Consider the following 144,179-nt stretch of genomic DNA (forward strand, 5'->3'; position numbering starts at 1 on the left):
CAAAGAAAACACATTTGAAAATGCATGATAAATCTTCGTTGTATTGTTATATATAATTACATAGCATTGTTCAAATCTTGCATATAACCACACATTAATGTGGATAGAAAATTCTTAGTGTATATGATCATATGATCATGTGAAAGCATGATCATCTTGGCACAAATTTCATAATACATATAACCACATGTTCGTGTAACTACACGTTCATGTGGGGCGAGAGTTGGCACAGTTTCTCTCCAAAAATTATAAGGATCTTGTATCCTGTATTTTGCATCCTGCATTTTGTAAATCGCATAATGTGTTTTGCATGTTGCATAATGTATCTTTCTTTAAAGAATTTTTTGATTGTTTTTATTTTGATAGAGAAGGTTATAGGAAATAGTGAATATACATGTTTAATGAACGTCCTTGTATGGAATAATGTTTATCAATCTTGCAATACCTGCAATGTAAATATTTAGAAATGTTACGGATTTATTATATGTACAAAAATTGGTGAGAAATCTCCTTGCCTAAATAATGTATCAATCTGGAAGCTGAACCTGACAAGCTAAATGCCAAAGCAATTGCAATCTTTGTAAGGATTTTAACGATCAAATATTGGAATAGGACTACTATGAAATCTAGATTGAAGTTTGAAAGAAGATAGGATGAGGAGGCATGCATGGATCAATCACAAGTTGTAAACGAATACATCGCTTCTAAGTAGCTACTATAATTATGCGTAGATTGCTATGAGTACCAACAACGCGGGTATTGGGTTCTCATCCAAAGTACTTGAACCATTTTTCCTTCATTAGACTGTGACTACATCAAGGGAGATGGGTCAGCAGATCCAAGCTAGGGGCTCCTTATCCGTGCAAGGAATGCACTCAATGGCTAGCACTCATGTGGGCATGTAGATTAAGTAATCGATTAGATAACTTTTGTTGGCGACCCGATGACTGTCGTTGAGTGGCCTTAGTCAGCCCCAAGAGTTTGGGGGTACACCGGGCTTGGACATCTACCCATCAGGTGCATCTAGAGCTATAATGGCGTTCGACTCCATCTCTATTTCTTGCCCCCTTTCTCAAGATTCAAGCAGATGTGATGCACAAGGCAGGGAGCTATACGCTTCTATAAATATAACCTCTTCCCTAAAAGTTGTCCTTCAACACGACAAGATGGATTTAGATATGGACTTGATATGCACTATTGAATAAGTTCCTAGTTCGATGACAAAACTTGAGTTTGTTTTGTAGATTTTCCACTCAGACAGGACACGGCTATCGCTTGGGTTCCCTTGTAGGATGTGGCATCTATAAAATGTCGTGATGACTTCGACAGACCACATAGTTCTCAGACCAAGAAAGCTGATGGAAACTGCCCACTCTGCTTGCATAAGATTCCACTCAAGTCTCTTGGGTTGCCGCCATAGAATGAATTTTCTAACGCATCAGGCTTCGAATTAAGCTCATGGATACAGGCTTTCCTCCTTCGCATCCGTAGCAGCCAGATTACCTCCTTATTTAGGAGGTGACCATAGCTTGAATTAGTGTGGAGGTAACCAGGGCTTTTAGAGTGGAAGTGACCACGTGGCACAACCACGGCTTTACAACCATGGCTTATGACATGTGGTACAACCATGGCTTAGCTAGTATTCATCCAAAAAGCAAACCACCTTAGTTAGGAGGTGACCATGGCTTTTGGAGGTGACCACAGCTTGAATTAGAGTGGAGGTAACCAGGGCTTTTAGAGTGGAAGTGACCACGTGGTGCAACGACGGCTTGTGACACATGGCAAAACCACGGCTTGGATTTTGTTTTGATCTCACTATGCTGCCTGCCTAATGAAATTTGGTGTTTAGTTTTTGGCCTGCCTACCGTAGGTGCAAGACTGAGTGAAAATACTGATTTTCCATTTATTTTATTTCATTTTCCTCTTTTTGAGTGAATGTGTTTAAGCCACATGGGTGGTGCTAGATATTTCTTGCACGTGCGCTATGACCCACCACCCCATGCCACGTGTCAACCTCATTTTTTCCAATCAGTTGTGATGCCTTGCCATTTGCTGCATGTAGAGCCTGTATTGTTCCAGCCTTGCCTTTGCATGGAAATCCTAAAATCCGATGCCTTTGGTTGGGGTGCATCTGTGCATGGAAAGACTTTGTGCATGGGTGTTCCGGCCCCTATGCACTGCTCCTATACTGGTTCTGCATGGAAAGATTTTGTTCGCAAGTTGTTCTCCATGAAAGATTGAGCACAGTTGTTTCGGTCCCCATGGGGCACGTCTCTGAATGGAAGCACTTTGCTGTCAAGCTCTTTCCCGCAAAAGGTTGAGCATGGCTATTTCGCCCTATTCTGGAACTCGTATCGGTATGGTTAGTGCTTGGTATTTCTATTGTAGTGATTGGTCCTTGATGGCGGCCAACATGCTACCTTGGTGTTCGTCTACAAGAGGATGTGAAGCCTGCGAATTGGGGCTATCTTCACGCATGCTAATACTGTTGTGTGCTCTAATATTTTCTATTATATCGATGGGGAGTTTTAACAATGTGGAGCAAGTGTCCGGTGATTCCATGGACAATAGTAGTGGCCAATTTGAGAAGGGTACGTGCTTCAGTGTGTTTTGGGCTTCAAATTTTAGTATTTCCATTTCATATTTTCTAGCTTCAATTTTTTATTTCAATCTCTTTTTAAACATGATGAGTATGGCCGAGCCTCACTGAGGCTGTGATGAAGAAGCCACTTCTCGTTGTCACGGTGATGTTATGAGTTCTCATCAATGATAGTTTATTATAGCAGTGTTACGTTTCTTCATGTTCCTTACCAGTGACAATCACCATGCAGATGTTGGGGAAAGCTCGAAGGTGCACCAACCAGTAGAGACTACTAAGGAGAAAGCAAACGTGGTCGATGTGGCTCCTGTGAGAAATAACGAAGATGTTGTTTGCAGCTCCTTCTCTCTGTTTACATCCATGGTGCTTTTTACCTTCAGCTCCTTGAAGATGCTCCTTCTTGCATGAGCGTGACCTTTTCCAACCTCCTACTTTCTATCACTTACAAGCTTATTCTATTGGGATAAGTATGGTCAAGGGCTTGCTCTAAGGTGCATGTGTACATCTAGGGGAGTCACATGTGTGTGTGTGTGTGTGTGTGTGTGTGTGTGTGTGTGTGTGTGTGTGTGTGTGTGTGTGTGTGTGTGTGTGTGTGTGTGTGTGTGTGTGTGTTTTGTAGAAGCACATCTAGTGCTATGATGTGTCTAGCATGTGGCCTAAGTGATGATGTAAGCCAAAGGCCCCCACATGGGAGGTTCCTTTGATTTAGGCCAATCCCACTGATGTAGGGGCTGATTGCCACTAATATAAGGGAGGTGCCTACACCATCCTTTCTTTCTATAAAATGGAGGACATTCCTTCATTCTAATACATGGATTTTGCCTCACTTGAGCCCTCACTCTTTGTGCCATGATGCATCTCTTCTACCCCACACTCTTCTACATTTGGTATCAGAGCTGGTAAGCTTTGGAGAAGCCATTTTGGTAGTGCCACCTCATCATCTTCTCCACCATCTCCTTTTGAGCTTTCTTCCTCCTTCCTCTTCAAAAATGGTTTAGCTATCTTCTCATCATCCCTTGCGTCTTTTGCCAAGCCCTCCTAGCTGAAGAGTCTACACTATGGGGCGCTCCTCTGGCTTAGAGCATTTTCTCAAAGATGAAGTAAATCAGCGCTGATCCAAGCAAGCTCTGATGACAAATCGCGCAATTTTGCCTTTCTGAAAAGATAGTCAAAGAAGGCACAGCTCTCCTAGACAAGAAGGGGCATTATTTCATCTGTGCTCTGTGTTGAACTTACCTTGGTATTCAAGCTTTAGTTTTGCATAGAAAGCCCTCTCAAACTCCTCTCCAATTGTGTGAATTATGCTCTCCAAGTTGAGCTAGTCTTCTACAAAGCATTTTTTACAGTTTTGGACATTTGATGCTAGAGTAAATGCTAGAGTGATGTTTGAGGAATGAAGTAATGCTAAAGTACAAATCAGAGAATGCATTTTCAGTTTGAAATTCAGTTGGGATTCATCTCTTGTCAAAATGCCAAGCTCTGAAGGTTCTTCCAATGCTAAGCACTTGGGACTTAGTCAAGGAAGGAACTCAATCCTCTCAGGAAGGTGAATCAACTACAACCAAATGTGAAGGAAAGGCCACTGACTCTACTTCTACACCTACAGATGCAAAAAGGATAGAGAAAGCCTACGCAATCATTACATTAGGTTTGGGTGATGATTATGTACACCACATTTCATATTTGGAATCCCCTTTTGAAGCATGCATAAGTTAGACATATTGTTTGGTGCTAGCTCTCATACTTCCAAATTAAATCTAAAAATTAAGTTCTTTGAACTTAAAATGGAGGGAGATAATGTTGCTGCTCATGTCAACACTACGAGGAGTCTTATGACACAACTAGCTTCAATTAATTCTCCTGTCACTGAGGATGATGCTATGGCATTGCTTTTAAAGAGCATGCCTCTAGACTTTGACTTTGTGGTTACTACTTTGAAGAATCTTCCTCAACTCTCATTAGAAGCCATCATCAGTGCCTTACAAGAAGAGGAAGGAAAGAACACTTCAAGAATGGGCAAAATGCACACAAAAGCACTTGCAGTGAAGTTTTCAAAGAGCAGGGACAAGGCTTGTAAACATTGTGGGAAAAACAATCATCTTGATAAGGATTGTTATAGAATCAACCCTTGCTCTTATTGTGGCAAGAATAATCACTCTGAGAAGTTTTGCAATGAGAAAAAGAGGACTAAGACAAATCTAGTTGAAGAGACAACTCCATCAACAAATGAAGCATCCAACTTTGTGGCAGAAGACAAGGACTTTGCCTTTTGAGCAACTGGTCTTTGAATTTTTGTTTATCATCTCTTGGTTAAAATTTTGAGGTTCTCCAAAAAGAATGTCACGTCTTTTGTAAATCACCTTTGGTCACCATATGATGTAGGCCATGTGATATGTGTTTGGTCTATCCCCATTTTGTAAACCTTGACCCTTGGGCACCTTTTCTAGCATGAGATCCTAGCCATAGATTTATCCATGACCACCATGAGATGGCATGTGTGACCGCCATGAGATGGCATGAGAAACTATGTGACTAGATGTATCCTTGACATTGCAAGAGGAAAACCCTTGAGGGGGGGTATGTTGGAAGTATGTTCAAGGGCTTGCTCTAAGATGCATGTGTGCATCTAGGGGAGTCACATGTGTGTGTGTGTGTGTGTGTGTGTGTGTGTGTGTGTGTGTGTGTGTGTGTGTGTGTGTGTGTGTGTGTGTGTGTGTTGTAGAAGCACATCTAGTGCTATGATGTGTCTAGTGTGTGACCTAAGTAATGATGTAAGCCAAAGGTTCCCACATGGGAGGTTCCTTTGATTTAGGCTAGTCCCACTAATGTAGGGACTGATTGCCCTACTGATATAGGGGAGGTGCCTACACCATCCTCTCTTTCTATAAAATGGAGGACATTCCTTCATTCTAATACATGGATTTTGCCTCACTTGAGCTCTCACTCTTTGTGCCATGATGCATCTCTTCTACCCCACACTCTTCTACATATTCTTGGGTCTCCACATAGCCAGAGCATAGTATCCAGCCTCTACATCTCCTCGGGGCATTCTTGGGTCTCCACACAGCCAGAGCCACCTTGGAGCTCTCTAGTCTATGGGCAGAAGCCCCACCCACCTTCACACCTCACGTCTTCATGATTGTTTATTGCAGTTCTACTCTTTCTACATGCTGCCCTCATGACTTTTAAATCCTTGTTGCAATGAAGAGTACACCGCCTTCACACCTCACGGCTTTGTGACTGTTTGTTTCAGTTCTACTCTTTCTACATACTGTGCTCCTATCTTTTAAGTGCTTGTTGCAAAGAAGAGTACATGCTAGCTTGATTCCTCCTCTCCACACTGAAGCTGCACAGGCCTCCCATGGTCTTTTGTGGTCATATTCCATGCTGCGAACGAGAAAAAGCATGTTTTCTGTCTTCTTTTGACCTCACATGATTTAGTTTTGTTTTGTCCACAATTGACATGCTATCTAGATCGAATGAAATATCGATACCTTTGCTAAACTGAACGATCAAACATTGCAATTATTGTGAGTGAGGACATTCGTGCACTTGCTAACCAAGGCTTTGTTTCTATGTCTGGTGACTATCTACTAAAAACCACAACACCCGGCCCTACAACAATCATTGATGTTCCCCTTGTGCTGACGTCGACCAAGGGAAGCAGCAAAGATGGGACTCTTTTGAAGCATTCAGACATTAAAAAGACCAGCAAGAAGACTTTAAAAAATGTTTTCTATGCAGCAGCTGAATAGACATACGCTAAAGGTTCCCAACTATGGTTTAATTTCCCTTAGGTCTTGCCAATTATTCTTTGCTTTGTCCCCCATCTGTTTGCCCTTGGTCAGTACAAAATGAGTTATGAAAAAAGGGTTGTTGCACGTGTGCTGCAGGATAGAGTTGGAGATTGAACCACCAATTCCCAAGGAGGACTATTTGTCAGAGATTACTAACATCTAGGATTTCCTCTTTTTTTTGGGTGCGGAAACAAACAAAAGTCATATGTTCAAGAATAATTTTAGCAATTCTTCATGTTGTGGGTGAAACATTTGACATTAACTCTTCAAACCCACCTTGGGATATGCAACACAAAGCAAATTAATTTTGGTTTTTTGCTGTGCACATTCAAAATAAATAACTCCCACAAACAAATGTAAGTGCCTAACAATATTATAAGTCGCTATTATAGCAAGCTTGAACATTTTGCATAAGATCAGCAATATCAAAGGGAAAGCCCATCTTGGCCAACCAACAATGTAAATAGTGAGTTCCAACATGGAGGGGCAATAGTGTTGGCAAACTTAGGCTCGGTGCAACCAAACAGTTTGCCAGTTCTACCAATAGAAGCTTTGTCCGATTTTGTCCCATACCACTTTGCCTTTGAAGGAAAGGTTTTAGCGAACTGTGCAACTTTCAAGGCTAAGGATGTCCCCTACCCAGTCTTTATGTGTGTGGACTTAACGGACGCATGTTGTTGTGAGACAATCACCCTCCATGTCTTGCATGCATTTGTATTGTAGTTAAAGGATGTGTTGCAAGTAGATAGCTTTTTCATAGTCGAAGGGCCTGCCATTGTCAAAAGAATTGATGCAACGACAACAATTTTCAAGGGCGAGCCATTTGACGGTGACATCACTTTTGTATCGGACAAAGCAATAAGAGTGTACGCACCATTGGCTGCAAACCAGATAGAGAACACGAAAGCATCATTTGTCCCTTTGATGGACACCATCGCATTGGTTGTCATCAAAGTGACCTTGATGGCCCTCCATCTGACCAAATCATTGGTGTTGATGGGCCAAACACCGAGGGTTGATCCATAGTGAGTCATTTCGTAGAAACAATTGCAATCCAAAACACGCTTTCTCAGGTTCCACACTAAGAACGCATTGTATGTATCCAGTTAATGTTTGTTGCGGAGAGGAGGCACACGCTTGCATGCTTGGTATCAGAATTCATTGATGAAGGCATGGTGATGTATGTCATAAAAAATATATCTTTCATGCGCGCTCGCCATGCACTTGGTATTTTTTACTTTGCGATTCTAGCACCTGTTCCAAAAGGTAATCTCCACACCAAACTGCTTGAAACCTTCATCAGACAAGTATCCTAGCTTGGCTATGGCAAGAAGGTACATCAACCACTTGCAAGCATGCGGTTCCACCTATGAAGAGTACCTTTGACACCTTCTCTTTTGTCCTCAAACAGGTTTCTGGCGTTTTGCAATTCATCAGTCTGAATAGTCCCCTTGTTGAATTCCAACGTGCCATTTGTGGAGGCCCACGTGTTAGTTGAGACCCAGGATGCCATTTTGCTATAGTTGTGATAGCATCCAAGCTATTGTGCACGTGCCAGCTTTGAAAGGTTATGTCGTGGACCCTGAGGGTTTGCAAGTGGCGATCCAAATTTGAGGAGCTCATGTGGATGACATTCTCAAGCTGCATTTCCCTTTTATAGAGTACCACAGCCACCACAGTGTTGTTGCCATCAGGAACATGCTCTTTGAGAAAAAACCCTTTGGAGAATTTACCATCAATAGTGTTGGCTTTGTGATAGCATTTGCAACGAGTGCTTGATACGGTTTTTGGTCTACTCAGCTCTTTTTGTTTTTCCATTTTGTTCTAGCATACTTTCTCTTGTACAAAACAATGCTTTCGGTAATGCTCCGCTTGTGAAAACCACACACTTTCCATTGTATATTTCCTCTGTTGAGAGTTGTGGTGCCATGAGCACATGTAGAGCAAAGGTATGAGCAAAGGGTAAGCTGCCACATGGCATGGAGGAGATATCCCACATGTGAGCAAGCAAAATGGATGTAAGTACCCTCACCTATAAAAGGGAGGTTCATTTGAAGGAATATCAATCAAGCACTTTGCACTATCGCAAGATTCTCTTTATGAGTCCAAGTTAATCTATCTTGGAACCTAATTGACTTGAGATACATGTCATGAGCACTCTCTTCATCATGCTTGCACTTAGGTTGCATCCTCCGTAGATTAGTGTTGTATTAGGATGTTGTCTTAGTGACTAGGAGAGTAGGATCCTCACTTTGTCATGGTATCAGAGCTTAGGTCTAGTCTCCTAGATTAGTTGTAGGCATATCTTAGGAGCTCATGTTTTTCTCCTAGGTTAGTTTTTTTGTTCTAGATTGAGGGAGAGTTCCGTCCATCTGAGATTGAAAGGTTTCCGTTCATCTTCTTCAATTCAATTCATTGTTTCTTTGAGAGACATTGTGTGTGTAAGAGAGAGAGTATCTTCTTCTTCATTTTGACTTGAGAGATGTGAGAATAAGATTTTTCAAAGTTTTGAGAGGTGTATTGTGAGGAGTATTGCTTCTCTGTCTTCCAAACTACAACTAAGGTGGCCTATCTACAGCATCTAAGCTCCTATCTACAAAGGAGGAGTGTCTAGTAGCATGACAATGCAGGCAACAACAAGTACAAATTTCTCATAATCCACTCCAGCTGCCCTTGTTGATTGCATAGCACGGTGGCAGCCTTTCTTCAGCTTGACGTCACGGGAACGGAGCTTGGGAGCGACAGGAGGAGATGGCTACAAGCTTATCCCATAGTTGAGCTTCTCCAACTCTGCTGCGCCATCACTCCCTATAGTCTACGCTCTCCAGCAGCCAAAGCCGTGCCTCTCCAAAACGGCAGCCCGTTCACAATAGAAGCGCCAGAGCAATTTTAGCTCCTGGCTCTCCATAGCTTCAGACCTGCAAACAGCCTTCTCCTTCAATGCTCAGCCGACGGAATCAGCTCATCGACGCTCCTCTGCAATGACCCGACCGGCTCTCAAACGAGCTGCTACAACCCCGAACTCTACAGAGCTTAAGGCTCCCACCACCTCCGTCTAACTCCAACGGCTGTTGAAGGCCTTCTCCTGCAAGGCGCACCCGCATCTCTGTCACGAAGCATTTCCGTCGACGTCGTCTGCAGATCTCAAAGTTTTCATTTCTTTGCTAAAGTTCTCTACAAATGCCACGTGGCAGATAAGGTAGTCAAAAATTAACTATGGTTAGGTTCAGCTACTTGGGTTAGTTGAACTATGGTAAAGTGAATGTAACCTTGGGTTTATCTAGTTGGGTCACAAGAATGCCACATCAGCTTGCACAGTCAGCAGTGCCTTCTAAGCACACAGCCTCTTGTTAAGCACAGTTTGAATTCAACATGTGAATCTCTGTGCCACATCATCAAAGGCCCCTCTTCTTCACAAAAGCTTCAACAAGCCATAACTTGCAATCGAGGAAGAATTTGAACACGCTCCAAAAGGGAAAAGTGATCGCCTTTTCGAGCTCTACGCGCCTGTTAAGTCAGAATCATTTTATGCAATTAGACACTGCCAATATTGAAAGAAATCAATTGGTAAGACCTTTGCAACAAATGAAAAAGCAACGCACGAATGTAGAAAACATGCCAAAAGCACAAGTGCATGAGATGACCATAGCAGAAAGCATGGCATCCACACATAAAGCATCAAGGCATATGGTAGAACAAAGCATCATGCAGGTAGCTACACCAAGCAAAGAAGCAAACGAGTCGTCATCAAGCCATGAGCCAAAAGATGACATAAATGGAATGTATTGAGAAGCAAAAACCTTGCCAACCTTGCCTATGTTTTGTAAATCAAGCCTGACCACCTGAGAGTAGCTATGAAAGCACCCAGGGGAGGTATTGACATGTAAAAATCCACACTTGACCACCTTAAGTAGCAAGGTATGCACTAAGGGGAGGTGATGGAATGTAACTCACATCTGACCACCTTGCAGTAGCCAAAGGATTATGGCACCAAGGGGAGGTGTTGAGAGTTGTGGTGCCATGAGCACATGTAGAGCAAAGGTATGAGCAAAGGGAAAGCTGCCACATGGCATGGAGGAGATATCCCACATGTGAGCAAGCAAAATGGATGTAAGTACCCTCACCTATAAAAGGGAGGTTCATTTGAAGGAATATCAATCAAGCACTTTGCACTATCTCAAGATTCTCTTTATGAGTCTAAGTTAATCTATCTTGGAACCTAATTGACTTGAGATACATGTCATGAGCACTCTCTTCATCATGCTTGCACTTAGGTTGCATCCTCCGTAGATTAGTGTTGTATTAGGATGTTGTCTTAGTGACTAGGAGAGTAGGATCCTCACTTTGTCATCCTCTGCAAGGACATTGCTCTACTGAAAAAGAAAAAAGTGTCTACCCAAGCCGGTGCTTGACACAGTTTCTTCCCTCCTCATCTCTGCTTGTTTTCTTGCTTTGTTCCAACAATCTTTCTTCTATAAAAAAAAATGCTTTCAATTGCGCTCCGCTTGTGAAAACCACATAGCTTCCATTGTATATTTCCTCTATAGGGTCATTGTTCTACCAAAAAATAAAAAGGGGTTTGTCCAACTCGGCTCCAAATTTGTCTATGCAAAGCTGTCTCTTTTGACTTGGTCATACAACAAAATTTATTGGGCTGAACCCTACAAGGCGTACAGCTACACAAACTTGCCCTTTTTTGGTACAACACATGGAGAACATGGTACTGCCCTGCACTAAAGCAACAGAGGTTGCACCAGGGGAGAGAAACCACGACATGGAGGCGACAGTTGCTCAAAGCCAATGAAATGTCAAAACTTGTGCTAACTTCATGCAAAAACACCCTTGCAACACAAACGTTCTTGCATGCTTCTTAGTTTTCTACCCTTCTTTGACATACGAAGCTTTGGCTGACATAGTCTACACATACGTTGCCAATGGCAACTTCTGCTCTTCAGTAGACATAATCCAAGTTTACCATCGCATGTTAGGAGGACTTGATTTGCCTTGCTGAGCACAGAGCATCACGAACTTGCTGCAGCATTCATCATCATCATGTGGTTTGTTAATGGATTGCTTGAGAGCCTTTCACAATGAATTTGGTGACTCCTTTTAACTGCTTAAATTTAATGGCAAAAAAATATTACAAGAGATGACTATTGGGCACTCCAAAAAAAAGACCAAGCACTCGCTTTTACTAGATGATTCAACCATCCCAAAAACAATTAATCTATTACTCCCAAACACAAAGCAAAGCTACAAAACGTGGGCAGTTGAGGATGAACAAGCCTTAGTCAGGCTTATTGAAGCTCATCCCAACCAAACCGCAACAACAATTGTCGCAATCTTTGAAGCACAACATTGCCCTGCAAAATACAATCTCAAAAGCGTGTGCAACAAAATTTACAGGATCTACGCCCAACAACGCCCCGTTGCACATTGTCCAAAAGAACCTGGCCATGAGATTTCCACTACAAATTGCCCAAACCATTGCCCTCCCTGTGGCACTCCCAAGAGAACACACCCACCAAGAGGCACTGTCACCAACAAAGCTCAGGCCAAGTACCTAGAGAAGGTCGACAGACACTCCGTCCTTTCTTTGTTGCTACTGCAGATGCTTGACTTTCAAGTCAAGAATGAGAAAAGCAACTAGTGACATCGAGGCATTCATGAAGGGTGACAGTTTATGCCCACAACTTACATGTATTGAAGGCCAATATATATGTCCATTGTGCCATGGGCAGCTCAAACTATGGCAACCGCCAAAGTTCTGCAAGCACGTGATGGCATTTTCTACAGAAAAACAACACGCATCATCCTTGAACAAAGTGGAAGCACACCTTGTTTCCATACGAACACCGTTTGTGAAAATCCATGAGTTGACAGATGAAGGCCAGTTCAGGTTGCACGATAGTGTTGTCAATGTATTTGCAGATGTGGATAGGGTGCAAACAATCCTGCCACACTTTATCGATGATAGCGCAACAGCTGTTGTTGCATTCAAGAGACGTCGTACAGTATAACCATAACTACCTCAGTGGGTTGGTACGCCCAACTGTCACAATGCATGCCCAACTGTCACAATGCGTGCACTCCAAGAAATATTGAAGAGCACCCTTTACAAGGAAAACAATGTCACCATTAACACTATGTGTGGCAATAGCACATTGAGAATTTGCAAGCACCTGGTGGGAATAGCCAACACAACCACGCGACAATAAGCAAACACTCAAGAGACGATTTAGAAGCAACTGACACATTTGTGCATGTCATATACACAGCTCAGCAAGTGGTGTACTACGAAGACAAGACCTCGGTTGTCGCCCCGTCCAAAGGATTCTCCCTACTAGGCCCTTTTTGTGCAACTCGTAATATTGAATGTGTGTTGACCAGCACGAGCCCATCATTGTTGTTCCTTTTGGTTGTTGCGTGAAAATCCACAAGTCTTTTATGGGGCTGGCCTACCAAAAGTCACCAGAAAACAGGATGTCAACTCCACAAAAGGTTCATCGTGGTTGTTGCTTTATTTCATGCATGCGCATGTCTGAAGCAACGAAGGTGTTGTGCCCAACCATGGAAATTTCATCGATCACCACCACCTCGACATTCTTGTACAAGGATGACAAGGTCTGCAATTTCTCTGCCGATAGAGCCATGTAGGCAGACGCTAGCAAGGGCAAGTGCAGAGCTGCATGTAGTGTGCTACCGCGGATCCCCCTTGTTGCCTTCCCTATGTAAACCAATAACAAGGACCTTGGTAGTTCGAAGTCGGATGTTTGTTTGTGTGTGTATAGTCGTATCAAAGCTTGCACTTCAAGCAGTAGCACATACATTTTCCCAGACCCAGCATCACTAGAGAGTAGCAATTGTAACCTCCTTGATGGCTTTGTTATTTTTTTGAGCAAGATGTCATCTACTATTGCACACTGGCCTCTCTTTAGTCACTGGAACCTTTGGTAGAACTGGTTGTTTGATATTATGTAATCCACATGGACCTTTCTGCACTGTGCCTAGCTAGTGTTGGTCTTGTGGTCTAGCTCTCTGCGTAGGTCAAACATGTCAGTGCTAGCACTTGTGGTGACCATGGTTACTGTTGTTGTGACGGTTTGTGTGCTGCTTGCCGAGGGGAAGGGCATGTGTGAAGATATTTTGTCAAACATGTTTTCGGCAATCGTAATTGTCTCTTTGTTTGCGGTGTATTTGTCATGCTAGGTGGGAAGCGCTTCCTTGAGTGTAGCTCTTGCGACTAAAACGGTAGATAGAACAGGCAAAGCTCTTAAAAATGGTCCTCTAGGCTTCTGTTCTTGTTGTAATTGTTGAAGCAGATGATTTTGCTACGTTTTCTCTTTTTGTTTCCCCATTTTTAATGTTGAAGTTGCTCACGAATGTTGCCAGGCATGTGTCATGCAATGCTTGCTCGCACCTTAGGTATTTTGAAATGATGTCGTCAAAAAAAATGTTCAAGTATTATGCCATGTGCCATCCCCTCTTCAATGCTTTTGATTCAAAAGCTTACTTTTCTCCAGTTTTCACTCGAGTCCTCCATAATTTCCTCACAAAAGCTTACTTTTCTCTAGTGTCACTAGAGTCTTCCATACTTTCCTCATAACTCCCCCCTGCCTTCCACTGAACCCCTCCTCTCTCCCCTTTCCTTCTCTTCTTGCTTGTCTTGAAGAGGCCTTCATAACCCCCTGCCTGCTCTCTGTGGTCCCCCCTCCTCCTAACATCTAGAGGCAGCAAAAACTTATAGAAGAAGCCTCCGGAAGCTCCTCTACAAGCCTTAATCGAGGCCTTGCAAGCCTTAATCAATGATTGCTGCCCTGCATGCTTTCCCCAAACTAATTAATCAATTATGAGTTTTCAATTGCAAGAGGTACCTATTTTCCTCATCACTTATTATCGAAGTCTAGTTTTTCCTAGATATCCTCCTATTTTTCTCTCTCCTCTCTCTCTCTCTCTCTCTCTCTCTCTCTCTCTCTCTCAGCTTTCCACCCTCTTTCTCACGTTGCACATCCAAAAATCAACTACATTAAATTTAGAAATCCTACAGGGTAGGCCCATTGAATGTTATGAGAATGTAATTCACCTTGTTTTTAATGCTTAGAGCCTTGTCCTAAGGGCTACACTCGTGAACCCAGTAGTACAAGTGTGATAGCCATTTCCACAGCTACAAAGGCTTGGTCTACATTTTAAAAGGACATGGGGGGGAGAGCTCCCTCGTTGTGCGCACATGCATAGATGATGGGGAAGCTCTAGCTCCCCCCCCCCCTTTTTCGTATTTTTGTTTAATGCGGAGATGTCATGCATACTTTATCTTCATTAGCACACAACAACAAAAATGTTTGCCATCACTCCTTGCCCACTCGCTTCTCTCTAGGCTCCAAGGTGTTGTGTCTCTCCCTTCTCCCTTTTTCCCATGCCATTCTCTCCTCTCTCCTCTTTAACAAACTTTTTCTTTAACCGTGGCAGATGATCCTTCTTTCTACAACTTTAATGGAACTCCTCTCAAGGGTCGTGAATTTGTTACCCATCTTTCTTCTTTGGCTCAGCTTTCCTGCCATCACACCGTTTCTTTCATAGCCATCACTTTGTGACCACATCACATACAGATTTTCTCGTCATAAACTCTATCATTAGCCTAATGATTTTCAATTTGCAATCTAAATGGTGATGTATTTTAAAAACCTTTACATGCTCATCCTTTTAAGGTGATCTTTATCGTTATTTGTTTGCAATGCAGTAGTGTCATCATGTCATATGTAGCCCTTCCATTGGTTAAATTAAAAGGCTGGTGGAACACAAGTTGAGTCATAACTAATGTAGCAAGATTGAGCTTTACTTCAAATTAAAGAAACACTTTTCATGGTGAAATGGCATAGGTCATGAAATGGTAAGGCCATTGCCACTCTGTTGCAATTTTAGGGTTTGATTATGACGACCTACATGTTAGGACTCCATAAATATGTGACCTGCAACCTGTTGCAACTATGATATCCTTCTAGAAGATGACTGTAAATCACCTATCCTTTGATTTTGGACAACCCACTTATTGAGAACTCTATTATGTGACTCTTTCTCTCCGTAAATATGGTGGGCTACATGTTAGGACTCTATAAATATGTGACTTGCAACCTGTTGCAGCTATGATATCCTTCTAGAAGATGACTATAAATCAGCTATACTTTGATTTTGGAAAACCCACTTATCCAGCACTCTATTATGGGACTCTTTCTCTCCCTCAAATCTCATGTCCATAGCATTTATGGTCAATGTCTCGTAGGTGTGAATGGGCTGCTCAAGTAGCAATGCAAAACATGTGGAAAGACAAATTAGCTGTAGCATACACATAGCACCACTTGGAGGGATCAAGGATTTCAAGAAAGGCTTGAGGGCATTGAGAAAAGTGTCATGTTGCCAAGGCCTTGTTAGGTGCTATGTGCTTTAAGCTAGTACATTTGTGTTAGACAAATGACGGGGCACTTAGTAAAGAAGCTTAACCTTTCCCATACTGGCATGTGATTTTTGTATCTCAAACATGTTCCTCCCCCCTTTATCTTGGCCTTCTTCTTTCCCCCTCCTCATCAATTCTTTTTGTGCATTGAGAAATGCAATGCTCTTCTGGTGTTGGTTTGCCACCTCTTGATATTAACACTAGAACAAGTTCTTTGTAGGTCCCAACTTTCTTGCTTATTTTTTCAAATTTTGGTTTTCGATATTCCGTTTGCAAGCTCTACAAATGTCAATTTTATCTTCTAGGCATCCCCTTAGAGAATCAAAGGGCAAAGACTACACAATACTTTTTAATGTTACTAGCCTTCCCTTCAATTATGCATGAGCTGTCCATATCACATGTGTATACTAGCATTTATCAAATTATTATTAGTAATGGTATGGTTTAGGAACAAAGTACACAATTTAGACTTTTGTTGTCTCTTTGCTATCCTACCAATTTTGATGTCCCTTAATATGTGTTCAACTTTCATATTTTTATAGCATTCAGAGGCTCTACTTTCTAACGAGCAATACAACTTTCATTATTTCTACATGATAGATTGCAAAGGCAAAAAGGACAATTTGCACCAATAAAAAGTGGAGAGGGAGAGTTATCCGAGGTGATCAATTTTTTGTAGCTAGACCATATTGAGACTTACACTTTCAAATAGGCCTGAGGCAAGGCTACCAAGGTAGCTTGGAAGTGGCAATTAATTTAGCAATCACACTTAAGGTTGCATGCTCTAATCAATCACTCACCACATCAGTAACTTCCTCATGATCACTTTCGCAATGTCTGGCATGTACCTTTAATGATGCATGTGTCATGTTTTTCTCTTTGTCCTCGGTAATTTTTTCATCAAATACTCAAGTTGGCACACTTTTAGTTTGTACGCATGCCTACAATGTGGTATTTTCTTCTACGAAGGCTTTTATGGTTGCTCTCTTGCTTCTTAATGGTTAGGCATGGACATAATGAATTCACGAATGCTATTGTAAAAGAATTTACTTCTATAGATAATTTAAGTTCGTGTGTTTCAAATTATCATCGAACTTAAAACTTTGAGTGCTATTAGAGAGAGTTATCGAGGCAAGTTAGAAAGCTAGACACCCATAATGAGGAATCTTCTTTAGGGCATCTTTGTTATCATAGTTTGAATGCTTTGAATGACTATATTTGAAATTTTTTGAGTGCATTGTGGTGGAAGATGGTGGGCAAGAAGTTAATAGAATGGGTATTCTTATATATGGTCCGATGGCCAGAATATCATGTACTATACACTCACTTGGTTGGAACTATACATTCAATTGGTTGGAACTCTAATTTGTGCATGGTACACTTTTATATGAAGTGTTTTGTACACAATATTTGGTAGTTTACAAAGGCATGCATGAAATATATTTGCATATGATAAATCACCATCAATAGATATCTGTGAGTGGGTTTTGTGATACTTTACAAAGGCATGCATGGATTATATTCATATGTGAGAAATCACCCATCAATAGAGATTATGACTGGGTTCTTTTGTAAATTTGTAAATGAGAAGGATCTAGAAATCATGAGAAGGATCTAGAAATCATGAGACCTCACCTTGACATTTGTTCTCTTCGTTTAGTAGGCCATCATGAGACCTCACCTTGTTTTTTTTTAAGTTGTACATATAGATTGACATTATGTCTTCAATAAGTTTATTATACCACTTAGACCCCTACAATGTTTGAAAACCAGATGGCTCTAGAAAAGCTCACATAAAGGCTTGTGGGGTTTTGTAATCAAGAAATGGTCATACGTGCAAGGGATATTGTCCAATTTTTAAGAACATGTAGACTCTATTATCATTGACTAAAACCATTATCAGATTTTGTGTGTGAGAATAATACATACATGGAGACTCTACTAAAGTGTTTTATCCTTGGTGTTTTGGTGTCATGTTTTATGTTGATCTTTAAACCCTCTTGTTTTATGTTTTATGTTATGATCAATTCCTAAATGCCCTCTTGTTGGGATGCCTAGGATATGTAGGCCATTGAGCTTGGTGGTCTTTTAAATGAAAATTGGTTATATATGCACAGGAGACCATGTCATTGTTTGTGTGATAGGTGATGGATCATGCTTTTAGTGATTTTGTCCTTGTGAAGTTGCATACATTGTTTGATGCCCTTTTCTTAATAATTTTAGTATTTATATGCTTAACCATTGACACACAACATTTGAAAACTAGATGGCTCTAGAAAATCTTGCATAAAGGTTGCAAAAGCTCGAAATAATAAGTTGCTAAATAATTACACTCACTTAGAGAGAGAGAGAGAGAGAGAGAGAGAGAGAGAGAGAGAGATGAGAGACTTAAACGAGAGAGAAATAGGAAGAAGAGGTAGATGAGGGCAAACACATGCTTGTTTCTTATAGACTTGCACTAGACCTAATTACATCTACCTTTCACAAGCTTGGTGAAGAGATTTTATGGACATGGCAAACTGACATAGGAGAGATAGCATCTGAAGGGGTGTGGAGTGATGTTGATGTAAATTGTTTTTTGGTCCTACAAGGCCTTTGTTCCAAGGCGATTCAACTATTTTGCCAAAGTCAACAAGACATTTGTATGTTTATTGGAACCAAGCAATAGTTTTACAGCTAGTTCTACTGGTCATACTTGAGATTTGAATGTTCATTGGAATCAATAGTAGTTCCAGAGGTTGTTTGTGAACCTCACTTGAGTTAGTGTGTCTACTATTTTTCATGTAAAATTGTGACCACCACTTCTTTATTTGTATGTGATTTAGAGGCTAATATTTGGCTCATTGTTGGGTGAATGTGAGGCTTGAAAATGCATGCAACAACTAATTAATTATTATAAAAGGTACCCTTGCCTTATTGTATCATGATCGATTCATATTTCTCTCTCTCTCTCTCTCTCTCTCTCTCTCTCTCTCTTTCTCTCTCTCTCTCTCTCTCAATTTCCATTTAAGTCACTCCACGGTCTACTTGTAGGACCATTTGCAAATGCTAGCATTTGCAACCTTGTTTTAAAGGTAATAAATTGAAAGATTATTTTTATCCTTTCTTAGTCTCTCTCTTCATATGTTGTAAGCTCTCTCTCTCTCTCTCTCTCTCTCTCTCTCTCTCTCTCTCTCTCTCTCTCTCTCTCTCTCTCTCTCTTTATCTATCTATCTATCTATCTGTATCACTTTTTCTGTGTGTGTGTATGTGTGTGCATGCATGCCCGCACGCTGCAGACCTTGAGTGTTCACCCCCACGCTTGCCCTGTGTAATTGTGTGTGTGTGTGCGTGCGCACATGCATGTGCACGTGCATGTTGCAGACCTTGAGTGTGCACCCCCACACTTGCCCTGTGTAATTCTCTCTCTCTCTCTCTCTCTCTCTCTCTCTCTATGCATGTTATCACGAGTGTGTATGCTCTGCATATATGTGTAGAGCTCACATTTCCATCATCAGGGCTGTTTCCCCTCTCTGTAAGCAAGTCTTGGCTCTTCTCTCTCATGTTTGTAGTATCGCCTTGGCATACTTGCTTGAAGCCCTGCCATAGCTTGCCATACGTGCTCTCAATGAGGTGAGGCTTTTTTGGTGTAAGGTTTTTGCATACTGCTCTTGCTTGCATGCATGCTCCTACTCTCTCTCTCTCTCTCTCTCTCAGCCACACATAGTGTGGGGGGAGGCATCACGGCTATCCTTGCATATGTTCTCGCACTTGACACCTCTACTGATATCAAGGCCTAAGCCTTAGAGGCCTTAGATTCTAGAGATAAGGCATTGATTTAATAATGCCACTGGTATGGCATTATAAAATCAATGCCTGAACCTACCCTAATTCATGAACCTAGAAGTGTCTGTGACATGGCATTTTAGGCAGTTAAGCATCCCATTAATCTACCCTAATCATGAACCTAGATGTGTCTTTGACAACGGGGTTAAGCTATCTCTCAATTTCATATAAATCAAGATTCCACTAGCCTACCCTAATCATGAACCTAGAACTGCCTGTGTGTAGTGACTCATGTGTCATGGATGCTTGAGGGAATGCTAAGGAAAACCATCTTCTACAACTCCTTGTGGGAGCAATGCATGCACGAACTGTCCACTTGTGTCACCCAACTGATTCCCAGAATGTTGCAATGTGATTCCATATGAGGGAAGAAAGGGAATGGGGAGAGGGAGAGGGGGGAGAGGGGAAGAGGAGAAGGGGAGTGAAGGGAATAAGGGGAAGTAGTGGCAATCACAAAGATTGTAAATTGAAGAGAGAAGTGAGAGAAAGAGAGATTTAGGGTTGGCCCTCCCTTCAAAAGGCAGCTTGTATATAAAAGGCCAAGACTTTGGCTTTGGTCTTCATTATTGTGTACACACTTTTGGGAATACAAGCTCCTCTTCTCTTCATTGAGTATTTTGAGGTGTTCTCTTGCTCCCATTGCTTGTGTGCACTTGGGCCCATGTGGCACCAAGGCAACTAGTGGGTGTAGGATCCCAATGTAAGTACTCTAAAGATGGCCTCAGTGTCAGTGGGCTGCTGCAATCCTCTCTCTTGGATGTGGTGTTGGAGATGTGTCTTCATCTCTTGAATCTCCATCTGATGTCTATATGAGGCTCTTTACCTAGGGGCACGAGGTCATCCCCAATTCACCCATGTTCACCTCTAGGTCATCCTTGTTCACCCCAGTTCACCCATGTTCACCTCTGGATCACCCCTGTTCACCCCTAGTTCACCCATGTTCACTCCTATGTTACCCCTCCCATGTTCACTTCTCTGTCACCCCTACTTCACCCTATGATCACCCTATGTTCACCCTATGTTCACCTCTATGTTCACCCCATGTTCACCTCTCTGTCACCCCTGTTCACCTCTCTGTCACCCCATGTTCACCTCTCTGTCACCCCTGTTCACCTCTGTGTCACCTCTGTGACAACCCTTGTCCACCCCTATACTCATCCCTCTATTCATCCCTAGTTCACCCATGTTCACCTTTGGGTTACCCCTGTTAGCCCTATGTTCACCCCTTGTTCATCCATGTTCACCTCTTTGTTACCCTTGTTTACACCAATGTCACACCTTGTTTCACCCACCCTTGGTTCCATTCCTTGTTCACCCTTATGTCACCCTTGTCCACATCTGTCACTCCTTTGTCAACCTTGTCTACCATGGGACCCTTCTAGAATAGCCATCCTTCCATCTCTCAAGTGGTATATAATTCAAATTTAAATTTTGCTTCCTTATCCACTCAAATATTACCACTTGCCCATACCCTTTTTTCTCTCACCTCCCATCAGGTCTATATTTAGTAGCCAAATTCAGTGTAGGTCCTTGGGATCAGCTCATGCCCACCCCACTTTTCCTCTCACCTCCCACTTCCCACCAGTGCTATATTTAGCACTTGGATAAACTCAGCATAGATCCTTGGGATCAGCTCATCCATCGCATCTTACAGCCCACTCATGCTATTTTTGGCTTCTCTTCCTAAATTTGGCTCTCTTAGGTTGTGTCTTCCTGGCTGTCCCCCTCCAATGAAACCATATGCAGCAAATCCTCCCTCTTACTGCTGGCAGTGACTTCTCCGCAACTCCCTCCATCAATGATAGCAGCCCCCCCAGAAAAATCTCTTGCAGCAGCTCCCTCCATCAGTGATAGTAGCCCCTCTTACTTGCATGCATCTCTCCTGACAGCCCCACTCTACCATCTTGCCTTGGAACACATCTCCTCCTCCTGGCCGCCCTTGCCTTGGATCGCAACTCCATCTCGGCAGACCCTCTTCCAGTTGCTCGTCTTCTCCCTAGGCAGCCGGCTGCATGCCTCCTTGCCATCTCCTCTTGGGGCAGCTGCTGCACATCGTTGGGCAGCCTCAAACAGTGCTTGGATCATCACTTAGTTGCCCTCAGTTGTTGCGCCACCTTGCAGAGGTTACTGTTATTGCGCCACCTTGCACAAGTTGCCCCTTCTCCTGATCACCCATCCTATTCCCATCAGCTCCCCTTCTACTTCACCACCACCACTCCATTAGCTCCCCTTCTACTTCACCACCCACCACCTCACCATCAGCTCCCTGTGAAGATAGTGGGAGAGAGGGAAGGAGTCTCACTTGCCGCTTTCTCACATACACAATGGGGGAATACACACAAAGGTGGAGGCTAAAAATAGTTTTCCTCTCCTTTGTTGTGAAAGCCAAAAGAACTCTAGTACAAAGAAATAGAAGAACCCTATATGTGGGTCTCAAACCAAACTCAACTAAGGTGGCATACTAACTGAGCCATGAACTAGAGTAGATAAGGATAGCTATCATCCAGCTATTATTCATGGGCAGTGTACCAACCGCATCTGCAGCTAACAAGTCGGTGACATAAATGCACAATGGTCACCCTGGCATATCACGAGTGGAGCTCGATATCTCAACACTCCCCCTCGAGCTCAATCCCAATTCCTGCACACACCAAGCAGGTCTCTGAACTTGCGCAGCTTCTCTGCACCCAATGCCTTCGTGAATATGTCAGCTACCTGATCCTCTGTGCTGACATAAACTAGATCAATAAGACCTAGTAAAACCTTCTCCCGCACAGAGTGATAATGCACCTCAATGTGCTTTGTTCTAGCATGATAGACTGGGTTATTTGCCAAGTGTATACTGCTCATGTTTTCACAATAAATGACAACTGGCCCATCTATAAACTGATGCATATCATACAGTAGCTTATGCAACCAAGCTACCTCACATGCAGCCATTGCTGCACCCTTGTACTCAGCCTCTGTGCTTGACAAGGCAATTGTAGGTTATTTCTTACTGCTCCAAGTCACTGCAGCACTCCCAAAAGAGAACACATATCCACTGGTAGATCGTCTATCTAAAATACTACCAACCCAATCAGCATCAGTGTATCCATGTAACTATATCTGAGCCCCAGCCTCATAAAATAGTCCATACTGCAATGTGGACTTCACATACCTGAGTATGCGTCTAGCCACATCCAAATGCAGTTTCCTTGGAGCCTGCATAAACTGACTTACCAATCCAACAGCATAGCTCAAATCTGGCCTGGTAATAGTCATATAAATCAAACTTCCTACTATGCGTCTGTACATAGTAGGGTCTTCCAGAAGCTCACCTGCATCTGTGCTCAGCTTCACATTCTGCTCCAAAGGAACTGAAATAGGCTTATAGCCTATGAAATAGACTTATAGCCTATCATCCCATATTTGGACAGCATGTCCAATCCATACTGCCTCTGCAAGAGCTGTATCCCACTTGGTGATCTAATCACCTCAATGTCCAAGAAATAACGCAGCTCTCTCAAATCCTTCATCTCAAACTTCTGCTTCAATAGCATTTTCACATGAAGGATATCTTCATCACTATCACCTGTGATGATCAAATCATCAACATAAATGACAAGCACCATAATACCTTTCGCTGTTTTTCTCACATAAAGTGAGAAATCTACCTTGGAAATCTGAAAGCCATTAGTGACAAGATACTGTCCTATCTTGTCAGACCATGCTCTAGGTGCTTGCTTCAAGCCATACAAGGCTTTCTTCAACCTGCAAACAAACTCAGGATGAACAGCATGAACATAACCTGGTGGCTACTCCATAAAGACCTCTTCTTGCAAATCACCATGCAAGAAGGCATTCTTTACATCCATCTGATGTAAAGACCATCCCTTTGATGTAGCCATAGCAATGACTGCTCTTACGGTTGCCATCCTTGCAATCGGACTGAATGTTTGTTCATAATCAATGCCATATGTCGATGCATACCCCTTGATAACTAATCTTGCCTTGTATCTGTTCACAGAACCATCTGCATTGTGCTTCACTTTATAAACCCACTTACAGCCAATTGCATTCTTGCCTTTAGGCAAAGGCACCAATCCCATATAGCATTTGCTTCCAAGGCATCCATTTCTTCATCCATGGCTTTCTCCCATTTTTCTTTTCCCATGGCTTGCTCAAAGGAAGTGGGTTTTGGTTCCTGTATCACTTTGACCATATAGGCAAAGTGAATGGCTATAAATCCATCATATTTCAGCCTATCCACAGGATATCTAGCTCTGACCTGCGCAAAATAGGCTCACTTCCAGGTGCTCTCAAAGCATCCCTGGTCTTCCTTACTCTAGGTGTAACAAGAGAAGGAATACCCAACTCATCATCAATGCTCTGTTCTGAGCCACTGGATTCACCATCCACATAAGAGTGACCTGCATTCACATCAAACATGGGCTGATCTACCTTCTCTTTTCCTTTTCGTGATACCTGCATACCACTATCTACATTGCTTTGAGGAGATTCTCCTGATCTCAATCTGCCTGTCCATGGCGAAGTATGTGAACCACTGCTAGAGGACACTGCAGGTCCACTGATATTGTGATTGCTGCTGTAAATTCTATGCAACATTACCATTTTGTGCATCTACAACACTCATCACATTTACTCGTTTATACCAGCTGCTCATCTCATAAAAAACAACATCTCTGCTCACTGTAAACTTACGAGTAGAAGGGTTATAGCATCTATACCATTTTTGCTACAGAGAATAACCAATAAAGATGCACTTCTCAGCTTTTGGATCCAACTTGGACCTCAACTCATCTGGCACATGAACATAGGCAATGCAACCAAAAATTTTCAAATGAGAAATATCTGGTTTCCTACCAGTATACATCTCCTCTGGCGTCATGCCATGTATTGCTGCAGTGGGAGTCTTGTTTATTATGTAAACTGTTGTAGCAACTGCTTCAGCCCAATAATAATCTGAAAGGTCTTTTTCATTTAGCATGGCCTGAGATACCTCTCCAATATGCCTGTTTTTCCTTTCTGCAAGTCCATTTTGCTATGGGGTATGACTACATGAATAATGCTGCTTTATGCCATGCTCCTACAGGAACCTTGCAAACTCATTTGAGAGGTTCTCTCCCCCTCCATCTGACCTTAGGCATTTTATTTGCAGGCCTACTAAAAGCTTTAAAGTGCCCAAACACTTCACTTTTCTTTTTCATAAAATACACCCAAACTTTTCTGTTGTAGTCATCAATAAAAGTGACAAAATAGTGACAGCCTCCAATAGATGCAGCTTTAGTACATCAGAGTGGATTAATTCCAATGGCTTTTTACTCTCTTGAACATGCCTAGGAAATGTACTTGCCTATTTTTCAAATTGATAGGCTTCACAAATCTTATGCATTTCTGCAACCTTGAATTTAGGCAATCCTGCAATAATATTTTGGGCTTGCATTGATTTAAGTTGCTGTATATTAACATGACCAATGCGTTTATGCCAGATATCAATATTTGCAACTACACCGGTCCCATGTGCAAACATTACAGCACTTAATTCAAGCATGTCTGCATCCAACGTAAACATCCTGCCCTTCTTCTTTCCTTTTGCTATCAAGCGACCGTTATTTTTCATATCCTCAACAAAGCATTCATGAGGATTAAATCTGACTTGCAAGCACTGCTCAACCATTTGACCAACAAAAACCAGGTTCTTGGTGATGTTCGGGACATGAAATACATCAGACAGGTATATCTTTTTCCCATCCTACATAGACAAAGGAATTTTATCAATCTGCACAATAGGATGTGCAGTATCATCACCAGTCTCCACAAATCCTGGTTTTTTCATTTTCTTTGTATCCTGCATCCATTCTGCATGACCTGTCATGTGGTTTGACGCACTTGAGTCAACATACCACACATCATTTCATTCTTCTGCACTTGTCACAGAATTGGTCATGTGCTGCACTATAAATAGATGCTCATTTCTGTCATCACCCTATCTACTAGAAGATGCATAATTGCCTTACTACAATTTTCCATTCATAATGTCATTCTGCCTTTTGTAGCAGTCTTTAGCCATATGACCCATTTTACCACAGTAGTAGCATTCAATATTGTTGTTTGCATTTTGGCCTCTCTGCCATCCACCACGGCCTCTTTGGCTCCCCCTGCCTCTAGAGTTAGCACGTCCTCCTCCATGGGACTAGTTTTCTTGAGTTTGTTGCATATTCTGATTTCTACCACGGCCTCCAGATCGGCCTCCTCTACCTCTGCCTCTACCTCTTTCAGCATTTGAGTAGAAGACAGTTTCTTTTGAAGTTCCTCCTGAAGAAGATGCACCCCCATTTCTCTGCTCTTTAGAAATTACAATAACAAACAACTCCTCAAAATCAGGAAATTTTTCACGGATGGCAATGGATGTCTAGAACTATGCATAATCCTTTCCTAGACCATTCAAGATCACAGAAACTAGATCATCATCTTCCACTGGCGACCCAATGGAAGCAAGTGCATCTGCAATTTTCTTCACCTTCATGTGGTAGTCATTGATGCTCATATTTTCTCTTTGCACATTGTGCAACTCCTGCTTGAGCTGTATTTTCCTGGCTTGCGTATTTGTGCTTACATTTTTGCCAAAGTATCCCATGCCTCCTTTGGTGTACTTGCATATCCTGAATATGCACAATCATAGAATTCGAAATACTGATAGACAGCCAGTACATAACTTTTCTGGCTCTCTCATGCCATCCTTTAAATGATTGCATTTCCTATCGATTGGGAACATTAGGAAGAACTGGTTCTTCTTCATTTCCTGTAATGAACTTCCAATAGCCTTTTCCCATAAGGAAATTCGTCATTCTAAACTTCCATGCCTGGAAGTTGTTCTTGTCAAGATTTTCAGTGACAATCTGTGAAAGAGAATCAGACGCCATTATAGAACACTGCAAAAAACACAGCTTTTGCCTCACACGGGCAAATCTGCAAAACTGACGAAAGTGGTATTTGACCACACACTCACTTCCTAGTGACGATTTTGCATTAACAGGCAACAAGGATGATTCTGCAACTCCCAATATCTCTGCGCACAGGCATACGATGCAATTTCTGCGGCAACTTTTCACCGACCAGTAGAGCAGTGATCGCACAGCAAAAACAGGACCTTTTTCTGAGTGCCTACAAAGAACTTCCGCCTTTAAAACGGGCCCCGAAATGGCCTCGAATCAGAAAAATAAAGTCACACTGCGAAGGGTGTCTCAATCACCACACCGCATATACTGCCCTCTCGCCACACCGCGAAGGGCATCTCAATCTGAGACAGTACACTCTTGCACTTCTGGCTGTGCTACCTGCAGAGATTTGCTCCCAAACTCGAAAAAGGAAAGCAACACTGGTCCTCTTACCAGGACACCGCGAACTTGGTTTGCTTTCTTGAGCTCCTTACCACGAACCATGCTCTGATACCATGTGAAGATAATGGGAGAGAGGGAAGGAGACTCACTTGCGGCTTTCTCACATACACAATGGAGGAATACACACAAAGGTGGAGGCTGAAAACATTTTTCCTCTTCTTAGTTATGAAAGCCAAAAGAACTCTAGTACAAAGAAATAGAAGAATCCTATGTGTGGGTCTTAAACCAAACTCAACTAACTAAGGTGGCATACTAACTGAGCCATGAACTAGAGTAGATAAGGATAGCTATCATCCAGCTATTATTCATGGGCAGTGTACCAACCGCATCTGCAGCTAACAAGTCGGTGACATAAATGCACAGCAGTCACCCTAGCATATCACGAGTGGAGCTCGATATCTCAACACTCCCCTTCTACTTCACCACCGCCTCTCCATTAGCTCCCCTTCTTCTTCACCACCAACTCGCCATCACGTCTCAGTACTTCATCATTAGCTCCCCCTTTACCTCACCACTGCCTCGCCATTAGGTCTCTCTACTTCACCATCAGCTCCCCCTCTAGCTACCACCTCCTCCTTGCTTCATCATTAGCTCCTCTTCCTGCATGGATCTAGAAGAGGTTTAAACATAACTCAAATGTGGGAGAGAGGAGGGGTGGTTTTCAAAGAGCTCTGTATCTCTGTTGGCCCACCTGACCCCTCTGAATGTGGTCTCTGTGCAGAGGGGGTGTAATCTGAGCCCCCATGGTTGGAAGAAGAGCCATTGAAGCTCTGAGAGTGGGAAAGAAACTCCCACTGTCTTGATTGTGGTGGCTCTCCATCCGAGATGATAGTGATTTTCGAGCCAGGATGGGGATGTTGGGTTGTTGATGAAGTCAGCACTGATGATGAAGTCGGCACGGCTGATGCAGTGGTGGGCAGTGCTGATGCCATGGGCACTGATGAAGTGGGCAGTGATGATGAAGTGGTTTGTACTGTAGAGGCTATGGGCACCGATGAAGTCGTCTCCATTGTAAAGGTTGTGGGCACAGATGAAGTCGTATGCACTGCAGAGGCTGTGGGCAACGGATGAAGTCGATGTAGAGGCTGTGGGTATGGATGAAGTCGATGTAGAGGCTGTGGGCATGGATGAAGTCGTCTACACTACAGAGGATGTGGGCATGGATGAAGTCGTCTGCACTGCAGAGGCTGCCTGGGATGTCATGGCGGTATAGAAAGGGGTGAAGAGCTTATCTTTGGGTAACCGTGGCTTATACTTGTGATTCTTCTCAAGCATGAAGAAGGGACAAGCTGTCAAGTAGAAGCATATGGCGAGGTGGTAGCCACTAGAAGGAAATTGATGATACCTCTAACTATCTTCGGTGTTAACACCTCTAGAGATTTAGACCCTCTGCCTAGCTGAGTTCGACAAGGTCATCTTCCCTCTTGTCGATGTGGAACTATGTATAGACTTCATCAAATCTTATGACTCCGTCATCGACACTTTTGAGTTCATGGGCTCCAGGCAGCTTCTCACACCCACTTTGGTCTCACAGTACATGGGGCTCCCTACTCTCCCTATTCAGCCTCCTTTCAATGATTCACCATAGCTTCTTTCATTCTTTCACAGTGCAAACCCAATCAAAGGGGATATGATTGCGAAAAGGTTTTGGAAGGTGGAAGCAGAGAAGCAATAATTGCTTCTATTTGGCACCAGGGCATTACTACATCATGAAAGGTATTCGTGTTACTCTAAATGCTCTCTTCACTATCACTCAGTATGATTTTGCATCCCTATTTTATTCAACATTCCGGGCCACTTTACGAAATCGCACACGCAGAGGCACACACACATGTACTTGTGGACCTCACCTCACCGACCTCTTGCACCAATGGCAGGCTGCAACACCTGGACTGCTCCCACCACCTTCCCATTCTTCCTCTTCTCCTCACTATCCACCTTACACTCTTATGATTCCCCATTAGAGATTAGCTTCATTGGCTCTTACTTCAGCCCCAGCATCTTTAGTCTCTGTTGCATCCGTCTACGTCACCTCTCCCTCTCCGGTTTCCACTCCCACTCTTGCTACACCCACATCTACAGGACTTGTTTCCAAGCCATCCCCTCTTGGGCCAGCCTCTAGAGCTTTGTCATCCATTTCTCATGCAGGAGTTGCCTTTCCATCTGTTCCCTTCGAGGCAGAATTCGATTTTCCCAATGATGTTCTTCCGGTCACTCCTCTGCCCTCCTCAGGTCTCACCCATGGCATGACATCACCACTTACCTCCCCCAGAGTCATGACCATCCCTGCTCCAATCATCACATCAGTGTCAGTAGGCTGCACAGATAAGCACATCACCCCCACAACCCAGGATGGTCAATCGTCAGTAATTATGACAGCATGGACCTCTGCCTTGGGATCTAATGGTGGAGAAGCATCGAAGCGACATAGGTTACTGAACTTCAATCTTACTCTGGGAACCACTGATGACATGAAGGCACCACCTCGAGTGTCTCGACGATTGACACCTAATTAGATTGTGGAGGCTCTGCTGAACAGGACCCGCTTGAAACTCGATCTGGTGAAGTTATTTTTACTAGGGGTAAGTTACCATTTCAAGCTGATTGTCCTCCACTGTCTCAGAATGATATGTTAGATATATACTTTGCATCCTCCTCAGGAGAGCTCTTCACCCATGAGGCACAGATAGAGGAACAGAGCCAGGATCACAAATGGCTTCTGTATGTACTAAAGTGAAAGCGGTCTCTTGTTTGCATGGAGGAGGAGGACATGGATCAAATTTTCACACTTCCCTTGCAAGAGACACTCGCTTCCAACAAGAAAGTGTCCCAAGCTCCGAGTTGTTAATGGGCCAAAAGATTGCTTCATATGGCTCAGCGCATCATAGATGAGAGCTTCATTCACATGGGTGCCTCCCTCTTCAATACTACGGGTCAGGTTTGCAAGCTACTATCACATAGAAGCAACACCTTCGCTTGGAACATGAAAAGAAGGTAGCAAAAATGCATAAAGAATGGGATATGGCATTACAGGTGAAAGAAGCGGAGTGGGGAATAACTCTACAGGCAAGGGAGGCTGAGTGGAAAGCTTAGCAAGACGAGCTTCAACAGTGTCTTGGAGCGAAGGAGGCAGAGTGGGCAGCCAGCAAGAAGACTTTGGAGGACAGTCATTCAGCCCAGCACGCTGATATCTAGAGGGAGCTTGCAGCCCTACAAGACAGATACACCTCACTAGAAGACGACAAGCATATTGTTGATCAACAGGTGGAGGTGTTGCAGAGTCAGATGAAGCATATTCTAGAGGAGAAGGACCATCTCCAATTTTCAAATTCCAAGTTGCAAGACAACTTCCATGGGCTACAAACTGAAAATTCTGCACTCAAATCTAAATATGATCATTACAGTTCTGGGTACCATTGATATAAATCCATGTACAAAGACATCCGCAACCTCATGGACACAGTTGAGGAGGAGGCGAAGACCAACCATGAGACCTCCGCACACCCTCCCCCTCCATGACCTTCATCCAACAAGAAATACCTCCTGGACCTTTCACTTTGGCATTTTTGGTTCCCAGCTCCATGCATTTGGATCCTGCAGTTCTCATGTAAATAAAGGAATTTTGGAGTTGACCATTGCAGAGGATACTAGATGGAGACTTTGGATTTTTCAGGGTCGACTTCTTGTGGAGCTTGACTGGGACCCAGGTGAGTGGGCATGGCTTGCTCCGGTGGCAGGCGATCGTCCTCTTTCCTTTTTCCAGTACTCGATGAGGACAGGTTATAGGCTTCAGTAGAGAGACTCTCATCACCTACCATCTACCTCCCAACATTGGCACACACAGGGACTTACTGCAGAGCTCTTGTTGAGCTACTGGACTCACTTTTGGGGCATCAGTAGAGCCAGGAAAGTCTCCTACTTTCTTTGGCTCACTTTACATAGGGGCATACCTATGGGTACTTGGCTTCAGCAGATGGGTAGACCCTCCTTGTGTATGCGTTGTCAGCTTGCAGAGGAATCTAGCAAGCATTGTTTATGGAGCTGCCCCAGCTCTAGAGTGGTCTGGACAGGTATCTTCAGGTTGTTCTCACATGTTACATCCGAGTTCTTTCTGATGACATGGGGCGCTGCCCTTTGGGGGAGAGGATCTGGAGCCTTTATTCTCTTTGCGTGAGAGCCAAGAGACCACGGTTTCTTCATGCAGTGTCGCCAGAGACGGGGTCCCACAGAGGCCAGCATCATGGAGCTGTAGGATGTGTTTTTGGTACCTGTACCAGCTCAGGATTCCCTACCTACTTCAGCATAGGGTCAGCCTGGGAGGTGATTTCCAGCATTACCCTATGGCGGATATGGTGTTCGCGATGTTCTTTTGTCCTTGGGGGCCATTTATGCACGGAGGCTAACACTCTCGCTTCCATTTGGGTGGAGATTATCTTCACTCTCAGGAGTCAGTGGGAGCGGTGTACAGGCACCTCTTTGGCAGCTCGTGGGAGACTTATATCCTTCATGAGGACATGGGACTATTCATTATTTTTTCATTTGACCCCTTTTGGGATGTCGTGGCATTTTAGACCACCACCATGGCTTTTTTGCCACATTGTTGAGGCTAGGGATAGAGTACTTTCTCTCCCACCTATTGTATGATTTGTTTTGAATGGAATATATCACTCTTTATTCGAAAATTTTGGAGTTGTATGGCCATGAGCCAATTTTATTTCAGTTTTGGAGTTGTATGGCCATGAGCCAATTTTATTTCAGTTTTGGAGTTGTATGGCCATGAGCCAGTTTTGGAGTTATATGGCCATGAGCCAATTGTATTTTAGTTTTGGAGTTGTAAGACCCAAGATTTTGCCAACACAGAATCAATCTCAAAAAAGATGCAACCCTAGTGATACAACATAGATACAGGATGAAACCCTATTATGCCAGACAAGTCAAGGAGGAACTAGACAAACTACTTAAAGTTGGATTCATATATCCCTTGGACCATGTAACAGGGTTATCCCCAATTGTTATTGTACCCAAAAAGAATGGGAAACTTATAAAATGTGTGGATTATAGGAAATTGAATGTTTCCACAATCTTTGATCCATTTCCACTCCCATTTTGTGACTCATTACTAGATGTTGTTGTACACAACTTTATAGTCTTCTTGATGGATTTAGTGGCTACAATCAAATAAGAATGGCTCCTGAGGACAAAGAAAAAACAGCATTTGTAACTAAGTGGGGAGTATTTGCATCTAATGTGATGACATTTGGACTCAAATATGCACCACCTATGGATGCTAAGCTAGTTACGGTTTACTATTCCGCTCCTGCGAGCTTCCCCTCCCCCCCTCGCCGTTAGCCCCTACCTCCCCCCTCGCTCCCCCCCCCCCCCCCCCTCGCCGCGACCACCTCCACCCCTCCCGCTACCCCTCGCCTCACCTCCGCTCCAGCCGCCCCTCGCTCCATCCCACCCCTCGCTCCATCCCGCCCCCTTGCCTCCGCTCCATCCCGCCCCCTCGCTCCAACCCGCCCCTCGCCCCCTCGCTCCAACCCGCCCCCTCGCTCCAACCCGCCCCTCGTCCCTCGCCCCCTCGCTCCAATCCGCCCCCTCGCTCCATCCCGCCCCCTTACCTCCGCTCCATCCCGCCCCCTCGCTCCAACCCGCCCCTCGCCCCCGCTCTAACCGCCCCCTCCGCTCCATCCCGCGTCGCCTCGCCTCGTTTTTTTTCTCTCTCTCTCTCTCTCTCTCTCTCTCTCTCTCTCTCTCTCTCTCTCTCCAGCCCGCCTCGCCCTCGCCCCGCCTCCGCCATTCCGCCCCTCGCTGCTCCCTCGCCATCCACCCCGCTCCAACCCGCCCCCTCGCTGCTCCTTCACCCCCTCGCTTCACCCGCCTCCGCCTCATTCCGCTCCCCTCGCCCCCCCGCTTCACCCCTCCACCCCGCCATTCCAACTTCACCCCCCCCCCGCCCTCTCGCCCCCTTCCGTACTCCCCGCACCCCGCAGCCTTCGCCCCGCCCTCAGCTTCGACCCCTCCGACCCTTCATTTCGCCTCGCCCGCCTCACCCCCAGGCTCCACCGCCGCTTCATCCCCTTCTTGGGTGGCAGCCTGTTTTTCTTCATCGGAAGCTTGCAGTTAGTCTTGGCGGTATGGCGGCCCCCAGCCCGGATCCGGAGGCCCAGTCGGACCCTCCCTCTCCAGATGCCTACCGCGTTATCCTGACAGAGCAACAATCATCCCGTGTTCAGGCGGTAGCCAGTGACTTTGCTCGTACCTCTGTTTACGGTAGAGTCATTGGACACTCCCCCTCCAGGTCTACCATCAGGGACTGGCTCCAGTCCACTCTCTTGCTAGAGGATGGCCACATTGAGGAGGTGGCCCTTATGGGAAGGGGCATCTTCTGGCTCAAACTCTCCAGTGAGAAAGCTGCGAGCAATCTGATTGCCGGTTCCCCCACATCGGTGGATGGGAAGATCATCATGATAGTCCCGTGGTACCGTGGTTTCAGCGTAGCGGATTTCGATACTCGGTTCCGTATACCTCGCCACCCAGTGACACTAGTTTTTCCAGGGCTTGCTACTGAGCTGCGGCCGATTGTCAGGGACTTGGGCTCCCATTTTGGCTGGGTTATGCACGACACCTTTGCCGACGCGGTGACCACGGCAGGAGCTCCCCGAGTCCGTGTGGCTGTGGCGGACCCTGCGACTCTCCCTGCATTGATCGAGATCGTGACAGGTGCCGGCAGTATCACCCAGAGCATGATAGTCACCGGACAGCCAGGTCAGTGCCTGCGGTGCCATGGCTTTGGGCACTTGGCGGCTGCTTGTCCACGCTTTGCCAGCTCGTCTCGACCCTCCCCGCCCTCGCCCCCTCCGCCCCTACCTCCCCCCCCCGAACAGCCACGTCAGGAGGAGCCGAGGCAGTCGGAGCCTGGGCCAGAGGTAGTGGGCGGTTGGACCGAGGTTCGAAGGAAAAGAGGAAAGAATAAGAAGATCTCGGATAAAGGCAAGGAGGCAGAGGTCACCCTTTCTGCAGCAGCACTCCAGAGACCTGACAGGCAGATGCCCCAGGGACCTGGGAGAGCTTCTTCTTCGACGGCAGCCCGCCCTCCACAGCCTCAGATCCTCCTCTCTCCCACCCCCCCGCCTTCTCCCCAGTTTCCCCCCCCTTCGCCCGCCCCGCAGTTTCAGCCCCCGCCTCCTTTCCCTCAGTCCCCTCCCCCTCCCCCTCCCCCTCAGCCCCAGTTCCAGATGCATCCCCATCCCCCTCCCCCCCCTGCTCCCCTCGCCCCTCCTACAGAGTTAGCTGCACCGTCGCCTTCCCAGCCGAGTGCAGCCTCCGTTCCACCTTCTCCGCCAGTCGCCTCCGTGGAGCCCGAGTCGCCTATCCCGCAGCCTCCTCCCCCTCCCCCCCCGCTTGTAGGACACCCGGAGTCTGTACTACCAGTGGAGCAGGTTTCCCTTCCCGCTAGCCCCTCAGTGGCAGACTCAGCTGGGTCTCAGCTCCAGGAGAGAGAGCTCCCTCGAGACTTTTACAGATCTGGCCCCTGGGACTACCTGGATGTGGCCGACCTTGGGACCTTCCCGGCTTGTCTCGACATTAGTATCTTCATGCTCCGCAAAGGGGCGGATGGGAAGATTGCTGCCTTGGCTCCCAGGGATGGCCCTAGCTTCGCCTTCACGTTCCTCAGCGATGGCACCGAGACCTGGACAGACGACTCGGTGTGGGAGGCTCTCAGAGAGCAGACACACGCCCAGATTTGCTCCTGGATAGGCCCGTCCGGTGGGCAGCTCCTCGAGACTCAGTGGTCCGAGGGCGATGTGCGCTTGCGGTGGCGTTGCGCTGCCAAACGTTTCCGATTGATCGTGATCCTCAGACCCCCCCTGGCATGGCCTCTTCCCCAGGATGTCAGAGCTTGGTCCCAACAGAAACTCCGAACCTTCTACGGGATGACCACTTCAGAGATCTCGAGCTGGCTCGAGAAAGCATTTGCTCATGGCACTAGAGGCCTCTCGCCATTGCTGAAGGTGTTGAAGAACGGACAGGACGACCCCGTCTCCCCCTCCAAACCTTCTCACAAGCGGCAGCGCCTCCACTCCGATATGTCTGATTCTTCTTCGACTTCGACTGCGAGCAGACAGCTGTTCGCAGCCCCCCATCCCTCTCCATGAGCCTACACCTCGTATCCTGGAATGTGAACGGGTTTCACTCTTCGAGCACCCGTGGTCCCAGGAAGCTCATTTTGCGTCAGGAACTTCAGCCTGCAGTGATTGGTCGATTGGATGTACTGCTGCTCCAGGAGCACAAGCTTTCTGCGGCTCATGCCCGCAGCTGCGGGAAGGTTCTCCCTGGACGCTCCTACACTTATTGGGTACCTTCGATCGGCGCACAGGGGAGGAGCGGGGGGGTCTGTACCTCCGTGTGCGAGCAGTTAGCTCAGATAGTTTTCGGTCACGGCACGTTGATCCCAGGCCGAGCCCTTTGGGTAGGCCTGAATTTGGAGGGATCCACGATAGGAATCCTCAACATTTATGCTCCCACAGACCTCCGTTGCAGAGCCACCTTCTGGAGGACACTTACAGGGATTCTTCCAGACATGGATTCCTGGATTGTTGGAGGAGACTTCAACAACCTGGAGACCTTGGAGGACCAGCAGGGTAGAGATCCGGAGTTCACAGGTATGGCTCAGGCAGAGCAGTCAGCTTGGGACTCTTTCATCTTCGCGACAGGAGGGAGGGACAGTTGGAGAGACTCGTCCTTCCGGCGTTGGCACGGGAGCCTGGACTTCTCTTGGGGCTTCCGCAGGGAAGGAGGCAGACTCCTGGAGCGGCTTGATAGGTTTTATGTCAGTGATTGGGCCATCAGCAGAGGTGGCCAGGCGGGCATTGTTCCAGGGACGACACTCTCCGACCATGCGCCTGTGCTCCTCTCATTAGATTCGGCAGCCCAGACTCTCCCCCCCCGATCATGCAGGATTCCCGATTCCATCTTCTCGAGGGTGGACGTCCGTAGCAGCATTTGCAGTCTTTGGGACAGAGACTGGGGGGAGGGCGTGGATCTGGTAGACTCGGTCGCGCAGGCTCTGCAGGAGTCCAACCAGATCTGCCAGCTCGCAGCCCTACAGGTTCGACAGGATTGGTGGGGCAGAGAGAGAGCTCTTCGGAGGGACCTCGCCTCCATTCAGCGACTTCAGCAGTCTTCCCCGGGCTCGGAGGAGCTTCGGATCCAGGCCCTTCGAGCCAGAGCCCTCTTGGAGGAGACCCTCCAGCGTCGCTCCGAGTTCTCCTATCACGCCTCTCTCTCCTTCTGGGCCCGGAAGGGTGACCGGATGTGCAGGGAGTTCTTCAGGACACACGGCCAGAGAGCTACAGGGGATCAGCTATGGAGTCTCAGGACAGCGGATGGTCACATTGTTACGGACCCGGGGGAGGTCCTGGGGTTGGCCACTGACTTCTACAGGACCCTCTTCCAGCAGGAGCCACTTGCCCCTCGTGCTAGTCGTGACCGTGAGGAGGTGTGGAGGCACATTCCATCCCTTGTCCAGCCTAGCATGCAGGCGACATTGTTGGCGCCGTTCACCTCGGACGAGATGTTGGAGGCCTTGATGGCCATTGATGGGCAGAAATGCCCAGGTGAGGATGGGCTATCCCGAGCTTTCTTCACCTCCTTCTGGGACCAGATCCATCAGCCCCTCCTTGCAGCTCTGCAGGGGATTTTCAGCAGCGGTCAGATGCCAGAGAGCCTTTCCTCGGGACTGATTTGCCTCATCCCGAAGGGAGGAGATAGACAGGAGATCCGCCAGTGGCGTCCGATCACTCTCCTTACCACTGCCTACAAAATCCTCGCCAAGATGATCAGTGCCAGAGTTCGACCTCTACTTCCAGACCTCGTCCATGACACTCAGACAGGCTTTGTCCAGGATCGCAGTATCCTGGATAATGTCTTCACCTTTTCAGAGGCGGCGGAGTGGGCTCAGTACAGCGGATCACACCTTGCCATTTTACTTCTCGACTTCGAGAAGGCCTACGATCGCGTGGATTGGTCCTTTTTGGAGGGGACTCTGGAGCGGCTAGGTTTCCCGGCAGGCTGGATTCAGGGTATCTCAGCTTTGTACAGGACAGCGTCCAGCAGAGTCATCATTGGAGGCAGGATGGGTGAGCGATTCAGCTTGGAGAGATCAGTACGTCAGGGCTGTCCCCTGGCTCCTTATCTGTTTCTCTTCTTCGCCGAGGCCATGACTTACTACCTTCGGGCGAGGTCCACAGGGCTCAGGGGTGTTCGCCTTCCACTCCGGGAGGACACGGAGCTTCTGGACTCAGAGTACGCAGATGATACAGCCCTTTATGTCCAGGACGATGAGAGGATGCTAGAGAGGGTGCGGATGGCCCTGGAGGTTTTCTGCTCGGCCGCTGGTGCGAAAATCAACTGGAACAAATCAGTTGGTTTTCTCACAGACCCGGGGGCGTGTTCTCAGTGGGGGCGATTTCTGGGCTTCAGATGGATTCCACGTGGACAGACAGCTAGATACCTTGGCTTCCAGGTTGGCCTAGACATTACGCCAGCTCAGCAGTTTCTCCCGGTGCTAGATTCCATCCGACGGAAGCTGGCTTTCTGGAGCACTGCTAAGCTTTCCCTTGCAGGTCGTGCTTTGGTAGTTAACCAGGTCCTTCTAGCCACGGCTTGGTATGTGGCTTCCTGTTGGTGCTTCTCGAGATCCAGCGTGGCACAGCTCAGGAGGTTGGTTCGGAACTTTCTTTGGTCTGGGGAGGATGGGCATAGAGATACCAGAGCCAGGGTTGCTTGGCAGACAGTCATTCTTCCGCAGGCTGAGGGTGGTCTGGGGGTCATTGATCCAGAGCTTCAGAGTCAGGCCTTGTTAGGCAAGCTTATCATCCGCGGTTTGACCCCAGGGGGGCAGACGTGGAAGATGTTACTTCAGCAGGGAGTCGGCTCTTGTGTCCCGCGCCGAGGTGGAGAGTGGCTACCGTCCTTCAGGTGGATCTTCACTTCCGCCCCGCTCACTCAGCCCCGCTCCCCACTCGTTCGTAGCCTCCTCATGGTTTGGAGGCAGCTCCGTCTCAGTCTCATTCAGTCCCAGCCCAGCTGTCAGGAGGAGATCGATCGCCAGCCGCTCGTCTGGAATGGGCAGGTCAGAGACGCCGAGGGCCTTCAGTTGGGGGAGAGATCACATATCAGGTGGGACGGCTGGATGAGGGGGCCAGCCCGGTCCCTTCGAGTTTGGAGGGATACGTACAGACATCTGGAGATGGCCGATCTTGCAGACGCAGCTGGAGGTGCACGCGGAGTCCAGGCGAGACGCACGGAGATCGACGGTGCGATCCCAGCCGCTTGGTTGGCTCCACCTGAGCCTCAGGTCCTCATGCCTGGAGACACCCACTGGCTGGGACAGTTCACCCCCCGTGGCATCCCACTGGTGGTCGCAGGACGTTTGGATGACTCCTCTATCGCCTTCTTCGCGGTTTCAGGGGATGGACGACTCAGGAGAGAGGATGCGCTCATCGACCCCCTACTCCCGTGGCAGAGGGTTAGGGTCGTAGGCCTTCTGGGGAAGGTCTGGCATACCGACCCTAGTATCGAGCAGGACCAGCTGCAGCTTTGGCGTCTTTGGCTCTGGGAGGGGCGGGCCTTGTCAGAACTTGAGTGGGACCCAGGAGAGTGGTGGTGGCCAGAGATTGTGACAGGACAGGGGCCGACTTCCTTCTTCGCTTACAGCACGACTCTGGGCAGGCGAGTTCTCGAGAGGATGCAGAGCCGCCCCCCCACCCAGCGTCCTAGCTGGTACGCACAGGGTATTTCCAGGTTCTTTTTGCAGGCATTCTGGAAGGCCTTGTGGGAGAGCTGGCGGCCGCGGAAGATCTCATACTTCCTGTGGCTTCTTACCCACAAAGGTCTTCCAGTGGGGAGCTGGTTGAGGCAGATAGGCCAGGACGGTTGCTGTCAGATTTGCCATGCGGATGAGGAGTCACCAAAACACTGCCTGTGGAGCTGCACGCGCGCCCAGGAAGTGTGGAGGTGGACTTTCGGGCTTCTTGCTCGTGCAGCACCAGAGCTAGGAGTGATCACTTGGGGCGCATTCTGTTGGTGCAGCACCGCACCTGGTCTTCATCACTTGTTCGAGGCATGCCAGCAGGACCCCACTTTCCTTATCACACAGGGGACGTGGGGGCCGCTCGAGGGTATCCAACAGCACCTAGCAGAGGCTGATACAGGAGTTCGGGAGAGGCAGCCAGTCTGGGAGATTATCAGCAGCATTACAGGATGGCACATCTGGACCTCGCGCTGCGCGCAGATCCTCGGTGGCACCTCCTTATCGACTGCCCAGATCATGGCGGAGATTTGGAGTGAGATTATTCATACCCTCAGAGGCCAGTGGGACCAGATTCAGGGAGACTCCCGGGCCGGTCAAGAGAAGCGGAGACGCTTCCTCCAGGCTTGGGCCACACAGTGCCTCTTCTTCGAGCAGACTACGCAGGGCCTTCGGTGGCACTACTCACCACCCCGATGGCTGTTCATTCACACTCAGCATATCCCTCCGTGAGAGTATGATCTATTATGCTACCTTTTGGGCTGCGTCCGGTTTGTGAATGCAGCCCGTCAGCTATAAGCTGACCTCTTGTATCTTGTTCTCGAAGTAATATAATTAGCACTGTTTTTTCGGCAAAAAAAATATGCACCACCTACTTTCCAAAAGTACATCCAAAATGATCTTTCAATGTTTGAAAAAAGGCATGAACACCTTGATCACTTAAGACTATGCTTTGAAAAATGCAGGTTGGCTAGGGTCAGCCTTAACCTCAGAGGAGGGGATGGAAATTGATCCTAAGAAAGTCTCTATCATTCAAGAGGGAAGTCCAACAAAGAATGTGAAACAACTGCAAAGGTTTGTTGGGCAAGTCAAATGGCCTTGTAGATTTTTGAGATACTCAGCTGAGATATGCTATCCACGTACAAAGCTAACTAAAGAAATAGAGCCATATGTATGTGAAGAAGAACAAGATGAAGCTTTTAATATCCTTAAAAAAATGTTGGTCATAGCACCCACATTGCAACCACCTGATTGGACTTTACCATTTGAAATATTTGTCGATGCATCAGACACAGCTGTTGGTGCAGTATTAATGCAACCAAAACCATCTTGTTATGTTACTCACAATCTACAAAGATTCTGTAAAGATTTGTGTATGAAATAGGCATTGCTATAATACTTTGCATATTTCTAAGTAAAACTATGTTTTCTTCCGATCCATTTTTGTCATATTTTTACATAGTTGTGAGCTCTCTTTTTTCCATCGCTTGAATGCTCGAAAGATTTTGGTCAAAAAATGGTCGTCCCCTTTCCCACTGATGGTCTAATCCTTGAATCCTTAACTAGAGATAAGAGAAAGAAGCTTGTCCTACAGAGGAAGCCCTTCCTAGTGAATTGCTGAACTTCTCTACAAAAGAGGAGTAGACCAAGTTATCAGAAGACATGTCCAAAGTCACGAGCAAAAAGCCGTTCTGGCAGAGGCTTATTGAGGATCAGCAGGAGGACACTTTTCACATGAGATCATAGGTACAAAAATATTGCAAGCAGGAATATGGTGGCCCACAATCCTAAAAGATGCTCATAACTATGCAAAATCTTGTTTACAAGAGATGATAGGCCAATGGATGATGACTGAAGAAGATATTCAAGAGGACAGTGTGGCGGACAATTCTACAGATTGGGATCAAAAACTGGATTCAGTCCTATGGACATTAAGAACAGCCTACAAAGTCGCCACAAGTCTAACACCATTCCGACTGGTCTACAGTTGTGAGGCGATAGTTCCAATGGAGTTTGTTGCAGGAAGCCTAAGAGTGGATGTAGAGCACAAGCTTTCACTACTAGAAGAATCAGTTAATTTCAAACTACAGCAATTATTGCAATTAGATGAAGACGGGCTTCAGAGCTCATACATTGCAGACATCATTCAAAAGAGAAGATTAATAAAAATATCAAATTCAAATTATTATGAAAAGGTGATCTCATTCTAATGTTTACCACAAAGCTAGACAAGAGGCCACAAATTGTGTGGTGAAACTCCCAAGGAGAAGGAAAGTTCAAGCTGAGAGATGATGGACCTTTCAGGGTCATGGAAGTTTTTGGTCAAGGAACATTTAGCATAGCTAATCTTCATGGCAATGTTTTTGACAAGCCTGTCAATGGATTTCGGCTCAAACCATATGTGGGTCCTGATCCTTCGGAAACAAAGATTAATCTGGTATATATACAAGCCTATACTGATGTATATCAAGTTGTGATTACTATCAATATGATACAGGTGCAGAAAGCGAGCTGGAAATACATACGATAGCAATCCCACATTGCCAAAAAGCACACAGCTACACCAGATTCCTAGTTTATCCCAATTGAGTACAAGCCAATTGCTCAATTACAGGATATCACTAGCTTTGTGATGCCAACTATTATAGGTAAGTTGATTTCCAATCAATGCAATGGCAGCCAACAACTCTTTCTCATATACTTGCAAATTTCTTTCAGCATCCTACAATTATAAGGAGCAAAGTACACCACTGAGAATAGTGAAAATTTATAAAAGACCGCGACAACTGACTCTCGCAGACAACCATTCAATAGCTATCCAATTTTTTATGTGACCCGACATGGAGGAAGAGCGGGAATGGTCCGACCAATACCCAGATCATACTCAAAGGCAACTGAACTTCGCCAGCTAGGACAACGACCACGATACCCCCAAAACCCAGCAAAGACAAGTGGGAGCGTGGCCTCACGCGTGCGACACGCAGAAGTAGTGCCATGACAATCAGTCTGACAAGATCGGCACATACGCAAAGTCGGATTAGCAGGCAAAATTAAGAAGCAAGGTGGAAAGCTATCCTTGACCATGCACATTCATCTAGACAAAGGTATTACCCAATCGGCACATAAGAAGAGTCACAAGCCCAACCGCTCGCAATCTGATCGCAATACCCACCCAATGGTGATAGGGAGTTAGACAATAGTCTGGTTGCCCATAGATGACCTACAGTCATCGAAAGCACATTCCGCCAATAGGTACAATAAAAAATACAGAATCCGACTACACTCCGCCCAAAATTGGTCTGACCAGCATCTGACTCCACAAGGCACAAAAAGAAAAAGGCGCAACAGCACTATTGAGAGTCAACGGCACATTCAAACAATAAAGACAACTCAGGATCCAACTACACTCTGCCATGTATACACCCGACTACCTCCAATAGCTCCAACCACGAGCACCAAAGAACATCTATCATCAAGCCAAAAGCTGGACGTACAGGATCACATCAAACTCGCTGTCGACAAGCTCTCTCACACCTTTCGTGCACAAAAATCAAACATTCCGTTGGATCCCGACTTATCACGTACAATGATCATCCACTTTCATCGAGGTTCATTGGATGTGTGCAACGTTCACAAGTGCCAACCGTTGACCACAAGCAGAACGCACACTTTAGCCCAGTTCACACTCTGTGGTCTCCAGTCCTCACCGATAGGCTACTCGAGCTCCAAAGATTCCTTCTCTCTCTATGTGGCCTCGAAGACTTGCTTGCATAATCAAGCAGAGAAGAAAGAACCAAGGCTAGTCACGACCCACAGGAAGACCCCAAAGGTAAAGCCAAAGCAGTACAACAACTGATAGAGGAAAATTACAGCACATAAGAGGCAAATTAAATGATTTATGGGAAACCCCTAGCAGACACTCTGTGGGATACTCCTATTGGAGGAGCACAGTTATTGGCTAGACCGTCCGATGTAAAGAAGGCCAAGAAGACCAAACTGACAACATGAAAGATGTATGTCAACTCAAACGCTAGCACAATGACAGTGAAGATGACATTGAAATAGTCATGCTGACACCACCGAAACATGGAGCAAAAAATCCGGTAGCTCTGACCATAGTGAGGCAAAGTACCGCAGCTGGCACATTGGGCAAAGTATCCAGTTTAGAGGTCGAGTACGCAATGACCATTCTGAAGTCATTCCATGATCAACAACATAGTGTACATCTCAACTTGACAAGACAAATTCAGGGTCTACAAAAGGAAAGGGATGCAGTCAAGCAAAAGCTCAACATGTAGCAGCAACAGTAGAAGCAGTTAGAAGAAAGCCAAGAGGAATTGGACCAACTCAAAGAGGAATATGCAAAATACAACGAATCTTAAGAAGAACAAGTGTCCAAGCTACGAGCTTAAGTGAAGATACAAAAGGAATGTCTGCCAACAATTACAAAGTGGCTTGATGAAATGAAAGAAGAGTTTTTTATTCAACTCGAGAGACTTGCAGCAAAAAACACAGACCAGCAGATCAAAAATATGTTGCTCAAAGAGAGAATTAAAGCCCTAGAAGGAGCAGAACGATCACTCAAAGAGATGGCTGAATAGGTTGATGGCATATTCATGTCTTCTGTTGAAATGGCCGACCTGAAAATGCAATTGATAGAAACATCTTAAGCCCTATGGGCTAATGTGAAGAACAGATTACTTTGTGATTGCCAGAAGGCCATATGAAGCCTTTGCTTTAGCACCATATGCTTATGAAGCCATGGCCCAAGAAATGGAGGACGTGCAAGCCAAGCTGAAAAAGACACCACATCAGGATACCCTAATGGATGAAGCTGAACTTGCACACACCCCACAAACAAAGTTTCTCAACTCTAAGGTCAACATTTTAATTGAGGCTGCAGAAGAGGTAGAACCGGCAGAAGTACCCAGGATTGGGGAAGAATGCACAGAGCCAAGTTTTGAAGCTAAGGAAGAACACAGTAGTGGAAAGGAGCCAACTGTCACTGACACAAGTGAATCCAATATGGCAGATGAGCCTATTGGAGGAAAACCTACAAATCAGGAAATGGTACCCACTTGGGATGAGCCCCTCTTTTGTATGAAGGAGAGTTTTGATATCAAATGTAGCCAGACCATAAATTTCCAATACAATAAAGAATATTTCTAGTAAGATAGGGGTTCGAGTCTACATCTTTTTGTTCCAAAAAGATTATCCACCAGGGAGTGCCAAGATACGAGCTCAAGGTCAACATTTTAATTGAGGCTGCAGCCAACTGTCACTTGTGTCAGTGATGACAGTTGGCTCCTTTCCACTACTGTGTTCCTCCTCAGCTTCAGAACCTGGCTCTGTGCATTCTTCCCCAATCCTGGGTGCTTCTCCCAGTTCCACCTCTGGTGCAGCCTCAATTAAAATGTTGTCCAAGCTACGAGCTCAAGTGAAGATACAGAAGGAATGTCTACCAACAATTACAAAGTGGCTTGATGAAATGAAAGAAGAGTTCTTTCTTTAACTCGAGAGACTTGCAGCAGAAAATACAGACCAGCAGATCGAAAAGATGTTGCTCAAAGAGAGGATTAAAGCCCTAGAAGGAGCAGAACAATCACTCAAAGAGATGGTTGAAGAGGTTGATGGCGGCATATTCATGTCTTCTGTTGAAATGGCCGACCTGAAAATGCAATTGATAGAAACATCTCAAGACCTATGGGCTAATGAAGAACATGTTACTTTGTGATTGCTTTGTGATTGCTTCAACAACATATGCCTATGAATCCATGGCCCAAGAGATGCAGGACATGCGAACCAAGGTGAAAAAGACACCACAGCAGGATACCCCGATGGATGAAGCTGAACTTGTACACAATCCACAAACAGATTTTCTAAACTTTAAGGTCAACATTTTAATTGAGGCTGCAGCAGAGGTAGAACCGGCAGAAGGACCCAGGATTGGGGAAGAACGCACAGAGCCAGGTTCTGAAGCTAAGGAGAAACACAGTAGTGGAAAGGAGCCAACTCTCAGTGATACAAGTGAATCCAATGTGGCACATGAGCCTATTGGAGGAAAACCTACAAATTAGAAAATGATACCCACTTGGGACGAGCCCCTCTTTTGTATGAAGGAGAGTTTTGATATCAAATGTAGCCAGACCATAAATTTCCAGTACAGTAAAGAATATTTCTAGTAAGATAAGGGTTGAGTCTACATCATTTTGTTCCAAAAAGATTATCCACCGAGGAGTGCCAATCTACGAGCTCAAGGTCAACATTTTAATTGAGATTGCAGCCGATTGTCACTTGTGTCAGTGACAGTTGGCTCCTTTCCACTACTGTGTTCCTCCTTAGCTTCAGAACCTGGATCTCTGCATTCTTCCCAATCCTGGGTGTTCTGCCGTTTCTACCTCTACTGCAGCCTCAATTAAAAAGATGTCCAAGCTACGAGCTCAAGTGAAGATACAGAAGGAATGTCTGCCACAAAGTGGCTTGATGAAATGAAAGAAGAGTTATTTCTTCAACTCAAGAGACTTGCGGCAGAAAACACAGACTAGCAGGTAAAAAATACGTTGCTCAAAGAGAGAATTAAAGCCCTAGAAGGAGCAAAACAATCACTCAAAGAGATGGTTGAAGAGGTTAATGGCATATTCATGTCTTCTATTGAAATGGCCGACCTGAAAAAGTCGTTTAGGAAATGAGATCCGCGATCACTCATACTGCACCCATTGGTTTCACTCTGCCTTGATCAACCATGCGCATTTGAAAATGAACATTACTGGTCAACTCCAAACCCAGTTTTTGGAGTGTACCTTTCGGGATGATGTTCACTGCTGCCCCACCATCTAGGAAGATGTCCTTCAACTCCACTCCATGAATATCCACCGTGAGCTTGGGACTTGTTCACAAGTGAGGGTAGCGCATGCGGAACAGTGATCTGGTGTAGACCCATGCTGAGTCGGTAGTGTCTCTAGTGTTGGCTCACTCGGAGTGGATACCTTATGTCGACCTTTTGACAAGCGGTTGAGAAATGTAATGGTCTAATGCTTGATTTGGGGGGACAACAAACAAAGTTGTGCTAGGGTGATGTTGGGTTTGAAACCCATAAGATCTTCAAACAAGGAGTAGTGCTGGACACTAGTAGTAGCCTTGTGTGACCTCGTTTTCCTAGCTCCTGGCCAAGGGTCGAAAGCTTACGCAAGGATGAGGATGTACTTCTAAACTGTGAGCCATTGTCTCTTGTGGTGTCTTTTCCTTTCCCCCTTTCCCCCTTTCCTGGGCATGACTAGGTCTTACCCCCATCTCCTTTTCTTTGTTGAGTGCACTTGGGGAAGAAGTCGAAGCACCTACTTGTGCCTTATTCTCCCTGTGTTGTCTGAGGGTTGTCACTTCTATTGTAACCCTCACAGTTCTGGACTTGCGGGATGGAAACTGAGGTGTACTACCTTCATCTTCAGAACTGGATTGAAGATCTCTCGTAACACTCTTTACCACCTCTTGATACCTTAAAGGCATAGAGTGATCACCTGAAGATGAGGCACTTTCGAAGTTAGTGGTAGACCTTGATGGATGTATGCCCCTCGAGATTGTTTCTAAATCACTATCAAGAGCAAGCAAGGGTGGTCTATTCCTCAGCATACTGTGTACCTTGGAGGGGGAGAATAACCTTGGTGGGGGAACACTTGCCGAATTGGTCGGTGATGAGGTCTCCGGTGCTGACTCTGAATCATCCTTACATTTGTCACCTTTTGTTTGTGACCGTGTCACAGCGCCCAACAGTGTCCCGATCAAATGGGGGTTGTTGCCCTCCCCCGCCACTACTACATCAACCATATTCACTTGGGATGTGGGTTCCACTCTTCCATTGGGACAATCTCTGGTGTAGTGGTGGTCGTTTGTATTGTATTGTGTACAAGAGGGTCCCCCAAACAACTGTGTACAATCATCTTGGTAGTGGATGTACTCGCCACATCTGTAACACATGATGGGTCTTCGAAAGTTGGTACCTCTGCCTGCACCTCCACGTCCACCACCCCATCAACCACATTGATAAGGGGGTCCATAGCTACCTCCTGACATAGGTGGCTGGTGCGATGCATAGTAAGGCTGAGGATAGAAATAAGGGGCACCAACTGAATTGGGTGCAAGAGCTTGGATCAAAGGGGGAGTCGGAAGTAATGGAGGCGGAATAGTAGGAGGAGAAGGTGGCTCAGATGCTTTTGCAAGAGGAGCAAGAGGTACGGGTGCCAAGCAAGAAGTTATTGGTGCCGTTCTATTGACTGCAGCAACTAGAGGTTCCCCCAAAGTATATTCCAAAAGAAGATTCCTTAATCCTTTGAGGTACCTACAGTCAGAGGCATCATGTCCATGGATCTCACAAAATGTACAAAATCAGGTAGAAGTAGGTACCTTACGCTTGGAGGGACACTCTCAATGACCATGGTTAGAACCCTTGCATTTTGTGCACCAAAGACCACTTCAAATTTGGGCCTCTTTGATTTCTTCTAACTCCTTGAGTTTCTGCTATGCGGATGATCCCTCCTCTCTTGGGAGCTTGGTGGTCATAGTTGATGATGAGGCAAAACTTAACTGTGACTGTTACGGCTTCCTTCAAGAAGTCTTGGAGTGAGGCGGAGTTTGTCAACCAGTCTTATAGCAATGGTAGGGGATAATGCTTTCAAAAACCACTCCTTCATGACAACATCATTAGGTGGCACAAACATCTTTGCTGCCAAGACCCTCATCCTTGTGTACATCTCAGAGATACTTTCCCCAAGCTTCATGGTGTTAGTGGACAATAATCATATGTTCAAACTTCTTAAATTTGAAAGTCCTTGAAAACTCCTCCCTTAAAGCTGTCCAAGTTTGAAGATGGTTCACCGGAAATTAGCTATACCATACATCGGCTGCATCTTCCAATGATGAAGGAAAGATGTGTACAAAGGCATGCTCATTCTCCACACCTTTGGCTTGCATGCGGTGAGCAATTTTCTCACATAAGCTTCTGCATCCTCATGTAGGTGACCTTTGAACTTCTGAGTCTTCACATGGACTTTGTTGAGTAACACAAGAAGTCTGGCTTTTTCTCTAGGACTAAGAACCCCCGCACTCACCTGGAAGCTGAAGCGAGAGGAAGAGCTGAAGGGCCTCCCAACGGAGCAGATCTCAATGTGGGTGCCATGGAGACATATGGTGGAGTGGCTGATGAGACAACACCCCGTGCAGGAGACCACACTGGTGCAGTTACTATTGATGTAGCCAAAGTGGAGATAGATGGTACTGCATATGCTGCAGGCACTACTGTTGCGAAAGTAGATGGTGAAGACACAGGGAACGTCGGGGTCAATGAGGATACACAGGCAGTTGGGAAGGAGAAGGAAGGGGTCGAAGCCATGTAGGATGGATAAGAAGCAGTAGGGAAGGGCAGAGATAATGGCAATGGTAGGGACATGACCGGAGCAAAAGGTGAACCCATGGGTGTCATGGATGTAGAAACTAGACTCGAAGGACCAAGGTTATGCATGGCAGACAAAATGGTAGCTTGGATGTCAAGTCCGGCGCTGAAGTGGGTGCTACTCCCATTGAAGTGGCTGAAGTGGCTACTGATGAAAACATCGTTGCAACAGGAGATAAGGGGCTATCTTGACCTTGATGTGCATCTGAGGAGCCCTCGTCCTTAGTACTTTACTCTTTCACCCGTTTTCCGCTTTGTACTTCTTCTTCTCCAAAGTTGGGATCTGACTACCACCGATCTTGTTGGTCCAAATCGATGAGAGTCTCAATGAAGTTACTTGCTCTAGCTACAGCTCCAATAGGTTCACTTTGTGCTTGCCCTGAGGACTTTGCAGACTTCCGTCTCACATTAGTTTTAATACCCTTGAAGGAGCTAGTGAGAGAACTAGGAGGTACTTAAGGAAAGTGGAGAGGAGACATACGGTTTTAAGAACTCTCTTCTAGGAGGTCCTAGAGCTCCACTTCCCTCTTGCTACTCAACACCAGCAGTGTCCCATCGTGATCGCCATAAACTGTCCGAGGGGGGGGTTCCTATCCCTTCCAGAGGTGTTATCAGAGGCCAGAGGCCACTGGTGTGAGGAGCATGAGTGTTGTAAGCTCTAATGCAGTGGATTGCACGGAGTGCACCGCGTAGTGGTGTGTGTGTGTCATAAGCTATACTACAGTGAATCGCGCCGTATGAGTGCACTATGCTAAATGGCGATCACATGAGAACTGCACAACATGAGCACAAGAAGAGACAATCATCATGCACTAGTGAACAATCCCCATATCGTAAAGAAACAGAAAGAATGAAAATGTGACCAAGTTGGCCGAAGTACATATCACTGGAACAGCACCCACAAGTCACAAGAACACACAGGTCTATCCCCATAGTGGACAGAGAGGTACAACATGCGAGCTCATAGCTCAAGCCCCTATCTTCTCCACACTCTCCCCTTGGCGAGCTCATAGCTTCAGCCTCTATCTCTCCTCACACTCTCATCTCTCTCTCTCTCCAATACATAACGTTGAATGCTGAATGCTGAATGCCCCCACTCAATACTCCCCCTTCTCCTTCATCCTCATCCCTCTGTCTTGGAGGGTCCCTCCTTCGCTAAGAATCTCCCTCCTTTCTCCAAATTGGTGATCCTCCTATCTCCTTAGCTGTTGAGAATAGCTGTTGCACCGCTGACTCTCTTGATGGCTCCATCGACTTCCTAACTCGCCAACCTCTTCTAGTCAGGGTGGTGTACACTGAACCACTATACATGTCTGTGTAAATACTCCATGTGCATGTGAGCTGGATCACCACACCACTGAACCACTGTACATGTCTGTGTAAATACTCCACGTGTATGTGAGCTGGATCGCCGCACCCACTGAACCACTATACATGTCTTCACCATGTGCAACTGTAAGTACTCCTGACTGCTCCATGTGTGGAGCTCACCCTCCATGTGCACAACTCTCGATGAGATCACCTTAGACATGGTACTCCTAGTGTGGTTGACATGTGTCGACGCATGGTCGCCTTGGGTATGGTACTCCTGGATGAACCTATGGTTGACATGTGTCACGCATGATTGACATGTGGTCAACGCTTGATGTCATGTGGTTGGCATGTATTGACACATGGTCAACATGTGGTCAACGCCTGTTGACATGTCATCAACGCTTGTTGACATGTGGTCAATGCCTGACGACTACTTGGGTGTCTCTATTGTAACATTCTATTAAGTATGAAAGAAACCCGCAAGCTTAGGGTCAGAAGCAGAGATACATCATGCCAAGCATGAGAGAAAAAGGCTCCTCAAAGAGAGCTGGAACAAAGCCATGGTGGAGACTGAAAATGCCACCTCAGCCATGCAAAAAACTCTAAGAAAAAGGGAGAACCCCTCCATTCTCTAAGGAAGTTAGTTCTCCTAGCAGTGGTTGCCCGAGAAGAACCCTGCATGGTGCCCCAAATGGCCATCAAAGTGTGAATACTAGCCAAAGTGTGAGCAGGGTGAACCTGAGATCCATCCATAGCTTCTGTGCATCTGCCTCTCCAAATGTGCCATGCTGAAATGCGAGCCTGTATCTCCTAAGAGGAATCCATAGAAGAATGCACAGCTTTGAAAGGTCAGTAGGAACAATACCAAGAGAGCATGACTCGACTATGTCTCGTTGAAAGGAGAAAGCCCATGAAGAGTCATGCAGCTCATAGAACACCTGAGGCCCCATAAGAGTAAGCCAAGCAACTGAGCGCCAAGTCATGAAGAATGGAGAGGGTACAAAAGTACTGAAAATCCTGGCAACCCCCTTCCAAACTATCATCGCATGTCTGCAATCCCATAAGCCATGTTGGATGGACTGCACTACCAACATGCAACGAGGACAAGTAGTATTTGCCCCAAATCTGGACCTCCATAGGTTCATTGCAATCCCTCCATGAATGGAAAGCCAAAAGAAAAGAGTGATTTTTCTACTCCTGAGGGATTTCAAATGTCACTTTCAGAAAACTTGCTACAAGTCCAGAGAGATCTGAAAATTCTCCCAATCAGTGTATCTAGAAGGCCTACAACCTCTAAAGCTGAGCTGGAGTCTCTTGGCATTATTGAGAGTGTAATGAAAGAAGGGAAAGCTCTTCTCTCGGTGCTCCTCATCAATCCACTCCTTCTCCCTAGGCTCCCACTGTAAGAACTTTATAGGGACACCTCCATAGAGCCACAATCTCCATGAACCTAGGGCAATAAGAAGCGGGTCAGGATCAAAGTACCAACTATGAGACAGAATTATGCTCGACAAAGCCTAAGATCCTCATAGGCTGAAAAGGAGACTCCAGCAAAATGTCATCTGTGGATCTGGATAGCTTGCCTCCTGAGTGGACATCGAACACAAGGGCATTCTGACCTGCACAGTGAAGGGAAATAATCTGCAAAGGAATTCCCACTCTCATAAAAGCCCCCATCCAAGTAGAGCAAGTAATAGGCATATCATCTGTCTCCAACCACTCCACTAGTATGGTTGCGTCAGTCTGCTGGATCCTCCCTACACCCTCCCTAAGGTGACTCACCAATTCAACTTTCCTATCTTCTAGCAGTTTTTTGAATGCTAGAATTGATTCTTTAGAGCTTTACAGCAGGGAATATTGGATCAGGGTTGGTATTGAGCCCTGAAAATCTATATATATAATTCATTTTTGGTAACGAAGGAGATGCTCCTTTTGGTCAGTCGCCTCCTTTGTGCCTGCTTGTTCTTTTCTTGTTTATTCATCCTCATTTGTGTGCGCATGTGAATGTCTTTGCTGTAGAAGCAACACAATGGTTAACTTTCAGCATAGAGTGCTCTCCTATCACTGCATAGTCCTTGAGAGAGTGACGAAGTGGAGCTGAATCTCCTTGCACACTCGTCGTGAGTTGTTGAGAGTTAAGTAGAGCTTTTGTGGCTGGAAATCACAGAAGCATGAGGGGTAGGAACAGCCTCATTATTGAGGATTTGATCTAGGACTGGCAAGAGTTGCCATCTGAGAGTAAAGGGAGAACTAGAGGCTTTTTCTAGGCTAGAAAGCCACGAGATCCCTTGGAAGCTCACTTGAGAGACCGAGAATCCTCCCACTAGCATGCAAGGAGACGTTTCTAGGTCATAGCAACAGAGGGCAAGCTTGCAACCCACCGTGAAGTGGCTAACCGCAACAAAGAGTCCGAAGCATTGGTATGTTTCTCCACCCACAAAACAATGAACAAAGACAAGAGGCCTTGAAAAGCTTAATATAGGTACAACCCATATAGGCATGATCATGTAACACTTGTAAGGATGTCCAAGAATTCCTCCGCCTCCCACCTACACTAATATACAAATTTTCCAAGTTTCCATCTTGGGCTTGTTGAAAATTTGTTGCAAATTTTTCACGAATGAAAACAATGAAGATACTACACGACTCGATTACTTGATTGCACAGTGAAAGCCAATATAAACAAAACTCCCACAATTGTTACTAGACTTCTGAGACACCCACTGTCGGACTGCAGCGCATCCCTACCAGGCTTGTAGCTGTAATACAAAGACTCTTAGATCACAAGACTAACAACCTAATAGCTGAGGCGATCAACTCTTCGACTATATACTACCTTGACAAGCGACAACCAACCAGCTCTAGAGCATGGCGACGGATTCTATGAACTAAGGACGACTCTCATCACTTAGAGCTCTTGGACAAGAAGAAGAAACATGCTCGTAGCCGCTCCATCTTTGTAGAGGTCACTAGAGCTCCGACTATTCTGCTAACCACCATGCATAGGTCGTTCCACTTGGCTCCCATGCAGAGACTCGCCAATCAAGAGCACATATGTAATTCAACCAATCAGCATGCACTAACCAGCACGTACCTCCAACCAATGAGTTTCCTTCACAAGACCTAGTATAGCAAAGGTCCCCCCATGAGGGCGTGCCCTAAGCAGGCACAAAATTCAACAGGGCTTCTATTGTGAAAGTTATCTCTGTTACTGCTTTGTATTGAATCTTGTTAATATCCAGTGGAGAGATTTGGAATCAAGAAACACATAAGGAAAAGAAGGGGGTTCTTAAAGTCAGAATCAAAGGTGATATTTAAAACAATGTTTCCTAATGAGGTGTTCACTAGGCAATACATTATGCATCGCTACAGCATTTATGGTGTACTCAGGTGTTTTTTTGGTTCTTTTGCAAAAGAGACTTCTATTAATTATGAAAAAACCAACGAGAGTAAACTCAGTAGAAAAGTACACCATACAAAGCATGAGAAAAACTCCAAATCAAGTTCCTGTAACAGAAAGAGAGAATAACCAAGTTTGAGGCTGATATTGCCACCTCGACCCTGTGGGTGCTTCTGAGAAGATGAGACGCCGCTCCACTCCCTCAAGAAAACATTCCTCCTGGTAGAGGCTGCTCGTTGAAGACCCCTACATAGTCCCCCAAATGGCTTGCCACCCTGATATACTCTGCACTGAACATGTGCTCAAAATGTACCTCGCCTTTTCCCCTCCAATTCATTAAGATTGGATCCTTCAGCCTTATCAGAGCCCTCTTCTTTCTATCCTTTACAAATCTTGATCATTGTCTTAAGAGATATTTTCACATTCAGTTAAGGCTACCATGGAATAGCTTGTAAGGCAATAAAAGTATTTGTAAAAGTTACAAGAAGGTCAAAGATGAAGGCCATGCCAACAGCATAGTGTGAAGATAAAGTAAAAAGGAAGCAAACCCTGCTGCATGCGCTTCTAAAGTATCAGGGAAAACATTATGCTGTGCTGTGAGAAGCCCAAGTGCTACAGTCGCTGAGATATAGTGCACGATTACAAGAAGAAAAGGATTGCTTAAAATAAAATTCGAATAGACGTTAACTTTCCGAGGCATGCCGTGCTTGATGATAGCACTCTACGTTACATGTGTGTGATGGTATTATCTAAACATGATTATCTTTTGACATGTAAACCTTTGTCTTGCTAAGTTCCACATCTATCTCATACAGCTTAGCCATGGCACGAATATGCAGAGGGAGATGGGGCAATGGGAGACGGATGAAAAGAAAGAGAGGAGAAAACTAGGCATGAATAACAGTGGGAGGAGAAAAAGCAGAGCTGCTTCAGAGATGGAGCCTACATTGGCATCATTAATTTAGTTTTTCCTGTCGCCCATTGAGATCCTAAAGGCAGTCATGCAAAAAGGAACATAGTGCTGGCAGATTCTGTGCATAGAGACATGAGAGGAACTCTTCTTCGCAATTCTTGTGTACATCCAGTTTATTTTCATAATTTAATACTGTGCAGTATGTATCAAGCTCATTGGAAAATTCCCAACAATAGCTTAGCATTATTGAGCACTCTAGAATTAGATAATGTGTCCAGTTTCCTACCTTCTTACTCTGAGAACCCATCACTGTCATCATCATCACTTGTCATATTTCCTTGATCCAAGCAACTATCATGCTTCACTATTCGCAGGATACTCTTATCTTTGTTTCCATGCTCCAGCATAGTACTCAATATAGCATCTTCAGATGCCACTGAAAGATGCTGATGGGGGTCTGTGCTCCTTAAATTTCCATGATAAACGGAATGTGTGTTATTTTCATCCATTGCATGCTCCTTATTTGAATAATTAATGGATGACACAAATATTGATCTAGACAGCCAGTCTTTCCATATTGTTCTCTTATATTTGTCCTCCTCCATAGTTCCTGAAGCCACCAGTCTGTATACATAGACTGTCTTTTTTTGTCCTAGTCTGAATGCTCTACTCATTGCTTGTTTAGTAACTGCCGGATTCCAAACCATATCCAAAAACACTACCCTTGAAGCCCCCGTCAAAGCAATACCCTCACCACAAGCTCTTGTAGATGCAAGTAGAATGCATGCGTTTCCACCTGGCTTATTGAATCGATCAATAATACCTTGTCTCTTGTCCAGACTTAAACTTCCATGCAGCTTCAGAACATGGTGTCCCTTCATTAGATTAAGGTCAGAGTGAAATATGTCTTCCAATAAATCAAGTGGTGCAATGTTTTGACAAAAGATAAGAAGCTTCTCACCCTGCAACTGGGATAAACGAACAAGTTCCATTATAAATTTCACTTTCACCCCTTGCTCAGGATCTTTAGATAAGTCATCTATGCCTTCAAGGTTTACTTTAGCACAAATTTCTTTACCCAGTTGTTTGAACAAGTACGGGTGGATAGTAATGCTAGAAACTATATATTCTAGCTCAAGTGAGTTGCGCTTGTCCCAAGTTTTTGCAACCTCATCGAGAATATTTTCTTGCAGTGAAGATGCTTTCAGCATCACAGTGAAGTCCTTCAGCCCAGGTAGACTCTTCAACACTTCCCCAGCATAATAGTGCACAAAGGTATTCGTCATGGACCTCAGCTTCTTTATTGCATTTTCTAACAAATTCCCTCTTCTTTTTTGCCCATTCTCAAGTATCTTTCCTATCTCTTCCATGAATAATCTTCTACTTTTAGCTTCAACTTCCTCTGCAATGCCATTATCTGATATCAAATCTTCTATATCTTGATGCTCACTGTAATTAATTCCCCTCTTTAATGGCCTTAAGGCTCTTCTGGCACTTTCTTTTAACCCTCTTAGCTCCCAAGAGAGCTGGTCAGAATACCTGCCTGAAGAATGATCCTCATCCAATCTTCGTAGCCTATTATATTCTTGAGAATGATATACATCTTCCATAAATGTTGGCCTTATAAGGTAAAAGGTATTAAATAACTCGCAACAGTTGTTCTGGAATATTGTACCAGATAAAAGAATTCGCAATTTTGTTCTGACACGCGTCAAAGATTTTCTGATTTTTGATTCATGATTCCTTGCAAGATGGCCTTCATCAAGAACTAACAAACCTGGACTCTGCAGCAACAAATTCCCAATTTTGCGAGAAAGTTTTGAAAGATTTGGATTTCTTTCATCAGTTAGACGAGAAAAGAGTGCATAACTAACCATTAGAATACTGTCATTTTCATGCCATTCAATTATCATCTTCATCCGATGGAGATCAATCGAATACTTGCTTGAAATTTTGGATTCAGAAGCAGATGGGCCTGAATCTCTGTTTTCCAAAAATATTTCGTTGTTGCAAAAGTTTTTGGATGTATTTAGGATCAATATGGGAATTTTAACCTTCCATTTTTTGAACTCTCTTTCCCAGGGACGCAACATGATTGTGGGGGCCAGAAGTAAAGGTCTACACCTTTGATTTATTTGTAGGTAACTCTGCAAAAAACTGATAATCAAAAAAGATTTTCCAGTTCCTGGGGCATGGGAAATTATGCATCCTCCAGTGGCTTTTCTTTTACATGTCTTTGCAGTATTTGGCCCAAGTCCTCCAGCAATATTCTTCCATAGAAATTCAAAACCATCCTTCTGATGTGCGTGCATTTTCTTCTTTAATTCTGGAATAAGATCCCAAGCAGAGGACTGCATGCCATTTGCATTGTATGATCTGCCATCTGTTTGAATAGAAGTAGGAAACCAACTTCCTGCATCTTTGTCTGTGGACGCTGTACTTTGTTGATCACATTTCTCTAAATTCTTATCAGCATACGTGCCACGATTAGAAAACATCGAGGTCTCTCTATGTAGCTGCAAAATAAATTAAAAAATAAAATTATTTGATAATTACTTATATGCCTTCTGAACAAATTGATCGTGTAAGTGCTCTAAGATATAGAAGCTTTCTTAGTTGGTACATACCACCGGTGGATGCACTGCCGCAATATCAAGGCCAACAAGTCCACAAGAATAACACACCAGGCCTTCCTCTTCATCCAGAACAAAGTCATGAGATCCTTCACATGCCACTGTTTCTGATGTAGGAAGTGCATCATCTTGGCCTTCCTACACTCAATAATTAAATAAATATGTTAGTACAAATTTCCTAACATAAAGAAAACAAGGGATTAAGACTATAGCACATGTAGATGGGACTGGGGAAAAACTACTAATATAGGCATGCCTTACCATATCTAGCTGATTGCTATGTAATGCAAGTTCCATATCTCGCCACAAATTCTCAAGTGGATCGCCCTGATCTTTTTGATTGTCTTCATAATCTTCCACTTTCTCATGGAAGACAATTGGATCCCAAGATTCCTCATTTTCACATGATTTTCTTTGGGGTAGTCTGCTCCAGTCTGGAGTTGATGCCTTGTGGTAACTTTCCTTTGCCTCTTTCAAAATTTCATAAAATGATTGTTTAGCATCTTCTAAAAGTTTTACTGATTCTTTGGAACCCATCAGATACTTTTTAGGGGATTTTGTTTTATTTGTGCTCGTTGGTCTTAGTTTCCTTTTTCTCCTTGGAGCACATAACACTTTTAAAGTACTACCTGCATTTAATGGTTGCCCTTTTCTTTTTTGTAATTTAGCTTTACCATAATCTTGAGATTGAGTAAATCCAATGTGATGCATAAGCATTGTACGATCAAGCTTGGAAACAAGAATGGACAACTTGCGTTGCCAACCCCTTTTCTTGACCTTAATCACAGATTCAATTGTTGTCAAAGGCGTATGAACCCTTTTGTTTCTTTCACATACATTCGAAAATGGGAGACTTCTAGTTCGTAAATTTTTCACTCCAAGAAGCTCAATTATTGAATTTCTTGTCCGGTTCTGATTGTCCTTGACACGGAGGCTTTCTCCCTTGTCTTGAAACTTTTTTGAATTCGCCTTTGTTGATTTGAAGCTGAAATTACCACTATCATATATGCTTCTGCAGCTTTCTTTTTGCACATTTTCTCCTTTAAATTGGTCCGTGCCCATTACAATGGTGCCCTGCCTGGCAGGCAGGTTATTTGAAACATGAACCTGATCACCTTTATCATTGCTAACGTTTTCTGTAACACTGTCCTTCGTGCTGATGAAAGCATTGGTGATGCACGTTTCGCAACTTTCTGACATATTCAATGTTTTTTCTTTTGAGCACTTTCCTGTAGATTTGCTAAGACTATCCCAATGTGTCAGATTTTTGCCATTGCTGGAAACACTCTTGTATTCTGCTGTTGATGTGCTACCTTCTCGTAACTCTACTGATTGCAATGTGGAGTGCACTCTCTTTGATTTCAGTTTGACATTCATCTCACTCTTTCTTTTAAGGTTCTTGATAGCATGTTGTGAGTTCGAATCTTTGGAACATGTTTTCAAAATCTTATCTATGATGTTGATACTGCCAATGTTGGTGGTATCAAGGAAATTTGCTAACTCATTGATTTCACTACTCAATTTTATGACTCCAAATTTGTATGAAGGGATGAGCTGGGAATCAATTTGTGAGAACCTTGCAAGTGGTTTTCCTGATCTCATTTTCATGAGGATATCTTTCAAATCAATGTTGAAAGGCACTTGAAAGATGCCAAGCTTATCAATAGTAAGTCCCTTTTCTGTTCCTAAGACGAGTGGCCGAGGGCATTGTCCTCGTAGGTCAGTTTCATTGGCACTGTAGAACTTGACTTCAAATTCACACACACATTTTGGATTGTGAGGCTTCCTGTCAATGGAAATAAGCCTTGCATCATACCAGGCCTGCATAGACAATGCCATACTTGTTAAACCTTGCTAAATGTTTGTAATAAATTTAGTTGATATACAACATACATGTATATTGACATGCCTCTCTTACTTCTTCCCCACTCCCCCCCTCCCTGCCCCAACTCTCTCTCTCTCTCTCTGGGGAGCTGCCATGTGCCCTCCCTAAATCAGATGTACTACATGGTTTTTTTGCTGTCCCATAGGCCTGTTGGTCTCCCGTGGACATTAATAGACTCTCTCTCTCTCTCTCTCTCTCTCTCTCTCTCTCTCTCTCTCTCTCTGCACCTCCGTTTGCACCTCTGTCTGCTTTTCCTATAGCTCCCTACACTTGTCAAATAAAAAATACTATTTTCCTCATCATACTTCAGAAATCTGTGGGGGTGTGTGTGTGTGTGTGTGTGTGTGTGTGTCTGTGTTGTGTGAGTCTTTGTGTGTGTATGTGTGTGTGTGTGAGGGAACCTTTTACTGAGAGGGAACTGTCAGATGAAATCAAATCTTGCGGCAGATGGAAATCTCCAGGATGGGATGGTCTTACAGTTGAGTTTTTTCTAGAATATTGGCCTCTTTTGAAGCATACATTGCTACATATGGTGAATGCTGCATGGCAAAATCAGAAAATGCCAGACACATGGAAGAGAGGTATTGTTAAACTCCTTCCAAAAAAACAAATTTGTGAATCTTTGGAAGACTGGAGACCTATCACCCTTATGCCAGTCATTTACAAAGTCACTACAAAAATGATAGTCGATCGGCTAACGGGGTTTTTACATGATGGGTTGCATCCTGCCCAATATGGCTTTGTTCCGCGTAGGCATATCACAGATAACATTGCTAATGCCTATGTTGGAATTGAATATGCCAAATACACGCAGCAAGATGTTTTATTATTGCAAATTGATATTGCCAAAGCCTTTGATACTGTTAAGTGGGATTTTATTTCATCGACTATGCAAGCATTGGGATTTGGCACAAAAATGCAGCAAGTTATTACTTGGCTATATCAAGATAGTAAAGCTGCCTGCATACTTTCAAGGGATATTTCTACATCCTGGACTCTTGGGTGTTCTGTTAGGCAAGGATGTCCCCTAAGTGCTTTACTTTTTGCCATAGCCACTCATCCAATGCTTCAATATCTGGACCACCTTTTGGACACTGACCAGTTGCATGGTTTGGAGATTGCTGGCAGTCACAGCATGATTGCTCAAGCATATGCTGATGATTCATTCTTTACCCCAAAGAATACTCGGAGTGATCTGTTCATGATTATGCAGCCTCTTTCTACATATGGATTGGCTGCTGGTCTTCGGGTAAATTTTCAGAAATCAAAATTGTTGCCGTTGCTTGAATAGGAATGGCACAGTCTTCTGTGGCCTGGGAAAATTGTCCCCACTTCTCAATTTATGTGACATCTCGGCTATCCTCTAGGTTGGGAACTCACCCGTTCCCAACAAACTGATTGGGTGTTGACAAAGTTGAGGGCAAAACTTTTTTTTTTTTTTTTTGTGCAAAAAGAGACTTCTATTAAGTATTAAAGAAAACTCGTTGGAGCAAGCTCCATACGGGATACATCATGCAATGCACGAAAAGCTCAAGAGCCAAAAAGAAAGGATTGAGGTTGATAGTGCCATCTCAATCCGGTAGAAACCTCCAAGAAAAAGGGAGAACCCCTCCAAACTCGAAGAAATATAGTCCTTCTAGAAGAGGCTGCCCGTGAAGGGCCCTGCATGCTAGCCCATATGGCTATCAAAGTGTGAACTGTGTCAGTCCAAATACCCGTGAACACCTGTAATGGGTGTATCTGGGTGCCATCCAAGGCCTCAATACATCTGGCTCTCCAAATGTGCCAAGAGGAAATGCTAGCCAAAATCTCCCAAGAGGTGTCCACTGGAACATGAGAAGCTCTGAAGGGAGTAAGTGGTACATCCTGCAGAGAGCAGGGCTCTATCACCTGCCGGTGGACCGAGAGTGCCCAAGAAGAAGGCTCACCCTCATAAAACACCTGGGGCCCGGTAAGAGATAACCATGCGACCGAGCCCCAAGTCATGAAGAAAAGGGAAGTGTGAAAGATGCTGAGTATCCGAGCAACCCCTTTCCAAACAGTCCTCGCCTGACTGCAGTCCCAAAGGCAATGTCACACTGACTCCTCTGCACAATGACATCGAGGACAAGTGGGATCAGCCCCAAATCGTGATCTCCATAGGTTCACTGCAATCCCTCCATGAATAGAAAGCCAAAAGAAAAGAGTGATCTTTCTATTTCTGAGAGATTTCCAGAGCCTCCTCCAGAAATTTCTACACAAATCTGCAGTGATGAAGAAGCTTTCCCAATGGGGGGCTGTGGAGGGAATCCAACCCCTACTGTTCAGCTGAAACCTCCTGGCATTACTAACCGTGAAACGAAAGAAGGGAATCCCCCTCTCTTGGTGCCCATGATCTATCCATTCCCACTCTCCTAGGTCCCACTGCAAGCACTTGATAGGTGCACCTCCATATAACCACAACCTCTAGGATCCCAAGGCCAAGAGCAGAGGGTCGGGGACTAAGTACCACTGCAAGCCCGCTCCATGGTCCACAAAACCAGCAATCCTGACAGGTTGGAAGGCAATCTCAAGAAGAATGCCATCCTTGGATATAGAAAGTAAACCTCCATTCCCAACATCAAAGACCAGTGCGTCTTCCCCGAGACCTTGGAGAGCGATCACCTGTAAAGGAACTGATGTCCTCGAAAAAGCCCCCATCCAAGTGGTGGAAGTAATAGGCAGCTCAACTGTCCATTCCACCGGGATGGCTGCATCTATCTGCTGAATCCTGCATGCTACCCCTCTAAGGTGACTCACGGACTGCAGTCTCTAGCCTGATAAAAGATTTCCAAGTGCCTACTATGTAGGTGGGGCCTCCCATTTAGACCACTGCATGTAATGGGAAGTGCCCACTGGTTTGGCATGCTCGTCAAGAATACTATCATTCCAAATGATCGGCTGCCTATCAATCTCTTCGACGGTAGAAGGTGGAATCCTTCGAAGAGTGTTCCTGAAGCTCCCCCAAGCTTTCAGGATGGCAGTCATGAGAGGAGAGGCAGGAGATCTGAGAGGGGCTGATATTGAAATCCAGCGAGGGCTGTCCACCCAATCATCTCCCAAGGTTGGTGTGCAAGCCTGAATGCGTCCAAAAAAGAAATCCTTCCAAGGTTCCTGCCCAGGCATGAGTCCCCTCACCACCACCTTACAAAGCAATGCCCTGCACTGCAAGTCTGGGTCAATGACATTAAGGCCCCCTTCACATGTAGGGAGAATAATAGTCTCCTAAGCCACCCTTGCTGCAACATCTGTTGTGCCATGAAGTCCACTCCATAAAAAATTCCTGACTGGTCTGATGAGCTGAGTGATGCAATCCCTAGACCGGCACCAGCAAGAACACACAAACCAAGAGGTGGCCAAGAGAACCTGGTTCACTACCACAACTCTAGATGCAAGGTCGAGTTTGGCAGAGCTCCAGAATAGGAGCTTTTTCCTTATACTTTCTAGTATTGGGGCAAACTGCTGTACTGGAGAGATGTCCAATCCTACCTGACATCCCAAATACCTGATAGGAACACCCCTCTAAATCCAAGAAAAACCAATGTCAACTCCCCAGCCTGGAGTGTCCTCATCACTGATCCAAAAGTCAAAGGATTTATGCCAGTTAATGTGTGCCCTTGCAGCTGAGCAAAAAATATCCAAGGCTGTCCGGAAAGAATCAAGTGACTGCAAGGAGGCCTGAATAAAAATAGCAGTTTCATCAGCCAACTCACAGTCAAAAAGCTCCTGCTCTTGTCTCAAGGGCAGTCTCAGCCCAAAAAGCTCAGCCTGAGATCTAAGGCAGATACTCATAGCTTCTGCCACAAAAAGAAAGAGGAAGGGGGCTAAAGGGCATCCCTGACGAACTGATCTGGAAATCTGAAACCTGTCACCCCTTACCCCTCCAATCAAAACCTGGCTGTGGGCTGATCTGTAAAGGGAGGCCACCCCTCTGATCCAAGCATCTGAAAATCCAAACCGTAGAAGAGTGCCCTCAAGAAAACCCCAATCTACTCTGTCATAGGCTTTCTCGAAGTCCAAGAGTAAAACTGCTAGCCTCTGCCCACTCTGCATAGCCCACTCTGTGGCTTCCCAAAAGGAAAAGATATTATCAAAAATGCTCCTGCCATGCACAAAGCCTATCTCAGTATCATGGATGAGGTTTGGAAGAAGGGGCTGAAGTCGGATGCTGATCGCCTTGGCAAGGATTTTGTAAAGAGTGCCCAAAAGAGTGATGGGTCTCCAATGGGATACAAAATTCCTGTTGCCACCTTTAGGGATAAGGTGAATGAGTCCCTCGGTCAGTGACTCAGGCATCTCACTTGAGTCCCAAATGCCCTGTAGGGCTGAAGTAATATGATCACCTATCATATCCCAAAAGGCTATAAAAAAAGGAGTAAGACCATCGGAACCAAGGCATTTGCCCTTATGAAGGGCAGAGAGAGCAGTCTTGAATTCTGTGTTGGTAAAGCGTGCATCAAGTGAGCATAACATCTCTGGGGTGACCAACACAGGTAAACTATGCCAAACTTCATCTCTAGCCACCTCTCTAGCCTGTGAGTTCGGATCTGCGAAAAGAAGGGAGGTATAAAAATCTGTCGCTAAATGCATGATGGTTTCTGGATGGGACTGCAAAACGCCGTCAGAGTCAATAAGCTGCCTGACACTCTCTCTACTATGTCTGGGGCCAAGTGTAGAGAAAAATTGTTTATTGACTCTCCCTCCCATCTGTAACCCAAAGGACTCCCGTGCATGGAAGGCATACTCTGCTCTCTGATCAAGCAAGGTCTGCAAGTGAGCCCTTGCCGCAGCAAGGCGCTCCTATATCCAAGCATCTGATGGTCCTTTATGCTCCTCCCTCTGAAGGGCTGCCAATTGCTGGCGGATACCGATCTCTCGCCTGAGTACCTCACCTCGCCGAGCACTAGCAATGGAGTGATAGAAGTCGCTGATACTGGCAAGTGCTGTGGCCACATGTGAAGGACCGGCCATCCCCCCCTGCATATGAGAAACCCAGATCTCCAACACTGCCTCTGTGAGAGTCTCATCCGTGTATAAGGCGTCTGGGATCCTGATACTGTGAGACCGTCCTCTCAGATGAGGCTCTGAAATGGACAAAATTACCAGAAAATGGTCTGAAGTGGAAACACCGGGTGCAATGCAAACTGTCCCCCCTCTATCAAGAGCCTAGTCACCCACATAGAATCTGTTAATCCGAGCATGGATAGGCATCTGCACCCTATGGTTCGACCATGAAAACAAAAGTGACTGAGACTGAACAAGAAATGCATCATCTGACCAAACATCTCTGCCACTGAACCTGAACAAGAAGGCATCCCAAGCTGCTCTCTCAAGGGAGTGGATACCACCTTCTCTGCCCCCTTTCTTATCAGAAGGTGCTTCAACCATGTTGAAGTCACCTCCAATAATCCACGAATCTGCAATGTCAGCCCACGAGAGCAACTCTTTCCAAAACAAAACACGGTCCCCTCTGTTGTTCGGAGCATAAAGGTTGAGGAAACCAACCTTACGTCCGTCAATGAGAAGTAAAACCCACTGGGCCTTGGAGGGGGTTATGGTACCGTGTCCAATGACCAGAGGGAGAATAGAGTCTGAAACTGAAATGCATGTACCTCCTCTGGTTCCCAAGGCAACTTACCTGACTTGGAGCCAATCTCTGATATCCAGTTTGTATTCCTGAAGAAAAAGAATGTCTAGGGAACCACCTGAAACACCTGGATGGAGTTGATTCCTAATCAGCTGTCTGCGACGGCGATGAGGGATGCCGCCCAATCCCTGTATATTTCAACTGGCTATCCTCATCGGCGGGAGGAAGTGGGTTGGAATACCTTAGCCGACCTCGTGGCGGAAATAGAAGCCTCTACCGGAGCAGACCTCCTGCCATACACACGAGGTCCGAGGGGAGGAAAGTCCACAGGTGAGAGAGAGAAGGATCTCTCAATAGGGATGCTAATAACTGGCTCTCCAAAAGTAGAGGGTACAAAATCATCATCTGGGAGGCTAGAGAGGTCCTCCAAAGCGGAAAAAGAGTTCCACTGAGCCAGTCCTGGGGAGGGGGTACGAAGGATTCCTACCGAAGCAGGAAGAGAATGTAAAACCCCCTTCCCTCTGTCCAAAGAGGGAGGCACCTGTACTGGATCCTGATCAAAAAGTGGTGCAGATGAGGTGCCAACAACCTGTGCTGCTGAGGAAGGTATAGCCTGATCCAAGGGTGGAGTCGAACAAGGCTCCTGAACAGTAGTCTCCTGCTGAGGCTCCAAGGGGGTAGCCTCCAAAGAGGTGGAGGAGTGAACTAGAGTAGAGGGCCTAGCCGCGACCGGAGCCCACCGTGGGCCAGAGGTGGTGCGGGGTGCCGAAGGGACTCGAGTAGCCCTAGGAGAGGGGGGAGCCCGTGTCTGAGGCCGTGTCTATGGAGCGGTAGGTCCTCCAGCTCTCTATCGTAAGCTAGTACGAGCTGGTTGCTTTGTGGGCCTCTTTTTCTTCTTTGGGCAATCTCTGGCAAAGTGCCCCGAGGATCTGCAAATCCTGCATTGGTCCTGCCGACCTGCAACCTCAAATCTCTGGCGGAAGAAAGACCCATCGGGTCGCTGTAGCATGATGTGCTCATCTGAAATATTGGGGTCCTGGACAATGACCCTAACCCTGGGTACCCCGTCCATCCTGACCGCCTCAGCAGCCAAAGAGGGCTCGCCAGGGAGAGGGGGGATCTCTGCCACCACACCAAACCTCTCGCCAATAACTAAAAGAAGCCGGTCATAAACTGAGGGAAGACCAGGGAACCTGATGAAAATAGAAACTCCCTACTTGTTCTCTTCAACTGGATCAAATCCCAGTTGAAAAGGAAACAAAAAGATCGTCCTGTAGCCTAGAAGTAGAAACCCGGCCTGTAGCAGGTCTCTCGTGATGTCTGGGGAATCTAGGCACACTTGAAAGAAACCTCGTTCCAACAAACGAACATCCTTGAGGTGGGGGGCGAGGTCCTAAGGAAGCGCCGACAGCATCCAATCTCTAGCTTGTGACTTGGAGGGGTGTGAGCCATGAATGCGTGCGAAGAGAGTCGTGGAACACTCAAGTTCGAAATCCTTTTGCAACTGCTGTAGCTCGTCTTTTGAAAAAGTGACAGTTCTCGCGGCCGGTGTGAGCGGAGACGGATTGACTGAATGGGAACCCATTCGTCAATCAAGGTGTGTTGGCCGATTCAAACACAACAAATAAAAACTCCGTCCACATAGGGGGCAGCAAGGAGGGAGCAGGAGGAGCAGCAGGGAGCGGGGAGAGAGGCAGCAGGGAGCGGGGAGAGGAGCAGCAACAGAGAGGAGGAGCAGCAGGAGGGAAGGGAGGGGGCAGCGAGGAGGGGAGCAGGAGGAGCAGGAGGGAGCGGGGAGAGCAGCAGTGAGCAGGGAGAGCAGCAGGGAGCGAGGAGAGCAGCAATGAGGCGGGGAGCAGGAGGAGCGGGGAGCAGCAGCAGTTCTTCGTGATTCGCCTCTCATGCCTCTTCACCTAGGACTTCTGGGCCAGACGTATCTTACAGATTGGCACAGCTATCCCTGTTGATTGAGTTTTGGGAAACACAGACAGGGTGGAGAGCTTGGCAAAGCGAGGACACAAGCATGTAATTTGAGGGCAAAACTTGAATATTGGAAGCTTGCAACTGGGCCACTACATGTTCGTTTTCGAATCGCACAATCCATTTCGATAGCATACATACAATTTTATCTGCCTCTCATTATGTTCACTAAGGCAGAGCTGAATTCCTTTATGTTAGCTATCATGGAAATTTTCTGGTGTGCAAAAAATGGCAAGAAAAGTCTCAGATTACTCTCAGGCATAGAGAGTACTTACTCAGGTGACGGGGCTTGGTCACATCATCAGACACCTCTCAGAGCAGGATCACAGAGTTCTTCCCATCGAGTGACATTGATCGTCCAGTCTCTAGCCACCGACGTGACAGAGACCCCGACCCGACGATCGCAGCATGACACACGAGACATCGAGGGGACACACATATCACTCTGGGGGACCTTCCGTCATTGTTTAGACCCGAGATACGTCCCACGGGAGTCACGGTGGCTCTGGTCTTGCGTCGAGCCTTGTCCAGGAGATCGAGACGCACGACACCCTTGGACGGGCACCAGCGTCCCATCACCAGCTATGCACCAGCCAGGGGGAGCCAGGGGGACATGACATACGGAGGATTCCACTCCGCTCCACCAGTCCTTTTCTTTTCATTGTTACATCCAGATGTATTTGATTATGTATGATCACACTTAGGATTCAGCACGGGTGATGATGCTCGTTTCAGTAGCTCCACCCTTACTGTGATTTGTATCAGGTTTTCTTTCAGTTTCATAGACCCATCGGTCTTCCGAAGACTCTACTAAAATTTCTTTCTTTCTTTCTTTCTCCATGCATCGTCTCTGTTCTCCAAAGATGCACGGGGGTCTGAACATTCTCAATATTCACATGCATTTACTTGCTCACAAAGGAAAAATGATGTTGCAGTTTATGCAAGGAGATCAGCCGTGGGCTTTCATGATCCGCTCTCTCTTATTACATATTCATACTTCTGCCTTTGGGCATTGGCAGCCTACTCAGTGGAATTTCATATTTGGCTCTATCCAAGGCAAGATCAGAGGCTGCCCTTTTGTTTCTCGCCTACTTCTTGACTGGAAACATATCTTATCCCACTTGGAATGGCATGGCCAAGACTCTTTGTCGGGAAACTCTTTGAGGGCTGAGAATATTTATTGGTCTAAAGTATTCCACCCTTCTTTGGCCATTCAAGAACCAAGACGTTCTTACTTTCTCTCCTTTAAAGGCATTACATCTGTGGCGGATGTACGTCAGGATGAGGGCACACTTTTATATTTTTCTATGGCTGCCAGCAAATACGGTTTGGAAGCTCATTATCATCCTTAATGGCATAGGATTTCAACAATGCTTCAACCGTTTTTAGGCTTGAGGATTGGATTTTATGCTCTTCCTCTTCTTCAGCCCGTCCCTTGAAGTTCTCACATATCACAGTGCCATCACTGTATAAAGTGCTATTACTTCCACCTTGGATTTCTGACAGAGCAAATACTGTTTGGCATATGGATCGCCCACTAAAGTGGTGGAGAAAAAGGCTGCGTCTCCTTTGGCATTACAAAGTCCCTCTTCGACAACAGCTTTTCCTTTGGCGAGTCCTGCTTGGCATTTTTCCATCTGGCCAGCTACTTGCACACAGACATATTGCTCTGGCTGTTTGTCACAGATGCTTACATCCTACTAAATCTATGCTTCACATCTTTTGGTTCTGTCCACATACTTGTGCCTTCATCGCTCTCATTCAACAGAGGCTTCGAGCGAGATTTCCTACTGTTACTTTTGGCAGGCTTTTCTGGTTGTTTGGTTTTCATCCAACGAGACAGGGTCTTGATTTATTTTTTATATGGGTACGCTACTGGGCACTATGGACTTTATGGATGGACAGAAATCATAGAGTCTTTGGTGATCCCCTTTTTTCATCCTTTTTTTTTTTCAAACGATCTCTGCAACAATCATTCTATGATTGTGTTCAGACTCCTTTGATTGATCAAGATGTGTATACATCTTATACTGAGATCTTTAGTTGAGTAATAGTTACTCCATTTTCGAAGTAACTATGAATGTAATTATTTTACAGCAATAAAAGATTTCTTCTCACAAAAAAAATGTGTGTGTGTGTGTGTGTGTGTGTGTGTGTGTGTGTGTGTGTGTGGGATAAAAAGGCTGCGTCTCCTTTGGCATTACAAAGTCCCTCTTCAACAACAGCTTTTCCTTTGGCGAGTCTTGCTTGGCATTTGAGTCCTGCTTGGCATTTTTCCATCTGGCCAGCTACTTGCACACAGACATATTGCTCTGGCTGTTTGTCAGAGATGCTTACATCCTACTAAATCTGTGCTTCACATCTTTTGGTTCTGTCCACATACTTGTGCCTTCATCGCTCTCATTCGACAGAGGCTTCGAGCGAGATTTCCTACTGTTACTTTTGGCAGGCTTTTCTGGTTGTTTGGTTTTCATCCAACGAGACAGGGTCTTGATTTATTTTTTATATGGGTACGCTACTCGCACTATGGACTTTATGGATGGATAGAAATCATAGAGTCTTTGGTGATCCCCTTTTTTCATCCTTTATTTTTTTCAAACGATCTCTGCAACAATCATTCTATGATTGTGTTCAGACTCCTTTGATTGATCAAGATGTGTATACAGCTTATACTGAGATCTTTAGTTGAGTAATAGTTACTCCATTTTCGAAGTAACTATGAATGTAATTATTTTACAGCAATAAAAGATTTCTTCTCACAAAAAAAAAGTGTGTGTGTGTGTGTGTGTGGGAGGTCGAGCTGCTCCAGCCTGCGCCACCCGCTCCAGCTTGCACCGCCTGCTCCCCTTGTGCCGCCCTGCTCCAGCTCGCGCTGCCCTGCTCTTGCTTGTGCCGCCCTGCTTCAGTCTGCTTACCCTACGCAGCCTGCTCCCTTCTGTCGCCTCTTTTGCTGCTGTACACTCAGCCCTCCCCTGCCCCTCCCTTCCCTGTGAATCCTCCGCTGGTTTCTCCTTGTTCCCTCCTGCTTCTGAGTCTAACTACTTCTGTTTTATATCCCTTACCCTTCACTTTCTGGTCTCTTCTTCCTCTCTATGGCTTCAGATGCTACTATGTTAACGACCTATGTGCGCAAGGAGCGCACACAGGAGGTTAAAAGACGCTGTCCTGATATCATTTCAGATGCAAGTATGGATGCAGAGGCCCAATATGTCTTTGATACTCTCAAGGATGACTTCCTTCAATCTCGCCAGGATTGGAGTAAGCCTGTTCCCCAGGTTACTTATAAATTGCAGCTACCATCCTTGGTACAGCCACTTAAGAAGCTTGCCCACACTGCAGTCATTATCTTTTTTCCGGGAAAGATACCATCTGCCAATGATGTTGCGCAATGGATTCAGTCCATCCTCGGAGGCTCTTTTGTGGAGGGAGTGTACTTTGCCTCTCGTGGGTTTTATGAAGTTCACCTCACTGATGTTTTGCAGAAACAGCGTGTGCTTGAATTCTCTCCTTTATTTTATGGCCGGCAAATGGTGCATGCTATGCCATGGTCCCCTAATAAGGACTATCAAAGTCTCATTCGGCATCATTGTCCTGTTTGGGTGGAGGTGGTTAATTTCCCAGACTATATGTGAGAAGAATTGCCAGGATTGGCTGCTGCACTGGGCCAAGTTATCTGCCCTCCTCGCCCTGCTGGGAATCGTAATAGATTCTGTATATTGTGGGACACGGATACCCCTCCTCTCCCCTCCATTGCAATGGAGGTTGAAGGTTTGCCAATGGGGCAAAAGTACTTTGAATTGAAATGGGGAATTTTCGCAGGTGCTTGTTTCTCATGCCATAAGTACGGGCATTTGGCCTCTGAATGCCCTACTGTCTTGCATCCTCCTCCAGCCACTGCCATACCTCCTCCAATGGTTCAGCCATCTCATAAGCAAGAGACTATTGGGTCTAAGAATCTGGATAAAAATGCCTCTAAAGCTGGAAAAGTGGCTTCACAAATCCCAGCCATAGTCAAAGCCAAGGACAAAGGTAAAGAGAAAGAGAAGGCTCCTGATAATGATGGCTTCTTACAGCCCAAGCGGGTTCTCAGGCAAAGACCCCTTCAATCTCGCCACTGGGATGCATCTACTCCTACTCCAGGCCAAGCTTCTACCTCAGCCACTCCCCCGCCTCTACTCAATTGGGTTGGAGTCCTCAAAAAACACATTCCTGTCTGTGAATCTGAGGAAGGGCTATCCTTTGACCCAGGAGAGGAAGGGCTGCAGCCCATGATGGCAGATGCTTAGCACTCTTTGGTTGTACATTCTTGGTCCCTTCCCTTGTATATATCCTCATGCTTGAAACTTCTCTGTGTTACTTTCAATGTACAGGGTCTCTGCAATCCCTCTAAGTGGAGGTTAGTGTGGAATTATGTTTTAACCAGGCAGCCAGACATTCTCTGTTTGCAAGAACATAACCAGCATTCTATGGCAGGCCAAGTTGGCCATTTTGGGGGCTATGATATTCACTATGCAGGTACTAAGCTTTTCTCGGGTCTATGCATATTGGTCAGACATGAGCTGCAGCCCAAGCTTGCCTTTAATGACTGTGATGGCAGATGGATGGTAATTCAATGTGATGTCAATGGTGATATTTGGGAATTTGCCTCGGTTTATGCTTCACAAACTTCTGCTTCCAGAGCCTCCATGTGGCATGCTATTGCTTCTTACCCAGGGCGATCTTGTGCTCTTCTTGGTGGAGACTTTAATAACTCTCCCATGCCTTCTGACAATACTACTCAAAGATCTCATATGATCCCTTATGAAAAGCAATCATGGGAAGAGTTACTCACCACGACACATGCGCAAGATTTATGGACAGCCATGCACACTGGAATAGTGGGCTACACCTATCATCATAATGCCTTTACTAACTACTGGGCTCGCCTGGATAGATGGTATTTACTGCAGGCTCAGCAATACACAGATTTCTGCCTTCATATTGAGATTGATCACTCCCTTGGTCTCTCTGACCATGCTCCTTTATGGCTGCACATTCAGTTTGGTCAGCCCTGGGATGACATGCCCTTGCATTCCATTCGGATGAAACATATCAATAAAGGCTATTTGCAGCATGCACAATTTCAACAATTGATCCGACATGCCATAATTCCTCTTGCAGCCCATGTCCATTATGACAGTAATTTTGCATGGCAACGCCTTGTGGACAGGCTTCAGCATGCCATACATGAATATGGGAGTCATTTTATGCTTGATTGGAGAGCTAAAGTTCAGCATGCTAAAGCAGTGGTTCAGTCTTTGACTGTACTTTTTCAGATGCAGCCCCTTTCTTCCCAACAAATGGACACTCTCGCTCAGTCAAAAGCTCTTTTGCAAGCTAATGACCGACGCAAATTGGCCAAGTGGTAGGTTCGGGCAAGGATGACTCAATTTTTGGATAAAGAATGCTCTTCTAAATCCTTTTTTCAAGGGTTACATGCTTTCAGGAGAAAGACATCTTGCCTCAGAGTCCGTAAACGGGATGGTGAATGGACTCGGTCTTTCTCAGAGCTTCAACATGAATGCTTTTCTTACTTTCAGAAGCTGCTTGCACCCCCTAATACTACTTCTTTGCAAGAATTACAAGCTCGGGAGACTCTTTTGCATCATGCGCATCCCATTATCAACCCACAGGAAGCTCTCATACTGGATATGCCTTTCACTGATAAGGAGCTTGATGATGCCTTGTCTCATCTTAGCCCTGGTAAGGCACCGGGGTATGATGGTCTCACAGTGGAGTTTTTCTTACACTTTTGGGAGGATCTTAAAGGTGTCATCCTACAAATGATTAATAACTCTTGGCACACAAGAGTACTCCCCTCCTCATGGAAGCATGGCATAGTTAAACTCATTCCCAAGAGGAAATTGTGTGAGCATCTCATGGATTGGAGGCCCATCACATTGATGCCTGTTGTTTACAAACTCTTTGCTAAAATGCTAGTGCACCGTCTTCATCAAGTGCTTTATGAGGGCTTGCATCCTTTGCAATATGGTTTCGTCCATCGAAGGCAGATTCATGATAATATTGGCAATGCTCTCATGGCTATTGAATATGCAAAATATTCTGAACAGGATGTTTTTATTATGCAAGTGGACTTTGCCAAAGCCTTTGACACGGTCAACTGGGATTTTATCTCACAAACAATGGCTAAGATGGGCTTCGGGCCAAAAATGGCTAATGTCATCTACTGCTTATATGCTGGCTCTACAGCCCAATGCATCCTTGGAAATCATCTCTCGCAATCTTGGTCCTTGGGTCGTTCGGTTCGACAAGGATGTCCACTTAGTGCCCTGTTATATGCCATTGCTACTCACCCACTTCTCTCATACTTGGATCATCTTACCGCACAAGGTCTTCTCACTGGTCTTCAGATTCCTGGAGCCCCTTCCTTTATCACTCAAGCCAATGCAGATGATTCTTTTTTTATGCAACACAATTCTCCACAGCAATTGAAGACTGTTATGGACACTCTTTCTTCATATGGCTTGGCTGCTGGCCTGAATGTTAATTTTGATAAATCTAGCCTCATACCTTTGCATTCATATGATTGGCATACTCTTCTATGGCCTGGGCACATTATGCAGCCATATGGTGTGGTCCGCCATCTTGGTCACCCTATTGGCTGGCACATCACTAGGAAACAACAGCTAAAGTGGCTTTTTGACAAGCTTCATGCCAAACTCCATTATTGGAAGCTCTCCACTTGGCCACTCCATGTTAGGCTCCGGAGTGTCCAGTCGATTATTATGGCTTATGTTTAGTATTATTTGCCTTTGATGCACTGGACTTCTCAAGACATTTCTGCCTTTATGTCTCACGCTATGGAACTGTTATGGAAAACAAAGTCTTCTGCTAAAGCTCTAAGACTTATGAGGATGACAAAAGTTTGTTCCCCAAGGATGCACGGTGGATTGAATGTGCTGAATATTGCGCACTATGTCTTGGCCAGGAAAATTCCTCTTCTACTCACCTTTTTTCGTCAAAAGCAGCCATGGACTCATATGCTTGCAACCATGTGCACGTCCTTACGTACTACTGCACATGGTGCATGGATCACTGATTTTTGGGAGGTCATTTTGGGCAGATTTGTAGGCTCTATCCCGGGTTGCCCTTTTCCTACTTCACTTATTAGCGATTGGAAACAGGTCCTTTTGCATGCTCATTGGGCCCCTTCCTTTTTGTCTCATGCCAATTCCCTTCGGCAAGAAAGTATTTACTGGAGTGCTGTTTTTGATCCTCCATTGGCCCTCCAAGAGCCGATTTGAGCATACAATCTCAGCAAATTGGGGATCAGGTGTATAAATGATGTTGTTGATGCTACTGGTCAAATGCTTTCCTTCCCTCAAGCCATGGCTTCTTATCCACTAGCCATGCATCACAGGTTTATTTGGGGGAAAATTGCTGAATTACTGCAGCCTTTTCTTCCCATCCCTCCTTTATCTAACAGGGACCGATTACACGACTGGCAGTTACACCCAGTGGGCTCAAATTCTCGTCCTGTTACTCTTTCTGACCTAACGGTTAGCACGACATACTCTTTCCTCCAGCCGTCACCATGGATTCACTTACATGCTAATTCTCTTTGGCATATGGCAAAATCACTTGCTTGGTGGCGAAAGAATCTCCGCAATTTATGGAGGAGCAAATTGCCTCTCAAGCAAAAGCTTTTCCTATGGCGTTGTCTTACAGGAACCTTATCCGTGGGGGTCACTCTGGCTCAACAAAGGATTGCATCTGCTTCTTGTCTTCGATGCATGGCCCCTTCTGAAACGGTGCCTCATTTGTTTTGGATGTGCTCCAGCACTAAGACCTTCATATTCAAAATTTCCATGTCGCTTCGCCTTCGTTTCCCTAACTCTCCTTTTGGGAATCATTTTTGGCTTTTTGGCAGACTTCCTACAACCCTGGTCCATTACTCTTTATTTTTGTACTGGGTCAGATATTGGGCTTTTTGGACCATATGGCAGGATCACAACATGAGATATTTTGGGAATCGGTTCTTGCAATCTTATGAATATTTCAGACTCTCCCTACGGCAATCTATCTATGATGCTTGCCATCAAGGAGATCTTCCTCAATCATGCCTGGAAATAGTTTCTCTTTGCTTTTGATTTCCTGTTGAGGCTCTCTGTTTTTTTGAGACCCTCATGTAAATTTTGCTGATAATATAATCATGGATTTACCAAAAAAAAAAAAGTGTGTGTGTGTGTGTGTGTGTGTGTGTGTGTGTGTGTGTGTGTGTGAAAGAGAGAGAGAGAGAGAGAGAGAGAGAATGCATTGGGAATGCATCACAGGTCGATATGGAAGAAAATTGCTGATTTGTTACTTCCTTTTCTACCTATTCCTCCTGTGGCTGGCACAGACAGGCTTATGGATTGGCAATTGCAACCCTCTGCTACATGCTCTCATTCTAATCCTCTGCCTGCCTTGACTTCTATCCAAGCCTACAGGCTTCTTCAGCCTGCTCCATGGATTCAGCAATATGCTAATGCACTGTGGCATATCAGGAAGCCCCTCTCATGGTGGCGGAAGAATCTCTTGATATTGTGGAAGTGTAAAATGCCTTTGAAACAGAGACTTTTTCTTTGGAGATGCATGACTGGCACATTGTCAGTGGGAATCACACTTGCCAAACGTCACATTGCACCATCCACATGTTTACAATGTCAGGCTCCTTCAGAGACTGTCCCTCATTTGCTATGGCACTGCCCGGGTTCTAGGAACCTCCTTGGGAGAATTTCAGATCATCTTCGACTTCGTTTCCCGAGTCACAGATTTGGGAAACATTTTTGGATATTTGGCAGATTTATGAGGTCTTTGTCTCAATACTCACTATTTCTCTCATGGGTGAGATATTGGGCTCTTTGGACAATCTGGAGTGAGCATAATTTGGCATACTTGGGTCGGCAGATTCAAAAGTCATATGAATCGTTCCGAGCCTCATTGCGGCAATCTTTATATGATGCCTGCCATGAGGGTGATATACATGCTTCTTGCATAGAGCTTTTCTTTTTATGTTTCTGATCTATGGGATATTCTCCATTTTGGAGACTTCCCATCTTGTAAATTTATGAGAATATAAATATACTGCACTGGATTCTACTTTTAAAAAAAAAAAAGTGTGTGTGTGAGAGAGAGCTTGGAGCGCCTCGCCTTGATCCCCCTGCAGGCCCTTTCGTCCGTACATCCGTACGTCCGTACGGTCGCCATCCCTGCGCAGATTTGCGTGCAGGCCCGTGCTGTCTCCCTGCTCTCCGTTTTTTCGTACAACGCAGTATAGCCTAGCCTTTTCCGTACAGATTTCGTCAGCTTCTTCGTATAGCCCAGTCTCCTCGTCAGCTTCCATACAGCCCAGCCCTTCGTCAACTTCCGTATGCCCAGCCTCTTCCGTACAAATTCCGTCAGTTCTCTTCGTCAGTTCCTTTCGTCAGTTTCTCCATACAGCCCAACCTCCGTACAAATTTCATTTGGTATTTCTGTGCAATCCATCATCGTCCGTACAGACTTCTCCGTACAACCCCGTTGGTGGTCCGTACAGCACAACCTGCTCAGTCCCTTTCGTAAAGTTTACCCCGTACAATCCATATCGTACAGTTTTGGTCTTTTATCCGGTGCTCTTCCGCACAGTTCTCTATCTACTTCATCTTTCCCTCTATATCTCTCCGTACAGCTTTTTCTTGCTTTGCCATATCTCAATCATGGCTTCAGATTCCGATCTGTGTACATATGCTCGCAAAGATTGACCTGCAGATGCCAAGCGCCGTCCTTCACAGCCTGCATCACAAGATGATGAGCTTACCATGGAAGCTCAATATGTGTTTGATACACTTAAGGATGACTTTCAGTAATCATGACAGGAATGGGGCAAACCAGTTCCAGAGGTCACATACAAATTGAAATTGCCATCCCTCGTGAATCCTCTCAGGAAACTATCTCAAACCGCAGTAATAATTTTCTTTCCAGCAACCAGTGATGTTGCACAGTAGATCAAGTCCATCCTTGGAGGATGCTTTGTAGAGGGTGTCTATTTTGCATCTAGAGGCTTTTATGAGGTGCACTTATCAGATGCTTTCTGCAAGCAGAGGCTACTTGAGCTTTCTCCCCTCTTCTATGGGAAGCAAATGGTACATGCTATGCCTTGGTCCCCAAATAAGGATTACCAAAGTCTTATACGACATCATTGTCCTGTATGGGTTGAGGTTGTTAACTTCCTGGATTATATGCATGAAGAATTGCCTGGCCTGGCTGCATCTTTGGGACAGGTCATTTATCCTCCACGTCCCATGGGAAACCGTAACAGGTTCTGCATCCTCTGGGACACTGATACACCCACCCCTCCTTCTATTGCAGTGGAAGTTGAGGGATTGCAATTGGGGAGAAAGTATTTTGAATTGAAATGGGGTGTGTTTGCAGGAGCTTGCTTTTCTTGCCACAAGTTTGGGCATCTAGCCTCTGAATGCCCAATGGTTCTGCATCAACTCCCTCCTAATGCCCTGCCACCCCAGACACAGGAAAAGAATGAGAATTTGCAAGCTAAGGCAGCAAATAGAAATGGAGCAAAGAATGCCAAACTAATCAATCACGTGCAATCATTTGCTGGAAAAGGAAAAGAAAAAGAAAAAGAGAAGATCAAGCAATCTGTGGGAACAGATCGGGATGCTTTTCAACAGCCCAATAAGGTGGTTGTATTGAAGCAACGCCCCTTCTAATCTCGTCAATGGGATGCCTCTTCTCCCTCACCAGGACAGGCTTCCACTTCAACTCCTGTCCTTCAAAATTGGGTAGGGGTTTTGAAGAAGGGCATCCCCATTTGTGATTCTGAAGAAGGGGAGAATGCAATATCTTTCATGGATCATGAAGGCATGCAGCCTATGCAGGCAGAGGCTTTGCCTCTCTGATATCTTGTTTTTTACATTTATACTTTCTGTACATATCCTTTTCATGTATCACACACTCAAGTGCTTTACATATAATGTACAGAGCCTCTGCAATGTCTCAAAGTGGAGGCTTTTCTAGAATTATGTATATGAAATGCAGCCAGATATTGCTTGTTTGCAAGAGCATAATCAACACTCTAAGGCTGGTCATCATGATTACTTTGGTGGCTATGACATATATTATGCTGGTACCACTATCTACTTAGGTGTATGCATACTGGTTAGACATGAGCTGGAGCCGCAGCTAGCCTTCAACGACAGCAATGGTAGATGGATGGTCATACAATGCATTGTCAATGGTGATATTCTTGAGTTTGCATCAGTATATGCCTCCCAGACCTCAGCCATGAGGGCTTCCCTATGGGATTCTTTAAGCAAATATCCATGGAGATCTAATGCATTTATCTGTGGAGATTTTAATAATTCCCCTCTGCCGAGAGATAACACCACTTCAAGATCTCATATGCTATCATTGGAAAGGCAGACATGGGATAGTACGCTTCTTTCTGTGCAGGCTGAAGATTTATGGCTGCTTCTCCAAGGGTCAGTGCCTGGTTATACTTTTCATCATAATGCATTTACTACATACTGGGCAAGACTTGACAGATGGTATTTATTTTACCCACAACAATATGCAGATTTTAGCCCTCATCTATTCATAGATTTCTCATTGGGCTTGTCAGATCATGCCCCATTATGGATAAATCTGCAACTTGGTATGCCACTGGATGATTTGCCACCTCTTTCCAGGAGATTACTGCATGTTAATCAGGCTTATCTTTGACATCAATATTTCCAGCAAATGATCCGATCTGCAATTCATCCCTTGCCCTTGCATGCTCAGGAGGACATGGATTATGCTTGGCACAGTTTTGTCTCTCGTATACAAAATGTCATTAGAGAGTATGGAAACTGGTCTATGACTAAATGGAGGAAAGAGGTTAAATGGGCAAAAAGGACAGCACAACAATTGACTGAATTTTCACATTTAAGGCCTCTCTCTGAATCAGAAAATGATTCCCTTTCACATGCTCGGATCAAACTGACTGATAATGATCAAAGGAAATTGAACAAATGGCAGATTAGAGCAAGAATGAAGCCCCTCATGGATAAGGGCTGTTCATCAAAAGCCTTCTTCCAGGGCCTGCATGCTACTCGAAAGAAAAACTCATGTCTAAGGGTAAGGAAGCTAGATGGCTCTTGGACGCACTCTTTCTCTGATCTCCAAAATGAATGCCACAATTATTTTCAGAAAATTGTTCTCTGTTTCTGGTTCCCCATCAAATCAAATCACTGATGCGAGGACTGAATTCCTTCAATATGTTTCTGAGATAGTGGAAATGGATGATGCACTTACATTGGAGAGACCTTTTACTGACACAGAACTTGATAATGCATTGTCCCACATCAGCAATTACAAGTCCCCTGGTTGGGATGGCCTTACGGTCAAATTCTATATTTCTTTTTGGGATGATTTGAAAGAGGTCCTTTTGCAAATGATCAATGTTGCCTGGCAAGCAAATCACTTGCCGCAACTCTGGAAGCATGGCATAATCAAACTTGTGCCAAAAAAAAAACCTGTGTAACCATATGTCAGATTGCAGGCCTATTACTTTGATGCCTGTAGTTTACAAACTCATTGCCAAAATGATTGTGTATAGGCTCCACGGGATATTGAATGCGGGCCTTCATCCTCATCAATATGGGTTTGTGCCACGAAGACAAATCCATGACAATATCTCCAATGCATTGACTGCAATCGAATATGCTAAGTATTCGCATCAGGATGTGCTCATATTGCAGGTAGACATTGCTAAAGCATTTGACACTGTTCAATGGGATTCTATCTCTCAAATCATGATAAAGTTGGGCTTTGGTCCCAAGATAGCAAATGCTATTTATTGGCTTTATTCCGGCTCTACTTCTCAGTGCATTCTTGGGGGTCATCTATCCCGCCCATGGACATTGGCTAGATCAGTTAGACAGGGCTGCCCCCTCAGTGCTCTCTTCTATGCCATTGCGACCCATCCCCTCTTGACATATCTTGATCATCTTACAAACACAGGATAGATGGCTGGTCTTAAAATCCCTGGGGCTGCATCTTTTTTGGCACAGGCATATGCGGATGATTCCTTCTTTATGCCATAGAACTCTCCTCGGGAAGTTCGCATGCTTATGACCACACTATCATTGTATGTATTAGCAGCGGGATTGCATGTCAATTTTGACAAATCTAAATTGCTTCCCCTGTAACAATGTGACTGGCATTCTGTTCTCTGGCCAGGTCAGATAGTGCATTCCAAAGATGTTGTCCGACATTTGGGATATCCTATAGGCTGGCATATCACTAGGAAGCAGCAGTTAAAATGGATCTTCCAAAGACTTCAACATAAACTGGAATATTGGAAAATCTCTACTTGGCCACTTCATGTCAGGCTCAGAATAGTACAGTCTATTGTAATGTCCTATGTTCTGTTTTTTTTGCCTTTGCTACACTGGTTCTCCAGAGATATTTCGGCCTTTATGTCTCAAGCTATGGAGCTGTTATGGAGGACAAAAACTGCAGTGAAAGCATTGAGACTGATGAAGATGGAAATGGTGTGCTCTCCTAGAATGCATGGTGGACTTAATGTCCTCAATATAAGATATCATGTACTAGCAAGGAAGGTGACTCTGCTCCATACTTTCTTCCGTCAACAACAGCCATGGACTTGCATGTTAGCATCCATGTGTGTCAACATGAGGACACCTGCTTATGGCCATTGGACTACTGATCCTTGGGAGGTTGTCATTGGGAGATTTGTGGGGAAGATACCCCGCTGTCCTTTCTCTACTGCTCTGATACTTGATTGGAAACAGGTACTTTCTAAGGTCAAATGGGCTCCCGATAATTGTTCGGGGACAAATTCAATGAGGAAAGAAAGTATTCATTGCAGTGCCATCTTTGACATTCCACTTGCTTTACAAAAACCTGTTAGGGCATATAATCTCATGAAATTGGGAATTAGATACATCAATGATGTGGTAGATGATCAGGGCTATGTCTTATCTTTCCCTCAGGCCACCGCTTCCTATGCATTGGGAATGCATCACAGGTCGATATGGAAGAAAATTGCTGATTTGTTACTTCCTTTTCTACCTATTCCTCCTGTGGCTGGCACAGACAGGCTTATGGATTGGCAATTGCAACCCTCTGCTACATGCTCTCATTCTAATCCTCTGCCTGCCTTGACTTCTATCCAAGCCTACAGGCTTCTTCAGCCTGCTCCATGGATTCAGCAATATGCTAATGCACTGTGGCATATCAGGAAGCCCCTCTCATGGTGGCGGAAGAATCTCTTGATATTGTGGAAGTGTAAAATGCCTTTGAAACAGAGACTTTTTCTTTGGAGATGCATGACTGGCACATTGTCAGTGGGAATCACACTTGCCAAACGTCACATTGCACCATCCACATGTTTACAATGTCAGGCTCCTTTAGAGACTGTCCCTCATTTGCTATGGCACTGCCCGGGTTCTAGGAACCTCCTTGGGAGAATTTCAGATCATCTTCGACTTCGTTTCCCGAGTCACAGATTTGGGAAACATTTTTGGATATTTGGCAGATTTATGAGGTCTTTGTCTCAATACTCACTATTTCTCTCATGGGTGAGATATTGGGCTCTTTGGACAATCTAGAGTGAGCATAATTTGGCATACTTGGGTCGGCAGATTCAAAAGTCATATGAATCGTTCCGAGCCTCATTGCGGCAATCTTTATATGATGCCTGCCATGAGGGTGATATACATGCTTCTTGCATAGAGCTTTTCTTTTTATGTTTCTGATCTCTGGGATATTCTCCATTTTGGAGACTTCCCATCTTGTAAATTTATGAGAATATAAATATACTGCACTGGATTCTACTTTTAAAAAAAAATATGTGTGTGTGTGTGTGTGTGTGTGTGTGCATTGAGCTGTCTCATGCTATGGAACTGTTATGGAAAACAAAGTCTTCTGCTAAAGCTCTAAGACTTATGAGGATGACAAAAGTCTGTTCCCCAAGGATGCACGGTGGATTGAATGTGCTGAATATTGCGCACCATGTCTTGGCCAGGAAAATTCCTCTTCTACTCACCTTTTTTCGTCAGAAGCAGCCATGGACTCATATGCTTGCAACCATGTGCACGTCCTTACGTACTACTGCACATGGTGCCTGGATCACTGATTTTTGGGAGGTCATTTTGGGCAGATTTGTAGGCTCTATCCCGGGTTGCCCCTTTGCTACTTCACTTATTAGCGATTGGCAACAGGTCCTTTCGCATGCTCATTGGGCCCCTTCCGTTTTATCTCATGCCAATTCCCTTCGGCAAGAAAGTATTTATTGGAGTGCTGTTTTTGATCCTCCATTGGCCCTCCAAGAGCCGATTCGGGCATATAATCTCAGCAAATTGGGGATCAGGTGTATAAATGACGTTGTTGATGCTACTGGTCACATGCTTTCCTTCCCTCAAGCCATGGCTTCTTATCCACTAGCCATGCATCACAGGTTTATTTGGGGAAAAATTGCTGAATTACTGCAGCCTTTTCTTCCCATCCCTCCTTTATCTAACAGGGACCGATTACATGATTGGCAGTTACACCCGGTGGGCTCAAATTCTCGTCCTGTTCCTCTTCCTAACCTAACGGTCAGCACGACATACTCTTTCCTCCAGCCGTCACCATGGATTCACTTACATGCTAATTCTCTTTGGCATATGGCAAAATCACTTGCTTGGTGGCGAAAGACTCTCCGCAATTTATGGAGAAGCAAATTGCCTCTCAAGCAAAAGCTTTTCCTATGGCGTTGTCTTACAGGAACCTTATCCGTGGGGGTCACTCTGGCTCAACGAAGGATTGCATCTGCTTCCTGTCTTCGATGCATGGCCCCTTCTGAAACGGTGTCTCATTTGTTTTGGATGTGTTCCAGCACTAAGACCTTCTTATGCAAAATTTCCATGTCGCTTCGCCTTCGTTTCCCTAACTCACCTTTTGGGAAACATTTTTGGCTTTTTGGCAGACTTCCTGCAACCCTGGTCCATTACTCTTTATTTTTGAACTGGGTCAGATATTGGGCTTTTTGGACCATCTGGCAGGATCACAACATGCGATATTTTGGGAATCTGTTCTTGCAATCTTATGAATATTTCAGACTCTCCCTACGGCAATCTATCTATGATGCTTGCCATCAAGGAGATCTTCCTCAGTCATGCCTGGAAATAGTTTTTCTTTGCTTTTGATTTCCTGTTGAGGCTCTCTGCTTTTTTGAGACCCTCATGTAAATTTTGCTGATAATATGATCATGGATTTACCAAAAAAAAAAAAAAAAAGTGTGTGCATTGAGCTTTTCTTTTTATGCTTCTGATCTGTGGGATACTCTCCATTTTTTGGAGACTTTCCCTCTTGTAAAGTTATGACAATATAAATACACTGCACTGGATTTTACAAAAAAAAAAATGTGTGTGTGTGTGTGTGTGTGTGTGGGCAAAATCACTTGCTTGGTGGCGAAAGACTCTCCGCAATTTATGGAGAAGCAAATTGCCTCTCAAGCAAAAGCTTTTCCTATGGCGTTGTCTTACAGGAACCTTATCCGTGGGGGTCACTCTGGCTCAACGAAGGATTGCATCTGCTTCCTGTCTTCGATGCATGGCCCCTTCTGAAACGGTGTCTCATTTGTTTTGGATGTGTTCCAGCACTAAGACCTTCTTATGCAAAATTTCCATGTCGCTTCGCCTTCGTTTCCCTAACTCACCTTTTGGGAAACATTTTTGGCTTTTTGGCAGACTTCCTGCAACCCTGGTCCATTACTCTTTATTTTTGAACTGGGTCAGATATTGGGCTTTTTGGACCATCTGGCAGGATCACAACATGCGATATTTTGGGAATCTGTTCTTGCAATCTTATGAATATTTCAGACTCTCCCTACGGCAATCTATCTATGATGCTTGCCATCAAGGAGATCTTCCTCAGTCATGCCTGGAAATAGTTTTTCTTTGCTTTTGATTTCCTGTTGAGGCTCTCTGCTTTTTTGAGACCCTCATGTAAATTTTGCTGATAATATGATCATGGATTTACCCAAAAAAAAAAAAAAAAAGTGTGTGGGATGGTGTGTGTGTGTGTGTGTGGTGTGTGTGAGGTGTGTGCCATTTGGTGTAAGAGAGAGTTTGTGAGCGACGGTGAGAGACGGTAAGCGACGGTGAGACGAAGGTACCCGCTAGGATTCTCCCCCTCCGTCCGTACGTCCGTACGGTCGTCGTACGGACTCCCCCGGCGTGCAGGCCCGTACACCCCGTTGTCTTTTCGTACGTACTGCACGTCCTTGTCAGCCCTGTTGTATGACGTCGCCATCTTCCGTACACCCAGCCTCTCCGTACCACCTTGCTCCTTCCCGTACAATTCCATACTTTTTTGCGAGCACCATCTGTCCGTACAGAATCCCTGTATTTCTTTTCCCACTTTCCGTACAGGTTCCTCCGTACAGCTTTTCCCCGTATAGCCAGTCTTCGTCCGTACAGTAACTTCCGTACATTTCCTCCCGTTGTTTCCTACAAACTATCCGTACAGGTCCTTTCGTACAGGTCTTTCCGTACAGCTTATCCCTTCCGCACAGCCCGTCTGTGCAGCCTCTGCCGTACTGATCTGCATTTTCTCCCTGTGCCTCTCCGTTCGTTTTCTCTGTTTGCTTTGTCTTTCACTCTTTTTCTCTCTTGCCTTGCCATACCTCAATCATGGCTTCAGGTCCCGATGTTGTCTGTACATATGCTAGAAAAGAAAGAACTACAGATGCTAAGCGTCGTCCTTCTCAGCCTGCTTCACAGGATGATGAGCTTACCATGGAGGCTCAATATGTGTTTGATACACTTAAGGATGACTTTCAGCAGTCACGACAGGAATGGGGCAAACAGTTCCGGAGATCACATACAAATTGAAATTGCCCTCCCTTGTGAATCCTCTCAGAAAGCTATCTCAAACTGCGGTAATTATGTTCTTTCCAGGAAGAATTCCAGCCGCCAGTGATGTTGCGCAATGGATCAAGTCTATCCTTGGAGGATGTTTTGTTGAGGGTGTCTACTTTGCCTCCAGAGGATTTAATGAGGTGCATTTATCAGATGCTTTGTGCAAGCAGAGGCTCCTTGTGCTTTCTCCCCTTTTTTATGGGAAGCAAATGGTACATGCCATGCCTTGGTCCCCAAACAAGGACTACCAAAGTCTTATACGTCATCATTGTCCTGTATGGGTTGAGGTTGTTAACTTCCCGGACTATATGCATGAAGAATTGCCTCGCCTGGCTACTTCATTGGGACAGGTCATTTGTCCTCCACGCCCCATGGAAAATCGTAACAGATTTTGCATCCTCTGGGACACTGACATACCTACCCCTCCTTCTATTGCAGTGGAAGTTGAGGGTGTGCAATTGCGCAAAAAGTTATTTGACTTGAAATGGGGTGTATTTGCAAGCGCTTGCTTTGACTGCCACAAGTTTGGGCATCTAGCCTCTGAATGCCCAATGGTACTGCATCAACCCCCTCCTAATGCCTTGCCGCCTCAGACAAGGGAAAAGAATGAGAATTTGCAAGCCAAGGTAGCAAATCGAAATGGGACAAAGAATGCTAAACCAGTTAATCAGGTGCAATCACTTGTTGGAAAAGGGAAAGAAAAAGAAAAAGAGAAGATGAAGGAACCTGTGGGGACAGATCGGGATGGTTTTCAACAGCCTAAGAAGGTGGTTGTATTGAAGCAACGCCCCTTTCAATCTCAGCAATGGGATGCTTCCTCTCCCTTACCAGGACAGGCTCCCACTTCAGCTCCAGTCCTTCAAAATTGGGTGGGGGTTTTGAAGAAGGGTATTCCCATATGTGACTCTGAAGAAGGGGAGAATGCCATATCTTTTATGAATCATGAAAGCCTGCAACCCATGCAGGCAGAGGCTTTGCCTCTCTGATGTCTTGTTTTATTCTTATACTTTACTGTATATACCTCTTTCATGCATCAAACACTTAAGTGCTTTACATACAATGTACAGAGCCTCTGCAATGTCTCAAAGTGGAGGCTTTTATGGAATTATGTACATAAAATGCAGCCAGATATTGTTTGTTTGCAAGAGCATAATCAACACTCCAAGGTTGATCATCATGATTATTTTGGCGGTTATGATATATATTATGCTGGTACCACTACCTACTCAGCGGTATGCATAATGGTCAGACATGAGCTGGAGCCCCAGCTAGCATTCAATGACAGCAGTGGCCGATGGATAGTCATACAATGTAATGTCAATGGTGACATTTTTGAGCTTGCATCAGTTTATGCCCCCCAGACCTCTGCCATGAGGGCTTCTCTATGGGATTCTTTAAGCAAATATCCATGGAGATCCAATGCATTTATCTGTGGAGATTTTAACAATTCTCCTCTGCTGAGAGATAACACCACTTCAAGATCTCATATGCTTTCATCGGAAAGACAAAAATGGGATAGCATGCTTTTTTCTGTGCAGGCTGAAGATTTATGGCTGCTCCTACAAGGGTCAATGCCTGGATATACTTTTCATCATAATGCATATACCACATACTAGGCTAGGCTTGACAGATGGTATTTGTTCTATCCACAACAATATGCAGATTTTAGCCTTCATCTCCACATCGATTTCTCTTTGGGCTTGTCAGATCATGCCCCATTATGGTTAAATCTGCAATTTGGTATGCCACTGGATGATTTGCCGACTCTCCCCAGCAGATTATTGCATGTTAATTAGGCTTACCTTCGACATCAACATTTCCAGCAAATGATTAGATTTGCAATTCATCCCTTGCTTTTGCATGCTCAGGAGGACATGAATTATGCTTGGGACAGCTTTGTCTCTCGTATACAGAATGTCATTAGGGAGTATGGAAACTGGCACATGGCTACATGGAGGAACGAGGTCAAATGGGCAAAAAGGACAGCACAACAGTTGACTGAATTTTCACAGTTAAGGCCTCTTTCTGAATCAGAAAATGATTCCCTCTCACAAGCCCGGATCAAACTGACTGATAATGATCAGCGGAAATTGCACAAATGGCAGATAGAGCAAGAATGAAGCCCCTTATGGATAAGGGCTGTTCATCCAAAGCCTTTTTCAAGGGACTGCATGCCACTCGAAAGAAAAACTCATGTCTAAGGGTAAGGAAGCTAGATGGCTCTTGGACGCACTCCTTCTCTGATCTCCAAGATGAATGCCAAAATTACTTCCAGACACTGTTCTCTGCCCCTGGCCCCCCATCAAATCAAATGACTGATGCGCGGATTGAATTTCTTCAATATGTTTCTGGGATAGTGGAAATGGATGATGCTCTTTTATTTGAGAGACCTTTTAGTGACACGGAACTTGATAATGCATTGTCCCATCTTGGCAAATACAAGTCCCCGGGCTGGGATGGTCTTACAGTGGAATTTTATATTTCTTTTTGGGATGATTTGAAAGATGTTCTTTTACAAAAGATCAATGTTGCCTGGCAAGAAAATCAATTGCCACACCTTTGGAAACATGGAATAATTAAACTTGTGCCCAAAAAAAATCTCTGTGATCGTATGTCAGATTGGAGGCCTATTACTTTGATGCCTATAGTTTACAAACTCATTGCCAAAATGATTGTGTATAGGCTTCATGGGATACTAAATGCGGGCCTTCATCCTCATCAGTATGGGTTTGTGCCGCGAAGACAAATCTATGACAATATCTCCAATGCATTGACTGCAATTGAATATGCTAAGTACTCGAATCAAGATGTGCTCATATTGCAGGTAGATATTACTAAGGCATTTGACACTGTACAATGGGATTTTATCTCTCAAACCATGACAAAGCTGGGGTTTGGTCCCAAGATAGCAAATGCAATCTATTGGCTTTATTATGGATCTACTTCCCAGTGCATTCTCGGAAGTCATCTATCTCGGTCATGGATATTGGGTAGATCAGCCCAACAGGGCTGCCCCCTTAGTGCTCTTTTCTATGCCATTGCGACTCATCCCCTATTGATGTATCTCGATCATCTTACAAACACAGGACAGATGACTGGTCTTAAAATCCCTGGGGCTGCATCTTTTTTGGCACAGGCATACGCTGATGATTCCTTCTTTATGCCACAGAATTCTCCTCGGGAAGTCAGCATGCTTATGACCACATTATCTTTGTATGGATTAGCAGCGGGATTGCATGTCAACTTTGACAAATCCAAATTGCTTCCCCTGAAACAATGTGACTGGCATTCTATTCTCTGGCTTGGTCAGATAGTGCATTCCAAAGATGTAGTCAGGCATTTGGAATATCCTATAGGATGGCATATCACCAGAAAACAACAACTAAAATGGATATTCCAAAGACTTCAACACAAATTGGAATATTGGAAAATTTCTACTTGGCCATTTCATGTCAGGCTCAGAATAGTCCAGTCTATTGTTATGTCTTATGTTCAGTTCTTTTTGCCTTTGCTACATTGGTCCTCCAGAGATATCTCAGCTTTTATGTCTCAAGCTATGGAGCTGTTATGGAAGACAAAAACTGCAGTGAAAGCATTGAGACTGCTGAAGATGGAAATGGTATGTTCCCCTAGGATGCATGGAGGACTTAATATATTAAATATCAGATATCATATACTTGCAAGGAAGGCGACTATGCTCCATACCTTTTTCTGTCAAAAGCAGCCATGGACTTGTATGATAGCATCCATGTGTGTCAACATGAGGACAACTGCTTATGGCCATTGGACTGCTGATCATTGGGAGGTTGTCATTGGGAGATTTGTTGGGAAGATTCATGGATGCCCTTTCTCTACTGCTCTGATATTGGACTGGAAACAAGTGCTTTCTAAAGTCAAATGGGCTCCTGATAATCATTTGGGGACAAACTCAATGAGGAAAGAAAGTATTCATTGGAGTGCCATTTTTGACATTCCACTTGCTTTACAGGAACCGGTTCGGGCATATAATCTCATGAAATTGGGAATTAGATACATCAATGATGTGGTAGATGATCACGGCCATGTCTTATCTTTTCCTCAGGCCACTGCCCTTTATGCTTTGGGAATGCATCATAGATTGATATGGAAGAAAATTGCTGATCTCTTGCATCCATTTCTACCTATTCCCCCTGTGGCTGACACAGACAGGCTAATGGATTGGCAATTGTTCCCCTTTGCTACATGCTCTCGTCCTATACCTCTGCCTGTTTTGACCTCCATCAAAGTCTACAAGCTTCTTCAACCTGCCCCTTGGATTCATCAATATGCTAATACTCTATGCCCCTTTCATGGTGGCGGAAGAATCTCTGACTATCATGGAGGTGTAAAATGCCTTTGAAACAAAGACTCTTTCTTTGGAGATGCATGACCGGCACATTGTCAGTGGGAATCACACTTGCCAAACGTCACATTGCACCACCCACCTGTTTACGGTGTCACGCTCCTTCAGAGACTGTCCCTCATTTGCTTTGGCAATGCTCGTCTACTCGGAATCTCCTTGGGAAAATTTCAGATCTTCTTCGCCTCCGTTTCCCGAGTCACATATTTGGGAAACATTTTTGGCTATTTGGCAGATTTAGAAGGCCTTTATCTCAATACTCCCTCTTTCTCTCATGGGTGAGATATTGGGCTCTTTGGACAATCTGGGAAGAGCACAATTTGGCATACTTGGGTCGCCAGTTTCAAAAGTCATATGAATCTTTTAGAGCCTCATTGTGGCAATCTTTATATGATGCCTGCCATGAGGGTGATATGCATGCATCTTGCATTGAGCTTTTCTTTTTATGCTTCTGATCTGTGGGATACTCTCCATTTTTTGGAGACTTTCCCTCTTGTAAAGTTATGACAATATAAATACACTGCACTGGATTTTACCAAAAAAAAAAAAAAGGTGTGTGTGTGTGGGATACTGAATGCGGGCCTTCATCCTCATCAGTATGGGTTTGTGCCGCGAAGACAAATCCATGACAATATCTCCAATGTATTGACTGCAATTGAATATGCCAAGTACTCGCATCAAGATGTGCTCATATTGTAGGTAGACATTGCTAAGGCATTTGACACTCTTCAATGGGATTTTATCTCTCAAATCATGACAAAGTTGGGCTTTGGTCCAAAGATAGCAAATGCAGTTTACTGGCTTTATTCTGGGTCTACTTCTCAGTGCATTCTTGGGGGTCATCTATCTCGATCACGGACATTCGGTAGATCAGTTAGACAGGGCTGCCCTCTTAGTGCTCTCTTCTATGCCATTGCGACCCATCCCCTCTTAATGTATCTTGATCATCTTACAAACATAGGACAGATGACTGGTCTTACAATCCCTGGGGCTGCATCTTTTTTGGCACAAGCATATGCTGATGATTCCTTCTTTATGCCACAGAATTCTCCGCGGGAAGTTCACATGCTTATGACCACTCTATCATTGTATGGATTGGCAGCGGGATTGCATGTCAATTTTGACAAATCTAAATTGCTTCCCCTGAAACAATGTGATTGACATTCTATTCTTTGGGATGGTCAGGTGGTGCATTCCAAAGATGTAGTCAGACATTTGGGATATCCTATAGGATGGCACATCACTAGGAAGCAACAGTTAAAATGGATCTTCCAAAGACTTCAACATAAACTGTAATACTGGAAAATTTCTACTTGGCCACTTCATGTCAGGCTCAGAATAGTACAGTTCATTGTAATGTCCTATGTCCAGTTCTTTTTGCCTTTGCTACATTGGTCCTCCAGAGATATTTCAGCCTTTATGTCTCAAGCTATGGAGATGTTATGGAAGACAAAAACTACTATGAAAGCATTGAGACTGATGAAGATGGAAATGGTGTGCTCTCCTATCTTCTGGACACTGAGTTTGGTGACGACACGGCACTGACAGTCAGAGGAGATGCATATAGTCTCGCTACTGCTGCGGATTCAATTGACAAGTTCTGCCTAGCCTCAGGGGGACTTGTCAATTCGAACAAATCAAAAGGCATATGGACAGGAGCTCAACAGGATACCCCAGCATGGGGAGGAGATAGAGGATTTGTATGGATTCCTAGAGGCACCTCCACGAGATATCTAGGCTTCCAGTACTACTTCTTAGTTATATTGTATAATAACCTCCATATGTATGCTCGTGAGACAATAAAAAAGAAACCTGGCAACCCAAAAATGATAGCGCATTGATGCGCTGCCATTTTTGGGCTACCAGGCCTCTTTTTTAATGTCTCCTAAACATAAGAACAAGCACTTGTGTTCCTTACCTTTCTTTCCAATGGGGGTCTTGATTTTGGGGGTGTATGCCAAAAATTGATAAACAACACTATTTGATGCATATAGTTTTATTAAATAGATAAAATAGGCATGAAAACATCTAAATTGGCTCTTGCCATTCGATTTGATGTATGACATGACCCCATTTGGATTTGTAATTCCAAAGATACGGGGTCTTACTTTTAGGGCTTGAATGCCTGAAATAGGCAGCGCATCAATGCGCTGCCTATTTCATACATTTAGGCCTCAAAAGTAGGACCCCATGTAGGACCAAATGAGGTCCTACTTTTGAGGCCTAAATGCATGAAATAGGCAGCACATTAACAAGCTACCTAGCTACTGGACTCACTTTTGGGGCATCAGTAGAGCCAGGAAAGTCTCCTACTTTCTTTGGCTCACTATACATAGGGGTATACCTGTGGGTACTTGGCTTCAGTAGATGGGTGGACCCTCCTTGTGTATGCGTTGTCAGCTTGCAGAGGAATCTAGTAAGCATTGTTTATGGAGCTGCCCCAGCTCTAGAGTGGAATGGACAGGTATCTTCAAGTTGTTCTCATATGTTACATCCTAGTCCTTTCTGATGACATGGGGCACTGCCCTTTGGGGGAGAGGATCTGGAGCCTTTGCTCTCTTTGAGTCAGAGCCAGGAGACCACGGTTTCTTCATGCAGCGTCGCCAGAGACGGGGTCCCACAGATGTCAGCATCATGTAGACGTATTGTAGCAGCTCAAGAAAGACACTAAGCTTCAATGTTCCACTTCACACTTTGCTCGCATCTATGGATTCCAACCTTCCATATTACAGGCCAAGGACTGGATGCTTCCCGCATTACCTGGAGATCTAGCAACTCACCTTACAGATGTACACCTGATTGAACGAGGTGTCTTCCAAGTGTTCTTTGATTCTCTGGATTCAGCAGCTACACTATCAAGGCCAGGCCTTGGCACTTAGTTTCAGGAGGATTTTCTTGATGCCCTTTTCATTGAGTTTTGATTATGTGGAGGAGGATAGCCGGGTCACTTCTTTTTTCATCAAGCTCCACGGCCTCCCGTAGGTGTACCATCGACTTCTTGCATCTATTGCAGCCATGTTTGGTTTGGTCACAGAGATCCCCCCCCTCCCTGGCATGCCGTTGTTGTTTTTGGCAGCAAGATGCAGTAAGGTCTGATGGGGTGCCACGAGCTAGGGTCATTGTTTCTGATCCTAACATGACACATGACCATATCATGCTTCAGCGTCCTGATGGTTCATTCTTCAGAGAGAGAGTCAAGATTGCATGGAGATAAGACCAGTGTAGGATCTGTAGGATTCCTTGGCATTTTGCCGAAGATTACCTGAGAAAAAAGAAAAGAGCCAAAAGGTCTTCTAGTCCAGTTCGTCCTCATACCACTACATCGGCACCAACTGCACATTATACACCTTTGACAGACCGTCTTGGATCTTCAGCATCAGCCACTCACCCAAGACCTTCAACGTCCAAGAACTTCGACACGTCCTCCTCCTATTGCCCCCTGTTGGGTACTAGTAGTGAGGGTTCTCACTCGTACTTCACCTCAGGAGGATGCCCCAGGTGCCACTGACCATTCTTCTTTGCAGGCAAGGGACATCCTTGTCACAAATTCAAGTGCTAATGTGGTCCCCCGCATCCCCCCAGTTGCAGTGCATGAGGGATTACCCACTCATGGCTCACCCGTGGATAGAGTTAGTGCTGACACTCACGCTGACATCCAGTCCCCTGACCTTCCACTTGAGCAGTCCCCTTCCTCTTCATCTCGGTATGTTACCTCTTTCGATAGAGATAAGGGTTATCTCTTTCACTGAGTACAAGGATTCTTCATACCTTAGTGGCAAATATGATTCACAATAACTCTTTTGCAAGTCTTGCAGAGATGGCAGAGTTTGATATGGAGTTTGTACCCTCCACTTTAGGGGAGACTGTAATCGGGATTCCTATCAACAGAGCCTCCTCCTCAGGTGTGGGAGTCCTTTCTCCCATCGATTTTTCTCCACTTGACAGGAGGAGCTTTTCTCAGGAGAGGGTTGTCTCTGCTACTAAGTCGGGTAAGGTTTTTCACCCGACTTCCTCTCGCAGGAACGCTTAGGGTCTAGGTGATGTGCCACATCACTGCCGTAGGCAGCTGCTCGTAACCAGCTTCATATAGGTGTTACTAGGGGTCCCATTCACATACTCTTTTTGCAAGAACACAAACTCGATGCTAGACATTGTGCAGGCAAGTGGCTTTCAGGACATACTTTTTAGTTGCTTGCCTTGGGCACTAGGGCAGGTACCTGCATTTCTATTTCTTCTTCTATGCTCTCCTTGGTGGTTGGACACGAGGTTATTATTCCCTCTAGAGCCTAGTGGATTATTCTATTGATTGGGTGGAAGTACAGTTGGCTTGCTAAACCGACCCAAGTATGCCAAATTATGCTCACTCCAGATTGTCCAAAGAGCCCAATATCGCACCCAAGAGAGAAATAGTGAGTATTGAGACAAAGACTTCATAAATCTGCCAAAGAGCCAGAAAAGTTTCCCAAATCTGTGACTCGGGAAACAGATCCGAAGATAATCTGAAATTCTCCTGAGGAGGATCTTAAAGAAAAAGTGATATATTCCATTCAAAACGAATCATACAACAGGTGGGAGAGAAAGTACTCTATCCCTAGCCTCAACAATGTGGCAAAAAGCCATGGTGGTGGTCTAAAATGCCACGACATGCCAAAAGGGGTCAAATGAAAAAATAATGAGCAGTCCCATGTCCTCATGAAGGATAAAAGTCTCCCACGAGCTGCCAAAGTTGGAGGTGACTTCACATTGGTTGAGATGCCTTCAGATAAAAAAGGGGCCAGAGAAGGTGGCATTCACTCTTTGGAGAGAGCGACTTGGGATGCCTTCTTGTTTGAGTTCAGTGGGCAGAGATGTTTGGTCTGATGATGCTATTCACACTCAATCACAATCACTCCTATTTTCATGGTCGAACAGGAGGGTGCAGATGCCTATCAATGCACGGATTGATGGATTTTATGTTGATGATCGGGCTCTAAATAGAGGTGGGTCAGTATGCATTAGAACAGGGGTATCCACTTCAGACCACTTTCCATATTTATTTATTTTTTCCAAGAAAATTACTTCATTAAGTATGAATGCAAACCACGAGAGCAAGCTCAAATGCGGGAGTACATCATGCAATGCATGAGGAAAAAAGCAGCCCAAAATGAGCTAATTAAAAACCAAGGAGGTGCTGAAGGAGCGGTACGAAGAGGAGCCATATCAGAAGACTTCCTGAGTCTTCTTTTCTTCCTTGAGTAGTCTCTAACGCAATGCCCAAGGGTCCTACAGATCCTGCACTAATCCTGTCTGCCTGCAATCTCAATTCTCTGGTGGAAGAAGGATCTATCTAAATGCTAAAGCATGATGTGGTCATCCGTGATGTTAGGGTCACAGACAATGAACCTAACTCTAGGTACCCCATCGGCCTTGATCGCCTCTGCTGAAAAAGAAGGCGGGCCAAGTAGGGAGGGGATCTCTGTGACCACTCCAAAGAATGCTCCAATAGTAGTAAGGTGTTGATGGTACACCTGAGAAAGGCTAGGGAAACGGATAAAAAGAGAGGCGACCCAATTGTCCTCCTCAATAGGATCAAACTCCAAAGCGAATTGTGATAGAAAAATTCTCCTGGAGGCTAGCATCAAGGGTTAGCCTTGAGCACCGAAGCCATGGCCACGTGAAAAGGAGCATGTCCACAACATTCAGAAAGCTGTCTACATGCAAGGAGCCTCATGTACTAAGAACCATCTTGAGCCTCATATAGGGGGTGCAATTGTGATCAGGTGAATATAAAAAATAAGTTCAAAATATAGGTTTCAAGGGGGGAGGGGTTAACCATCTTTGGAGGAGGATGGAAGGCTAACGACAAAAACGATATATGTTTTTGTGAAAAGGGTATGGTGGTCACAAGTACATAAGGATATTATTCTTAGAGTAGTTAATGTAGCTGCTTCTATCACTTTGTATTGTGCATCACCTCTATATTGAGTCCATGACACAATCATAGATGGTGATTATATTTTTGGAGACTAGATATAATCTCACTTTACAAAAGTAACAAAACGCTTTATACCTTCATGAAGATATCTGGCGCTTATCTCTCTTCTACTATCCTCCATGGTCTAGCAACTGCCTAGAACTATTGTTTTCGCATCATCTACCCTCATGTGCGCACAAGTATCAGCCTCATCCATTAGCAGCTCATGTAGAGGCATCACAGATGTGCGTAGAAGATCGACTACGTAGGCTCCGTCAACTGCTCGTGATCTGCATCATCTGCAACGCAATCTTTCCTGTTGTGTAACCTACTGATCGACAATCATTTGAAGGTGCATTAGCTTGTCATGCTAAGTTCTAGGGTTCAGATGGGCTTTCACCATCCCTGTTGGGATGAGATTGGGGATCACATTACCTCAGCCCTGCAGAGCGTTTGGGACTCTGGTACTATGCCTGACTCACTTACACAGGGTCTATCCATCTCATTCCAAAGGGGGGTTGCAGAATTTTGGTGTCGCAATGGAGGCCTATCACTCTTTTGGGCACATTTTACCAAATTATGGCAAAAGCAATTAGTCGATCTATGCATCCCTTTCTCCCAGTTTTTTATGATTATATTTTTCCTTAGAATGTGAGTTGGTGGATGATACTGATGCTTTTTTGGATGCCACTCCTCAGACTGTCACTTCCTCAGCCTTGGAACTTTTTCTACCTTATTTTGATGGGGAGTTTTTTTGGCATTTTATTTGCATTTTGTATTTTTGCTTTGAGCTTGATCTATTGGGCTTTACTCATACTTAATAGAAGTCTTTTTTGTGGAAAAAAAAGACTCTCACTTCCTTCAGGGAAGCCTTGGATTTGTCTTGTATTGCAGTTGGTGCTAACATTAACTAGAATAAACCCAATGGCTTTTGGATTAGTGACAAGGGCACTCTAGATTTGGGGGGGTGATTTGGGAATTACTTGGATTTAGAGGGGTGTTTTTGTCAGTTGTCTAGGATGCCAAGTTGGTATGTCTTCACAGCAATTTACTCGTGTTGGAGAGCACAGGAGGAAACTCCTTTTTTTGAGTTCAGCCAGATTAAACCTAGCTTCAGCCTTCGAGGGTGAAGCTTTTCAACCAAGTTCTTTTGGCCACAGCTTGGTATGTTTGCTCTAGGAATTGCATTACTTAGCTCAAGAGACCCATAAGAAACTTTTAATGAAATGGGCTAGATGGCATCACAGATACTGTAGCCAAGGTAGCTTGGGAGACCTTGATCGTTCCCACATAGGAAGGGTCTCAATATCATTGACCCAAACTTGCAATGCAAGGCCCTACTTTGCAAGTTTGTGGTAAGGGGACTTATGCTTGGGCAGGAGCAGTGGTGGAAGGACTTCTTTATTCGATGCATAAAGTCATGTACCCCTTCTTTGGGTGTAGACTGGGAAGGCAGCACCAGATGGCATTTTACTTCAGCATACCTCAGGTCTACTTCCTCTCCTCTCATGGCTGCCATTATAAAGCTTGGAGCAGCATCAGAAACACTCTTCAAAGTGTTCCCCCAGCCTGCTGTCTAGAAGAGATTGACACACAGCCTGTCATGTGGAATAATAGCATCCTCGATGAGCATGGCAGACCACTTGGCCAGTCTCATTATATGCAGTGATCCAGATGGGAGGCTTTCCCTTTCAAGCCTCAATATTTTATGAGGCATGACTCTTCTTGGGATTTTTCAATTTGGTGGCTATTATTTATGTTTCTATGTTTTATTTCTTTTCAACATTAGAATAAAGTTCCTATGAGTCTTTTGTTTCCGTAATACTAGGTTTGGGACTAAGCTGAGTTTTTCAGGAAGATGTTTCTTCCTTTCAAAGAAAGTTAATGCAAAATTTGTTGGTGGGTTATGGGGTTCAGAATCTTAATTTTATGTGCTGCAGGTGAAGATTTACTATCGATCTCGGTAGACCAACCTTTTTGATTTCCTGCAACCTTCACATTTGTCGTGCGTGCTTTTTCAGGTGTGTCTGCATGTCTATTTAATTTTAGAAGTTCACTAGAAAACATGAATCTTTAGATGGCATGGTATTCATTACTATCATACGTAATAGGGATCGCCTAGAGCAGTCCTCACTTCCTTCCTTGGATAGGGGGAAGGGGATGGTTTACACTATTGATCCTCTTCCCTAAGAAGGGATCCTTCGCACTCCAGTGTCTGGCCTGATTCACAGGAACTCATTTTCAGCTCTGGCAGATGCTTCAGATTTCCCATAGGAGTTTGTGCCCTCTACTTTTGGTGAGCCAGTGATTGGGTTTCCTATTGACAAGGTGGCAAGGTTCTTTCTCCAGTTGATTTTCCGCCACTTGGTTCCATTCCTCGCTCCTTGAGCAGGAGGTCTTTCCCTATTGAGGGGTTTGTTTCCGCCACTAGGTCGGGTAAGGTGTTCCACTCTACATCCTCCCGTCAATGAGGATTGTTAGCTGGAACATATAGGGCCTAGGTGGCGTCCCACATCGCCGCCGCAGACAGCTGATCCGGGATCAACTTCATCCAGGTGTTACTGGGGGTCCCATTGATATCTTATTTATTCAGGAGCACAAACTGGATTCTAGAGATTGTGCCAAGTTAGGCAAGTTGCTTTCTGGCCATACATTTTGGTCACCTACCTTGGGCATTAGTCATAGTCGGTTCTCCCCGAACACGGAGTCATTATCCCCTCTGGGGCTTAGTGGATTATTCTCTTGATTGGAGGGTGTAAGGTTGGTTTCCTTAACCTATATGCCTCCAAAATTAGAGAGGAACGTGTCATTATGTGGAAGGATTTACTCTCCTAGGCCCCCATTGTGGATTTATGGGTAATTGGAGGTGACTTTGACATGGTTGAGTTACCGTTAGACAAAAAAGGGGGTAGAGAAGGAGGACTTCACTCTTTGGAGAGAGCAGCTTGGGATGCCTTCCTTTTTCACTACTGTGGCAGAGATACTTGGTTGGACGATGCCTTTCTTATTCAGCCACAGTCCCTCCTATTCTCTTGGCCGAATAAGAGGCAGCAGATGCCTATTCATGCACGCATTGACAGATTCTATGTAGGTGATTGTGCATTAGACAAAGGTGGATCGGTATGCATTGTTGCTGGGGTTTCCACTTCAGATCGCTTTCCTGTTGTGATGGCTATCTCAGAGCCTCACATGACAGGCCGGTCTGCCAGCATCAGGATTCCAGATGCCTTGTACACAGAGGAGAACCTTACAGAGGCAGCTCTGCAGATATGGGTATCTCATGTCCAAAGTGGGTAGCCATCTCCATCACATGTAGCTGCTGCCCTTTCTGGTATTAGCGACTTATACCACTCAGTTGCTAGTACCAGGAGATGAGATATTCTCAGACGTGAGATTGGTGTTCACCAGCAATTGGTAGCTTTGTAGAGAGAAGAGCAGAAACGGCCTTTAGATGCTTGGATTCAGGAGCACCTCGCTACAGCAAGGGCTCATCAGCAGATATTGCTTGATTAGAGAGTAGAGTATGTCTTTCTATGCATGGGAGTCATTCTGGATTCAGATGGGTGGTAGAGTCAATAAACACTTTTTCTCTACTCTTGGTGCTAAACATAGTAGAGAGAGTGTATCCCAGTTTATTGACTCACATGGGGTTTTACAAACAGATCCAGATGACGTCATGCACATACCTTCAGATTATTATGCCGCCCTTCTTACTGCAGATCCTGACACACAGGATAGAGAGGATGCTAGACAGGTTATTTGGCAGAGCATCCCTTTGTTGGTGAAACTAGATATGCATGTTTTGCTTGATGCACCTTTAACCAACACAGAGTTCAAGACTGCACTTTTAGCCCTTCATAAGGGCAAGTGTCTTGGTTCGGATGGCCTCACCCCTTCTTTCTTCATTGTATTTTGGGATATGATTGGAGAGTACATTACATCGGCCTTGCAAGGCATTTGGGACTCGGGCGAGATGCTTGGGTCGCTTACAGAGGGTCTCATACACCTTATCTCGAAAGGAGGTTGCAGAAATTTAGTGTCCCAGTGGATGCCTATCACACTTTTGGGGGCATGTTACAAGATTCTGGCTAAAGCAATTAGTCTCCGATTGCAGCCCCTTCTCCCAGATCTTATTCATGACACTCAGACGGGGTTTGTGCATGCAGAAGCATTTTTTATAACATTTTCTCCTTTTGGGAAGCTTCAGAGTGGGCCATGTATTGCGGCCAGAATCTAACCATTCTACTCTTTGATTTTGAGAAAGCTTATGACAGAGTAGATTGAGACTTTTTGGAGGGCACCCTTCTACGTTTTGGCTTTACAGATGCTTGGATCAAAGGTGTTTCCTCTTTGTACAGATCACCCACAGCCAGGTACTTATTGGTGGGGTAAGGGGTGAGAGATTTCATATTTCCAGATCAGTCTGTCAAGGATGCCCCCTCGCTCCTTTTCTTTTTTTGTTCGTGGCTGAAGCTATGAGTATCTATATTAGATCTCAAGCTGACATCTTTGGGCTGAGACTTCCCATCAGAAGGGAAGAGGAAGTGAGTTGGCAGATGACATAGCAGTTTACTTGGATGCCACACCACAGACGCTCACTTCTTTCAGGACAGCATTGGGGGCGCAGATAAATTGGCATAAATCCAATGGCTTTTGGATCAATGACGAGGACACTCCAGTTTAGAGGCTTGACATAGGATTCACTTGGGTTCAGAGGAGTGTGCCAATCAGGTATTTGGGCTGCCACGTTAGCTTGGATATTTCTTCCACGTAGCAGTTTGCTCCCATGTTGGAGATCATCAGGAGGAAGCTCCTTTTTTGGAGCTCAGCCAAGCTCGATCTTACCTCTAGAGTTGTGGTGGTCAACCAGGTCCTCTTGGCCACGGCCTGGTTTGTTTGTTCATGCTGGTGTCGTTCTAGGGATTGCATCATTCAGCTCAGGAGACCAATCAGAAATTTTCGTTGGAGTGGGCTTGATGGCACAGCAGATGTGTTAGCCAGGCCGGCTTGGGACACCCTCATCCTCCCTACACAAGAAGGGGGTCTCAATATTATTGATCCAGATTTACAGTGAAGAGCTTTACTCTTGAAGATAGTGGTGCGAGGACTTATGCCAGGGCAGGAGCCGTGGAAGGCATTTTTTATTAGCAGCATACATACGTGCACACCTTCTTCACGTGGAGACTGGCAGTGTTAGGTGGATTTTCACTACATCACATCTCAGGTCTCCTTCGTTCCCTCTCATGGTTGCCATCCTAAAAGCATGGGCCAGTTTCAGGAGCACTCTTCGGAGGATTCCCCCTTCCTCTCGTGAAGAGATTGATAGGCAACTGATCATGTGGAATGACAGTATATTGGATGATCTTGGCAGACCACTTGGTGCTTCACTCTACATGCAGTGGTCCAGGTGGGAGAGGGGACCCGCCTCATCATTGGGGTCATGGAAAGCTTTCCATAGGCTTCCAGAGGAGACCAAATCTCAGTTGACAGGACATCTCAGAGGGAGTGCAAGGAGGATCTTGCAGCTTGAGGCAGCCCTTCCAGCAGATTGGGTAGACATAGATGATATGCCACTCACTTGCTCCACTTGGACAGATGCTTTTGTGAGAGGGGGTGTTCCTCTTCAGGTTTTGGCCTTTCGAGATGCACATGAGGATGCCTTGGTTTTTGGTGCGCGTGATGGTGGCAGATTGTTCAGGTCCACACAGGACATCTTGCTTGAGTCTGCTTTTCAGCCTATCAGGGTTGTAGGTCTTTTGGTGTAGGGATCAGATTCAGAGTGGTTTCTCGACCCAGACCCCCGGCTTCTTTCCACCGGATCTTGGAGACTTTGGCTCTACGGGGGAGTTCCCATTAGGTATTTGCAGTGGGACCCTGGAGAGTGGGAGTGGATTGACGCAGGGCATCGAGAGAAGAGCATCCCCTTCTTTCGTTACACGATGAGTAATGCCAGGAGATTCCAGCTCAGTAGTAGAGGTTGGAGACCTTCCAGAGTTCCTCATTGGGAGGCATTTGATATCACAGCGGATTTGCAGAGGTGCTTGTGGAAGAGACTCTGGAAATCCCACAAGAATAGAAAGATCACTCTTTTCTTTTGGCTTTCTATCCATGGTGGGATTGCAGTGAACCTTTGGAGATCCGGACCCTACTTGCCCTCGTTGCCTTTCTGCTTTGGAGACGATTCAGCATTGCTTATGGGATTGTAGACAAGCGAGGATGATTGTCAAGAAAAGTACTTCATTAAGTATGAATAAAAACCGTGGAGCAAGCTCAAGTGCGGGAGTACATCATGTCAAGCATGAGAAAAAACAGCTCAGAATGAGCAAACAAAAATCCTAGGTGGCGGCTGAAAATGCCACCTCATCCCTGCAAGAGAGTCACAGAAGAAAGGATAATCCTTCTAGACTCTGAGAAAAGCAACCCTCCTAACAATAGCAGTCATGGAGGTTCCATGTATGTTCGCCCAAATGGCCATCAAAGTGTGTATAGTATTTGCCCAGATACTGGCCATAGTCTGAGAAGGGTGAACCTGGGAGTCCTCCAAAGCCTCTGTACATCTGGCTCTCCAAATATGCCATGCTGTAATACTAGCGAAAATCTCCCAAGATGTGTCCACAGAAGTGTGGGGAGCTCTGAATGGAGTAAACAGAACATCCCAGAGGGAGCATGACTCCACAAGGTGTCATCGAACAAAAAAAGCTGTGTTTGTGTCATGTCCCTCGAAGAAAGCCTGTGGAGCAGTGAGTGGCAACCAAGCAGCTGATCCACAGGTCATGAAGAAGGGTGCTCTATGAAAAATGCAAAGTATCCTTTTAACACCCTTCCAAATCGTCCTCGCCTAAGTGCACTCCCAAAGGCAGTGCTACACTGACTCAACTGATGAGTGGCATCGAGGACATGTAGGGTCATCCCCAAACCTGGATCTCCTTAGGTTCACTGTAATCCCTCCATGAATAGTAAGCCAGATGAATAATGTGATTTTGCTACTCCTGAGTGATTTCCAAAGTCTCCTCCAAAAGTTTTTCTGCATCTCTGCAAAAATCTGAAAAGTATCCCAATGAGGAGCTCTAGAGGGCCTCCAGCCTTTACAACTGAGCTGGAATCTCCTGGCATTTTTGACCATGTAACGAAAGAAGGGGATGCTCTTCTCTCGGTGCCCTGCATCTATCCACTCCTATTCCCCTGGATCCCACTGCAAGGATCTAATAGGGGAATCTCCATACAACCAAAGCCTCCAAGATCCAATAGCCAAGAGAACAGGGTCTGGATCAAGATACCACTATGAGTCTCTACCCATCTCCATGTATCCTGCAATCCTGACAGGCTGAAAAGGAGCCTCCAAAAGAATGTCCTCTGAAGATCTATGGAGTCTGCCTCCTGCATGAACCTGAAAGACAAGGGCATCCTCATGTGCATCCCGCAAGGCTATAACAAACCCGCAGGGAATGGAAGAATTCTCCTTTCTTCTCTAAGACTCTTACAGGGTTGAGGTGGCACTTTCATCCTCAGCCTTGGTTGTTTTCCACCTCATTTTGAGGGGGTTTATTTATCCTCATGGTTTCATGATGTATTCCGCTTTGAGCTTGCTCTCGCGCGTTTTTTCTCTTTCTTAATAGAAGTCTCTCTCTTGAAAAAAAATTAAAAAAATAAAGGTTCTCTGTCTTGGATAGTCCTCCTAAAAAGATGTATTAGTTTTCATGTTTATTTGTGTGACCACTTCATGTTATGAACCCATGGGGGGATGTATTGGAAGGAGTCCTTCCATTGATGAGTTCTCCATTGTTGAGCCTTTGAGCCATGCTTGGTACAGCCTCTGAGCCTGTTGTGCCATGCTCTCCAACCTCTGAGCCATGCTCTTAGTCTTTTGCATCCATGCATGTTGGGCCTCTGAGCCATGCTAGATGAGCCTCTGAGTCTATTGTACCATGCTCACTAGCCTCTCAGCCATGCACACTTGCTGCTGAGATTGCATAGGCTAATAGTTGGATGTTGTCATGGGTGTGGTTTCTCTCCTCTATTCTCTCACCTTGCCTTCATGGGGGTGTAAGAAATAGAATGAGTGAGAGAGAGCAAGAGAGAGTGAGGGAGTAGGAAGCTTGGAAGCTGAAGGCTTAGTTGCAATAGAATAGAGAGTACAACACACTGAAGGAAAAGATAAGGTTTTGTCCTAGTGACAAAACCTTAGTAGTCACTAACCATAGTTAGTGAACTAACTGCGGTTAGGGGGAAAAACCTCTTAAAGAGGGAAAAGTGCCCCTAACTAGCTTATTATATTACATTGGTCACTGCTGAATTATGTCTATAATTCTAACACCCCCCTGCAGTGCCAATGTCATGTACAAGGCTGATCAATCACCAAACGGATATAAGTTCAGGGCACTGCGAAATGCCTCAAACTTTTCACGTGGTAGTGCTTTGGTGAAAATATCTGCAACGTTGTCATGTGTGGACACAAAGATCATACTGATCTCTCCTGCATGCAACTTCTCTCTGACGTAGTGATAGTGAACCTCAATGTGTTTCGTGCGAGCATGAAACACTGGATTCTTTGCCACTGCAATGGCACTCTGACTATCAGTGAGAATTGGAGAGGGACCCTCCAAAGACAGATGAAGATCAGCAAAAAGACGTCGAGACACATTCAACTGTTGCTGTGAAAGCTGCCCTATACTCAGCTTCACATGATGAGGTAGCCATTGTAGATTGTTTCTTGCTCAGCCATGAAATACAAGATTTACCCAAAAAGAAACAATTGCCACTAGTGGACTGCCTAGTGTCATAATCACCAGCCCAATCTGAATCACTGTAGGCATGCATCTACAAGTCACCCCCCCTGGGAAATAGTAAGCCAAAAGACTTTGTGCCCTGCAAATAACGGAAGATGCGCTTAACTGCCTGCCAATGCATAGTTTTTGGGTTGTGCATGTACCTGCTCACCTGAGATACTGCAAACTGAATATCAGGTCTAGTGTTGCAGAGATATATGAGGCATCCAACAACCTGACTGTAAAGTGTGGCATCAACTGATTCTCCTGCATCATGCATTGTGAGTTTCAGCCCCGGTTCCATAGGAGTGGATATGGGCTTACACTCTTGCATGTTAAATCTGTCCAAGAGTTTCTGAACATACTTGGACTAAGACATAACAGTGCCACGTCTCTCATGAGAGAACTGGATCTCCAAATAAAAGTAAAGCAGCCCCAAATCTGACATGTCAAAGTTGGTCTGCAAATCAGCTTTGAAATCTGCAATTTTGTCTTCATTGGACCCTGTGAGCAGTAAGTCATCGACATAAAGAAGGATGACTAAGATTTTCCCCCCATCCATCTTGATGTAGAGGGTGCTCTCAGTAGGACTATTGTGCAGCCCCTTGCTGGTCAAAAAGGCATGTAACTTGGCATACCATGCACAAGGGGCTTGTTTCAGCCCATATAAAGCTTTATTGAGCTTGCATACTTGAAGTGCATTTGCTGTAATTTCAAAGCCCGGAGGTGGTTTGACATACACCTCTTCTAGCAAGTCCCCATTTAAGAAGGCTGTTTTTATGTCCAACTGATGAACATTCCACTCAAAATGTGCAGCCATTGCAATTACTGATCGAATGGTGGTCATCCGGGATGTAGGAGCAAATGTCTCCTCATAATCTATGCCCTTTTTCTGAGCATAGCCCTTAGCAACCAGCCTGGCCTTATATCTGTCAATGGAGCCATCTGGCTTCCGTTTGACTTTAAATACCCATCGTGTGCCAATGGCATGTTTACCCTGTGGCAAGTCCACAACATCCCAAGTCTGATTTTTTGCAATGGACTGCAACTCATCGTGCATGGCATTCATCCAATGCACATTATCCTTTGCCTCTTCAAATGTGGTAGGCTCCTCCTCATCAAGAAGAGTACCTGCATATGCTGATTCCACTGAATTAGCACCTTCCATGTGCCTTGCTGCACTGCGAGTCCTGCCAGGTAACGGAGCATCAAGTTTACTCTCCCTGAGAGTCTGTAACAGCCAGTTTGGGACTGTTTTTGCTGCATGTATGTCTGCAATTTCTTGCTGTACCACCTGTTCCACTGCCTGTGGAGGGGGTAAGACATCCTATGGCGGAACTGAAGCATCAGGAGGTTGCTGTAAATTCTGATTTGGATCAGAAAAATCAGCAGGGGAACCCAAAGCAATGGGTAGCAATCCCTCAAAGACATCCTCTGAAGACGAAGGCATTTGAAATTCAGCCTGAGTGCGAGCTGAATTTTCAGAAAATATCACATCTCTACTTACTATGATTTTGCATGTAGTAGGATTGTAGAGACGATACCCCTTGCTTTCTGCACTGTATCCAACAAATATACATTTGATGGCTTTATCTGACAATTTGTGCCTAAATTCAACTGGCACATGTGCATAGGCAAGGCATCCAAAGACTCGGAAGTGTTCCACTGAAGGCTTCCTGTCATTCCAGACCTCAAAAGGAGTTTTTGTTTTTAAAGCCTTAGTGGGAGCCCTGTTCAAAATGTAATTGGCACACATCAAACCCTCTAGCCAGAATTTATGAGGCATGTGTTTGCTTTTCAGCATACATCTGTCCATTTCCATGAGGGTTCTATTTTTCCTCTCAGCTTTGCCATTTTGCTGAGGGGTCAGCCTAACTGTGAGCTGATGCACAATACCCTTGCCCTTGAGAAAAGCATTAAATTCTGCAGATAGGTATTCTCCACCTCTATCCGTGCGTAATGTCTGTATCCTGAGTACGGTTTCATTTTCAACCATGGCTGAAAAATGTTTAAACACCGTGAACACTTCAGATTTCTTTTTCAGCCCATAAACCCAGGTAAAATTGGAGTAGTCATCAATAAATGTAACAAAGTAGAGATGACCACCCAAAGACGGAGTCCTCATGGGACCACAGACATCACTGTGTATAAGCTGCAATTTGCGAACAGCTTTAACTGAACCATCCTTCTTGAAGGGGAACCTATGCATCTTACCTAAAATGCACCCTTCACAGGCATGTGGAGGAGGTATCTCAAGAGGTGGCAATGCATCAACCATTGAAAACTTCTACAATGTCATCAAGCTGTTGTAATGCATGTGGCCATATCTGGCATGCCATAATTCTGCATTTTGCATGGCAGCTGTAGGGGTAGAAACTGCCAGAGCATGGGCTGCTCTTTTCTCAAAAATATCAAGCTGAAAAAGTCCACGCAGCAGAGTACCAGATAACCTTAAGGCATAATTAGCATCCCTGTCTCGGACAGCACATTTGTCATCCTCAAAGATGACCTGAAATCCCTTTCTGTTAAGAGTGGACACTGAAAGGAGATTTTTGGTTATGCCAGGCACATATAAGACATCAGAAAGTCTGAAAATGGAGCCATCAATGGCAGTGAGCTCAAACTCTCCTGTGCCACGTACTGAATATGAGGAGTTGTTGGCACAAGTGACTTTCTTACCAACAGGAGGTGGATGCAAGGAAGTAAAAAAACACTTCCTAGAAGTGATGTGCTTGGATGCACCGCTGTCAAAATACCATGTGTTCAGTGTTTCATTAACACTGAAAGCAGATGCATCTGTAGAAGAGTCAAAGCTGCAAGTCAAAAATGCATATGTATCATCACTGCAAGAGGCTGTACTATCCCGAGCATCTGGAACAGCCAATCTAGAATCTGAAATACAAGATAGAAAGGCATAATCTTGACCAACAAAGTTGGCTGCAGCATCCCCACTCTCAGATGTATGAGGGGCTGAATCTGAAACAGCCATACCTGAGCTGTTTTTCTTTTCTTTTGCAATCCTTTTCTTGCATTCTGCTATGTGATGACCTGGCTTTTTGCAGTAGTGACAAAAACCCTTCTTTTTGGGTTTACTTGCATCACTTTTAGCCTTTTGTGAAGGCTGTCCTGACCCACTGGAAGGCTGATTTGCTGTTGTCTTTGCCTGTCCCTTTGTTTTTTATTTAAATTTTGAGAGCATGGCTTGTTCACCTGCACGTGAAGCCAAATTTTTCCTGGTCTGCTCTTCCTGAAGCAGAAGTCCTATCAACTCATGAAAAGTGAGAGGATTTGCACCCCCCCTCATTGATAAGTTCAGCGAAGTGTGAAAGCTGAGATAAGACTCAGGAAGAGAATTCAGAGTGGTTGTAATCATCTCTGAATCAGGAATAATTTCATCTATGTTTAACAATTGCTCTCTGAGATCCTGTAGCTTTGTGAGGTGGACTGACATGGAGTCACCCTCCTCCATATGTGTATTGCTCAACTCTCTTTTTAAGAAAGATACCCTGGCATCATTCCGTACTGCATACATGCTTTCCAAGATATCCCACGCTGCCCTGGAGGTCTTACACGACCGGATATGCGGAATGATAGATCTTTTTACTGAAAGAGAGATGCATGACAAAGCTAAGGCATCCCGTGAATCCCATCTCTTCTGCTCTGGAGTATTGACTGTAGCTGCACCAACAACTTGTCCTGCAGCTGCACCCTGTGCACGACCTCTTCCACCTCCTTGCTGAGGAGGGGTAGCAGGTGCAATATCTGCTGGTCGGATCTCATCCCCATTGACATAATCCCATAGATTCCAAGAAATCAGAATATTACGTACCATAAAACTCCAAAGGGAGCAGTTGGTACCATCCAACTTGTCTTCTTGTGAAAGACCACCAAATGGAAACTCATTCTGATTTTGATGGGCCATTCTTGAGAAAAAGATTGAAGCAGATACAGAGCTGAATTCCCTTATAGAATGCACAACTTCCAAAGAACACAGCCAAGCACGGGCTGTATATGCAACTTAGATTTCTGTACTTGCGCTGTCAGAAATCTGTCCAAGCATCAAAAACTCTCCAAAATCTGCCAAAAGTGTTTCAAACACTCCAAGAAAGGCAGTATGTACTAAATACTTCAAAAAATGCTCTCTCAACACAAAAGCCCCAATTTGTGGCTAGAAATTGCAGCCAGAAAGGGGCAAAATTACTAAAAGCCCCAAATCTGCAATTTTTAAACAAAAGCCCCAAATTTCAGACTAGATCTGCAGATCTGTCTGTAAAAGCCCCAAATTTTAAACAAAATCTGCAATTTTGCTCCAGATGTAGCTCCAAAACTGCACAATGATTGCAATGTCTGCAATATACAAAATGCCCCAAATTTACTCCAAAACAACTGCACCAAACTATGGTTTTCTGCAAGATGAGCCTGCCCAAGAACACCTGTGGCTGAAGGCAACCGGTGTAGATCTGCAAGTACAGATCTGAAAGTACAGAAGTGCACGCAAATCTAGGAAGGGTACAAGTGGTACGGTACAGTACGGACTGTACGGTACAGTGTGTACGGCAGTACGGTAAAGTTGTACGGATGCTCCTGCGTCAGGCACGACAACCTGTACGGCGCTGTACGGTAAGTGCACGAACGATGTACGGACACCTTTTCGGAAGTGTACGGCGCTGCAACGAAGTGTGTATGAACACCTTTACGGGAGTGTACAGACACCTTTACGGGAATGTACGGACGCCTTTACGGGAGTGTACGGCGCTGCAACGGAGGATGTACGGACGGTGTACGGCAGTGGTACGTCGAATTCCGTACAGTCGTATGGACTGTACGGACGAGTTGGAGCAGGCTTAAAACATGAAGCAAAAGGTGTGCCTTGAAGGGAGCAGGGAGCCTGAGGCTCTTGAACCCGCTCTGATACCAAATGTAAGAAATAGAATGAGTGAGAGAGAGCAAGAGAGAGTGAGGGAGCAGGAAGCTTGGAAGCTGAAGGCTTAGTTGCACTAGAATAGAGAGTACAACACACTGAAGGAAAAGATAAGGTTTTGTCCTAGTGACAAAACCTTAGTAGTCACTAACCATAGTTAGTGAACTAACTGTGGTTAGGGGGAAAAACCTCTTAAAGAGGGAAAAGTGCCCCTAACTAGCTTATTATATTACATTGGTCACTGCTGAATTATGTCTATAATTCTAACCGGGGGGTGTTGGAATATGAAGCCAAAGTAGGTATCTAGGGGGTATTTTAGAGTCTAGTGAGGCCTAGACATGCCACGTGTCATATTGGGGATTATCCCATATACACTAAGGCTTTCTAGAGTCTAGTGTCACACTATATAGTGTTGTACTTGTCTTGAGTCATCAATATCAATCAACATCAAGCTTTATATCATGTGAGTATTTTGGTTATCATTGCCTAGCACTTGTTTTTTCATTGGCTTTCCATTATGCTTTCCATATTTCCATTCTGTTCCTAGTTAGCTTGGCATTCTCCTACTGCCATGTCTCTTCACTATTGGGGAGGGAGAGAGAGAGAGAGAGAGAGAGAGAGAGAGAGAGAGAGAGAGAGAGAAAGAAAGAAAGAAATTTTATTAGAGTCTTCGGAAGACCGATGGGTCTATGAGACTGAAAGAAAACCTGATACAAATCACAGTAAGGGTGGAGCTACTAAAATGAGCATCATCACCCGTGCTGAATCCTAAGTCTGATCATACATAATCAAATACATCTGGGTGTGACAATGAAAAAGAAAAAAGACTGTGGAGCGGAGCGGAATCCTCCGTATGTCATGTCGCCCTGGCTGGTGCATAGTCAATGATGGGACATTGGTGTCCGTCAAGGGGTGCCGTGCGTCTCGGTCTCCTGGATGAGGCTTGACGTAAGACCAGAGCCACCATGACTCCCGTGGGATGTATCCCGGGTCTAAACAATGACGGGAGGTCCCCTAGAGTGATTTGTGTGTCCCCTCAATGTCTCGTGTGTCATGCTGCGGTCATCAGGTCGGGGTCTCTGTCATGTCTGCAGCTAGAGACTCGACGATCAATGTCACTCGATGGAAAGAACTCTGTGATCCTGCTCTAAGAGGTGTTTGATGATGTGGCCAAGCCCCGTCGCCTGAGTAAGTACTCTCTATGTCGGACTCCCTCGTGAATGAAGGCCACGAGGCATCTCTGATCTGGGTAGGCGAGGAATCTGGAAAGGAGCCCGGAGCCATCTCTGAAGAGACAGTGGTAGCGACCTCGGATCTCGTAGTACACTGGGCATCTAAAAATAAAATGCTCCTCCGACTCAACCTCCTCACAGTCGCACTCACAGTCGCACAATATGCATATGCGATGCTCCCTAGGGATCCCCTCTACTCTGCCGCTCTCTATGCGGAGGCGATGTGATGATACCCGAAACTGTCCGATGGAGATCCATAGTGAGTGAGGCATATGAAGCTCAGTGTACCCCGGTGGTGTGATGAATCCTTCCTCCGAAATACGAAGACAGTAATCTCTGTAGAAACTCAGCTTCACTGGAAGCTCCCTCGGCTCCAACCAGGTCCTAAAGGTGTGTAGCTACAGAAGATCCTCTCGAATGACCTGGTTGGTGTGTGGCCTTTTGAGAGAGAGATGATATGATATGCTTGCATTAAAATCCTTTTGAGACCCTCGGGATCTATGGGACTGGTCACCACTACTAAATTAAATAGTGGTCACCAGTCCCAGAGAGAGAGAGAGAGAGGATTCTACTTCCTATTGTGAATCACAAAGTCCTAATGGGCACGACATGGAAGCATCTCCTATGTTTTCAATGACAAAGAGGGATTTTTGGACTATGTCCACTCCTCCTATTGAAACTAATTCATAAGGGTTTTGGGACTCTTCACTTTCATCTCCACCTATGTGCATAAATGAAGATTTTGTTGTCCATCTCTAGTTGTGCACACCCCTACTATCATGAACCAAAAAAGGGGAGAATCATTCGCTGTATCCCTCCATCTGAAATGCTGAGGGGGGCAAGTAAAGCACCATTCTTTGCTTCAGCAACTCAACTCAAAACATGAGCAGGGAGAGTAAGAAGAACTGAAAGTGTGAAAACAATGGGTTGGGTGGGGAAGGAAGCTAGGTTGAACATGGTGATGAGGGAACTGAGAGGGATGGCGATGGGGGAGAAACTGAGATGGTGGGGGGAAGCTGTTATGAGATATTCACCAAAAAATTAGGTTAACTAAGAGCTCTATAGTCATCACTTCTTTCAGACAGGATGTTTCAGGCTTGCTCATCTTTTGGTGAAGAGCCTCTTCATTTTATCCTTGGAAAGCTAGCTATTCATACAAGAAATATTTGGCCTCAGTTTTTTGTCTCTTCAAACAGTTTACTCATTTGAATTCAGTCTGGCTCAAAATGTGTGCCGTTGTGAATAGTTTTTCTAAAGAATTCCTGCCTCCACAAGGTTAAAACCTAAACTGGAGCACCACCTTCGACACTAGGCCAATGTGAAATTTGGTTTAGTACTCCATTGAGGTTTCCCTCCCTTACTTCCAAGAGGGATGCACAGGACAAATGATATGCTTCTGTTTTGCTTAACATGTGATACCTCAGCTATGTATGCACTAGATGAATTATCTTTGATAGAATGATACTCTAATAAAATCATTATGCAAACAATTGTGTAAAAACCATCAAGCTCCAAAAACCAGTGCAAACAATGAGAGATTTCTATCCATGCGGCTAGAGATGTAGAAGTTTCAAATATATTTCCCTCTCCCATCTTCCACCCCAAAGATATAAAAAATTAGTAATAAATGTAAATATAATTATAAATGTAAATATAATTATTATGTATTATATCCATACTTGATTTAGCGCACATGCATTTCAGGGATCAGGTAAAAATTTCAACTTACTCGACTAGTGTATAAGCTCGGCTCACATACTGAAGCATTTGGATGTGATGAATACACAGATATGTCCATGTTTGGCTCCAAAATGTGACTGCAGTCAACATCGTAAGCCCTTCTCGTACGAAGTCTTAGAAGATCTGGTGGAATCTCTTTATCCCCATATCCACAAAAATGTACAAGAAAATTTTCTCTTTTTGCATCCAGGACTTCGATGTCCCACCATGAACCATTGTCATATGCCTCCAGAACTACCAAAACGATTACAATAAAACATTTAAACTTTGATTTATAGCAGATATAACAAAAAGGTAGGAAACTGCTTTTTAGAAATATGCAATGCACAAGATAACAGGAAGTTTTCATAGCACAATATGATAGTATATCACATAATTATCTGAACTGAATTGACTGCATCAATGAGTAAGAACACATAAGTCTAATTGTTAGTCCTGATAATATGTGCATAAAAGCTAAAGTTCCATCCCCATGATTGTCATCTAACAGATCACCATTGAATATGCATGTGGATGTCAAGAGACAATGATGGGTGAGCATTAGAGGCCCAAAAATTTGGATACAATTTTGCTTAGAGAACTACATTTTCCATGTTTGCATTTAGGTCAGGAGTATATTTAAAATCCTTCAACATTACACATTGAACCTAAAACACCAGCTAGCCTCTGTTCCTCCAGCAAGGCTTCTATCCAAATAGGACTCTGACTTAATTTCTCTAGGCGCTAACTTAGCGAAGTCAATAGAGTGGTTGAATTGGCCACCTCATGATGCCAGATTTTGGATCTCAATGCTTGAGGGAGTATTCATATGTCAAAAGAAGATGCTCAGAAATGATTTGGGGCATCCCTTAGTGTGTAGATCAGGTTTGATGACATTAGACGAAAATTTTCGGGTCCATAATATCCCAACCTCTTGGGATGCCAACTCCATATGTCGACTGTTTTAGTGCATTTCAGGGTTTTATGTTGATATTTCCAGAAAACGTTGACCAAATAACTCAGCTTTTGTTGAATTCATTATCTTGCTATGTCAACAACCTAGAGCTAAGTCAATGTGCTAGCTTGCTATGTCAATGTCCTGGTGCTAAGTCAGCGTGCTGACTTGTTATATCAATGTCCTAGAGCTAAGTCAGGGTGCAGACTTGCTATGTCAATGTCTTGGAGCTAAGTCAGCATGATGACTTGCTATGTCAACGTCTTGAATGAGCTGGCATGCTAGCTGTGCACATTTATTATCCAACTTTCAGTAGGTGGAAACGTCAAAGGTAGGTGGTGTTAGACTAAGTCAGCGGCGCCTGACATATATCTTAACATTTTGACGCTCCGGTTTGCTCACTCTCAATAGACCAACTTTAAGGTGCTCAATGCATGGTAATAACCCAATCCTGTGTAGTGCTCTGGTGAAGATGCTCGCTCTTGCAATCCTTTCAGTGTGTGCTTGAGGTGACGAAACAGTGGCCAACATGGAGTTTGGGGTTAGCTATTGAAGGGAAAACCGTATGATAATGGGAGAACCGAGTTAACAACACCTAGGAATCAAGAGTATACCGAGTGGACAACACTTCATTGAATAGGTAAAAGAAATAAACTCATATTGATGCACCGTATACAACCAAGCCGCCTCGGCTTGCAATGAACACTTGGTAACAAGCTTCCTAACCTAGCAAGCTCAAGTGAAAGGGAGAGAATGCTCGTACTCACTTTCTCTCCTTCTCCCTCTTACAAAAAACCGCCTTCTAAAAGATGGTGCGTCCGGTTCATCACACCACTTCTTGCCATTGGTCAACCACCCTAAATCATCTGCTTCACCGCATACTACTAATGGTGCTCAATGAAAATCCCTAAGCCACACTCGTTCCAACCAATGTGGCACTCAGGATTCCCTGTAGAACCATGCTCGCTCCTGTGGACTTGACCTTAACCCAAGGGCTAACAATTAACCTTGGCTAATCTTGAACCAGGTCCTCACTGGTGCAGACAATGGTCTGGCTTCATCTGTGGCGGGAGCTCGAGGAGACGAGGTTGAAGCTATAGGGTCAAAGGGGGCGAACCAAGCTCAAATGCAGGAATACATCATGCTATGCATGAGGAAAAAACAACTCAAAAGGAGCTAATAAAAAACCAAGGCGGAGGCTGAAAATGCCACCTCAACCCTGAGGGAGAGAGGGAGACTCAGAGAAGAAATGAGATCCTCTCCAAACTCTTCTGGCATTGGCTACTCTGGAGGATCCCTGCATGCTCGGCCAGATGGCCATCGGAGTGTGTCCTATGTTGGTCCAAATACTGGCCATAGCCTAGGAAGAGTGAACCTGGGTACCCTTCATCGCCTCTGTACACCTGGCTCTCCAAACATGCCAAATTGCAATGCTAGTCAAAATCTCCCATGATGTGTCTACTGAGGCATGAGAAGGTCTGAAAGGAGTAAAGCAAACATCCCGGAGAGAACAAGACTCCACTGAGTGTCGCCATACAAAGAGAGCTAGATCTAGACCATGTCCATCGAAGAACACCTGATGGCCAGTAAGAGATAACCATGCTACTGAACCCCAAGTCATATAGAAAGGTGTTGTATGAAAGATACTGAAAATCCTAGCAACACCTTTCCAGATCGTCCTCGCTTGTTTGCACTCCCAAAGGCAATGATGTACTGACTCAACTGCAATGTGGCAACGAGGACAAGTAGAGTCAGCCCCAAACCTGGATCTTCACACGTTCAATGCAATCCCTCCATAAATAGAAAGGCAAAAGAAAAGAGTGATCTTTCTATTCCTGAGGGATTTCTAGAGCCTACGCCAAAAGTTTTTCCGCACAACTGCAGAAATCTGAAAACTGTCCCAATGAACTGCTGTGGAGGGCCTCCAACCTCTACTGTTGAGCTGAAATCTCCGAGCATTTATGACTGTATAACAAAAGAAGGGGATGATCTTCTCTTAGTGCCCCTCATCAATCCATTCCCACTCCCCTGGGTCCCACTGCAAGAACCCAATAGGGAAACCACCATATAACCAGAGTCTCCAAGACCCAAGTGCAAGGAGAAGGGGCTCGGGTTCAAGATACCAATGTGAGTTCGTGCTCCACTCCATGAAACATGTAATCCTGACAGGCTAAAAGGCAACCTCCAAAAGAATATCATCAGAAGATCTGGTAAGTCTGCCTCCCCAGCTGAACATAAAAGACTACGGTATCCTCATGTGCATCTTGCACGGCAATAATCTATAATCGTATGCCGTCCCTGAAAACGATTCCCACTAAGTTGACTTTGTGATCGGCATGTCATCTGTGTCAATCCACTCTGGCGGAATGGCTGCTTGTATCTATTGTATCCTCACTGCACTCCTTTGAGGTGGCCAACTGCTATAAGTATCTGATCCTCTGGAAGTCTCATAAAGGCCTGCCATGCGCCTAATGTAGAAGCAGGTCCCCTCTCCTATCTAGATGACTGCATATAATGTGACACTCTATGTGGCTTGCCATGGTCATCCAAAATCGAGTCATTCCACATGATTGGCTGCCTGTGAATTTCTTCACGAGAGGTGGGTGGAGCTTTGCGAAGAGTGTTTCTAAAGCAGCCCCAAGCTTTCAAAATAGCAGCCATGAGAGGGGAAGCGGGAGATTTGAGATAGGGTGAAGTAAAGATCCATCTAATGCTGTCCATCCAATCTCCCCCATGAGATGGGTTACAAGAATGAATGCTGCATGAGAAAAAATCTTTCCAGGGCTCTTGTCCGGCTATGGGCTGATCTGTAGAGGGTTGACACCCCTCTGATCCATGCATCTGAGAAACCAAAGCAAGTAAGTGTGCCCTCCAAAAAGCCCTAGTCTACCTTGTCATAAGCTTTCTCAAAGTCCAAGAGTAGAATGGTCAGCTTGTGGCCATTATGCATGGCCCCAATCCGAAGCCTCCCAAAATGAGAACATGTTGTCAAAAATGCTCCTTCCATGCACAAATCTCGTCTGTGTATCATGGATTAGACTTGGGATAAAGGGTTGCAGACGAAGGATGATAGCTTTAGCTAGGATTTTATACAAGGTACCTAGCAAGGTAATCAGTCTCCACTGAGACACTAAATTCCTGCAACCCCCTTTCACACTTAAATGAATGAGGCCCTCCACAAGTGAGTCTGGCATCTCACCCGAGTCCCATACACCCTGTAGGGCTGAAGTAATGTGATCCCCAATCTGATCCCAAAAAGTAATGAAAAATAAGGAGGCAAGTCCATCGGAACCAGGACACTTGCCCTTGTGAAGGGCAGAGAGAGCAGTCCTGAACTCTACATTGGTGAAGGGTGCATGAAGTGAGATAGTCATGTACCCTATCACCAACCCAGGTAAGTGTCTCCAAATAACCACTCTAGCATCATCTCTGGCCTAAGTGTCAAGATCTGCTATAAGAAGGGAGACATAGAAATCGGCGGCAACCTGCAAGACGGCATCTGGATGTGTCGTAAGAAATCCGCCTGAGTCAACAAGCTACGCTCTCCCTACTATGTCTGGGGCCAAGAGTAGAGAAGAAGTGCTTGTTGACCCTACCTCCTATCTAAGTCCAAAAAGACTCTTTGGCATGAAAGGCATACTCTGCTCTTTGATCTAAAAGTGACTGCTGCTGGGCCCTTGCTACAACAAGGCGCTCTTGAATCCAAGCATCTATATTCCTCTTCTGCTCCTCCCTCTCGAGGGTAACCAACTGCTGATGGATACCTATCTCACGCCTGAGGATCTCACTCCTCCTGGTACAAGCAATCCAAAGATAAAAGTCACTCATATCAGAGAGGGCTGCAGCTAAGTCTGATGGAGAAAGCTTGCCCATCATGCATATGAGAAACCCAAGTCCTCAATACTATCTCTGTAAGGCCATCCTCGGTAACACTGGCAGAACGACCCGTCACATGAGGATCTTATACCTTCAAAATCACTGGAATATGATCCGAAGTGGACACCCCAGCTGCAATGCAAACAGTACCACCTTGATCAAGAGTCCAATCATCCACATAAAATCTATCAATACGTGCATGGATAGGCATCTGCAATCTCCTGTTCGACCAAGAAAACAGGAGAGAATGTGGCTGAGTGTGAAAAGCATCATCGTGACAAGCATCCCTCCCACTGTACTGAAAAAGGAGGGCATCTCAAGCTGCTCTCTCTAGGGATTGGATACCACCTTCCCTACCACCCCTTTTGTCTGAGGGCATCTCAACCATGTTGAAATCGCCTCCTATAATCCAAGCCTTTGCAATATGTGACTAAGAGAGCAGTTCCTTCCATAGAAGGACATGATATCCTCTAGAATTCGGTGTATAAAGGTTTAAAAGACCGACCTTTTGCCCACCAATCAAAAGTAAAATCCACTCCGCTCTAGAGGGGACTATAATCTTGTGTCCAATCACCAAGTAGAGAAAAGAACAAGAAACACAGGTGCAAGTACCTCCCCTCGTGCCCAAGGTGGGTGACCAAATAGTATGGCCTTAGAGAAGCTTACCCGACTTGGCACAATCCCTGACATCCAATTTGTGTTCTTGAATCATCAGAATATCCATGGGTCCCCCAGTAACATCTGGACGAAGTTGGTTACGAATCAGCTGCCTATGGCAGCGGTGAGGTACACCCCTGAGGCCGTGAGCGCTCCAACTGACAATCCTCATCTACGAGAGGAAGAGGCCGAATGGAAGATCCTACCCGACTTGGTAGCAGAGAAAGCCCTCTCCTACGAAAAGTTCCTCCTATCACGAGGAAGGAAGTCAACTGGGGATAGCACACCCACAGTTGCTGAGGGGGAAACTCTGCTGTCCTTTCTCTGATTTTGAATTTTATGAGCACTGTCTCTATGGGAAGCAGACTAAATCAGCCCATAAAAGAAGGGGAAAGAAAGAGTTTGAAGAGAGAGAGGGGGTGGGAGGTATCTTCTGCTATATATTCCTAAAACATTATAGAAGGCTTAGCTATCCATGAGATAGCTAAGCCTTCATGGGACGCGTCGCAAAAAGGTGCTCCTCGAGCGTAGAGGGTACAAACTCCTCCTCTGACTCAAACTCAGCCAAGTCTACCAGAATTGAAAAAGAATTCTTGCAAGTGACCTCTGGCGTAGGAGTGCGAAGGAGCGCTGTGGATGGAGGAGTGGAACCCAAAACCCCCTTACCTCTGTCAGGTGTTAGAAAGAAGTGTAAGAGGACGAGGGAGATGCTGCAACCTCAGTCTAGTGCTGCCTGGCCTCGGACACGAGTTTAACCTTATTCTCACGTAAGGCACGGGTCTCTGCCATAAGGATCTCCCTAGGTGAGCGGTCCTGCACATGAACATGTGAAGGGGCAAGAGCAGTCTCATTTGCACATGAAACCAGGATAGGAATGTCTCCTGCCTGAAGAGACGGATCCATGGCGCCATCAGTGGTAGCTTGAGGTGGAACTAACTCCCCAACTCTGATAGGCACCCAATGGGGGACGACAAAATAGGACGTACTGACTGTCCTGTCTGCATTGAAGAAGTATCAGAATAAGAGGTTGAAGTTCTTGGTTGCGCTGGAGAAAAACTAGGACGGGAGGCTGGTCCTGGCTGTGAAGTCGAAGGTCCAATAACGCGAGAAGAGGTAGGATCTGGTCGTGAGGAAGGTCCAGGTCGGGTGGAGCTCCTATGAGGCACACCCGTGGACCTTTTAGGTATTTTCTTCTTTCTTTTGCTTGGGCAATCTCTCGCAAAGTGCCCAAGGGTCCTGCAAATCCTACACTGGTCCTGTCTCCCTGCAATCTTTACTCTCTGTCTGAAGAAGGAGCCATCTGGACGCTGAAGCATAATGTGGTCATCCGAGATGTTAGGGTCAGAGACAACGACCCTAACACACGGTACCCCATTCGACCTAACTGCCTCTACTACTGAAGAAGGCATTCCAAGGAGAGGGGGGATCTCGGTAACCATCCCAAAGGCGGCTCCAATGAGCAAAAGTCGGTGGTACACTTGAGAAAGGCCGGGAAATCTGATGAAAAGAGATGTGGTCCAACTATCCTCCTCGACAAGATCAAAACCCAATGAGAAAGGGGTCAAAAAAGTCCTCTTGGAGCTCAGTGCTAACGGACTAGCCTGAAGCACTATACCTGTTGCTATCTCAGAGGAGTCAAAAATAACCTGGAAGAATCCTCAGCCAAGCAGACGAATATATGTGAGGTGCCCTAGGAGGTCTCTAGGTAGAGCGGAGAGCATCCAATCCCTGGCCTATAATCTAGAAGGATGGGACCCATGGATGCGAGCAAAAAGTGATGTCGAACTCTCTTGCTCTGCGTCTTTTTTAAGCTGTTGCAACTCGTCTTGAAAATCAATGTTTTCATGGCCGGTGGGAGTGGACAGAGATTGGCTGAATGCAGAGCCATCACCAATCGAGGTAGGTGAGGTCGACTCGAACACGAAAAGGTTCCTTCCGCACTAAGCTGCCCGAGAGAGAAGGAAGAGGAAGGTGAGCTGAGGAGGAGGAGGAGGAGGAGGAGGAGGGGCTGAGGAGGAAAGGGAGGAGGGGAAGGATGAGGAAGAGGATGAGGAGGAGGGAGGAGGCGGAGAAGGGGTAGGTAGAGAGGAGGGAGAAGGCGAAGAGGGGGAAGGGTGGAGAGGCTCAGACGAGGGTAGAGGAGGCGGGCGGGGAGGGTTGAGGAGGCGGAAAGAAGGGTAGAGGGGTTGAGGAGGCGGGGGAGAGGGCTGAGGCGGGGGGAGGGAGGGAGGGAAGAGGCAGGGGTAGAGGAGGTGGGGGAGAGGGCTGAGGCGGGGGGTAGGGAGTGGGGCTGAGAGGGAGGAGAGGTAGGGAGGGAGACGGGGGAGAGGGCTGACGCGAGAGGAGGGGGGGTAGAGGAGGCGGGGTAGGGAGCGTCTGAGAGGGAAGAGGCAGGGTAGGGAGGGAAGGGCTGAGGCGGGGGTAGAGGAGGAGGGGTAGGGAGCGGCTCAGAGGGAGGCAGCCAAGGGAGAGGGAGGAGAGGTAGGGAGGGAGACGGGCTGAGAGGGCGGAGAGGGAAGGGCTGCTAGGGAGGAGGGGGCTGAGAGGGAGGGGATGAGAAGGAGGGGCTGCTAGGAAGGAGGAGGGGGCTGAGAGAGAGGAGAGGCTGAGAGAGAGGAGGGCGTTGAGAGAGTGGAGGAGGGGGCTGAGAGAAAGGAGAGGCTAGGCTGAGAGGAGGGATGGGCAGTCGTGCGGGGAGGAGCAGCAGCTCTCCTAGCAAACAAAAAGCATGCAACCCTTTGGATTTGATGTGTGTTGTTAACCAAGTTTTGCCGGCCACAGCTTGGTATGTTTGCTCTTGTTGATATAACTCTAGGGATTGCATCTCTCATCTCATAAAGCCTATAAGGAATTTTTTGTGGAGTGGGCTAGATGGCACAGTAGACACTATTGCCAGGGTGGCATGGGAGACCTTGATCCTTCCCATGCAAGAGGGGGCTCAACATTATAGACCCAGTTTGCAATGTAAGTCCTTGCTTTGCAAATTTGTGGTTAGAGGTTTTATGCATGGGGATGAGTCATGGAGAAATTTTTTTATTCATTGCATCCAGACATGCAGCCTCTCCTCAGGTGGAGATTGGATGGACAGAACCAAATGGATTTTCACTTCAGTCCGTCTCAAATCTCCTTCATCCCCACTTATGATCGCTATTCTAAAAGCTTGGACCACCTTCAAAAATACCCTTCAGAGAGTTCCTCTTCTCTCTCAAAGAGATTGACAAGCAGCCCATCATGTAGAATAATGGGTATACTTGATGAGCACGGTAGGCAGCTTGGTTTGTCTCATTATATGTAGTGGTCCAGGTGGGAGAGAGGCCTTGCCACCTCGGTAGATTCTTGGAATGTCTTCAAGAAACTTCTAGAAGATCGTCAACAACAATTGGTCAGTCACCTCAGAGGAAGTGCAAGGAGGATACTGCAGCCTTACCCCATTATTTGGTGGATACAGACAACAAGCTTGTAGTTTGTTCACAATGGATGAGGGCTTTTTCGAGGACACGTATTCCTCTTCGGGTCATTGCTCTTTTGGGAGCATAGGAGGATGCCTTATTCTTTGATGTACAATCAAGTGTCAGGCTGTCTACTTCATCAGATGATATTCTTTTGGGCATGCCTTTTAAGCCTGTCAAGATCATAGGCTATGTTGAAACATGGCAAGGACTCTATTTGGCATATAGATCTAAGCCCTCATCTTTCTATCCCGGGTTCATGGAGGTTGTGGCTCTATAGAGGAGTCCCCATAAAGTATCTTCAGTGGGACCCTAGAAAGTGGGAATGGGTTGTTGTCGCAGGGAACCAAGAGAAGAGTCTCCTTTTCTTGGGTTACATAGGTAGTAATGCCAAGGGGTTCCAGATCAGTTCTAGAGGTTGGAGACCTTCGAGAGCCCCTCATTGGAAGAGTTATCAGTCTTTTGTAGATTTACAAAAGTCTTTTGGAGGAGGCTCTAGAAATCTCAAAGAAATAGAAAGATCACTTTATTTTTTTGGCTTTTTATTCGCTCCTATTCGATCCATAGTCTCCTATCCGCTCCTCGACTATTTATTAATCGATCACTTGCCCTGCCCTAATTAACCTAAGCTAATCGACCTATTCTAACAAACTAATCAACCTCCTATTCGCTCCTCGACTATTTCCTATTAATTTATTTATCGATCACTCACCACCCTAATTAACCTATGTTAACAAACTAATAGACCTCATTAATCTAAGTCTCTTCGTGCTGTCCTCTCCCTTGCCCTACGAATACCTCTACCTCTCCTCCCACGCCTTGCGAATGCCTTCCTCTCCCTTGTCTTGTAATTACCTCTGTCTGCCCTCCGCCACCGTCCCCCTATGACTGCCTCTCCCTCCCTTGCTTCCCCTCTCCCTCATCTCTCAGCCCCTCCCTCTCTCTCGCTCTCCACTCTTCCTCCCTCTCCCACTGCTTTCTTCACTCTTTCTCCGATAGTTCGCCACTCTCAACCCACTCGCATGCTCGGCTCTTCCTTCTCCACCCTCCCTTCTGCCTCTCACTCGTTGTGTGGACAAAAATGTAAATATGTTTTTTACTTGTTGCATGTTGCTGGGTAGGTGCATAGCTATGTATATAGCTAGTTGGTGGTGGTATTGAGTTCTGGACACTCCTAAAAGGACTCTACACTGATGTACAGATGGTAGAGGCTTCTACAGGGACTTCTGGGAGATGATGAAAAGTAGTGTAGATGCACCAGGCATCCTAGAGCATGTAGAGTCCCTGTGTAAATGGTTTTGGGCTTGGGATATTTTTATCTTTAGAACCTCCACTTCAAATTTCACTGATGACAAACCTCCTCAAGCCCATAAAAACCCACATACTTGTCATAGGCACTCACCCAGGGCACATATACTTCACAAATGTAGACTCCACATTAACAGGAAGCTCCCTTAGTGACGAAAAAAAACCTTCACTGAGGACCACGAAAGGACACAGCTAGATTTGTGCCTTGGTACTAGTATTTATTCAGTGTGTGGGTAGAGTGGTCTTTAAAAATGATGACGTGGCTATTTGTGAGAGAAAGGCAATCCATGCAAGCAAGCCTGGTTACGTAAAAGGAAAGAGGAGCTTCTAGAGAAAAAGAGCATGTACGTGGAGAAGGTGGCGGAAAGATGGTCTTGGAAGGAGTACGTGGGCACACGGAGGATCAACACAGAAGAAGGAGCTACTAGAGAGTCCAGGAAGAGCAAGCTGATGGGTAGAGAGTAGGAGGGATGCTTGCTAAAAGGGGAGGTCCATGGTTGCTACTGGAAACGGTAGGATTTGAGGCGACTGGATGGGATGGGCTGGAAGCTCCTGGATAGTGAAAGGCGACGCTACTATGGGAGCTGGAAGATCATGGGGACGGGAGTACAAGGGAAGGCTCGTGGGCGAGAGAGAGGGGGAGCTCTATGAGCAAGTTGGTGACTATGGCGAGGGGGGATCCTACTGGGGATGAGTCGAATTCTCTTGCAGGGAGCTTTTGGAGGTGGTCGTGAGTTTTGGACGTGGCTCTTTGCTGGGAGTTTCTTGATCGGGGTCAGCAATTGCTTTGGAAACTCCTGGACTGTGGAGAGCTTAGGGACTTGGCTGGGTGCATCGCTCCTATGTAGGCCTGGAGTCCGTGAGTTGTGTGCTTGGTCAGCAAGAGGGTAGCTGTTGAGCTCAGGTTCCTTGAAGGTGGCGCGCAATGGAGGTCCTTCGGCTAGGTTGTCCGTGAGCTAGGGAAGTCGTAGTGTCGGGTCGCCATGCATGGAAGGACCAGAGATGACGAACGGCTGCTTTGAGATTAGAAGACCTTGGCATCGAGAGATCCAATCTTCGAGTGCAAGAGAAGCTTCGATCAGCTAGAAGAGGTGAGGAGCTAATCGAGTGGAAGATAATGAAACTAAGGTGCTACTACGTAGGAGGATTACACAATTGCAGAGGTCGTGGAACATAGAGAGTAGATTGTGTAAGCTTGCAATAGGAAGTCACAAGGCTTGGAAGTTTTTGCAGTTGTGCTGAGAGCTATGGAAGCTAGACCTTGGGCGACAGGGAAGGTGACGCACTGTAGTGCTATCTTGATCATATTCTAAGTCATGAGCTGCTATCCTCGTTGGGAGCCTAAGAGCCTTGGCTTATGCGATGAGTACGGGCTGCTTGCTTTTAATGGAGAGGTGATGTTGCTAGTCGAGAGTCATTGAATAGGAGTATGATATCTCTATTGTGGGAGATGGGATGCTTTGGATGGAAGAAAGTGTGCGCACCAGGCTGATGAGAGAAGACACAATGGGTGAGATTCAAGATACAACGTAGTTAGTCGCTGATTGCAGGTGAGCAACAGGGTAGCTACTAAAGTATGAAGATGGAGATGGACAGGGGTGACTCCTGGGAAGAGGCTGTGAGCTCTAAGATGCTGAAGGAGCAGCTATGAGAAAAGACTAAGCAGTAGGTGGTAATACAGATCATGATTTTGAACCAGAGGTGCTGCAGGCAGCAAGTTATGAGCTAGCTGGTTGTCAACTGCATAGGATGCAAGCAGAGCCAGGCGCAATATGAGGCTATCACTGTGGGCTGTGTGTTTTGTGATCATACATGGTTGTTTGGATGATTGCTAGTCAGTGAAGAGGGGACTTCAAATGATAGTTGAACAGATCTGAAAATCATCAATCTTCTGTGCATCCTAAATTATGGTTCTTTTGTATGTTCTTGATCTTGATCTCAGTCAGTAGGAGCTTGTCTTGAGCTGTATAACCCATTGGTTTTGTTTGAGGTTGTCTGGCTTCTGGAGAAAATGTGCCCAGAGTGTGAGTTGTATCAGAAGGTCTCGTGATTGTGTTGTTCGGGTGTTTTAAACGTGGATGAGGGTGGCTATGAAGGTGGGTTAGGCTCTACTATTTTTGTCCATCCACGTTTTGGTGCCTCCACGGAGGAAGTTCACTTCAGTTTACAAGATTGGAGGAGCAGGTGTTCTGAGATGTGTTGCAAGCAATGGGGAGAAATCCACACATGAGAGTGATACAGTGTGAGTGGTGTGGAAAATGTGGTCATAGGAAGGACAGATGTATTGAAGTCCAGCTACGTGTGATCCGACTACGAGCCAGAGTGCAGAGAGCTTTGAAAGTGCTTGCCCGCAGGAAAAAGAATGCTCTTCGGATGCAGAGTGAGCTTCTTCAGTAGTGTGTTTATTTTGTTGCCTTCCAGGTTTGTTGTGGTTGAGAAAGCCAAGGTGTGTGACAGTTGAAAGATTGTGAGGATGGCACAGGATTTCCCAGAGTACTGGGGGATGCCGTATGAAAATGCAGTAAGATTCCTGGAAAAGATGGAATTTACAGCACTTATGAAAGATAGGGCAGCCGCTGAGATTTTGTTTCAGATCTTGAATTATTGTTTGCAGGGAGATGCAAAAGCATGGTTGCACAGACTCAAGTTGCTACCTTCAGGACTGCTCATCCTCAGCAACAAAATCCAGAGTATACAGTGGTGAGAGCAGCTCTCCTTGCACGGTTTGCACAAGCCAGGAGCCCTAATGAAGTTTGGAAAGAGCTATGCTCAGTGAGACAGGCGGAGGAACAAGATGTGAACCAGTACATAATCCAGTTTGGGAGATTATGGAGTTTGTGGTGCGAAGCTCTTGTTCCGGAAGTACCACCTCAAATGATCAAGCGTGATCGTTTCATAGCTGGCCTAAAGCCTACACTCAGATTGAAAGTGGAGCTGAAGAATTTGGATAGTTTTGAAGATGCTGTCAAAGTGGCCAGGGAGAAAGAATGGAAAGCCCAGAGACTGAGGCAGCTTGGCATGCAAGAAGAGCCTAGGAGTCTGATTGGAAGTCCAAAAATAATAAAGGCTTATGCAGAGAGAGAGCCGGTGTCTGTTCCTGTGCAGGATGATTCCCTGAAGAAGGACTTGCATGATGCTGTAGAGCTTATGAAGTCACTCAGTCTAAATTGGATGGAGACTGCAGGAAGAGGAAGAGGCCGAGGTGTGCAAAACAACAAGAGAGATGTATAGGCTGGGAGTGAGGGAAATACAGCTGGAATAGGTAGAGGACGGGGATACATGAGCAATGTGAAGTGCTGGAATTGTGGAGAGTGGGGACATATCAGCCCTCACTGTGATAAGCCAGCAAGAGTAGGTGGAGAAGTTTATCCTATGATGCAGAAAACAAATGATAGGTCAGGAGACTTCAATGTGGAAGTGAAGAATTTGAATCAGCCATCTACCAGTGGAGTCAAATGGGATGATAAAGGAAAAGGGAAGGCAATTAGCCTGATTAGGGTGGAGACTATTCCGGAGATCATGCCAGTAGCAAAAAGAACAAGGAGTGCAATAGGAGAGAATGGACCTTCTGCAAAAAAAGGGAAGCATGTGGAGTTTGATCTCAGCCCTAAGTCTCCTAAAAAGAAGAGTCGGAGGCCCAGGAAACATTGGTCAAGGACAAGAGGAATACACACTGATGAATGATTTGAAGGGGAGGACAGCTAATATAACTTTTGCACAATTACTTGGCTTGTGTCCGAAGCTCAAAAGAGAATGGAAGAAGTTGGCTAATCCCAGGAAAAGTAATGAGCAGGAGCCTACGAGAGGAGAGGTGGAAATGATGTCTGTAGAAGATCTTCAAGATTTATGCCCTACAGTGGATGCATGGTGTGGAGGTATGAGTGTTGGAGAGGCATATGTTGATGGCGGTGCACAGATAAGTGTCATGACTCAGGCATGTATGGAGAGGTTGGGACTAAAATTGAATGCTCATTCAGATTTTAGACTTCGATTGGCAAACCATGCGAAGGTGAAGTGTCTAGTGGATGCTTTTGGAGTATCCTGTTGTATTAATTGCCACATTATGCCTGCTGGTTTGGGAGCATACCCATTGATTTTGGGCAGACCTTGGCTCAGACAGGTAGGAGCAATACAAAACTGGAAGATGGGTACAATTATAGTGCATAATAAGAAGGGAAAGGCCAAGAAATTTGATATGAGCAGCAGACGGGAAATAGAAGAAAAATCAGAAGAAACAAGCATGGAGGAGTCAGACAGTGAGACTAAAGAAGAAAGTACAACATCTGAGGAGGAGGGGCAAGTATCATTTCTGTTGAAGGAGTCTGATGCATATGAGTTGCAGGCAGCAGAGATACAAGAAGCTAAGGAGGAGAGTAAGCTTGAAGATATGGATAATTTGATGCAACCCCCACCTTCCCAGACAGAAAGAGAAGAGATATTGCTGTCCATGCTGAATTTCAGTTATGAAGAAGTAGAAAAGGAGGAGTATATGAGAGTCATTCATCAATTTCCAAAGCTGTTTATAACCTCACATGAAGAGATCAGGGGTTTCAGATGTGAGCCAATGCACATTGAGATAAAAGAAGGCAGCACGTCTGTTTTTCAGAAGTTGAAAGAAAGAAAGAAAGAAAGTTTATTAAAGTCTTTGGGAGACCGTGAAGGTCTATGAGACTAAAGATAACTGATACAATGAGCATAACGGTGGTGGTCTCAAAACGGGCCAACCAACCGTTTCTACAAAAAAAGAGGTTATGAAGGACTATGTGTCTAGTCCTAATACAAAAAATATGTGTCTACCTCCAGATGATACAAAGAAGAAGAAGGGGGGGGCACCAAAAATGGGGCAGAGGGGGGAGATACAGTATACATGTGCAGGTGGTGATCGTCAGAGACCAATCATAGAGGGGCCGTCAAATGGGAAGTCAGAAAAAACCCTGCGATAGATGATTGGCCTCTGACGTCACGCGGCCTAGTCGAGCTCGGTCGTCGGGGGCGGCGGGTGGCCCTGTGGATGAGGGAAACGGTAACCCCAGTGGGGCGGGCCGAGAGCAGAGACGAGATGTCATGGACCTGGATGTGTGAGTCTGTCCGCTGACGCAGCTATCGTGGCTCTGGCTCTCGCTCACATCCGCGTCGTCGGCTAGACTGAGAAGAGGTATCATGTGACTGAAAGAAGTCAGTGATAGGCCATTGGGTGTCCTCACACTGTGTGTGCTGCTCGTGTCGCCGTGCTCGGAGAGAAGTATCTCGATGGCGGGTCATCTCATGTAAGAAAGCGGCTAGGCATCGCTGATCCGGGAATTGCAGCATGTGTGGGAGGGAGCCGAATCCATTGCAGAAGAGGCAGTGGTATCAGCCTCAAATGGCATAATAGATAGGACATCTGAAAGCAAAGTGCTCCTCCGACTCGATCTCCTGCAAGTCGCAAAGTGGGCAAAGGCGGTCCTCTCGTGGGATACCCTCTGCGCGTCCACTCTCGATCCGTAATCGGTGTGACAAGACCCTAAACTGACCGAGGCAGATTCGGAGCGCATGTGGTAGATGAAGTTGTGTGTAACCCGGAGGTGTGATGAAGCCCTCCTGTGAGATCTGGAGGCAGTGCCGGCGGTAGAAGTCGAGCTTCACAGGAAGCTCGGAGTGAAGAAACCATGTCCGCCAGGTGTGGAGCTGGAGTGGATTCGCCCGAATGAGCCGGTTGACCTCCTGGTTAGTGGGGGAGAGAGGAGATGGTGGAGCGTCGAGGCTGTACTGAAAAGGAGGCAACCGGTCTAAGTCGAGGCCCAGTCGGGTGAACCAACTGGAAAGACGACTATACCAGCATCGCTGGTCAACATCAACGGATAAGGCCATAGAGGAGGATAGGGCTAACCAAGGTAGGCGGAGGCGACCGTCAGCGGAGGAGCCAAAATCCCTAACTCTGTGGAGGTAGGTGATAGCCTGAAAAGCCGCATCAAGCTGTAGGGGTGAGGCGCCGAACTCTGCTAGAATGATCTGGTGTGGTACCGATGGTTTGCTACGGATCATCCGAGCAAACATCAGTATCTGTAGGCGCTCAACTCGAGCCCACTCTGTGTCTGAAAGGTCGACTCCCCACCAAGGGCTACCGTACATGCCTGCTGGGCGGACCAAAGAATAAAAAAGGAGAGACTTGGTCCGCGGGTCCTCGAAGTGGGAGTGGTAGCACTGTCGCTCCAGCCTGGCAAGAGCGGCGTATCCCCGACTGATCCTGGCCTGCATGGCCGGGCGCATCGTGAAGATCGGGCCTGAGAAGACAACGCCCAAGTATGTGTAGGAGTCAACTATCTCAACAGGGTCGCCAGCGAAGAGGAACTGCTCTCAGTGCATAGCGGGTCTGGAAGTGTTGAAGATCATCACCTTGGTTTTCCCAAGGTGATGAAGTGTCGCTGAAGACCAGTAGCAGAAGAGGATAGTAGTACTACATCGTCTGCGTATAGGAGAATCTAGATGGCAGTCTCCGCAAGAGAGCAGCCTGCACCTCCGAGTGTCCTGATGGTGGTCTCGAGCTCGTCGATGTAGAGGCCAAATAGAGTCGGTGACAAGGGACATCCTTGTTTGACTCCGATAGTGCTCGTGATCTTTGGGGTCCAGCTGGTGCCAATCCTGACCTGCCCCGTCACCCGCTCATAGAGAGCTACTACTGCCCAAATAATCGCCGAGTCGTAGCCTAACTCCTGCAGACGTCTGATGAGTCGGGCACGGGGAACGGTGTCGAATGCCTTGCGGAAATCCACAAAGCAACAATATACTCTCTGTCTCCTGTGTGTGGCCTCCTAAATGATCCCTCTAAGTGTAAAAATGTGATCACAAGTCGAGTGATCCGTCCTGAAGCCGGCCTGTCCGGATGCCCTAAGCCCCTGTATCTCTGCGCGAGCACTGACCTCGCCATCTAACACTGATGCATAGATCTTGGACATAACATGTCCAACCATAATGGTCCTGTAATTCCCTGGATCCATGGGATCTCTTGCTTTGTGGATGGGTGTGATAGTGTTCAGGGTCCAGGCTCTGGGGAACCTGTGGCAGACAGCTTCATTGAATAGCGTTGCCAGGATGAGGAGGACACACAGAGAGCTTTTGCCGGTACTAAGAGAGGAGTTGAATAAGTTGCTCAAGGCTGGGCTGATATATCCAGTGGAGCATTCAGATTGGGGCAATCCAGTGGTAATCATTCCTAAGCATACAAGAGGATGGAGAGTATGTATTGACTACAAGCCTCTCAATGTGGTAACTAAAAGCAATCATTATCCTCTTCCTTTTATTGATGATATATTGGATAGAGTGGCAGCGTATGAGAGGTACAATGTGTGTGATGGATACTCTGGATACTTCCAGATTTCAATTGCTCAGGAGGATCAAATCAAAACTACATTCATCACACCTTGGGGTTGCTTTTGTTACACAGTGGTGCCTTTTGGATTGAAGAATGCACCGGCATGGTATCAGGAGAATACTGATGAAGTGTTAGCTCCTTTCATTGATAAATTTGTGAGAGCATTTCTGGATGATATATGTGTGTACAGTTCCAAGAGAGAGCATGCATGGAGACTGGATCAAGTGTTCCACAGAATGGATGAAGCAGGAGGACAATTCAACCCACGGAAATGTCATTTAGGATGCTCCAAAGTGAAGTTATTGGGACATATAGTATCCCAAAATGGCATTGAGCCTGATCCAGAGAAGGTGAAAGACCTTATCTTACTTCCAACCCCCTGAGAGAAGAAATATATTATATACTGTCATCCAGTCATGAAGGAGCTTGTGGAGGACACTATGCTTTTAAGATTACACTGCAGAAAATACTTCTAGAAGGTTATGTGTGGCCTTCAATACAGAAGGATGTGCAGCATTGGTGCAGATCCTGCCATGAATGTCAGAGAATGGGAAAAAGAATTCTTAAAATGGAGCCGAGAAATATTATGCTGGTTTATGATATTTTTGAAAGATGGGGGATAGATGCAGTTGGTCCTCTACCCAGAACTGCCAGAGGGAAATGTTATATGCTGACTGCAGTGGAGTATTTATCAAAATGGGCAGAGGTGAAGGCAGTGAAGAGAGTGGATAGCAAAGGGGTTGCTGATTTTATATATGAATACATATGCTGCAGATTTGGGATTCCCCTGGAGTTACTTTCAGATAATGGTCCTGGATTCAGAGGGGAAGTGACAGATTACTTATGTAGCAAGCTGAATATAAATCATAAGTACATCACCCCGTACTACCCTCAATGCAATGGGTTGAATGAAAATTTTAATGGGGATTTCAAATTGATGATGACTAAGATGACTGGGAGCCACACCAAAAACTCGGATTCGTAGATGAATAGAGTTTTGTGGGCATACAGGGTAGCGCTGAAACATAGCACTCAATTCTCTCCATTTCATTTGGTATATGGGAAAGAAGCAATTCTGCCATTGGATGTAGAGATACCAGCTTTGAAATTTTTAGTTGAAGAAAGATATGAGCCTGTAGACAGTTACAAGGAGAGATTACTAGCACTACAGGTAATGCAGTTAGACAGGGATTTGGCTTTTGAGCATTATGCCGGAGTGCGAATGCGGAAGCAAGAATTGGAAAATGTAAAAATAAAAAAAAAGGAAATCGAAGATGGAGACTTGGTTCTCAGATACAATAGCAAACTGGATAGTACATTTCATACTGCATTTCAAACCAAGTGGGAAGGTCCATACAAAGTGGAGAAGAAATTTGAAAATGGAACTTATCAATTGATTGATTTAGATGGAAAAAGGCATAAAAAGAGAGTCAATGGTGTCCGGTTGAAGAGATACTTTGCACGGCTGATGTAGCACTGAAAGAGGAAGATCATGAAGATAATGAGCAGTGGCAGAATAAATGGAAGTCAGTGCAAAATGAAGAAGGAAATTTGAATCTGTCATCTCTTTTTGGCTCACTGCTAGACATGAATGTCACGGCAGAAGAAAGGGGTTGCTAGAGATGTGTGGACAAAAATGTAAATATGTTTTTTACTTGTTGCATGTTGCTGGGTAGGTGCATAGCTATGTATATAGCTAGTTGGTGGTGGTATTGAGTTCTGGACACTCCTAAAAGGACTCTACACTGATGTACAAATGGTAGAGGCTTCTACAGGGACTTCTGGGAGATGATGAAAAGTAGTGTAGATGCACCAGGCATCCTAGAGCATGTAGAGTCCCTGTGTAAATGGTTTTGGGCTTGGGATATTTTTATCTTTAGATGTGTCCTTTCGTGGTCCTCAGTGAAGGTTTTTTCTGTCACTGCGGGAGCTTCCCGTTAATGTGGAGTCTACATTTGTGAAGTATATGTGCCCTGGGTGAGTGCCTATGACAAGTATGTGAGTTTTTATGGGCTTGAGGAGGTTTGTCATCAGTGAAATTTGAAGTGGAGGTGCTAGATTTGTGCCTTGGTACTAGTATTTATTCAGTGTGTGGGTAGAGTGGTCTTAAAAAATGATAACGTGGCTATTTGTGAGAGAAAGGCAATCCATGCAAGCAAGCCTGGTTACGTAAAAGGAAAGAGGAGCTTCTAGAGGAAAAGAGCACGTACGTAGAGAAGGTGGCGGAAAGATGGTCTTGGAAGGAGTACGTGGACACATGGAGGATCAACACAGAAGAAGGAGCTACTGGAGAGTCCGGGAAGAGCAGGCTGATGGGTAGAGAGTAGGAGGGATGCTTGCTAAAAGGGGAGGTCCATGGTTGCTATTGGAAATGGCAGGATTTGAGGCGACTGGATGGGATGGGCTCGAAGCTCCTGGATAGTGAAAGGCGACGCTACTACAGGAGCTGGAAGATCATGGGGACGGGAGTACAAGGGAAGGCTCGTGGGCAAGAGAGAGGGGGAGCTCTATGAGCAAGTTGGTGACTATGGCGAGGGGGGATCCTGCTCGGGATGAGTCGAATTCTCTTGCAGGGAGCTTTTGGAGGTGGTCGTGAGTTTTGGACGTGGCTCTTTGCTAGGAGTTTCTTGATCGGGGTCAGCAATTGCTTTGGAAACTCCTGGACTGTGGAGAGCTTAGGGACTTGGCTGGGTGCATCGCTCCTATGCAGGCCTGGAGTCCGTGAGTTGTGTGCTTAGTCAGCAAGAGGGTAGCTGCTGAGCTCAGGTTCCTTGAAGGTGGCGCGCAATGGAGGTCCTTCGGGTAGGTTGTCCGTGAGCTAGGGAAGTCGTAGTGTCGGGTCGCCATGCAAGGACGGTGACGAACGGCTGCTTTGAGATTAGAAGGCCTTGACATCGAGAGATCCAACCTTCGAGTGCAAGAGAAGCTGCGATCAGCTAGAAGAGGTGAGGAGCTAATCAAGCGGAAGATAACGAAACTAAGGTGCTACTACAGAGGAGGATTATGCAATTGCAGAGGTCGTGGAACATAGAGAGTAGATTGTGTAAGCTTGCAATAGGAAGTCACAAGGCTTGGAAGTTTTTGCAGCTGTGTTGAGAGCTATGGAAGCTAGACCTTGGGCGACAGGGAAGGTGATGCACTGTAGTGCTATCTTGATCATATTCTAAGTTATGAGCTGCTATCCTCGTTGGGAGCCTAAGAGCCTTGGCTTATGCGATGAGTACGGGCTGCTTGCTTTTAATGGAGAGGTGCTGTTGCTAGTCGAGAGTCATTGAATAGGAGCATGATATCTCTATTGTGGGAGATGGGATGCCTTGGCTGGGAAGAGGCCGTGAGCTCTAAGATGCTGAAGGAGCAGCTAAAGACTAAGCAGGAGGTGGTAATACAGATCATGATTTTGAAGGTGCTGCAGGCAGCAAGTTATGAGCTAGCTGGTTGTCAACTGCATAGGATGCAAGCAGAGCCAGGCGCAATATGAGGCTATCAATGTGGGCTGTGTGTTTTGATAGTTGAACAGATCTGAAAATCATCAATCTTCTGTGCATCCTAAATTATGGTTCTTTTGTATGTTCTTGAGCTTGATCTCAGTCAGTAGGAGCTTGTCTTGAGCTGGATAACTCATTGGTTTTGTTTGAGGTTGTCTGGCTTCTGGAGAAAATGTGGCCAAAGTGTGAGTTGTATCAGAAGGTATGTGTAGAGAGAAGGATGTTGAATGAAAGTTTTTTTTCTCGTGATTGTGTTGTTCGGGTGTTTTAAACGTGGATGAGGGTGGCTATGAAGGCGGGTTAGTCTCTACTATTTTTGTCCATCCATCGTCTCTTCCTATCACTCGACTTTTCCTCTCCATCCTCCCCTCTCCCTCTCGCTCGGCTCCTCCCCTTACCACATAAAACTCACTCAACTTGACTTCATTTCCTAATATGACTCTCGCATGCCTGCAGTCCCATAAGCAATGATGAACTCTTTCGCAAAGGAGCACCTAGGACAATTGGAGTTTGTCCCAAACCTAGACCTTCACTTGTTCACTGCAATCCCTCCATGAATAGGACCCCTAGTTTGAATTTGTAGGTATTTATTAATTTGTTTCAGTAGGGGGAGGGTGCAATCCATGATTAAGGTAAGCTAGAGGCGTTTAATTAAGGTAAGTTGGAGGTGATCAATGTCGCACAAGGGGGGTAGACTGGTGGTAGAGGCTTCTTCCAGAAGCCTCCTTATCTAGAAAGAAAGAAAGAAAGTTTATTAAAGTCTTTGGAAGACCGATGGGTCTATCAGACTGATAGAAAACTCATACAAATCAAGCAAAAAGGGTGAAGCTACTAAACAAGATCATCACCCATGTTGAATGCTAAGTGCTAAGTAGGACATAGTCATATCATCAGTAGGGACATCATCATCATCGTCATCAACATCATCATCATCCTCATACTTGGGTCAATCACCATTAAGGCTGGCTGGCACTGGTCCATGCAAGCGGCTCCACAGAGGTATATGCCAGCTAGAGAAAAGGGCATGTGGTATGGGACGTATGTTTGGACTTCAAGGCTGGCTAGCTCTCTGAGGTGGTCTAGAAATCAGGCTTGGGGGTGGCTAGACGACGGGACATTCCCACAAAGAACCCATAAGGGTTGGAGCTAGGAGTTCAACTACCACATGTAAGCTTAGGGGAAGAGGGGAGAGGAGGTAGAGGAGTGGGCGATGTGAGAGGAGGTGGAGGAGGGGGTGGGGTAGGGTAGGTTAGAGGAGGCGGGGAGAGGGAGAGGGGGTGGGGGAGCGGGGGAGAGTTAGAGGGGGTTTTGTTGGACTTTGGTTCAAAGTTGTACACTATTAGGGCCAGTTGCTTACTAGACCCAGGCAGGGGTTGGCAGTGATGAAGCGCTAGCAACTATCTATGCGGGCCGCCCGCCTCAATCTCCTGGCGATGACTCTACTCCTGACCAGGGCTATAGTAACCCCTATGCGCCGAGCCCCGGGCTTGAATAGGGATGGGAGGTCACTCAGTGTGATCTGTATGTCTGTCTGCTATCGAGTGCGGCCTGCCTCAGGCTCTCGATCTCTGCTGCATCAGCTATCAGTGACTATAGGGCGCATGCAGTCTGACTAGAAGAACTCTGTGATCCAACTCCAAGAGGGAGCGGGTCCTGTGTTTGAGGACTGTCTCTGCATCTTGAGTAAGTTCTCCCTATAGCAGACCACCTCATGGATGAAGGCGGTGAGGCATCCCTGGTCTGGGTATGAGAGAAGTCTAGATAATGGCCCAAGACCGTCCCTCAAAAGGCAATGGTATCGACCGCAGATCTCGTAGTACACGGGGCATCTGAACGCGAAGTGCTCCTCTAACTCCACCTCTTGTCGATCACATAACGTGCATATGCGTCTCTCCTTGGGTATCCCCTCAGCTCGCGCGCTCTCAATACAGAGTCGGTGTGATGAAACTCGAAATTGCTTGATAGAGATCCTCAGTGAGTGTGGAAGGTGGATCTGAGTGTACTCTGGTGGGACAAAAGGTGGATCTGAGTGTACTGTGGTGGGATAATGAAACCCTTCTTAGAGATATGCAGACAGTGGTCTCTATAGAAAATGAACTTCATTGGAAGCTCCCTCGGCTCCAACCAAGTTCTGAATGTGTGTAACTGTAGTAGATCTTCTCGAACGACCTGGTTGATCTCATGGTATCCCAGTGGGATAGATGGAGCGTGTAAGCTGTACTGAAAGGGAGGTAGCCTGTTTATGTGAAGCCCCAATCTCTCAAACCACCTACGTGTCTGGGCATACCAACCTCTCTCATCCCCACCATCTGCGAGGCCCATGGATGACGATAGAGCCAGCATGACAACCTGTGTCGCTTCGCTGTATTGGGACCTGTATTGTCTGATGCGGTGTAGATAGGTAATGGTTTGGAACACTGCATCTAGCTGCAATGGGGACGCGCCGAACACGGCCCAAATGATGTGCTATGGCCTTGATGGCTTGCTTCGGATCATCCATGAGAGCAAGAGGATCTGTAATCGCTCCACCCAAGCCCACTCTGTCTGAGAGATCCGGGCCCCAACAAGGGCTACCGTACATGGCTGCTGGTAAACCAAGGAGTCAAAAGGAAGAGCCTTGGTCTGAGGGTCCTGAAAGTGTGAGTGGAAGCACTGTCTCTCTAGGCGAGAAAGTGAGGCATATCCTCGGCTCAAACGGGCCTACATCGCTAGTCTCACCATGAAAATTGGTCCAGAGAAGACGACACCTAGGTAGGTATATGAGGAGTGATCTCAACGGGTGATCCATCAAATGTGAACTGCTCATTGCGGATGACAGCTCGAGATGTGTTGAAGATCATTACCTTGGTCTTGCCAACGTTGACCTTCAGATCGTGTGAGACACAAAAAGCCTGTACTGCATCCAAATGTAGAAGCTTCAGGCATCCAAAAGCTTCATGCATACATAAAAATGAGGAGGGGTTGATAGATTGCAAGCACAGAAGGGGGGCTATGAAAGCCTCCCAAGAACAACGAGGATGAGAAGGGGAGGAAGTGGGAGAGATGGAAGATAGGGGGAAGGGAGAGGAGTGGGAGCAGTGGGAGGGGAGGGAGAGGGTGGAGTGTGCCATATGGATGCCACGTGTCATATTGCGAGATATCCCATATGCACTTTGGTATTCTAGTTTCTAGTGTCTAGATTATATGAGGGCGTACTTGTGTTGTGTGTCACACATCATAGGAGTCAAGATCAAGCTTTCTCAATGTAAGTCTTTCATTGATTTATTTCTTCCATTTCTCTTCTAGTTCTTTCCATTTCCATTTCCATTAGTTGAATTCGGTGCTTTCCTCTTCCTCTTACTACCCTAACTCCTCTCCCTACTCCTCTATGCTCGAATACATGGTATTCGAGCCAGCTCTCCTCTCTTCCTTCCTCCTTGCTTCTCCAAGGGAATGAGGTTGAGGGAGGCCAAAGAAAGCTACTCTTCCTATTTCCTTACGGAGAGTACACTCTAGCCTCTTCATTCCATTATCCTCCTCGTCATACGTGACTGCCAATCTGCTTTTCCTTCCTCTCCTTCCTCTCCTTCTTCTCCTTCATCACTTCAATTGATTCATGGCTGTGCTACTTGGGAAGAAGACGCATTTGAGCTGATTCGTGGCTGATGCTTCATGGAGCTGTTTCATGGCTGCTGCTGTGGAGATGACTCGTACCTGTGTGGAGATCTCATAGTTGTTGTGTTGTTTGCTGCGTGAAGACTTTGTGTAGTTGCGTTGGTTGCTGTGTGGAGACATGGCTATGCTTGTGAAGCTCTAAAGTGTCATGTGGAGGCTATTTCCAGACTGTTTGTGGCACGAAGAATCTCAGGCTACTGCAATTCATGGAGCTGGTCGTCATTTTTGCTGCTACTTGCTGAGTTGGGAATAGTAATTCAGTGATTTCCCTCAAGCATTAAGGTCTCCAATATTTCACTTCTTTCCTGCTTCACCTTTGCTGAAATGGAGGCTTCTAAGTCTACTATTATCATTGAGAAATTCTCTGGCAAGGACTTTCCCACATGGAAAACCAAGCTGAGGCTTATTCTTATGAAGGAAGGTGTGTGGAATGTTGTTAGTGGAAAAGACAAGAAGCCTCTAATAGATGAGAAGAAAAATCTACAATGGGAAAATCTCAATGACAAAGCTCTTTCTATTATTGGTTTGGGTTTGTATGATGAAGTTATTCATCACTTAGATTTTCATTACATTGCACAAGAATTGTGGGAAAAGCTAGAACGTGTGTTTGGTAAACAAAATCAAAGTGTTTCTCAGACAAGCAATCCTTTAAGCTTTAAATAAAGCATAAAGACTATCTCAATGCACCTTTGAATCATATGGAATCTTCATCACCCAACTCGCTGTGTTGAAGGCCTCTCTTGGGGAAGAAGATCAGGTTGATGTCCTCCTTCTTTCTAGAATTAAGGATATTCCTAAATATCGTGACATTATTCCAGCACTTCGTGTGGCACAGGATATGAAATTTAATGAGATGGTTGCAATGCTCATTGATCATGATAGAAGACATAAGGATGACCATATCCATGAGGAAGTGGCATTATATTCTAAGGGTAAAACCAAATTCAAGCCTCTCAAGTGTACATATTGTAAGAAACTTGGTCATACAGAGGATCGTTGTTTTTAGAAGCATGCAAAGAAACAAGCTAAGCACTATGCTAACTTGGTTGCAGCTGCCACTAGTGAAGAAGAAGAAGAAGAAGATATTCTGACACCAACTCATGCTCTCACTGCTGAAATCCAACATCTCTCTCTTCCTCAAGAGGTAGATGAGGATGATGATTTTGTTTTCTAAATCTATCTATGAGTCATAGGTACTTTGTCCTAGGTATTTTTCTAAAAATGATTGTAATAATCTCATGAGTGTTTGTCTCCTTGAGTCAATAAAGGTTCTTAGCCTTGGATAGTCTTGCTAAAATGATGTATTGCTTTGTTATGTGTGGCTCCATGTCACTCATTAGTCCCGTTTTCGAGCCAGGAGAGGGATGTATTATAGGAGCCTCTTTGTATTGGTCTTTAATGGGTCCTTTTATTAGGCCTGGCCGACTTCCAGGATGTTGGCATAGCCCCTAGACCTATGATCTGGTCATGTATCCATGCTAAGACATGAGCCTTTGAGTCATGTTGAGTCTCAAGCCATGAGAGTTTTTGGATCAACCTCTCAACATGCTTAGACTTTAGCCTTTGAGTTACATGGGGTGCACAATTAGTAGATCCCATCATTATGATGTTATGTTCTTGGTTCCATTCCAGTAGTCCCTCACCTTTCCTCCATGGGGGGGTGTTAGATGTTAGGAGCAACGCGATAATGGAGCAACAATGCGAGACGTGGAATGCATAAAATACCCAATTCAGAAAGCGTGCTCATTCTGACCTGTTTTTTCTCATGCTTGGCATGATGTACTCCCATACTTGAGCTTGCTCTTGCTTTGTGGTTTTTATTCATACTTAATGAAGTACTTCTCTTGAAAAAAAAAAAAAACGTGCTGAATGAAAGAGATAAAGAGACACTGATATACGTGGTTCACCCAGTGTGGCCTATGTCCATGGAGAAATAGCCAGTCCTGCATCTTTCTTATCCACACCAAGCAAGAAGATACAAAATACTAGTATATCTATTGCTTTTCTGCTATGTGAGCCCCACACTTATCTTACAATTTTGACCACACAACTCATAAACAACTCATGCACCAATTTTCATGCATTTTTGGCTTCGAGGGCACTGTCCCCTTACCCCCGCTAAGGGTGGAACCCTCGGCGATGTCCTAGGGGGGGAGTTGCCCCGCCTACCCCCCTTTCATAGAATGGGTATAAGCATGGCTAACATGAAAAATTGGATGAGTCCCACTGCCATTGGGGCTTGTGGTTGAAATCCATACATCATCATGAAAGGACTAAAACCTGTAGCTGAATGTTTGGCACTGTTATATGCAAATTTTGATTGGACAAATATTGTTCCCAATTAGTTTGCCGTTAACTTACATATGCTTGAAGCATATCTTCAATGATTTGATTAACCCTTTCAGTTTGACCATCACTCTGCGGATGATCCACGGTGCTCATATTCAATGAAGTTTCTAACCTCATAAACACAACCCTCCAAAAATGGCTGTTAAATTTGCTATCCTGATCACTAACAATATCGGATGGTAGCCCATACAATCTATAAATATGCTCCACAAATAGCCTAGCTAATTCTAGAATTTTAACATCTTCATTGACAGGAATAAAATGAGCCATCTTGGTCAACCGATCAATAATTACCCACACAGATTTATTCCCCCTCTGTGTCCTAGGTAATCCCACAATAAAATTTATGGAGATGCTTTCCCATTTGCCAGATCGAATCTCCAATGGATGTAGGAGACCTCCTACCTTAAGGCGTTTAGCCTTATTGACCTAGAATTTTTGGCACTTCAATACATAATCTTGGACATCCTTACCTATTCCAGGCCAAAAGAATTCCCTTTTCAGAAGCGCATATGTCTTCTGAATTCCTGGATGTCCCAGCACTCAGACGATCATGACATTCAATAAAAATTTGGCGCCTAATGTCATTATTATCTGGGGACACATACTCTACCCTTGTAGAGTAGGTAGCCATCCTCAATAGTATATTTTTTCCACTTGAGTCCTTTATCACAAATCTGTGGTGTGTCACCATTTCCATGTGACTCCTCAATGAAAGCCTCTCAATTAGTTGGATTCCTATGTCTAATTGCTTTCCATATTTCAAAGAAGTGAGGATCAAGCTCACATTTTTCCTTTAAGGACTCTAGGAAATCATTCTAAAATTAAGTAAAACTCAATTCATTAACAATTGGCATTCGGCTAAGAGAGTCTGCTACCATATTGAAATTCCCCTTCCGATATGTCAATTGTATATCAAACTCTCGCATTAATTCAACCCATCTAGCTTTTCTACCTTTAAGCTCTGGCTGATTGCAAATCCACTTAATGCTCTCTTGATCAAAGACGATCTTGAATTTGGCACCATACAAATAGTCCCTCCACTTCTTTAAAGCATAGACTATATCATAAAGTTCCTTCTCATATGCCAAGTAATTCCGTTGGGCATGATCTAAATTTTTGCAAAAAAAAAATGGTCGACCTTTTTGCAAAAGTACCACCCCAACAGCAAAATCATTGGCATACTTTTTCAAAACTTCTCTTTTGAGGTTCATCCCATATGAAGGTGCTTCCCTTCCCCTTAAGCTGGTCCGTTATCAGAACAGCAATCTTGGCGTAATCTTGGATGGATCTCCTATAGAATCTAGACAAACTGTTTGAGGGGGAGGTCTGCTCACTTCTGGAGGTGTTACCAAAGGCCTAAGGCCACTGATGTGAGAAGCGTGAAGTGGGTGATGCGTAGACCTATGACATAGATCTACCTCTGCTGCACTACACTACATGATGCGTGAACCTATGACAAAACACTAGTCAAAGGTGCTACGGAGTACTGAGTTCTAGAACAGGAAGAACAACCCAGAAAGGAGATAAGAAGGAATAACACTAATTTCAGATAACAGAGAAAGCAATAGACAAGAGCATAACGCGAGCAAGTGCGTAACATAGAATGAAGGGATCCTCATACACTAGTCTCTTTGGAGCAAAGATCAGAGATCACTCATCCACAATAGCAATACACCATAACAATGCAACACGCGAGCTCGTAGCTCTAGCCTTTCTCCTTCTCACTCTCATTACAGCTAGATGCTGAATTTCAGGTCATCACGTTTCTGTACCGAGTCAAGGAGTATGGGGATTACACCTCTGGGCACAGCAGGCTACCATGGCTAGCACTGTCCTCTTCAATGGCACTTACAGTAGGAGGGGACCAAAGGTGCCGGTATGCACACATAGAGAGATGGTTTGAGGGACTAGGGCTCCACGTGGACAATCTACGTCCCTTCCAGTACAACATGAATGTTCTGTTTTCTCCCCTCCTATCACACGATGTCAACCAGGTTATCCGTGAGGATCTATTACAGCTACACACATTCCGGACCTGTGGCTGGGCCTAAGTGATCTTCCAGTGAAGCTGGACTTCTACAGAGATCACTTCTTACATATCACAGCGGAGGGTTTCATTGACCCACTAGGGTACACGTACATTTACTTACCCCATTCATTGAGGATCTCTCTTGGGCAGTTTCGGGTCTCTTCACATAGATTTCATATTGAAAGCGACAGCAGAGCGACTACCCAAGGAGAGACACATATGCACTTTGTGTGACGTGCAAGAGGTTGAGACAGAGGAGCACTTCATCTTCAGGTGTCCTGTTTACTATGAGATCCGCGGACGTTTCTACGGCCTCTTCAGAGACAACTATGGGATTTTTGCCTGATTCATCTTCTACCTAGACCAGCGATGTTTGGCAGGTTTCGTTCATGAGGCACTCAAACACCGCGAGAGGATACTTTGAACATGGAGACAAAAGCAGACTTTTTCCTTGGCTGTGATCCCTCTCAAAGCTCTATCACGGAGTTTTTCCAGCCGGATCACATGGACACCCATGAGACAAGGCCTCGACATGACTGTGACCCGGAGCATGTGACCCGACAGCTCAAACAGAGGGTTGACACATAGATCACACTTGGGGACATCCCCTCCCTGTTTATAGTCGGGTCCCGCCTGACGAGGGTCATAGTAGCCCTGGTTAGATGCAGATCTATGACCAGGATACATGCCAAGGCTGCACCTTTGTGATGATGATGATGAGATAGTTGACTACCGACATGACTATGTTGTACTTAGGATTTAGTACTGACATTCTAAATTTTTTGCATTTGCATTGGTGTGGATGCTCGTTTAGTAGCTCCACCACCACAGCTCGTTTGTACCAGGTTTTTCACACTCTCATAGACCCATCGGTCTTTTGAAGACTTTAATAAACTTTCTTTCTTTCTTTCTTTCTCAATCCCCATACAATGCTGAATCAATCTCCATCCCCTTCATCTCTCCTCTTCACCCTCGCCTTCCGCATGGGAAATCCCCTCCCTCTCTCTTATTGAATGTCCCCTCATCCTTAGCCATCCTGCCACTAAGTCTCTTCATGTCTCTTGCAACAACGACCAGCTTGTGTCGAGTCGGTGCATTGTAACTACTCCATGTGTACCGTCTTCAGCCACCCTGTATCTCACAAGGCACCGTCGGATGAAACATCTATGTCTCCTATGAGTCAGGTCTGCAAAGGTTGGTAGAGCGTGACTGTGCCACATGAAGACCCTTGACAAATGACCATGTGCTTGGGTGATATGTCCTCCTGATGACTATGTCCCCATGTAACTATGCCATCCCGCCGGTGACCATGTCCTCTCCATGACTTGTGTCATTCTTTGACCATGTCATCGCCATGACTTGTGTCATCCTTCTGACCAAGTCATTCCCTAACTTGTGTCATCCTTGTGACCATGTCATCCCCTCACTATGTGACTAGACGTAGTTGGTCCTACATGATCTCTGTATAACACAAACCTAAGAATATCTATAATTCTTCTAGGTTTGTAGGATGTGGCCATTCCAATATGGCCCTTACTGTATAACACAAACCTAAGAATATCTGTAATTCTTCTAGGTTTGTAGGATATGGCCATTCCAATACAGTATCAGGATCCCCGATGCCTTATACACAGATGAGACTCTCACAGAGGTAGTCTTGGAGATCTGGGTTTCTCACATGCAGGGGGGGTGGCCGGTCCTTCACATGTGGCCACAGTACTTGCCAGTATCAGCGACTTTTATCACTTTGTCACTAGTGCTTGGCGAGGTGAGGTACTCAGGCGGGAGATTGGTATCCGCCATCAGTTGGCAACCTTGCAGAGGGAGGAGCAGAGACGACCATTAGATGCTTCGATACAGGAGCGCCTTGCTGCGACAAGGACTCACTTGCAGACATTGCTTGATCAGAGAGCAGAGTATGCATGGGAGTCCTTTTGGATACAGATGGGAGGGAGAGTCAATAAACACTTTTTCTCTACACTTGGTCCCAGACATAGTAGAGAGAGTGTCAGGCAGCATATTGACTCTGACAGCGTTTTGCAGTCTCATCCGAATACCGTCATGCACTTAGCGACAGCTTTCTATGCCTCCCTTCTTTCTGCAAATCCTGACACAGAGGCCAGAGATGTGGCTAGAGATGAAATTTGGCAGAGTTTACCTGTGTTGGTCACACCAGGGATGATATGCTCACTTGATGCACACTTTACCAACACAGAGTTCAGGACTGCTCTCTCCGCCCTTCATAAGGGCACCCTGGTTCCGATGGTCTTACTCCATCTTTTTTTACAACCTTTTGGAATATGATAGGTGATCATATTACTTCAGCCCTGTAGGGCATTTGGGACTTGGGTGAGATGCCTGACTCACTAACCGAGGGACTCATACACCTTATCCCGAAAGGTGGCAATAGGAATTTTGTATCCCATTGGAGACCCATCACTCTTTTGGGCACTCTATACAAAATCCTTTCCAAGGCGATCAGCATCCGATTGCAGCCCCTTCTTCCAGACCTCATCCATGATACTCAGATAGGCTTTGTGCATGGCAGGAGCATATTTGATAATATCTTTTCCTTTTGGGAAGCCACAGAGTGGGCTATGCAGAGCGGGCAGAGGCTGGTAGTTCTACTCTTGGACTTTGAGAGAGCCTACGACAGAAGAGTAGATTGAGGTTTTCTTGAGGGCACTCTTCCACGATTTGGATTTTCAGATGCATGGATTAGAGGGGTGGCCTCCCTTTATAGATCAGTCCATAGCCAGGTTTTGATTGGAGGGGTAAGGGGTGACAGGTTTCAGATTTCTAGATCAATTCATCAGGGATGCCCTTTAGCCCCCTTCCTCTTTCTTTTTGTGACACAAGCTATGAGTATCTTCCTTAGATCTCAGGCTGAGCTTTATGGGCTGAGATTGCCCTTGAGATAGGAGCAGGAGCTTCTTGACTGTGAGTTGGCTGATGATACTGCTATTTTTATTGAGGCCTCTTTGCAGTCACTTGATTCTTTCCGAACAGCCTTGGATATCTTTTGCTCAGCTGCAAGGGCACACATTAACTCGCATAAATCCTTTAGCTTTTGGATCAGTGATGAGGACACTCCAGGCTGGGGAGTTGACATTGGCTTTTCCTAGATTCAGAGGGGTGTTCCTGTCAAATATTTGGGATGCCAGGTAGGATTGGGCATCTCTCCAGCACAGCAGTTTGCCCCAATACTAGAAAGTATAAGGAAAAAGCTCCTTTTTTGGAGCTCAGCCAAACTCGACCTTGCATCTAGAGTTGTGGTAGTGAACCAGGTCCTTTTGGCCACCGCCTCGTTTGTGTGTTCTTGCTGGTGCCGGTCTAGGGATTGCATCACTCAGCTCATTAGACCAGTTAGGAATTTTTATGGAGTGGACTTGATGGCACGACAGATGTTGCAGCAAGGGTGGCTTGGGAGACCATTGAAGGAGGCCTTAATATCATTGACCCGGACTTGCAGTGTAGGGCATTGCTTTGTAAGGTGGGGTGAGGGGACTCATGCCTGGGCAGGAACCTTGGAAGGATTTCTTTTTTGGACGCATTCAGGCTTGCACACCTACCTTGGGAGATGATTGGGTGGACAACCCTCGCTGGATTTTTACTTCCGCCTCTCTCAGATCTCCTGCTTCTTCTCTCATGATTATTAGCCTAAAAGCTTGGGGGAGCTTCAGGAACACTCTTCAAAGGGTTCCGCCCTCTACCCTCGAAGAGATTGATAGGCAGCCGATCATTTGGAACGATAGTATACTTGATAAGCATGGCAGACCATTGGGCACTTCCCATTACATGCAGTGGTCTAGATGGGAGAGAGGCCCCGCCTACACAGTAGGCACTTGGAAGGCTTTTATCAGGCTACCCGAGGATCAAAGACTACAGTCCGTGAGTCACCTCATAGGGGTAGCACGCAAGATTCAGCAGATAGATACAGCCATCGCGGTGGAATGGATAGTTGAGATGCCTATTACTTCCACCGCTTGGATGGGAGCTTTTTCGAGGACATCAGTTCCTCTACAAGTGATCGCTCTTCGAGGTCTCGGGGAAGATGCACTAGTCTTTGACGTTGGGATTGGAGGTAT

General features: G+C 45.4%; 1 protein-coding gene across 1 annotated transcript; it reads right to left on the reverse strand.

The window, feature by feature from the left end:
• Positions 1 to 54,246: 54,246 nt before the first annotated feature.
• Positions 54,247 to 117,366, reverse strand: LOC147882281 (uncharacterized). The gene is made up of 6 exons (XM_087400216.1): positions 117,231 to 117,366; positions 111,016 to 111,230; positions 69,202 to 69,219; positions 56,851 to 58,410; positions 56,584 to 56,727; positions 54,247 to 56,472 (listed from the first exon to the last, which is right to left on the reverse strand). Exons 1-6 carry the CDS (start codon positions 117,364 to 117,366, stop codon positions 54,247 to 54,249), a joined length of 4,299 nt encoding a protein of 1,432 aa, XP_087256342.1.
• Positions 117,367 to 144,179: the final 26,813 nt, after the last annotated feature.

This window comes from Dipteris shenzhenensis, chromosome 29, assembly GCF_047967505.1.
Source record: "Dipteris shenzhenensis isolate YYH24624 ecotype China chromosome 29, Dip_SZ_1.0, whole genome shotgun sequence".
Classification (NCBI taxonomy): domain Eukaryota; kingdom Viridiplantae; phylum Streptophyta; class Polypodiopsida; order Gleicheniales; family Dipteridaceae; genus Dipteris; species Dipteris shenzhenensis.

What these genes read in the sequence shown, in the direction of transcription:
- LOC147882281 (XM_087400216.1), bottom strand. Translation starts at nt 117,366, where the DNA reads ATGGATCCGTCTCTTCAGGCAGGAGACATTCCTATCCTGGTTTCATGT. An exon ending in ATAGCAATCAGCTAGATATG is followed by an intron (nt 56,728 to 56,850) that starts GTAAGGCATGCC and finishes TATTGAGTGTAG; the next exon opens with GAAGGCCAAGATGATGCACT. An exon ending in CGGCAGTGCATCCACCGGTG is followed by an intron (nt 56,473 to 56,583) that starts GTATGTACCAAC and finishes TTTATTTTGCAG; the next exon opens with CTACATAGAGAGACCTCGAT.